This window comes from Balaenoptera ricei, chromosome 18 (genome assembly GCF_028023285.1).
Source record: "Balaenoptera ricei isolate mBalRic1 chromosome 18, mBalRic1.hap2, whole genome shotgun sequence".
Classification (NCBI taxonomy): Eukaryota; Metazoa; Chordata; class Mammalia; order Artiodactyla; family Balaenopteridae; genus Balaenoptera; species Balaenoptera ricei.
Window position 1 is genome coordinate 56,560,369 of NC_082656.1, and position 144,179 is coordinate 56,704,547.

Sequence of the window (144,179 nt, forward strand, 5' to 3'; positions counted from 1 at the left end):
TGTCATCTCTCCTTCCAAATTGTTCCCTGCAGTTGTCATCCAGAGATATTTAAAGTTCCACCTAAATGCTTCATCCCTCCTCTCCCAGGCAGTCCAAATTGCATTTCCAGGCCTACATCATTTGACAATATTTTCTTAAACAAGAATAACCACTAACAATTACAGTTCAATTTTCTAGACTCTAACTTAACCAAAAAAAAAACCCCCCAAAATACAAATAATTTGTGGGAAGGAATTCTTTTTCAATAGTGCCAAAATACCTAAGCTACCCTGCTCCACCAGACAGATTTTTATTCGTCCTTTAACACTCAGCTCAGATGTCATCTTCTGTGTGGAACCCCCAGGAACTCCTTCAGACAAAGTCAGTCATTTCATTTTTTAAGCTTCACAAAACCATTATAGCATTTAACATATTGTATTGGAATTACCTGCTAGGATGTCTGCTTTCCTCACTGGGCCATGAACTCTACAAGAGCAAAAGGCTGTGTCTATTCATCTTTCTATCCCCCAATTCAATTCAATTCAGCAAATATTCAACACCCACACTGTGACAATTTCAAAGTTGGTACTTAATATTTCATGCGATAATGAAAGCGTGAAGGGAGATAAGTTTACATTACTTTAAAATGCTTTCAAAAAAGTTCTGGCAGAAACTTCCTTTTTTATTTCTACTTCCAAAAGGAAAAATTGTGTTTTTCCAAAATCCATGTTTAGGTCAGGGAACCTCAAGATTTGTTTTTCCAGTTTGCTTTATGTTTGTAAATTAAATTTAAATGATGAATAACTTGAATTATATGGCATAGCACAAGTGGCCTTGGAGGTAAGCTAGTCTAGGGAGACAGCTAATATCTGGCACTCACATTGCTGCTCTCCACATCCTGCACTCAGAGCAGACAGCACTAATCGATCATGGCACTCCTCATTAAGCCCAGACTCAGCCTTAGAATTTTCAACTCAGCTCTTAACAGGCTACTTTCTGGAGCTGGTGGTCAGGATGCATCCTGCTTGTCATTCCTGGTCTGATTCATTTTCTTTTATCACAGATAAGCAAAGTTAGGTCCAGAGAGGTTAAATGACTGCCTAGGTCACAGAGTTAATTAGTAGTAGAGACTGAACTGGAATGGAACCCTGGTCACCAAAGGCTCTTTCCACTAGAATACACGTTTTATTGCTATAGTCAGTTAATAAAAATGAATACTTCATAGAACATGTTAGTTTTGTTCATTTTATGCATATGTGCATGTTATGTATGATACCTACTAGTTTAGAACCTTCACTTACTACTTCTTAGCCGACGGTGTTATTAGCAAACCAATGTATCATAAAGACTTCCTTGGCATGTTATATCAAGCCAGTCTTCCCTTAAAGCCATAGAGGCATAATTTTTCAAAATCTGACTGCAGCCAGGTCTAGCTCTCTGAGACAAACATTCCATTTTTTAAATCAAAAAGTGAGGTTCCTCTAAAAGTTTCCATAAAAAGTTATAAAGCACAAAATGATGCCATGAAAAAGAAGCACTCATCAGTTTAACTGTTTGGTATCCTTCTTATAGCTTCTTAGCATATCAAAGATGTATTTGAAAAAAATAGCTATGAAAATTAGAATATAAGCAAGACTTGTCATCTATAGTTCATTTAGTAATTTTCATTAACTTTCTCTGTATATGCGCATTATCCTCTTCCATGCTGGTGTCACTGCCACCAGTACAAGCAGGTATCAGGTAGGATCCCAGAACTGTCTTAACAGTATTTTTAAACCGCTCAAATGCTGTGGTTATCTATCTTTATCACACACAAATGTTTATGTGTAAAGGAATGTATGTAAAAGAAAACAAGAAATATATTAAGAAGTATGTGCAAGCCTCTGTTTTTGTTTCCAGAGCATAAGCTCAAAATTCTCCAAAGGCATAGATTTGTTTCTTCCCAGTGGGTCAGGAGGGGTATAACAAAGAAACAAAGAAAGTTGAAATGAATTAAAATCTCAGATTCCTTAGCCTCTTTTTCTTTGAGTAGCATACTGAAAAATCCTCTCAAAGAATGAACACCCAGGATACCTCATTACCAGAAGTAGAGAGGCAAATGAGAAAGGGTGTAAAGAAAAAGCGAACCCACAGCCTGAGAACAGATAAAAGGCCAGCAAAGTTCTTGGACATGGAATCACACAAAGGTTAGCCATTTGAGGATAAGAAATGAAATGAACCATTACCAATAACAATGATTGCCTTTGGGAAAAAGTGTCTGATTTTTGTAGACCAAGAAAAAGTAGTTGTAACTGACCTCTGGTTGATATTTGGGCAACAAGTGTCCATTTATTTCAATGCATGACTTACAAGTGCTGCAAATATATGAAGTGGCCCTGTGGACATGCCTCTTCAAAGATCTGGGGTGTCAAAGCAAGGCATTAGCAATCCTATTTTTCCAACAATCCCTGGGAGAAATGGTGATGGCAGCTACGCTGTTATTTACCTACTGCCTCTCAGACGCAATCCAACCCCTCTATACTTGGCTTTGTAACGCTGGGTGTCTATGAGCTACATTTCCCAGACTAACTGCCAATGGGAGGCACTGTTGGGAGACTACCAGGGAAAGAAAGGAAGAAAAGAAGCTCCCACTTCCAGCTCTTGTGTGTGTATCCTTCCAGCATCCTTTATCACTTTCAGAATCAGCCGTGTGTGAACTCCTCAGAAGTCCAAGCAGCCCCTGTGAGCCGGCCCCTCTTCCATGACAGTTAACTGTCCCCTTCTATTCTTCACTCTTGAGAGAGCAACGACCCTCTCCGCCACTTTAAAACTGCTGTAACTAGCACTTCATTACCCATTTTTGTAAACTGTTTCATGAGTCTATCACTGGGAGACAAGAAGGCAACACAACTACATGCTAATATACGGTGATAACTGACTTTTGAATCATGGCATTTGGGGACTGGCGCTATTTAAGTAAACTGCGGTAAGGGAAATTTGTGCACATCTTTTAACCTTGAATAATTTCGGAATTCCTCACCATATATACCTCTCAAGCCAGTTTCCCCCAAGACACAGAGCTCATTGGGAGTACCTGAAGCAGCCTTAATTCCTTGCAATACAAAAAGCTCAGCTGTCACTATTCCACAGGCTCCATGCCCCTTTAATTTAGGGCTCCAGGATATTTAGAAGCAGCTGGAGTAAAGAAGGGGAAATACCGAGGCTTTTCCCAGGATTCCCTATAACTAAACCAGACCAGATGAGAAGGTAAATCCAATTCACCTTCCCAGATGAGGCACTGGCAGTGGATGATGGAACTATCCCGCATCCATTTTCATTATGACCTTCCTCTGGGCCTTCCTTTCCCCAAGACAAGGAGCTCATGGACCTTCCTCTGGGCCTTCCTTTCCCCAAGACAAGGAGCTCATGGACCTTCCTCTGGGCCTTCCTTTCCCCAAGACAAAGAGCTCATGGACCTTCCTCTGGGCCTTCCTTTCCCCAAGACAAGGAGCTCATAGACCTTCCTCTGGGCCTTCCTTTCCCCAAGACAGGGAGCTCATAGGTGGTGTTTTCCAACCCCCAAGGCTTTATAAATAATTACTAATCCATTGAGTCATTGCTATGTCCCAAATAAATCCTTACTTTATGCGGTTTCATCAGATTTTCTCAATAGTTCGGTGAGAAAGGTGCTGTTTTTAGCTCCACTTTACATATGAGGAGACTGATATCTTTACTCCAATCATTTGCTGGAGGTCACACAATTACTAAACCCAGGCGCTTCCTCTCTCTACTTACCTTACGTTACTCATTGCTAGGAAGCAGTAGCAGGAGCCAAAGTTACCAACTCTTGCCCTGGGAAGATTTTCATTACTCCAGGCATCAAGACACAGCTCGAAAGAAATAAATAGTTCAGAGTTAAAAAAAAAAAAGAAAAAGAAAAAGAAAGAAAAGAAAAACCCAAAATTTTCTGTCTTTTATTCCTGGAAAGCATAGACAAACGCGTTTTTCTTACACAGGGTCTTTTTAATTCTGGTGTCAGGCTTTGTTATTTCATCTTTCTTCCCTGGTATTTTCCCTCTCCTCACTACCCCTTCCTACACGTTTATTATTAATAATTTCCCTTCTCTCTTTTCCAGAAAAGTCCAGAGCAGTCTAATCCATTTATCTTACAAACATTTTGGATGCTTATTATGAGCAAAGTACTTACATTTTGTAATGGACAATTACAATATTCCAGTTGTGTTTAGATTTGTGGGGATTGGTTGCAAATGACAACCAGCATCCCCCAGCACCTGACACCTGCCTCAGTAATGACCAAAAGCACTATCAAAACTGATTTAAAATACAGAATTTGTCTAGTTCCATGTGTTTCTCTCTGCCACATTCCACTTGGGCCTTGGCGACCACATTCTAGCATACTCTCATCACCGTTCTCACAACTGCTCTGCCATCCCTTTCCACGGTGCACCCTGAAATGTCTTATCAATTATAAACAAATTCCCTTACATTCTTAATCTCCTCCTTCCATTGACTCTTTTCCTTCAGTCTATAAAATGAGCTCATGTTTCTACCATTCTAAAAAGAAACCACCACCACCTTTCCTTTACCCAGCAAGCTACCACACTGAATTTTGCCTTCCACTTTGAGTTTCCTACATTGTCTCCACCTAGCATCCCAATTACTCTTCATTCCACATCAGTATGTCTTTTCCTTCCATGAAACCATGTACAGACTTATGAACTGTCAATCCATCTTGACCTTACTTGACTTCTTATTTGATTAAGCCCCCATTTGCGAAGTTCTCTCCTTCACTGGTTTTTGTGACACCACTTCAGTTTGGTCTTCTTCTAGCAACTTTTTTCATCTACTTCATGGTTACCTCCTCCGCCAGTCCTTGCAAATAATGGAGTTCACCATCCTTAGTCTTCCCTCTTTGAATGCTATGTGTCCTCACTGGGGAATCTCATTCTTATATATGGTTCCCAGCCCTATATCTGCATCCCAGACTTCTCTCCTGGGCTTCAGATGGCAGACATCTGCCGACAGGTTAGTTCGATTTTGATATGCTACAGGCCCTGAAGCTCAACATGTCAGAAATGTATTCAACTTCTTTTCTTTTTTACAAACCAGTTCCCAATCCCACATGCCCCACCTCACAACCATTCAGCTTTACTGCTCAGCCCAGAAACCTGGGGTTTCTCTGCCCTTGTTATGCTCAATGTCCTCCCTGCCTCCAATTCACCCTCCTTACCACTGCAAAAATGATCTTTCAAAACTGCAATTATAATCATTTAACACTATCCTACCCTCATCTCTGTCTTCCTTTCATTCCATCAGCTTCTTTCTTATAAACTTTCAAACCTTTCAGTGGCAACACCACAGGATGAAGTTCAAAGTTCTTACCATGCTCTAAACCTTGTTTCTTTTCAGACTCCTTCTATCCTAGCTTCTATTTTCCTTAAAACCCTTTACATTCTAACTACTTCATGCTTTTGTCACTCCTCTGACCACTTATTTTCATTAACTGATATTTATGGAAACTACTTTTCCCCCTAAATATCAAAAAAGAGAGTAGAAACACCAAAAAAGGATTATGAGATAGCAAGATGTTTGTTTACCCACTGGCATGAGAGGCTTAGGGCAGGAAATAGAAGAGCTGTGTTCAAGAGAGACAGGCTCTGAGCAGATGCTATACACTGGATCCCAGGAACAAAGATTGACAGAGTTGAAGAAGGGTCATTGACTTTCTCACACCTCAGTGCAGCTTTGGTGTCCTGGGTAGGGGAGGACACTATGAGGGTTACCAGTAAAGCAGTGTTTTAACAGAGGCCACATAGTGATAGAGGCCTTCGTGGAGAGTCCAGATGAATCTGGTAAGGAAGAATGTGAGGGGACTAGTTAAGACTAGATATTTAGGAGATTCTCAGGTATAACTGGGAAAGATGGTAAAAGGGGGATGCTATACAGCAGTTACACAGGTGAGGGCTATGCAGCAAATAATATTCCTACTTGTAAAGAAAACTGAGGTCATTTGATGGGAACTCTTTTAATTCCATTACCAAACCTAAAATCATAATGAAATTTTCTTTCTCTCCTTGTCTCCAGTTAGTCCTCCAGTGGACGACTTTTGTGTATTACTACCTAGGGGCAGTCCTTCTAATTGTGCTTTGGATCCTTTCTCATCCCATCTTTTGGGCACTGTAAACTATCATTATTGTCTACTCTGTCTTCTAATTGGGACGCCTTTCTGCAGATTTAAACATGATTAGGCCTCTGGCCTCCCTTTATCCCATCTGCCTTGCAAACTACTAATCTCTCTTCTATCCTTAAAACTCTTCTCAAAAAACCTGTCTGTACTGTCTCCATATCCTTACCCTCACTTCACTCCTTAGCCTATCCATTTTGTCTCCGATATCCATCATTAAAAAGCAAATAAGCAAAACAAAATAAAAAAAGACAAAAAACACATTCCAGGGTTATCAATGACTTCCTTATCCTAAAATCCAATGGACATTTGCACATTTCATCTTACTTTACCTTGCAACATTTAAAATTGTTGATCATTTCCTTATAAAACAAAGTGGGCTTTTTTTATTTTTTATTTTGGCCTCTATAACTCCCATTCCTGGGTTTTCTTCTACCTCTGTCATTGCCCCTTCTAATTTTCCTTTGCAGAATCTGTCCACATTATCTGGATTAAATGTAGAGTTCCTCACTCTATTCTTGATCTCTAGGAATTTCATGCTCCCTGACAGATTAAGATATCTGTAGTAAATAATTCTCAAATTGTGCATCTCTGCCTTGTAGCCACACTGGGTTTCTCTCATTCTTCAAATGCACATTTGGTCCCTCTATAGTACTTTTGTACAAAACTGTGCACTCCCTCAAGAATATGCTCCCCCATAGTAAACTCCTGCTCAGCTCTCATCTCAAATGAAAGATCACTTGTTATGGGAAGCCTTTCCTAAGTCAGATCCATTTGCTTTATACTTTGATGAAACTCTGTTCCTTCAGAGCATTTAAAATTTTGCTTTTGTTCTGTTTCCTTCCCCTTTTGGATGATTTCAACACTCCTGAACTATGGTAAAGGGCAGGAAGAGCGAGATAAGAATCAATTGTTTTACTCCTCACCCACCTTTTCATAGGTAGGTGAGCTGTGCCATTTCTCAGTCTGAAGTCCCTTTCAGGCAGCAATGCTGATGGGAAGAATTAACACGCAACATATATATAGAACTGCTTCATTTACTGGCACTGGTTGTGGTGTAACCAGTGAGAGAAATGTCTGCAGTAATTCCAAAAGTTCTCAAGTGTGCAAACTCAATTCATTGCTTTTATATACCTCAAATACTTGTTCTCAAGACCTTTTTTTTTTCTTTTGGTCGCGCCACATGGCATGCGGGATCTTAGTTCCCCGACCAGGGGACCTGTGCCCCCTGCAGTGGAAGTGTGGAGTCCTAACCATTGGACCACCAGAGAATTCCCAAAACCTCATTCTTTATGGGGAGCACACATCCAAGACATTTCCCTAGATTGCACCCTAAAATGGGACTAGTTAGATGTTATTCTGCCTTTGTTTTTAAAATTAAACTTTTGATTTTGAGATAATTAAAATTCACATGCAGTTTTAAGAAATAATGCAGAGATCCCATTACCCTTTACCCAATTTCTGCTAATCCAATGGTAGTATCTTGCAAAACTATAGTACAATTATCACCACCAGTATACTTACGTTGATAGACGAGATAACACAGTTTGCATCACCATAAGAATCCCTCGTTTCCCTTTCACAGCCACATCCGCTTCCCTCCCTCCGCTACCACCTCCATAATCCCTGGCAACTACTAGTCTTTTCCTCATGTCTATAATTTTGTCATTTCAAGAATATTATATAAATGGAATTCACACAGTAGCTTTTTGGGGCTGGCTTATTTCATTCAGTGTAATCTCTGGAGATTCATCCAGGAGTGGCATGTATTAGTTTTTTTTTTTTTTACTGCTGAGTAGTATTTTCATGGAACGGATGCATCAGTAACCATTCACCCATTGAATGATGCGGATTATTTCCGGTTTTTTTACTATTATGAATAAAGCTTCTATGAGCATTTGTGTACAGGTATTTCCGTGAAAATAAGTTAAATGCCCAGGAGTATAACTGCTAGTTCATATGACAGTTGCCTGTTGAGCTAGTTAAGAAACTGCCACACAGTTTTCCAGAGCGGCTATCCAATTCCCAGCAGCAACGTACTGAGTACTTGTGATCCAGTTTCTCTGCATCCTTGACAGCATTTAGTGTTGTCACTGTTATACTTTGGCCATTCTGATAGGTATGTAGTGATGTCACATTGTGGTTTTAATTTTCATTTCCCTAATGGCAAAGAATGTTGAATATCTTTTCACGAGCTTATTTGTCATCTGAATGTCATCTTTGAGGAAATGTCTCTGTCTTTTGCCTATGTTCCAATTGGATTTGCTTTTTTGTTTTGCTTTGAGTTATTGATATAATCTAGATACCAATCCTGACACATACTAGAAATGTGGTTTGCAAGTATTTTCTTCCACTTTGTAGCTTATCTCTTTGTCCTTTTAACAGATTCTTTCACAGAGCAAAAGTTTTAACTTTTGATGAAGTTCAATCTATCACACTTCTACGGATTAAGCTTTTGGTATCAAGTCTTAAGAACTTTTTTGTCTAGCCCTAGGTTCCAAAGATTTTTCTGGATTTTTTTTTCTTCCTAAAAGTTTTATAGTTTTATATTTAAGTCCATGATCCATTTTGAGTTGAGTAAGGTGTGAGATTTAAGTCAGGGTTCATTTTGTTTTTGCCGAGGGATGACCAATCGTTCCAGGACTGTTTGTTGAAAAGGCAATTATTTCCTCCATTCAACTGTTTTTGCACCTTGTTAAAAATCAGTTGGGCACACTCATGTGGGTCTACTTCTGTGATCTCTATGTCTATCCCTCCCATCAAGAACACAGTCCTGATTACTATAGTTATAAGTCTTGAAATTGGATAATTTCACCCACTTGATTCTTCTTTTAAAAAAATCATCTTAGTTATTCTAGTTCCTTTTGGCCTTTCCATATAAATTTTTGTATGATCTTGTATCTACCAAAAAGAAAATTACTTATGTCAAACCTGCGTATCAGTTTGGGGAGAAGTGACACATTTACTACATTGGGTTCTCCGACCCATGAGTCTCTCCATTTACTTAGGTCTCCCTTTCTTTTTTTTTAATCAGCATTTTGTAGTTTTCAGCATACAAGTCCTGTACACAGTTTGTTAGATTTACACCCAAGTATGTCACTTTTTCGCTTATTATAATTGGCACTGTATTTTTAATTTCAGCCTCCAGGTGTTCAAAGCTAGTATACAGAAATGCAATTGATTTTTCTATGTTTATAGTTTGCAGTACGCCATAGTTAGAAATGCACACAGGAAGGCCCTAATTGTTCACATTTGGAACGTTCCCAGGTCCAAATGGGTAAGCGCAGTCACAGGTAGGTTACATACATAGCACAGTAAAAATCTTGGGACATTGAATCTGGACGTTGGGTCTGCGTGGCGTGGCTTACTTATGGCTTTATGTGATAAGCTGTGCTGAGGTGCTCTTGTGGCAGATAAAAGGGAGCTATTGGGGGGGGGGCAATGTAACTCGCTCAGGTTGCTATCATCATCCCTTCCTTAAGTGGTTCCCCATGAGAAACACAAGCAGGACCTTGAACAGACGTGCCCTGGATACATGTTTTTCTATGAAATTTTCATGTCTTTTGATGCTTCATAAAGCTTATCAGTTGAGGAGAAAAATAAAAATGTACTACTTGCTTCCAGGCTGCTTCAGTCAGAACTTTCACAAATGCAGGACTAAATCTATAATCCATCCTCCTCTTCCCATCCTTGGCACCTTATATGGCTCTATTCTCTTGTGAGCACTCCCAATCTGGGGATTCTCTCCTTTTTCACTGGAGACCTTGACAAAACAAAATTTAAAAGACCTATTCCTTTTAGGTTGACCAAAAAATGGTTGGTTAGGATTATATTACATTTTTGTATATGCAGCTTTCATCCATTTAATATTATAAATATGACGTATGTGAGGGCTGTCATGACTAATAATCAGCTCAGTATTCAATATTTTTGTCAAGAGTTACCTGTTTGGTTTTTATGTAAATTCTTACCTCATTCAGACATGACAATTGTTAAATGCCAGAGATCTTCCTTTTTATCATCATTCTTTAATTTCTGTTAACTCTGAATATCAACTTGATAAGAAAAAAGTAAAATATGAAGTTGGCATATTATCCAGTTATTTATCCCCCAAAAAACCCTAAACAACAACAAATACTGCATTAAACTTAGTACAAATTTGAAAGCTATCCAACTCCAAACTTGCAGACGGCTATAACTTCTAAGTATTTCTTCCTAACACTGACTTCTAATAAAAAATACAGGATGTCCACGAAGTTTTAAATCACAGATGTTATTTTTTTAAAAAAATAGGTTGGTAATGTCTCTGAAAATTCTGATTTAAATGAGATCTTAGGGACAAATAACATTTTAAGATTAAAAAATGGTTCAAAATATGAAAGACTTTAAAGGCTTACTTTTTTTGTGTGTAATTTGTACTATATATAGGTATATATATCTCTATATATATAATTCTTTTTAATAATTTTACCAAGTATCATTATTTATTAACCAAAGTCCTCTATTTTAAGCCAGAGACTTCTACTATTTCATAACCAGATCTCTTTAACTAGATTTTTATCGAAACTTATATACTGAGATGATAATGTATTTTCTTGTAGAAGCAGTGGAAGACAGGTTATTACCAAACTTATTTAACCCACGTTATAGATGATGGAAGGGATATCTGCAATGAAAAACAAACACAAAAAACAAATACTGCAATATTTATCATTCAATAAAAATAAATATGAAATGAACATGCTGAATGCTGGAAAAGTATATCAAATTAGATCAGGAGAAGAAATGTTCAGATGAAAACTGAAAATTATGGAGGGAAGTTCCAAAAACTTTCATTGGCTTTGGAAGTTGACAGTATAAGCACTTTATGTTTCTACTTGTGCAGTGCCCGAGGGCTGCAAGTTTTCCTTTCTATTCTATATTACTATAATTGATGCAAAATGCAAGACAATTTTAAAAAGTTAACAACTGCTTTTAGTAAGACTATTTTATTTTAAAATTTTTCAAAATATAAAAATAATAAACATTATGGATATTTAACAAACAAAACAACATAATTCAACTATAAATAATGAAAATGTTGACAACCTCACATAAACACGTAATACTATAAACATTCTAAGCATACAAGAGTAGTTTTCTAGTTCAAGTTTTACCATTTTCAGTTCAAGTTTTATTATCACTTTAAAAAATAAACAAAAAAAGCTGCTACAGCTTAACCAATTACTTTCGCTCCACTCAAAGAGCAGGGAATTTTTCCCCCATGCCAACACACATTCGTGAAATGGGATACTTATGGGCACAGGTATTAAAAACTGGAACAATCCAGTCTGCAGACAAGAAAGAACTCCTTTGGTGTTTTTCGGTTCAACAATCCACAGAAATTGAGTTAAACTAAACCACTATTAAAGGAAATCTTGTGCCAGACATGTTGTGAAGTAACATCATACTCAAAACAGGTTCAGGATTCTGAGAATCAAAAGTAAACATCTATGAATGCTTTGCTGATACTTAAAAATTGTATCTTAAGAACATTCACTAAGGTGCTGGAATGAAGTCTTGCAGATGTAGAAAACAATCTGCACATTAACACAAAACTTGTACAATGTAAATAATACATCTCTTTAGAACTCATCAAATGTTCTATAAATATTTAAGAATTACCCTGCCTCCTGTTGAGTAAAAGACAGATGGGAATTTAAAGCAGAACAGGATTACACCATATTTTAGGACTAGAAAAGTTTTCCATTTGAAATGTGGGAAAACTGAGCCATGCTGAATGTATCATTTTTTTTATTCGTCATATTAATACCACTCCTTTTATCAAAAGAGCTAATGAAAAACTGAAGAAACTATTTTCTTTTGGGGAAGCTGGACACAAATTAGTATAATGTCATTCTCCATCTTATCTTTAAATTATGGGATGTTTCTAATTGGCGGGGCTCTTTACCCGACTCACCACAGACCACTTTTATAATTATGCTGCTAGATTAGATTAAGTTATAAGCAATCATAGATTTAAGCCTAGCAAAGTCTAGATAACAGGTTGAAAAATGATATTGAAAGGTTTTGTAGCACCAATGATTTTTTCCTAAGACACTTGAGGGGCTGCATCACTTTAAAGTATTATTTATCTTGTAAACAAGACCAAAAATATTCAATTGATCTGTATTTTGAGCACAAATATTTATAAACTCTATTAAAAAAAAACAAATATAGCATGACTAGGGCAGCTAACAGTGTAAAATCTAAGTATATTGAAAAATATAAAGATATATAAAAGGCTTCCATAATGCAATCATGCAGAGGTAAACTGCTTCACTCAATTACACAAAAGTGATTCTGTACAGTTATCTACACATAGCTCCATAAGAATCCTCTTCAGGAAAATGAAATAATGAAAATCCCTATTTTTAATTAATAAACATATGGGAACTCAAATATGTACCTGACCTACCAGATCTCACAGCAATTTTCAAAAAGTACAATGATCTCAATGAGAATTAAATCATCTCGACTTCTGATTCCCAATGGCATGTTCAATTTATTTTGTTTTTAATTTAAAAGCAAGGGGCAGCAGGGGAGGAAGATGAGAAAATAAAATTGAGAGTGGTGGGATATGATCCACATCTATTAACCAACCAAAACTGTTAACAGCAAGTATGGTCTCTTCAGAGAATGTTCTTTGGGTTTTTAGCCCAGTAGGTTAGAACTATTCTATTACACAGGCAGAGAATCTTTCCTTAAAAAGAAAAAACTACTGAACTAATCTGGGAAAATATTTGTGAACTCCCAGCAGCTATACGTTTGTTCGCAAATGTGAACTAAAAGAGAAGTCCAATTTTTAAAATGCCCTGTAGGCTGTAAGGTCATAATTATGTTAAGAAGACCTTCCTTTAAACCAAGCCTACATTAGCCATGCTGTCTCCAACTAACATGGATCAAAATAGATAACTTCCATTATGTCTGACGGGTTCATTCTTTTTTTCATGAAGACAAATACACTGCATACTCAAGAAAAAGTGCTTGCAGAATAGTTAACTTTGTACAAAAAGGTGAAAATATGAGCATGGCTGAATGGAACTAAAAAAAAAAAAAAAAAAAACAAGGGAGAAAAGAATCAAGTATAATTTGGACTTTTCTAATAAGAGTTGCTATCAAGTGTAACTTCTGACTTCTCAAATGCTAATGAGAATCTATGAAGGAATACTAAGAAATTAATTTTCTGAAAACTTTACGGTGCCCATTATAAAGAGGGTATTTTGGGTGAATATTTAGAATAAAATTTAATCACACTCTTTATAAATAATTCCAAGCCATATTGCTTATAAATAAATAATACGGACATACACCTTTTAAGGCAGGAAAACTATAGTTTTAACAATGCTAGCTAGACACACACAACACTATTTCCCCTTGCTTTTAAAATTGTCTTGGTTGCAACTGAGGAAAATAAGGAAAAACTGTGTAAATCAGACATTTAATAGATATTTCTCAATATTTATAATCCACAGATCATTTTATACTACTTGAAAAGAAAGAAAATTATTCTCCTTGTTTATTTTGAAGAGTTAAGAATTTTTTTTTAAATTATTTGGGAAAAAAAAATTATTTGGGTAAGTGGCCTTGGCAGCGACTTCAATAAGTATATTTAGAAGAAACAGGCAAGTTATCAACATGTGAAAAAAGTATTTTACTAATTGTTCAAAATTATTTTAAGTGACTATCCTAACTCCAGAAATGTATCCTAAAAACCCAGGAAAATTAAAGCCAAACCAAGGTTTAACTTTTTAATCATTTTCATCATTCTAAATTGTTCATGCTAATGAACATAGTATCATGGCTTTATAGACTTCCTAGACACAATTTCAATTTGGCTGAGATTGAAAACTTATCTCATGTTAGGAAAACCAAGGGGATTTTCTTTTTTATCCTTCTTAGACTGTTTAAAAATAAATGGCTATAAAGGGGAGAAAACATTTAAGAATAAGGTCAGACAAAGCACACAGTCAGATTTACTTCTGGACTCAGATGTACCCTAAAAGAACTGTAAAGATAAAATGCTAATTATGGTACATGTAAACATCTATTCAAAATGATAAAGGGCAAACATAAAACGATAGTATCATATTATTATAACAGTCGTCTCCAGACAGGAACAGGTCTTGCTGTTGTAGTCACAAAGCTAAATTCAGGCAATGATGATCTCTCTCTGCTGGAAAAAGAGAAGACTATTAAAAAAAACTGTGAAAACAGTAAATAAATCTAAAAACTGAATCATACCATACATTGACCTCCAATTTTTTTAAACATTAAATAAAATCTGAGATAGGAATCAAAATGAAAGTTGCAGACAAATTTCGCAAAGATCAGCCTTGGGTTAAAATGATTTAACAAAACCTCTCTGCATCATGCTTCACTGAAACATTAAGCTGCAAAGATCACAGCTCTGCAACATGGTTACGATCTAAAACTTTTGATTAGGAAATGTCATAACTGACCACATAGTAAACTTTTATCAGTGTGGGTTGGCAAAGTAGTAATTTTAAGAAATCACGAACAAATTCCAAAATATTGATATAAAATAAAAGAACAATTGTCTTAAGTTTCCCAAGGACTTCATTTCCTTAAACTCCATGTGATAACCATTTCATTCTTCAATCACACTATATGACATAAAATACTATACTAAGCATAATGATTAACAACAAAAGTAAATAAAAAGGAACATATCAAAATGAGACAGTGGTTCATATACAAAGGAAGACTAACTTGGATGATTGGGAAGATGAGAGGATGGATGAAGCAAAGTGACAGGGAGGGAGGGATGAGGAAGAAGCAAATATAATAAATTGATACAAAAAAGTAAAATAAAAATGCTTTTAATTATACTGAGTACATAATACTGATAAACTGCAAGAAAGTTATTAACCAAATTAGGAATTTTTCTACTGAACAAGTATGAAATTTTTCTTTGAACAAGTTTTCATTAGAAATTACTGAGCATGTCAGTCATGTTCACCAAGGTTTCTTCCTTTCTTAGGTCTTTTAGATAGCTATTTTGGAAGATAATCTGCTGTCATCTGATAGGTATACAATGATCAGAGAGAAAAAATCTACTCTTCTCTAAAAGCCTATATGCTATATACATACCTCAGAGCAACTAGCCAGTTCAAGAAGTTAACAAGAACAAGGTAGTTCCTGAGATCTGCGAAAAGGACATTTTCTTTCTGCCTTACAAATAGTGTATGCTGACGATTTATTCCTAGATTAAATTTCTGCTTTAATTATAGGGTTTCGGAAGAATGAGAAAAGCCCTGCGAAAGACCAAAAGGTGAACTAACCTAATAAGCCAGAACTTTATGCAGGACATTTTTGTTTTAAAAGGCTAAAAGACTTCTTGTAAGGGAAGAAAAAAGAAAATTTTACAAATATTTACATAAATTCTGGAAGGACTAAAACTGATTTTCTATAATTAGTTCACACTATAGGTAAGGGGAAAAAAGAAAGAAAACATAGACTGATAAAGTTTGTATAATACTCTACAATAGCCATTGATGTTTCAACATACCAAACAAGCAACTGTTTGCCTTCTTTTTGTAACCCTTAGAGCCAGTGATTAGTGATCCAAGTAAGACTGAAAATACAGTCCCCATAAAACAGTTCTAGTAACAAGAAATTTCCTTCAATTAAGCTCAGCCATACTTTCTACAGGTAATCAGCTAAAACAGTGAAGTCTTATCTTTATAGTAAACTACTGTTTGATACATTTGATCATATTACAAAATAAAACAAGAGCTATGGAATACTCTCCCATTCATGCAACATGGTTTCATTAAATGCTTGAGTACTGGTTAAATACTAAAATTAATTTTTAAATGTTACAATTATCCAATAACAGTTAAAGCAACACTGCTTATGTAGAGACATAAAATATTGAGTGAAATATGTAAAATGACAACTCAACCATCCCTTGAGGTAATCCTAATCAATCTTTTAAACCAATGATATATCATTTCCTTCAATTTTTTCCTGGAAAAAGTAGCTACCTACATCTCAATCCCTTTTTCACTCCCACCTCAGCCCAGATCTATACTACAGCAAAGAACTTGTTAGAACTGCAAAATTTAAAAGCGTGTATCAAGTTTCAGGTAGCATACTGTAATAAGAAAGAGTTTTCAACTTTAAGTTTGGAAGTGAAAGGAAAAGTTACAAGCAAGAAGAAAAAGTGTGAATACAGAAGTTAATCTACACTTCCTAGGTTAAAAGGAATTTGGGTAGCAAAGGCAAACATTTGGGAACACTATATACAAAACTGTACCAAGTACACACTGTATGAATTATCATAACCAAATCTAAGTTGTTTCCACTGATAAGATGATAGAAACAGCAACAGCAACAACAGGTAGGGAGAATTGGCATAGATATGTTAAATTGTTTTAGATCAAACACTAATATATCACCAGGGAAACTAAAGACGTGAAACAGACCTTAGAGATCATCTAGTCCAACCCCTTTCATTTTACAGACAACGAAACAACTCTGGATAAGTTAAGAGACTTGTCTAAGGCCAGAGAGTCAAGTTACAGAGCTAGGGACCAAAAGCTAAATCTCTTAACCCTTGTCCAGTACTCTACACTAGCTCATCTTCGGATATAAAAAATTAACGGGATGGACTAGATTAGTGGCTCTTGACATCTCTATTCTTACACACTGATAGAAACCAAAAGGTGATTTTACTCCTGAAGTGACAACATTTAATACTCCAAAATTTTAATAGCCTACTAATTGTTATGGAAATTCCACTAAGACTACGTGTATATTCCTCCATCAGTATCTGTAACCCCCACTGGTGCAATACTTAACAGTATCAATTGTTTACTAAGACGGTCCCAATGACTGAGAAGACCTTCAAGAGAGATTTTTAGAAAATTGATAAGAATTAGCAAGGGAGGTAATTGTCACTCCATTGTTGGAGATTTAAATATGCATTCATCCATTAATTCATCCAACAAACAACTGAATGCCCACTATAAGCCAGGCTTTATGATAATCACTAGAGATAAAAAGATGAATAAGACATGGTCCCCTTCCTAGAGGAGCTTGTAATCTAGTGGGGAAGACAGACATATAAACCAGATAAATTATATTACAACATAAGTACTGTAACAGAGATATGAACAAAGTGCTGTGTTAAAAGGGATGGTTAAGGTATGAACTGGCTAATGACCAAGAAGTCTACTAATTTTGTGTAACAACTACCACATTTATTGTGAACACAACCTCATGCCCAATCAATAATTAGGAAGGAGGTAGCAATGTAGAGGTTTAAAAAAAAGTTGGCACTGAAATCAGAATGCCTGCATTCAAATTTAGTCCTTCTGCTTACTAGCTGTCACTTTGGGCAAGTCATTCCATCTCTATTAGCCTAAGTTTCCTTATCTGTAAAATGGGAATTAACAACTACTTCAAAGGGATATCTTAAGTTTTAAACGAGAACACATGAAAGTACATGTAGAGTACTAGTATTTATAAACATACTCATTAATTTGAAAAAATCCAATAGCAATTTCATACTACGTAATATTTATAATTAAAATCATATTAATGATAATAAAAATATAATTATGGACCTAATGAATGTTGCTAATATTTAATCCCCATACTGCAGGACCCTATCAAAACATACTTGTCTTCTGATTCATTCAAAGCAACATGGTGTAAAACATTTTAATTTTAGGTTACTACAGAATTTAAGATTAGGGAAAGTGATTAGCTATTTATGGGTTTAAATAAATAGTGTGATTTCAGTTACATTATAAGGGAATTTTACAATAATTGCAAAACATCATGCTAAAATTTACTAATCATATTATAAAGCCAAAAATCAGCATGGAGATTTAACTGGCCTTTGCAAGATTTTCTTTCTTTATAATACCTGTTTGGTGTAAAGAGAAGAAACGTGAGCCTCTGCCAATTTGGCATCTTTCACGACTACTAAAAAGAAAAGAAAACAAACTTACCTAATGAATCAGAATAGCACATAGTCAACATACAAGAGACTACATCAAAATATATCACAGCTCTAAGTAGAGTAAAGAAGTTTCAAGTAAAGTCACTATTTTGACAAAAGAAATCTGATAGTGAAATTTTAAATATAAACATGTGCATCAACTGCAAGCCAAAACATTCCTATGAAATACTATTACCATCAAGAATATATATACAACTTTAACCCTAAGTGTGGGAAGAAAAGAAAAAGAGGAACAGCATCCACTAGCTACTCCATTGGCAAAAGACTATGGTGGTGAAATTACAGTCTGTGATTGTGAGGACCCCAGTATGGGAAGAAAGTAATTTTTTTTTTATGTGACTTTTAATATAATCACTATATTCTCAGGAGGGGTAGAACACTTGCAACCAAAAGGATAAACTGTAAAAGATAAATATGTAATCTCCCACCCTCCATTCTACAAAGAATGCATTTATTTCCTGGAAACTGCTGTATCAACTTTCAATGATCATGTTCACTTGTCAGAGAAAGCCACTTAAAAATCACAATATTGTTGCAAATGTCAAAGATTTTTTATACAAGTATAGGAAATGCACACTTAAAATATCAGACTGGAACACTTACCAAACAGTGTTTTCCTAAAGTAGTATCTACAGTACATTTCTTTATTCATACATCTTCAAATGGTCAAGTTTTCTTTCATACATCCAAAATGTAATGTGATGTTTTCTTATTCACCAAATGTTAGCTCTACTTGAAGTCTGGTTCCAAACTAATCAGCCTGCTTTTAATTTAAGACATCTGTTGAAAGTTTATAGGATCAAACCAAACTGAAGTGGTATAAATTTTAAACAATGGATTGAACATTATTGTAAAGGTACTGGTAACCATTATTATTATTAAGAATAAGTTAGTGATTATAGCTCCTTTTGTGATAATTGGGGGGAAGGGTAGATCACCATCTGGAATGGTCTATTTAACTTTTTTTTTTTCTTTTCTTTTCTTTTTTTTTTCTTTTTTTAAATCAAGGAACATTGTCTTTTTTTTTTTGTCATTGCTTTTTTCTTTTCTTTTCTTTTCAAGAGACCATTCCACTTTATTTTTAACATCTGAATGCATAAGGACTCAAATGCAAAGCAGTCATACACCGTTATCATTAAAACCCATATGGTAAAATACATACACAAGTCCAACAAAAGGCTAATACATAGTAAAGCCTAAGCATACTACTATGTAATATTATGAATACATAACTTGGAGACTTTAGTTAGAGTACTATGTTACCTACTCATTTTTGAAAACATTCATTAAGATTTTAAATGCAAATTCATTCCTTATTTGGAGTAAAACAAAATCCTCTAAGTTATAACAAGTATTGGTCATTAAGTCTTCAGACCTATTCATTAAATTACAAAGAACCCAAAGAATTCTGTAATGTTCAGTAGAAGTATGTAATAAAAACATTGCATATGTCTAGTGTGATATCTTTACCAATTGTTTACTGAAATAAAACGCAAACATCAATCTTTCAAAATACAGGATTCAGAAGGTAGTTTTCTTCTCTTTTGTCTATTTGTGAAATTCATCTTCATCACATTTTACCAAAAATTGTTTTTACAAATATGTAAAAGTACATTAGATAATACTAATGAAACACAGGTAGAGTTCTATCATATGCAGATCAATGATCAGTCAAATCATCTTCTCCAAGAGCGAGATTCATTGTCCTCTTCTTCTTCATCATCATCTTGAAGTAATGAGTCATCCACCAAAGACTCTTCCTGAAACTTTAGGTTAAAATGCATTTAGGAATTTACCCAAAAAAAAAAAAAAAAAAGAAAAGAAAAAAGGTGACACTTTTAAACACTGATTACTCTCAACAGAGTCGAATACAAACGGTATTTCTATAGCTAGAACATTCAAGAAACAAAGAAAAGCAATCTTCACTCAATGGTTTCTCAATACTATCTATTCTATCGCTTGCACCAAATAGACACTAAAAAAATATCAAAGTAAGCCTTTGTACATGCCGTTTTTCCTGCCTCTCTTTATCAAATTATGCCATCTTCTATACCTACAAAACATTGCTCCACACTTTTTTTTTTTAAAGAAAACATCAATAAGTCTTCTCTGACACTAAATCAACCAACAGTTTGAATAAAGTTTATCAATATTTATATTTTTCTGCTGTATGTAACAAACATTTTCTTTTATAGCATTCTTTTCTTTTCCCCATTCCCTTCATAAAAGCTTCTCAGACTACTTTTCAAACTTTTCAAAATACCTAATACCAGGAGCTCTCCTGCTTTTCTCCCCATTCAATTCAAACTCATGGAAGGACAAAGGTATAATCTAAAATATAAAATGACAAATCATGTATATGAGTTTCAAAATACACATTTTATTCTTGCATTTGACTATGGATATGTATAACAGCCTTGAATGCTCTTCAAACAAAATGAAGTGCCATTATGAAAATCTAACCAAGGTAAAACATGGAACCATTTAGTTTCCCCACCTTACCTTTCATTCCTTAACTTCCTCAACTTTTTCCTACAGCTTCCTTCATGATTAAACAAAACAGAGTTGCTTATCTTTAGGTTTTTGGTTTCAAAGGGCTCTCCACTTCACTGTTCTTCATGCTCCCACCTCTCAGCCATCAGACTACCTGCTGTTACCCAAGAAAAAATGTACTCTTCCACACCTATACCTCTGCCATTTAAAATGCCTCTCTCAACTATACTCCCAGTCCCAGCTCTTGGTTATGAAAAGCTTTTTGATCACTCAGAGTTCAGCTCCACTGCCACCACCTCCTTCAAGATTCTTCTGGAAAGAAACAATCACTCCTTCCTCTGGGTTCCCACAGCATATTGTTCAAATCTTTATTTACCGTATCAGTCTGCCTTTTATTATATAATTAGTTTCTTATGTGTCTGTCACCACCCCCTTTTCCATATTATAAGCTCCTTGATAACAGGGACCGTGTCTTATTCATTTTTGTGCCTATCACAGTATCTACCATATAGCAGGCATTCATTCTAATGAACTAAAATGATAAGAATTAAAATGAAACCTGAAATGTTAATAAAGCAACTGAATAGAATATATACTCTAAAACTTAAAATATCACAAGATTTCCTGTGGATAAAAATCTAATGAATAATTAATGTTTTCTAAGAGTAAATGAAAACTGAGTATATATATGATTTTCATATATTCTTTTTGGATTAACAATCCACAGTTCTCATTAATACATAAAATTTAAAGTTGTCTGCATTTATCTGATATCCCCTGCCTGGAGATGGCTCAGGAATAAAAGTTTTATGTTAAAATCACAGCCATAAAATCACATTTTATATAAAAATGTAAACATTTAAGGGTAAAAACAAGTGGAAAAAAAACATACTTCCTCTTCATCAGGTTCAACTTCTTCTGTTTCAACAGCTGAAATATTAGTTATTGGTTTATTCCAAGCCAGTTTTAGATCCTGCCCTTTGAAACGAGCTCCATGAACTGCAGCCTAAAACAATTAAGAACATTGGAATATAGAACATTAATAATTTGTAAAGAAAAAAATGAAATGTTATAGTACCTAATATTTAAATTAAATTAGCTAAACACAAGTGAAAGACAGTTGTCTATTTTTGCTTTGTGGTTTACTTCTTTATTTACTATGTATTATTGCAATTTATAATGTACTTTATATTGTTATTTACTTCTAAAACCAGCCTAGTGTTTGTAAATTCCTTTATAAAAAGAAAACAGGAACAATTTCTCATAATCGAGTAGAGCTATTTCACTACTGGCCAATATCTGACTAGAAGAACTATGTCTCCATGTCTATAGTAAAAGGATAACTGCTACTCAAGGCAACAATCTCAAAGCACTTCAAGATTCTGGCTGTAGATCTTAATTCTTGTTAATTCACAAATGGCTCATATAATAACTAGAAACTAGAAACCTTTAACAAATATAAGAATAATTTTGCATGTGTATTTTTAAATTACATCAAATAATCACAAAATACCATAAAATGTCTGATGTATCACTATTACAAAATATAAATATTTTGTATATGTTAAAATGCAAAATGAAGACAAAAAAACAAACAAAATCCCTGAACTTTTTCTATTGAAAACTAAAGCACTTCCCTACAAAGCTTTCAGACCTGCATATGGTAAAACTGAGTAAACAGTCAAGTAACTGAGTAAACAGTCAAGTCTAAGTACTTGTTACATTAAATGGCTGGTTTAGAAAGAATGCTTTCAAATTAAAGTAATGTGAACTAACATAAATCAATGTTAGCAACATACCAAAATAATTCATAGTCACAAAAGATTTATAGCACAATCTCAAAGTACAGCATAATGTGAAATGTAGAAACAATTACATGTTCAATGATATTTGACTATGAGTTGCGTGATATTAAATTCCCCAGGTATAAATTTTAAACCTGCACATATAAATTTATGATAAATTTAAAATATTTCATGCCTATTAAAATGCAGCTCAGGAGTTTTTAGTCCATGACCCTATCATGTCATATAACTAAAAAATTTTAAGTACTTATATATAATATTTAAGGCCAGAAACAAATTGTAATTTTTTTGAAGCTATAACTATTACATAAAAATATATTCCTTTAAGGAATTCCAATTGTCTCATGCAAAATGTCTACTCATAAAACTCATGTTTTCATCCAGCTAAAAAAGGCAAAAAATGTTAAGTGATTTTTTTTGTAGTAAGTTCTTCAAAAATTTCTTATGGGGACTTCCCTGGTGGTGCAGTGGTTAAGAATCCGCCTGACAATGCAGGGGACACGGGTTCGAGCCCTGGTCCGGGAACAACCGACATGCCGCGGAGCAATGAAGCCCATGCATCACAACTACTGAGCCTGTGCTCTAGAGCCCACAAATCACAACTACTGAAGCCTGCGCGCCTAGAGCCGTGCTCCACAACAACAGAAGCCACCATAATGAGAAGCCTGTGCACCACAACAAAGAGTAGCCCCTGCTCGCCACAACCAGAGAAAGCCCGCGTGCAGTAACGAAGACCCAACGCAGCCATACATACATACATACATAAATTTATTTACTTATATATTAAAAAAAAATTCCTTATGACCTAATTTTGTAAATCTCTATATTTAGCACACACTTCAAATTTAAAAGGTGAATCTACAACTCTCTCAAGTTTTAATTTTAAAATTATTTACTGGATGCTATCATCCAGGCTCTGTTGTTCCATTTACAGAGCATAGGCAGAGTAGATTTAGCATAAATCTAAGGGTCCTAGGATTTTTAGAATGTTAAATGAGCTCTGGTTTCAACTTCAAGTCATCAGCTACATTAGCTCCGAACAAGAGAGTCAGCCTGACCTTTGAAGCTTTGAAGCCAGGCATTGACTTCTCCTCTCTAGTTATGCATGTCCTAGATGGCACCTTCTTCCAATATAAGGCTGTTTCATCTACATTGAAAATCTGTTGTTTACAGTAGCCACCTTCATTATCTTAGCAAGATCTTCTGGATAACGCACTGCAGCTTCTATATTGGCACTTCCGTTTTTATATTACAGTGACAGCTTCTTTCCTTAAAACTCATGAACCAACCTCTGCTAGCTTCAAACTTTTCCTCTGAAGCTTCCTCATCTCTCTCAGCCTTCACAAAATTGAAAAGAGTTAAGGCTTTGCTCTGGATTAGACTTTGGCTTAAGGGGATGTTGTGGTTGGTTTGATATTCTATCCAGACCACTAAAACTTTCTCCATATCAGCAATAAGGCTATTTCATTTTCTTATCATTCATGTGTTCACTGGAGTAGCACTTTCAACTTCCTTCAAGAACTTTTCCTTTGCATTCACAACTTGAATAACTGGTGCAAGAGGCCTAGCTTTCATCCTATCTTGGCTTTTGACATGCCTTCCTCACTAAGCTTAATCATTTCTAGCTTTTGATTTAAAGTAAGAAATGTGTAACTCTTCCTTTCGCTTGAACGCTTAGAGGCCACTGCAGGGTTATCAACTGGCCTCATTTCAATGTTGTTTTATCTCAGGGAATAGGGAGGCCTGAGGAGAGGGAGAGAGATGGGGAATGACTGGTCAGTGGGAGCAGTCAGAACACACATTGATTGATTAAATTTGCTGTCTTATATGGGCATGGTTTGTGGTGCCCCCAAATAACCACAGATCACCAGAACAAATATAATAAGAAGAAAGTTTGGAATATTGCAAAAATTACCAAATGTGATACATACAGTGAGCAAATGCTATTGGAAAAATGGCGCTGACAGACTTGCATAATGCAGGACTGCCACAAACCTTCAATTTGTTAAAACAAACAAACAATACCTGCAAATTGCAGTAAAGCAAAGCACAATAAAACAAGGTATACCTGTATACGTGTGTGTTTAAAAACCATATAGTACAGAATTAAATGGGAAATATCAGTAGGACGTGTATGTATATGTGCACGTGTCTATATGAACCTATGCATTTTTTTCCCCACTCCCAGCTCTTACCACTGAAAAAGATTAGTTATAGTAACAAACTCAGTAGTAATGAGCACCCCTAGTACTCAGATTGTGGTCTTTAAATACCTTTCCCAGTAAAAAGAACCAGAGCTCCTTAGAGAAATGGCCAGTTCCTGGTCTGGAAGAGAAAATTTATAAGACGAACCTAGAACACCTTTTCATACCAGAAAGCAGAGAAAGTATCATAACCCACTACAGTCCTGTCAAAAGAACTCAGAAACAAACCTATATACTAGCCACTAGCCAAAGATGGGACATCAATAACTGAGAACAATGGATCAATACCCATGAAATGTTTAGATCTATGAATTTATAATTCCACAATACCAATCAAGTTAAATCAAAATATGAATCTTATTCTGGATCCTTAAAGGAAGTAAGTAAAATATTTATAAGAAAACCAGAGAAATGTAAATGCTGGTATTTGGTAATACTTAAGAAATATTAATCATTTTTAGGTGCGATAATAGTATTGTTTTATTTTTTTAAGGCTCTAATATTGAGAGAACAGGTTCAGTATAAACACTGAAAGGTTTACAGCTGAAATGATATGATGACTGGGAATGGCTCCAAAATAAGGAGGCAGAGGGTTGTTAGTGGGTGGAATACAGACAAAATAAGATTGGCCATAAGTGGATAATTGCTGAAGCTTGATGATGAGTGTGTAGAGGTTCATTTTACAATTTTCTCTCATTTCTATGCTTTGAAGTGTAAATAAAAAGTCTGTTTAAAAGCTGAAGCATTTTATTCATAGGCTTGCTCTAGACATTTGCCTATTTAGTCTTGCACAGTCATTCAAAGTTTGTACCATATTAGGACGCAAGGAAAGCAGGCATACACAGTGACAGAAGAAAAAATTTTAAAAAAGGCTTTGAAGACCTAACAAATGAAGGAAGAAAAAAAAAGTATGAAAAGTAGTTATGAGGTAGGTTCCATATCTTACATGGAAAATGATTCTGGAAACAATTAACATTTGGAAAAGGCTGGATTAAGCGAAATTAAACAGGTGTGTTTGCCTTTTGCCTTTTCAAGTCATTGAGATTATAATTCTAAATTGAATATACAAAACGCAGCTCTTCATAAATTTACTGACAAGAGAATCTTTTGCTAGAGGAGCTCCTATAGAACCAGCGTTCTGTTAAAAACACCGTGGGGAAATCTGACCTAAGGCCAAAAGAGCTAAAGCTGCAAGCCTAGTGTACCTAACATTTTTTTAGTAACCATAACGATAAAACTATCTATAAAAGAAGGTTAAAACCAAGTTTATTAATGTTTGTAATAACCACAGTATACAAGGTTTAGGCAGGAGTTACAGTAAAGGACCACAAAAACATGTAAAATCTGATTTTTAGAACTTATAGGGAAAGACTACACGGCCACTGTCTCACAAGCTTCAGACTTAGATTTACTAATTCTCATAGCACAGTGCCCATCACATAGCAATACTTAGTAACCATTAAGTAAATCAGCAAGAACACACACACAAAGACTGTGAGATACATGATTTGATTTCTCTTGACTGAATCCACTTATACATTTACTTCTTGCTGTAAATTTACTATTTACTCAGTCAGCCCCATAACGTCTACTCTTCATGTTGCACTATCCTCTATGAATCCAATTTTGTGCTTCTATCTTCAGGTCTAAAGAATGAGAGTTTTGAAATCACTCTATCTTGTTTGTATTCAGTTTCACTGATTTACCAATCAATTCTCATTCTTAAACACACACACAAATGTTAAAAATAGCTAACATTAAGAGGATTTACTATGTTCCAGGCACTGTTCTAAGTATACAAGTTCTGAATCAGTGAATCCACACAACTACTGGGAATTGAGGCATGGGTGTCAAAAACGCAACAGTAGAACAAGATTCTCTTTCTTTTTGATATAAAAAGCTATATACCCTCTTTGAGTCTGGGACTGTAGAGTTTCATCTTTGGGACTGATTCTTATAAAATAGGAACTTAACTATTCCTATTCTAAAACTGGATCCTGGTTTCTTACAAAAGTATAGGAACAAGTCAGAGTAGGAAAACTAACATTCTAACCAGTCATGGGAAGAGGTTACTTTTTTCTGTCCTGTTTGGGTACTTATGCACCTTTAGTACATTAGGGGTGGTGAAAGACAAATTGGAAAACAGAAAATAAAGCAGCAGGATCCATCTTCTAACTAACCAGAGTCAAACCTTAATCATCTTAACCTAAAGCTAAAATGGTTCTGTTTATATTATTACTCCTTAAAATACTTCAATCTCTTTTCTGAGGAAAATTTCTTACTTTTCAGTCATATTTGAATGTCTTGATTATCTTATTCCTGTACTTTCCTTTGAAATATTATGTATCTATTGAGTTAAGGAAATAGACATACATTCAGTCATCTAATACAATGATTCAGAAATTATGAACAATGAAATATTTGGAAATAAACATTAGCAAAGGTTTACAATTTTCTTTTCTTGGGAAGGACTATCCTTTTCCTTGAGTTTATATCCACCTACATTTGGTATTAAATTTTTCTTTATTTTATATAATGATGGTGATGGTACAATTTTTTTTGTACTTTTTAAGCATTCTTCCTTGACAAAATTAAACACTGGCAACCTAATGTCAAACACACTAGTTTTTAAGTTCCGAAACCTCACTGTTCCCTAAAATCCAGAAGTTTGAAAAACACTATTTTAGCCTATATTCTGCTTGTATAAGATTAGCTTCAACTTAATTTTCTATCCTCTTCTAAAATAGAATGTTACAAAATTTTAAGAAATTTTTTTGGCTTAAGGAAATGTTTATGTTTAACAACTTCTATAACCTAATTCCAAATGTTTATCCTAGCAATGGTAGTTGTTCCTTTTAGTTTGTTAAGTAAATCCAACTAAAATGGTATTTACCCTGAAAAGCTAACTCTCATCAGATCTAACTTAAGCTAAGCTATTCTGCCACTTATTCAACCTTCATATAATTCACTGTTAAAATCTTTCTTTATACATTAACCCCTGGCCTTTGAAATGACTGCTACTCATTTGGAAGATATATACATAGTATAAAAATATATATTAAAATTTACATCTGAGATAGAAAAAGCAAAACCCAAGAAGATATACGTCAACAGGTCCTACTTATCAAAAGCAAAACATCCAAAAATTATTTAAGAGGCAGGAGGGTTTGTTTTTTTTTTTTTTTTCCCTCAGCCACATAAGTAAACAGGGACAAGTAGTAATATATATTTTTAAAGTAGTTACTAAATTCACAAACTTGTAATACTGTAACCATTTGAACATAACAATTACCATTGTTTTATAATAAGACTACTTCCTAGAAAATAAATAGAACATAAAAAGATGGTACTCAAGCTACCTATCCAACATTACACTGAAAACTGTCACTGAAGCTGTCATTTAAAGGAGGCTCATTCTTAACTTATATTCAACAATACCTCTCAGAGAAAACTTGATCAAAAATCTACTTTTTCAATATAACATGTATACATATAAGCTTATAAGAAAGTTTTAAACTCTCATCAATTATAGATTACCTTTTATTTTCACAAAAGACCTTTAAATAGAAGATTTCTTAAAACTTAATAAAACTCTAGGATGAGGAATTCCTCGTCTATAAAACTATCCACTACCCACCCGCTTAACCCTGAAACTATGTTATTCTAGGGCCCAGTTAAACACTTTTCTTGAGACTTAATCAGACCAACAGTCTTTTTTATAGGCTGCAATGCGCCAAGAGCAACTCCTACCAGGTAAGTTCCCAGCAATGTACCGGCAGGGAGTATTCACTACAAAGAGAATAAATCAATTTAGAAGATTTTCAAAACTTAGTTAGACCACAATCATCTTAAAACTTCTGAAAACCATCCTACTCTTCCATTCACATGAGGTTAACTGTTTGGAACGTTTAATGCATTTTTCCAAGGTCAAAATGGTACATCTATTTCTCTGCAATCTTGAACAAAGAATACACAGGGCTAACAATGTTCCAATGAACCTGTTACACCTCGCACTCATTTTCCTTTTTTAAATCTTTTAAACCCAGAAGAAAGACAAGGCTGCATATACTTCTGGTCATTCTTTAGAAAGATAATTCAAGATACACATTTTAAGACAACTATACTAAAAGGACCCTAAAAGCTAGCGCTATATATTCCTGTCTTGGGCAAAAAGTTGTAGAGGCCTAGTTGCGGGTATGCTGAGCTACGGACACTGTAGGGTTCAGCCAACTGGGACTAGGGAGCAGCAGATGAGGGATGGTTAAGAAGAGCAGCCATCAGGATTCTAGCTCCGCTTGTACCTTACCCTTCACCACTCATTCTGCCAAAGCAGACTTGTTCTGGGCCAGCTGAGAAAGGGATAATGGAAAGTGGAGTGGCCCTATCTCCTATGAAAGAGAATAGAAGAATTCCTAATGTCTCAAGAGAGTACAACTTGACATTCAACTTGGTGATTAACTATATATTCTAAATATTCATGTTATATATAAAACAGCCTAACTGCTTTAGGACATTCTTTGTAGCCATGAATTCCACTTCCTATGGTCTATCTACTGTCACAGTGTAGTTCTTTAGTAAGTCAAAAAAAATTCATTTATATTAAAACTTAGAGGCAATATTTATAAAACATTTAAATCTGAATTTCAATAAATTAGAATATTTATAATACTTACTGCTTCAGCTTCTGCTCGCGTCTTGAATGTAATTACTGCATGAAGTGAAGAGTCATCAATCTGACAATCTTCAATTTCACCATATTGCTTTAAATTAAAAAAAAGTATTTCCTCCAAATAAATATTTTGAAACATCCAAAATCCTAATGGTTTTTAAAATATTAAAATACCAATAAATATAACCCAGGATGCATAACAATTCAGGGTGATTAGCAGAAAGAAATTATGAATAACTCATTTTAGTACATAATATTGTATGATAAAGGGTGTTCCTATTTTCTAATATTATTTACAATTCTATACTTCCTAGAACCAGGGTAACTTACACTTGATTGAACTATTCTTTAAATAGGGAAACAATGGTGAAAGATTGAGCTTCCTTATTGCCATTCCTTCTATACTCATTATTCCAATTCCAGAGTATGTTAAATTCTTTCTAAAGCAGAATATTTAATCCTCAGAATATTCTGTGAGTTTTTTTTATCACTCCCAATTTAAAGATGGGGGGGGGGGGAGGTTCAGAGAATTTAAGTAATTTTTCCAAAGTAACTTAGTTAACTACCAGGATGAGAGTCCAGTTTTCCATTCAAAAGTTTTCGATTCAAAACTTGAACTGACTCTGCTTTTACTCTTACTTTACCCTCCTCTAGACCACACTCTTTTAGAACATTTAAAAGCTAAACATATTAAATTATGCTGGTTTTGGGTGTGCTAGATTTTATTTTTCCCTGTGTAGGAAGATTTTTCTGCAAACAGCAGAAAATAGCACCTTTATCACATAAAACTTTAGTCCTTTATATATCATTACTAATACCTCCTTCTTTCTTACCCCCAAATAAAATTATAACCACAATCTCATTAAATATACACACTCCACACAGAAAAATTCTGTAGGGCATAGTAAAGAAAACGACCGCAGAATCAGATCCCAGCTCTGTTAGTACTAGCTGTGTAAACTTGAACAAGTTACTTAATCTCTTCATGCTTCATTTTCCCGATCTCTAAAATAAGCATAATAAAGGTACCTACCTCATAGAGTTGTCAAAATAACTCATAATATGGTGAGTTATATAAAGCATTCAGAAAAATACCTGCCACAAAATAAGTGCTCTGTAAGTTTGAGCTGTAATGTTTATTACTGCTACCGGTTCCAATGGATAAATTAAAGAAAGCATTTTGTTAATCACAATTTGTAACCGTCAATGGTCCTTTAGTAATGTAGATTTTTTTTCTGATACCTGTCATATGTTCAAATCACAGGTTGAGATAGAGAAGCTATCTTATTTAAAGACTGACAATTTTTTAAATGTGCATCACCACTACTAACTTTGAGAAGAGTTCGAATCTCCAAATACATCCAAGAATATACATTTAGAGGCTCTGAATGTTTCTAAAACCAAAACCATTTTAGTCTCATCAAAACACATTCCTAAACTCAACTTGTTTGTCTGGATTATTTTAGCATATCCTTTGATAATTTCCTGATTAGCTGTATAACTATATGTAATACACCTAAGTTATCTGGATCTTCTTCCCCTTGGGAAGGTGCAGAAACAGGGCGTGTAGTAGGGAAGAATCGAGCTACAGTATTTCCAAGCTAGAAAGCTGATTCCTTATTTTCTCCCTTTGAAGCCATAAAGCATAAGACTTTCCAGACTCACCATCCTTAAATATTAATCATTTCAGTTATTTCTTAAACATACACCATTTCTTTCAATACCTCTCTATATCCTGAAAAAGTATAGTTTCACATTTGTTAACTGCAGTTAACAGTCTGGAATATAACTGTCAAACATTTAAATCTGAATATTCAAAACGTTAAATTACTTGTGTACCTATCTATAAGCTTACCTATCCCTCAAGACCCAAGCTCCAGCTTTACTACCTCTTGAAACTTTCCTCTACTGTTCTTTCACCATCATATGCCTGTGTGAAAAATACTTCTCTAAGTTACTGAACTATTTACAGTTTTTAATAAATTTAACTTGATTATAAATTATTTGTAGTTTACTTTAACTGGTTTGTGTTAAACCATTGTATGTAAAATCCTTGAGGGTAAAGAACTGGTCATTTACTTTATATCTCCAGAGCAATTACTCTAATGCTGCAGGCAAGACCGATGCTTAGTAACTAACCTTTGGGATACCACTAAGAATCATAACATTTAAGTTGAAAAGGGCTTTAGGCAGATATAATCTCCATTCTGCACAAGAACCCAACAGATCCCAGGAAATCCAAGTAAAATAATGGATTAGCAGGGACTAGAATCTTATTCTCCTTCCTCACAGAAGGAAGTCCATTGCCATTAGACTGACTCCCTTTAATTATACCCTGGCACCAACTAAGGCAACGTCAAGATCGTATTCCAAAATTTTGTCTTGTGTCATTTCTAGGTTAGCTAGGTCAAGAATACAGTATTAACAAATAAAATTCTATCTTAATTTTTAAAAATCTGGATGGCCCATGTAATATGCTGAATTTTTCCTAAAAGTAAATATCAAATGAAACTAAACTATAGGACTTCCCTCTCTGAAACAATAAGGTCTAAATCATTCCTTTCATAATCTGAAGGCCTACTAAGTGTAAGAATAGTAACATTTCTTCCAGACAATGATTAAACAAAAAACCCCTGGAGCTTGTTTTTTAAGTAATTAACAAAGGATTATTATAGATTAATCAAAACCTTTGGTGAGATTAATGGGTTTAAATTATTCATTTCATTTTCATACTTTCCCCTTTAATATCCATTATCCCCAACAATGATTATCAGTATTTGTTTTGTTGGACAGTAAAAAAGTACCGCAAAATGAGGAAGAAGATCTTCTCTATCACTCTCTGTAAATGCAGAAATCTCCAATGCCCTGGGACGGTGATCCACCACAGCATGACCAGGCACACCTCGACCTCGACCTCGACCCCTGCCTCGGCCGTGAGCTGCCCCTCGACCTCTTGAATGAATTCCTCTACCACGACCAGATGAAAGAATCCCTCGTTTCGCAGCCTAGAAGAGATTAGACAAATAGGTTAAACATCACAGTTACTAACATGAGCCAAGTGTTATACTCAGCCAGATGAGCCATACAATCTGATATGAGTTACACAATTTGATACATATTTACATATTCAAATAATGCCCTACAAAAGGATTTCATAATTTAGGTTAGGGTTTTAGTTTTTAAAGTGAAAGCAAATTTAGGTAGCTAATGAATTTAGAAAACAAAATAACATTAATTTAAGCAATGTTTTGAAATTAATAAATGTGCCTTTTCTACTAAGCCCCTACTCTCTAAGACATCAAACTATATCACAGGGACTTCCCTGGTGGCGCAGTGGTTGAGAATCTGCCTGCCAATGCAGTGGACACGGGTTCGAGCCCTGGTCTGGGAAGATCCCACATGCCGCGGAGCAACTGGGCCCGTGAGCCACGATTGCTGAGCCTGCGCATCTGGAGCCTGTGCTCCGCAACGGGAGGCCGCGATAGTGAGAGGCCCGCGCACCGCGATGAAGAGTGGCCCCCGTTTGCCGCAACTGGAGAGAGCCCTCGCACGGAAACGAAGACCCAACGCAGCCATCAATCAATCAATCAATCAATCAATCAATCAATAAAAATTAAAAAAAAAAAAAAACTATATCACAAAAAGACCAGCAATTCTTGAGTTCCAAATAAGGCACAGTGCTGAATGTTACTTCAAAAGTTAGTATAGGGACTTCCCTGGTGGTGCAGTGGTTAAGAAACCTCCTGCTAATGCAGGGGACACAGGTGCGAGCCCTGGTCCGGGAAGATCCTACATGCCATGGAGCAACTAAGCCCGTGCGCCACGACTACAGAGCCTGCACTCTAGAGCCCACGAGCAGCAACTACTGAGCCCATGTGCCAAAACTACTGAAGCCCACGTGCCTACAGCCTGTGCTCCACAACAAGAGAAGCCACCGCAATGAGAAGCCCGCGCACCACAATGAAGAGTAGCCCCTGCTCGCTGCAACTAGAGAAAGCCCAGGCACAGCAACAAAGACCCAACGCAGCCAAAAATAAACAAATAAATAAATCTATTTTAAAAAAAGAAGTTAGCATAATGTACACATACAAGATACCTATATATATATGTGTATTTTTTCCAGTTATGACTTTCGAATACAGTGTTTCCATTCGTTTGCCTGTTGACTTCAGTATGTACAGTTATTTCAAATTCATCATTTTGATCATGTACACTAACACCATCATACAACCAATGTAGCATAGTAACTTATATTCCACTTTATCACTCTATATGAATAGCACACCATTCCTTCATTCCACAAATATTTAATGAGCACTTCCTATGGTCTAGTCCTTACCCTCATGAAGCTCAAATCCTAGAAGAGTAGAGACATTAAGCAATCAAGTTATTTGATTATATTAATGAGAAGTGACTCAAAAAATGAGGAAATGCTCTACTTAAAGATTTGAATAGAATATTAAAGATCTGCAATGAATAAACTACTAGAATAAAAGTTCCATGAGGAATTTTTTTCCTTGTTTTATTCTCTACTTTATCCCCAGCACCTACAATAGCAGCTAGCAGATTGTAGAAACTTAATATTTGTTCAATGAATCAAAGAAGGTACAAAGAACAAGCAAGGCAAGAGTGAGGGGTGGGGGTTAGAGCATGAACAAAGGAACCAAGGCTGAAAGGAACATGGTACTTCTAAGAAGGAATAAAATCCAGTACAGCTGGACCACACGGGATGAAGAGATGAGGCTAGAGAGACAGGCAGAGCCAGATCATGAACAACTTTAAGGACCACGTTAAAGATTTTGATTTTATCCCAAGAGCCATGAAAATCAATTAAAACAACTAAAGTTCAGAAGTAGGGTGATGTAATCAAATCAGTGTTTAAAATATTATTCTGGTAAAAGGAAAAGAGAACAAGCTGGGAAACCAGTCAGGCTACTACAATAGCGCCAACAACTGAAGATAGAAGCTTAGTCTACAATGGTGGCCACGGAGATAGAGAGAAGTAAAATAAACACATTTACGATATACTGAGGGGGCTTCCCTGGTGGCGCAGTGGTTAAGAATCCGCCTGCCAATGCAGGGGACATGGGTTCAAGCCCTGGTCTGGGAAGAACCCACATGCCGCGGAGCAACTAAGCCCATGCGCCACAACTACTGAGCCTGCACTCTGGAGCCTGTGAGCCACAACTACTCAGCCTACGAGCCACAACTACTGAAGCCTGCATGCCTAGAGTCCGTGCTCTGCAACAAGAGAAGCCACTGAAATGAGAAGCCCGCACACCGCAATGAAGAGTAGCCCCTGCTCGCCGCAACTAGAGAAAGCCCGCGCGCAGCACCGAAGACCCAGTGCAGCCAAAAATTAATTAATTAATTAATTAACTAAGGGAAAAAAAGATACACTGGGGAGTAATATGTATAAAACTTGGTAATTAAATGTGTATGAATACTGAAGGAAAGGGAGAAATCAATGATGACTCCCAGATTTCTGGTTTGGGTAATTGTGTAGATGAGTTTAGGGACAAAATAAGCACAATTTTGAACATGTTGAGCCTGAGGATGTGAGACATCCAAGTGGAAATGTCAAGCAGGCACCACTGCCAAAATCTCTGCAAGTATAAATATTTTAGTTTATTCATCTCAAGACAGTTAATTTTAACATTAGCTAAAGTAATCATCTAAAATCCAAATAATAAACTTCAAAGGTCAAGGATTAATGTCAACAACAGCACAGCATATAAAAAGTATACTCTTAGGAACTTCAAAATGCTCCTTAAAAAAGGGGTCCCTGGACAAGTAAGTTTGAGTAATACTGAGTATTTAAACATGTGTTTTTGGAGATTCACAAATTACAAGCCTCTCGAAAACCATATACAAAACACATGTTTATATATACACTACCAAATGTGAAATAGATAGCTAGTGGGAAGCAGCCACATAGCACAGGGAGATCAGCTCGGTGCTTTGTGACCACCTAGAGGGGTGGGATAGGGAGGGTGGGAGGGAGACACAAGAGGGAGGAGATATGGGAATGTATGTATATGTATAGCTGATTCACTTTGTTACACAGCAGAAAATAACACACCACTGTAAAGCAATTATACTCCAATAAAGATGTTAAAAAAATAAAAAAATAGAAAATAGAATGTGGAAAAAAAAAAAAAACAACCCATGTTTACTATAACCTCTTCCAAACTTATTTGGCCTCAAAAGCTTTTTTCACTAATACCTATTAACAAAATATGGAATTGGTGTGGAGAATGAACACACTCTGGCAAACACTGCATTACTGCATATACTAATATAAATTGCAAACTAAAGTTTGGCCATCATAAAAGAAAAACAGAAGATGTCATTCAGTGTTTAGCTATATCATGATAAAGAATGAAAACATGGACTAATAATATAAAGGATATTAGTAATGCTATTATTTATTTGCTAAAATTATGGGCCAAAATTTTTAAAATGATAATGTATTTTTTTAAAGTTGCATCAACACAGGCATGAAATCTCCAGAATGGTGAAAACACAATTTCTATATTAACATAAAAGGAACCTATCTTTTCCAAAACTTGTTATCTTAGGCAGGACACACAGACAACCATATCAGTTTTCCAGAGAATGCAAAATATATGCAGGTTTAATACACCATCCTATGGCTTCCTATGACAGACAAGACAGAGCCTTAAGACAAGAACAATGGCTGCTAAATGTTAAAGTCTTTAATAGCTGGATACCAGTACTCAATACAGATTTCTACTATGTTGGAAAAAGAAAATCAAGTTGCTAACAAATATGGAAAAAAAGCATTATTTTCAGATTAAGCAAAAGGAATAAGCTAAAATACAAAAAATTATATTGTGGCAACGATAAATACAGACAAGTACCAACTACACTAATGACATAAATGTCCCTGTACTTCAAAATGTAATTCTGATTCTAAAACATCTTTTTGCTAAATGTTAAAAATTCTCACGTATAGAGATCAATTTTACTAGATTTTTCTTATATAAATAATCATGTAACTAAATTATAAGAAGTTAGTTTTTTTCTCTTTAACATCCACAGCACCATCTATAGGCAAAACTTAAGTAAGCATATTCTTCAATATAATTCTACCACTAAAAGTCTGATCCTTATAGGAACTCAACATAACATGCCTATATGTGCACAGAATATCTCCCTAAGTATATCTGAAAAGCCTTTAATAGATTTTGGTCCTAGGAAGAAAAACAAACCGAAAATAGAAAAGGAACAAAATTCACTAGAAGTAGAGGGCCTTGTGTATAAAAGTAGAATGGCTATCATCCCTCATTAAATACTAAGAGATTTTCTATTGGTTCTGAAAGATTTGCCAACCTCTTCCCTCTTTTCTACATCAACTCCCAATATGTTTACCAGAGACTGCCAACGACTGTTGACCAGAATGAGAGGAATATATTTGCAAATAAACCATCAAGACTACAACTACTCCTCTTTAGCGTACTGTGTGGCTATCATGAAACATACCTCCAGCTGTAATTCGGTATACTTTCTCCTCAGTTCAGTGACTTCTTCTCCAGCTTGCATCTTCTTATATAAATCCAGTTCTGTGTCAAGTAATTCTTTCTGCATCTAGAAAATAGTAATAAATATTTTAGGTGATGACAATTAATATCTTGCATTTATACAAAACTTTTTTTAAATAAATAAATTAATTAATTAATTTATGGCTGTGTTGGGTCTTCGTTTCTGTGCGAGGGCTTTCTCCAGTTGCGGCGAGCGGGGGCCACTCTTCATCGCGGTGCACGGGCCTCTCACTGTCGCGGCCTCTCCCGTTGCGGAGCACAGGCTCCAGACGCGCAGGCTCAGTAGTTGTGGCACACAGGCTTAGTTGCTCCGCGGCATGTGGGATCTTCCCAGACCAGGGCTCGAACCCGTGTCCCCTGCATTGGCAGGCAGATTCTCAACCATTGCGCCACCAGGGAAGCCCTATACAAAACTTTTTACAAAGAATTTTTTACACATTCCCATTTAATCCGTACATTTCTTCTCTATCTCCAGTCCTACCATCCTAGTTCAAGCCACCAGTCACCTCTGGTCTACACTACTGCAACAGCTTCCTAACTTGTTCCTACGTCCACTGATTTCCCTGTAAATCATTTTCCATACAGAAGCCAGAGTGAGATTTCTATGGACTGATATGGAGTAATTTTCAGGAAATAACTGAAAAGAAAAACAAAACACCAAGGTGTTAATAAGGAATATACAGTATGCTTTTACGTAGGAAAGAATACATACACACACACCAAGAGGGAGGGAAGAGTGGGGAACAGAGTGTCAGGGCTCAAAGGGGAATGGTCGTTTATATAAACCTTTTTATATAGTATAACTTTTGAATCATGTTAATGTTTTACTTATTCAAAAAATAAAATTAAATCAGCAAGAATGACAGGGAGGGGGACCCAAAACTGAATACAGACAGAAATAAACCTAACTTTATCAAATTAATAACATAACCACAAGAACGGAAAAACACATGATCCTACACCACAGGTTTGACTCGACACTCTTAGTGGAGTATATTATGAGGTTGTAAAGAATGCAAACAAATTCTTAATTTTATATTTAGTTAGTTGTTGGAAGTGGTATTGTTTTAGCAATTCTGGAACTATTTGAATGGATTACAGGACTGTGCAAACGTATACTGTATTGATGTTAGTGGGAACCAAGTTGTCATCATGGGAACATGGAGATATGGCATAAGAGAAAGAAAAGAAGAACCCTATGGTATTAGATTAGAATGAGAAATATCAATATAAACTCATGATTTTATATATATATACACACACATATATACATACACACACACACCAAATACACACATACACACACACTAAGTATAAGTATTGTATAACTCCATGGGTTTTTTTTTAAATCACTTATTGTCATCCAAAATTAACTTGCTCACTTTTTTGTATCTGATCAGTTAATCTACCTGAATTTTCTCCCTTTCAATCATTCATTCTGGAGACTTCACTGGTGGTGCAGTGGTTAAAGAATCTGCCTGCCAAAGCAGGGGACATGGGTTCGAGCCCTGGTCTGGGAAGATCCCACATGCCGCATAGCAACGAAGCCCATGTGCCACAACTACTGAGCCTGCGCTCCAGAGCCCATGAGCCACAACTACTGAGCCCGCGTGCCACAACTACTGAAGCCTGCGCGCCTAGAGCCCATGCTCTGCAACAAGAGAAGCCACTGCAACGAGAAGCCCGTGCACCACAACGAAGAGTATCTCCCGCTCGCCGCAACTAGAGAAAGCCCGTGCGCAGCAATGAAGACCCAGTGCAGCCAAAAAATAAATAAATAAATTTATTAAAAGAAAAAATCAATCATTCTGTACAGTGACATCAGATTGTTACTTCTCTGTTCATTAATATTTTATACCACCAATTACTTACAAAATAAAGCTCAAACTCCTCAGTCAAGCATTCCAGTATCTATATCGTTTTGTCCTCTAGCTACCTTTTCAAGATTATCCATAACTATTTGTCTAATTACTGACTTTCTAACTACAATTGACTTTCTAACTACAATGTGCAGGGTTCAAAAGATGAGTAGAGTTTCCTTGTTTGTGTTTATTTACTTATTAATTACTAGAGAAGGAGAAGAATGGTAGTATATAATGATCAAATTTTAAACAAAGAGTATTAGCTAAAGGAAAACTGAATCTTAAATAATGTAGTGTTTTAATGTTTTTTTTAACAAGTAGTAATATGAATAACAACACAAATTGAAATACCTGAGTCTTGGTTTTTATACTTTTTGGAAGACAGCGTCCCGGAGAAGCAGCTTTGACCTCATCTTTCAACTTGGTAATATTTTTTGTCAAAACCTCTAAAGTTTTCATTATTTCTGCTTTATCTTCAGACTTCATTGCTTTGTTTTTCTCCAGTTTTGAAATTAACATCTGGCAAATTTTTTAAAACAAATATATAAGACACATTCCTACTATTATCTAAAAAGCAAACAGGGCAAAGTAAATATAAAAATAAATAACTGCTACTTTTAGTTTATGTATTCATGACAAGGCTTACAATCACTGAGAGAGCAGAATAGCAGATTGGTGATGCTAACTATCTCAATTCAAGTCTTAATCTTGGTTTACGCTGTGAAGAACTATACTACTATTTAAGTCTCTTAGAACATAGTTCAAAGCATACAACCACAAGAAATTTAATTCAATCCCTGAAAAGCTGTCATTTTGAAATAGCAACAATCTTACTTTCTAATCCACTTGCTGATATTACTGATTCTAAGTATTCCCACTCCAAACATAGTCCGCAACCCAGAAAGAATCAGAGGAAAAGTTTTACGGTTTCCCTTCATATGAGATATTAGAAAAATGGCATATTTAGTTACCTACTTTTTTTGTCAGAGGGAACAGTAACTGGCTAGGCTAAGAACAATATGCCCAACATAGATAGGAAGTAAGAAGATAAACATGGTAATGTGGAGAAGACATCACAAAGTATTATAGGTTCTCTGAGTCAAGATGGTTTCAGTTTTGGGTGTAAAGCATTGTGATGTCTCTTTATCAAGTACATACAAATTTAAATTAGAAAAGACATACATTTTAAACCAAAAGGTAAAAAGTTTGTGTATTTTCAATATTTTCAAGTGTCATAACTTTTATCACCAGACGTAATCAAGAATTGACACTAATTAAATGTCATAACTAGAGCAACACTGTACAAAAGAAATACTGCTAGCCACATAATTTTGAATTTTCTAGCAGCCACCTTACAAAGATAAAAGAGATACATTAAAGTTAATTAAATACATATTCTATTTAACGCATTTTATCAAAAGTAACATTTCAACAAAAATTACTGGGATGTTTTACCATTTTTCTTCATACTACGTGTTTGAAATCTGGTATGTATTTTAACACTTACGATAGTCAGATGTGGCTCTTAGCTGCTGTACCAGACAACATAGGACTAGAGGATCCCAAGCCAATTAAAGAAAGGTACATATGTCAACAATGAGAAAAAGGTTCCATTTACTATCTATTGAACTACTGTGCAGCAACATACCTGGATAAATATTCCTTATTTTCATTTCAAGTTGATAGTCATAGCTCAGTTTAAACTAATCCATTTCCCAGTCCACTGTGTAATGTATATTACACAATGTAATACACTTCATCCCCAACATTTTATCAATTAATATATACATTATTATTGATAAATATTTCAGTTTTACCATTATCAATTACAGTAAATATGTTTCTCAGGACTATCTATAGAGTGTAAGATTAAATTCACTGAAAATTATGACACTTATATATTTTGCCAAATCTAACTTTAATATTTTACCTTCTGTGTTTCAATGTGCTTTTCTAAAATTTCTTGTTTTCTTTTCCTTACATCCTGCTGAAGTTTCAGTGCCTCCTAGAGAAGGGATCAAAAACATTATTAGAATATTTACCATTTACCTTTCCGATAAATGGAATTACCCAAGAAGACAGAACTGGTTGTAACTGAAGAAGCTTGGCAACAAAAATGAAATGCCAAGTTTTCCTATGTAAAGCTTAAATAAGTACACAAGTTTCAAAAATCAATCAGGAGAGCCTTTCATTCCAAGAAGAAAATTAATATTTACTAATATACTAGGGAAAATAAAAGTTCAGTGGCAGCCAACATATACCTTTCTTTTAGCTCTATTTTATGATAAGCATTGAAAAAACACATACATGCAGAAAAGCTTCCCGACCTGCAAATTCTGTACACTACTATACTTACCTGTTTTTTTTTCTGTGCTTCATTATTATCAACTGCAGAGGTGGAAACAAGTAAGGTTTTTTGTGCAGCCTTCAAAGCAGCTGGATTATACACCGTTTTTGTTAGGCCAGTAGATGTAGACAACACCTACCAATACAAATTCAATTTCTCAAAAAATGTATCAAGCATTCATGATTTCCTGAGTACTATTTCCTTCAAAACTCTAAAGCACTCCTGTCAAAATCTAGCACACTGAACTAAAAGTATTATATATTTGTAATAACTAAGTCACATTAGTGATTTGAAAGAAAGGGCATGAGTGAGGGATAAACTATAAAGTGAAAAAATTTCTAATTAACACCATATACCTTTAGAAGAAAAGCAAAAAGCAAACATACAAAAACTTCAAATCAGTAAAAAACACTGCCATTACTATATCACTGAGAAAATATTAGTTGTTGAATACATTACTAGTATTCCTAGTGACTAAAGCAAAAACTGTACACAAGAACACAGCACAGGAGGAAATCAGACGCTGTCTTGCAAACAATTTAAAATGATCATTTGTAATTTACATTTCTGAAATTAACCTTATTGCTTTCTCTCTCCATTCCTTTGCTAGCACTGCTCCTACTTTAAGTGACCTTATTCCCTTAAACTCAGCTCAGGTTCAGCACAACCACTACAGACCTCCACAAAGCTCTAATCATTTATTTCTTCTACCTAGGTCCTTCGATGAAATATTATTCCTATTAAAATATTTAGTAAAAATGGCCTGATGACATATTAATTTATTTTATATCTCTCTCCCTATCTTCACTGTAAGAGCCCTGAAACAAAAAAAACATGTCTTTCTCCTCTTTGTGCTTCTTCTAGTACCTAAACCTTACTACCAACTAATTATGAGACAATGGGTAAATTCAGGTACCTTCTTGGGCCTCAGTTTGCTCAATAAGAAGAAGTTCAACCTGATGGTGTCTAATGTCCTCACAAACCCAAAAATTCATTCCATGAGGGTAGGGATTTTTTTGCTTGGTTCACTGCTTTATCTTCAGTGCCTAGAACAGCACCAGGGCACCCAGCAAATACTCAATAAACACTTTTGCACCAAGTTAAAATGAAATGATGGTAGATCAGAGTGGATAATCTTTTTCACACAAAGGTCAATTTAAGAAAATTAAAGTGTATAGGCTGCCTTTTTTTATCCTCCAAAAGCAGAAAGTTGTAGGTTCCACAGAGTGGTTGGTTACTGGTTCTTGGAAAGGAATTTAGAGATCCCTTCAAAGAGAGCTATGAATGCTATAAAATCTAAACATGAAACCATATGTGTGAAGAGTGTAACTTCCCAGAGGAAAAAACATAGTTTCCAAAGTCTTAAAGGAGTTCATGACCTAAAAGAGGTTAGAAGAACTACATAAATAGAAGAGTATCAATGAGAAAAAGAGCCCTACTTTCTCGCTACTAAAATGTAAATAACTGGGTATATCAGAGATGTAGCAATCTGGACACTACTTTCTAATCTTTTATCATGAAATTAGATTAGGGAACATCACAAAGCTTAGGCAACTCATCACTATTCTAAGTATCCAAGAATGTCTTAGCCTCTAAAAGAAATAAAAACCTAGAATACTGTAATTACACTAGTTCCATACAGCACAACTGATGTTTAAAAATAAAGGTTCTTTACAATAGCTGATGTATATCAAACTTTGATAATTTTCTTCAATAATGAAAATACTCAAGGTATCACTAACAAGTATGAAATGGTTGCATTCAGTAAAATATAAAGTAGACACATATTTAGTTCATAGTCTAACTTGTCACATTCTCTGTAATTCTAGAGAAAAAGTTATTCCATGCTACCTTACCACACCATACAATGTCAAACTGTATGATTATACAGGGTGAGATAATAACTTTATAAAGGGAGAAACACAAGATAATCTGCTGAAGAAAGAGACTGAGTGTTCATAAACTGTTTTCGCCATGATGGTTCCATAACAAGTTGAACAGCTGTGACCCAAAAAGGATTTCTATACTCAAATAAAGTTGGAAACAATATCATAACCCTACTTTCTAGTTTCAAAATGTACATTATCATAAGAGCTGTGAGAAAGCCAGAAGTAAAGAAACCCATATAATTTGTTTAATTCAGCATTTCTCCAATTTCAGTGAGTAGGGAACACTCCCTTTCCAAGTACTGTTATTAATACCAGATATCACACTAAGGATTGCTGTTGCAAGGTGAATAAAAGTATCTGATAACAGTAAGAAGACTCCTTTATTGCTACAAGCATCTCACTACCTTGTTTTTTCCAGGAACTTCCTTCTGTAAAAACAGAACATCAGCTAACATATTTCATTGAGCTTAAGATATCACTGCCTAATTTTTCACAGAACTAGAACAAAAAATTGCACAATTTGTATGGAAACACAAAAGACCCCGAATAGCCAAAGCAATCTTGAGAAAGAAAAATGGAGCTGGGGGAATCAGGCTCCCTGACTTCAGACTATACTACAAAGCTACAGTAATCAAGACAGTTTGGTACTGGCACAAAAACAGAAATATAGATCAATGGAACAGGATAGAAAGCCCAGAGATAAACCCACGCACATATGGTCACCTTATCTTTGATAAAGGAGGCAAGCATATACAGTGGAGAAAAGACAGCCTCTTCAATATGTGGTGCTGGGAAAATTGGACAGATAATGTAAAAGTATGAAATTAGAACACTCCCTGACACCATGCACAAAAATAAACACAAAATGGATTAAAGACCTAAGTGTAAGGCCAGACACTATCAAACTCTTAGAGGAAAACATAGGCAGAACACTCTATGACATACATCACAGCAAGATTCTTTTTGACCCAGCTCCCAGAGAAATGGAAATAAGAACACAAATGAACAAATGGGACCTAATGAAACTTAAAAGCTTTTGCACAGCAAAGGAAACCATAAACAAGACCAAAAGACAACCATCAGAATGGGAGAAAATATTTGCAAATGAAGCAACTGACAAAGGATTAATCTCCAAGATTTACAAGCAGCTCATGCAGCTCAACAACAAAAAAACGAACAACCCAATCCAAAAATGGGCAGAAGACCTAAACAGACATTTCGCCAAAGAAGATATACAGATTGCCAACAGACACATGAAAGAATGCTCAACATCATTAATTATTAGAGAAATGCAAATCAAAACTACAATGAGATATCATCTCACACCGGTCAGAATGGCCATCATCAAAAAATCTAGAAACAATAAATGCTGGAGAGGGTGTGGAGGAAAGGGAACACTCTTGCACTGTTGGTGGGAATGTAAATTGATACAGCCACTATGGAGAACAGTATGAAGGTTCCTTAAAAAACTAAAAATAGAACTACCATACGACCCAGCAATCCCACTACTGGGCATATACCCTGAGAAAACCATAGTTCAAAAAGAGTCATGTACCAAAATGTTCATTGCAGCTCTATTTACAATAGCCAGGACATGGAAGCAACCTAAATGTCCATCGACAGATGAATGGATAAAGAAGATGTGGCACATATATACAATGGAATATTACTCAGCCATAAGAAGAAATGAAATGGAGGTATTTGTAATGAGGTGGATGGAGTTAGAGTCTGTCATACAGAGTGAAGTAAGTCAGAAAGAGAAAAACAAATACAGTATGCTAACACATATATACGGAATATAAGGAAAAAAAAAAAAAGGCCATGAAGAACCTAGTGGCAAGATGGGAATAAAGACACAGACCTACTAGAGAATGGACTTGAGGATATGGGGAAGGGGTGGGGTGAGGTGTGACAGGGTGAGAGCGTGGCATGGACATATATACACTACCAAATGTAAAATAGCTAGCTAGTGGGAAGCAGCCGCATAGCACAGGGAGATCAGCTTGGTGCTTTGTGACCACCTAGAGGGGTGGGATGGGGAGGGTGGGAGGGAGGGAGATGCAAGAGGGAAGAGATATGGGAACATATTGTATATGTATAACTGATTCACTTTGTTATAAAGCAGAAGCTAACACACCATTGTAAGGCAATTATACTTCAATAAAGATGTTTAAAAAAAAAAAAAAAGATATCACTGCCTAGAGACACACTGTCATTTAATATAACCCTACTAAAGGAAAAGGGTGCCAATTATAATCATAAATACCAACAACTATAAGATGTAGCCCAATTTCAGAGGTGTGAAAATAAAATGTCTTAGAAACAGTGAACTATATGATTACAAATATTGCTCACTATCTGAATCTATTAGGTTCCAGAGTTTAGATAGTAAGAGTTTGAATAACAAGAAATATCTGTATTTTTCAAAAGATGAGGATAGAGTTGTCACAAAAGAGAAGAAAATCTGTTAAAAATGAAACCAGTGGAGGGAAGTAACGAACCCAACAGAAAAGATGATGCTACGATTCTAAGAATATAATAAAAACACAGTGGTCTTTCTAAACAACCACACCTCTATTTTCCAAAAGGGTTTCTGCATGTGCTGTATTTTTACATATTGACCTTATTTCCAGTGACCTTATTGTATTCACTTATTAATTCCAATCGTCTGTGAATTCTTTTGGATTTTCTACATATACAATCATATCATCTGTGAGTAAACATAGTTCTGTTTCTCCCTTTCCAACGTTTATGCCATTTATTTTATTTTATTTCCTTATTGTAGTGGTTAGGCCCTATACTACTGGAAAAAGTGACGAGAGTGGACATCCTTTGCTGTTCCTGATCTCAGGGGGAAAGTATTCAATATTTCACTATTGAATATGTTAGCTGTAGGGGTTTGTTATTTTGCAAATATACTTTGTCAAAATTAAGGAAGTTTCTTTATATTCCTAGTTCGCAGAATGTTTAATGTGACTAAATAAAGAATTTTACCACATTTTTTTTTCTACTGAGATAATCACATGGGGTCCTTCTCCCTCCCTCCAACATCTACCCCATCCCTCCTCCGAACCCTTTATTTTGTTAATATGGTGAAATAAATGATTTTCAAATGTTAAATCAACCTTGCATTTCTGGAATAAACTCTACCTGGTCAGGATGTATTATCTTTCTCATATCACTGTACATTTGCTAACATTTTACTTATGATTTTTGCGTTTACGTTCATGAGATATTGGCTTGTAATTTTCATTTCTTGTAGTACACTTGTCAGGTCTGGTATCAAAGCTCTCTTCAATTCATAAGATGAGCTGAAAAGTATCACATGCTTTGTTGTTAAAATATACATCACTAATACCTCTTTACTTCCCAAGATAAAAGTCAATTCTCCAATAAAATAGGTTATAATCCATTAACACCGCCTTATCTTACTTCCTATATAAAATATTACAAGCCATGAATATTACTAGTACTTGTAAAAAAAGAAAAATAGATTTTTCTCATGGATAAAAACGGAATAAAAAAAGTATCTTGTAAAAATTACCTACTGCAAAAGAAGGTTATTACAAATTAAGTCATCCAAGTATCATTTTTTAATAACAAGTGCCCAAGTTAAAATCAAATACAAAAGAAACATAGTTAGTATGCCTCAAAGCAACACTCCCAATAAGCTAGTTCTCACAGGTGTCTAAAGCAGAAGTGCTTTGCTTAACTGCAATAAAAAGACAGTATTCTGAGGAGTTATGTGTAGGAAACTTATTAATATTTAATTACCATATAGTCAACTTTCATATTAAGTAAATAATCAGCCTTTCAATAAATCTCAATGTTCACTTAATGATATTCCCTTAAAGCAGCATACAGATGTGTTTTCTGTAGCGAAACTTAACTGGGAATTCTAGTGAGGACAACAGGAATTTACTTTAAAATTAGGTTTATCAAATATTTTCAGGAATTAATGATTTTATTTCTTACAAGAATACCAAGTAGCTTAAACGAGACAAAGGGATTGAAGATCTTGCAGAGAAATATTTTAACATCAAAGAAAAAAATGTTTAAGTCAGTAATCAATTTTTGCTACAACAGCTTGGTTCCCAGAAAATTCAGCATAGCAAATAATTTTATATAAATCATATCTCTCTGGAAGAAAAATAATCCTGGTAATAATCCTGACTGAGTAATCCACAGAATAATCCTGACAGAGGCCAATCCATTTTTTAAAATTAAAATTAGTCAATAACAGTTATGAAAAGAAATGATCATACCTTTCCTTAATCTTTATAATAAAGTAGCAAAATTACACAACAAATACAAATTTTAAAAATCAAAGGGTTACTTAAATGACTGTATTTTATCGTTAAGGAAACAGAGAGAGTAAGACTTATCCAGGATCATCCAGAATGTCAGCTGCTAAATCCCAACAGCCAAATTCTCTATATGACATGCAATGTTCCTTCAAATATGCCACACAATTTCCCTTTTAAAAGTTCCATGGTACAGATGTCAGCTTATCATCATGCAAGGGGACCAGGACATATTTTTAGATTACCAAAAAAAAAACCCTGCTAAGGAACAATAACATCCTGTACCATAAGTCTGATATACCTGAAACTGATATAAGAACATTAAATATTCAACTGATTAGTCAGTTTACCTTCTTAGAATTTAGAAGAGCTTTACGGGGATAATTTGGACAGTCTAAACTTTTTTAAAAAAACTAACCAGGATGGACTTCCCTGGTGGCGCAGTGGTTAAGAATCTGCCTGCCAATGCAGGGGACACGGGTTCGATCCCTGGTCTGGGAAGATCCCACATGCCGCAGAGCAACTAAGCCCGTGCGCCGCAACTACTGAGCCTGTGCTCTAGAGCCTGCAAGTCACAACTATTGAGCTTGCATGCCACAACTACTGAAGCCTGTGCGCCTAAAGCCCGTGCTCCACAACAAGAGAAGCCACCGCAATGAAAAGTAGCCCCTGCTCGCCACAACTAGAGAAAGCCCGCATGCAGCAACAAAGACCCAACACAGCCGAAAATAAATTAAAAAAAAAAAACAAAAAAAAAAACTAACCAGGATGGTATATGCAGATGCCACCTTTATTCTTCATAAATCTCTCTAGAGTAAGCTGAGGCACTCAAACATCATTTTACTGATCACTCTACTCAAACAATACTTATTTAACAGCTATTACAGTATCTTAATATTTAGCAGTAAAAATTAGGTTTTAAGTTTCCTCTTTCTTAGCCCTCTCACATGCAATCTTAGAATAACAAAGAATCACTAGAGGGTTTAGTGGGTGCTATTTACAGGAAGGGGATAAAATTTTATATTTGTGTACTTGTTTGCTTTAACAATGACAAAAGATATTGTTTAGATGCAAGGTTTGAGTTTTCCCCAGCCTTCGATTGAAAAAAAATTTAAATAACATTTGATGATGGGGAACATTCTCCTACTCTTCCTAAGACTTCTCTGAATCACTGAGCTCTAAGGATTATGCAGTAAAAACCCCTATGGACTAGGGGAACAGAAATAACCAAGAATAAGCAAAAACCAAATGCTATTCTGTAAACAGGTTCACTGAAGATGACAGGAAGTTACATACTTGTAAATCATTGCTTTCCTTAGAAGATTCTTTACAATATTTACTGAGTAATTTTTTTTTAATAAATAGCCCACTACCATTAGTGATTTTTCACAAATATACTTAATGCTAACTATATTAGCAAATTTATACTATCAATTCCAAATTTGGACACCTTTCATCTAAAGCTATACAAAACACGTTAAAAAACAATAATGAGAACAGATTAACCAAGATGGCGGAGTAGAAGGACGTGCTCTCACTCCCTCTTGCGAGAGCACCAGAATCACAACTGGCTGCTGGACAATCATTGACAGGAAGACCCTGGACTTCACCAAGGAGGATACCCCACGTCCAAGGACAGAGGAGAAGCCACAGTGAGACGGTAGGAGGGGCGCAATCAGAGTAAAATCAAATCCCATAACTGCTGGGCGGGTGACTCACAGACTGGCGAACACTTATACCACAGAAGTCCACCCACTGGAGTGAAGGTTCTGAGCCCCACGTCAGGCTTCCCAACCTGGGGGTCCGGCAACGGGAGGAGGAATTCCTAGAGAATCAGACTTTGAAGCCTAGTGGGAATTGATTGCATGACTTTGACAGGACTGGGGGAAACAGAGACCCCACTCTTGGAGGGCACACACAAAGTAATGTGTGCATCGGGACCCAGGGGAAGGAGCAGTGACCCTGGGGGAGACTGAACCAGACCTACCTGCTGGTGTTGGGGGGTCTCCTGCAGAGGCGAGTGGTGGCTCTGTTCCACCGTGGGGATAAGGACACTCGCAGCAGAGGTTCTGGGAAGTTCTCCTTGGCGTGAGCCCTCCCAGAGTCTGCCATTAACCCCACCAAAGAGCAGGGGTCGGCTCCAGTGTTGGGTTGCCTCAGGCAAAACAACCAACAGGGAGGGAACCCAGCCCCACCCATCAACAGTCAAGTGGATTAAGGTTTTACTGAGCTCTGACCGCCACAGCAACAGTCAGCTCTACCCACCACCAGAGCCTCCCATCAAGCCTCTTAGATAGCCTCAACCACCAGAGGGCAGACAACAGAAGCAAGAAAAACTATAATCCTGCAGCCTGTGGACCAAAAACCACAGTTACAGAAAGATAGAGAAGATGAAAAGGCAGAGGGCTACGTACCAGATGAAGGAACAAGAAAAAACCCCAGAAAAACAACTAAATGAAGTGGAGATAGGCAACCTTCCAGAAAAAGAATTCAGAATAATGATAGTGAAGATGATCCAGGACCTCGGAATAAGAATGGAGGCAAAGATTGAGAAGATGCAAGAAATGATTAACAAAGACCTAGAAGAATTAAAGAACAAACAAACAGAGATGACCAATACAATAACTGAAATGAAAACTACACTAGAAGGAATCAATAGCAGAATAACTTAGGCAGAAGAACGGATAAGTGACCTGGAAGACAGAATGGTGGAATTCACTGCTGCGGAACAGACTAAAGAAAAAAGAATGAAAACAAATGAAGACAGCCTAAGAGACCTCTGGGACAACATTAAACGCAACAACATTCGCATTATAGGGGTCCCAGAAGAAGAGAGAGAGAAAGGACCAGAGAAAATATTTGAAGAGATTATAGTCGAAAACTTCCCTAACATGGGAAAGGAAATAGCCACCCAAGTCCAGGAAGCGCAGAGAGTCCCATACAGAATAAACCCAAGGAGAAACACGCCGAGACACATAGTAATCAAAGTGGCAAAAATTAAAGACAAAGAAAAATTATTGAAAGCAGCAAGGGAAAAACGACAAATAACATACAAGGGAACTCCTATAAGGTTAACAGCTGATTTCTCAGCAGAAACTCTGCAAGCCAGAAGGGAGTGGCATGATATACTTAAAGTGATGAAAGGGAAGAACCTACAACCAAGATTACTCTACCCAGCAAGGATCTCATTTAGATTTGATGGAGAAATCAAAAGCTTTACAGACAAGCAAAAGCTAAGAGAATTCAGCACCACCAAACCAGCTCTACAACAAATGCTAAAGGAACATCTCTAAGTGGGAAACACAAGAGAAGAAAAGGACCTACAAAAACAAACCCAAAATAATTAAGGAAATGGTCATAGGAACATACATATCGATAATTACCTTAAACGTGAATGGATTAAATGCCCCAACCAAAAGACATAGACTGGCTGAATGGATACAAAAACAAGACCCATCTATATGCTGTCTACAAGAGACCCACTTTAGACCTAGGGAAACATACAGACTGAAAGTGAGGGGATGGAAAAAGATATTCCATGCAAATGGAAATCAAAAGAAAGCTGGAGTAGCTATACTCATATCAGATAAAATAGACTTTAAAATAAAGAATGTTACAAGAGACAAGGAAGGACACTACATAATGATACAGGGATCAATCCAAGAAGAAGATATAACAATTATAAATATATATGGACAACCTGGAAGAAATGGACAAATTCTTAGAAAGGTATAACCTTCCCAGACTGAATCAGGAAGAAACAGAAAATATGAACAGACCAATCACAAGTAATGAAATTGAAACTGTGATTAAAAATCTTCCAACAAACAAAAGTCCAGGACCAGATGGCTTCACAGGTGAATTCTATCAAACATTTAGAGAAGAGCTAACACCCATCCTTCTCAAACTCTTCCAAAAAATTGCAGAGGAAGGAACACTCCCAAACTCATTCTATGAGGCCACCATCACCCTGATACCAAAACCAGACAAAGACACTACAAAAAAAGAAAATTACAGACCAATTATCACTGATGAATATAGATGCATAAATCCTCAACAAAATACTAGCAAACAGAATCCAACAACACATTAAAAGGATCATACACCACGATCAAGTGGGATTTATCCCAGGGATGCAAGGATTCTTCAATATACGCAAATCAATCAATGTGATACACCATATTAACAAATTGAAGAATAAAAACCATATGATCATCTCAATATATGCAGAAAAAGCTTTTGACAAAATTCAACACCCATTTCTGATAAAAACTCTCCAGAAAGTGGGCATAGAGGGAACCTACCTCAACATAATAAAGGCCATATATGACAAACCCACAGCAAACATCATTCTCAATGGTGAAAAACTGAAAGCATTTCCTCTAAGATCAGGAACGAGACAAGGATGTCCACTCTCACCACTATTATTCAACATAGTTCTGGAAGTCCTAGCCACGGCAATCAGAGAAGAAAAAGAAATAAAAGGAATACAAATTGGAAAAGAAGAAGTAAAACTGTCACTGTTTGCGGATGACATGATACTATACATAGAGAATCCTAAAACTGCCACCAGAAAACTGCTAGAGCTAATTAATGAATATGGTAAAGTTGCAGGATACAAAATTAATGCACAGAAATCTCTTGCATTCCTATACACTAATGATGAAAAATCTGAAAGAGAAATTATGGAAACACTCCCATTTACCATTGCAACAAAAAGAATAAAATACCTAGGAATAAACCTACCTAGGGAGACAAAAGACCTGTATGCAGAAAACTATAAGACACTGATGAAAGAAATTAAAGATGATACCAACAGATGGAGAGATATACCATGTTCTTGGATTGGAAGAATCAACATTGTGAAAATGAGTATACTACCCAAAGCAATCTACAGATTCAATGCAATCCCTATCAAATTACCAATGGCATTTTTTACGGAGCTAGAACAAATCATCTTAAAATTTGTATGGAGACACAAAAGACCCCGAATAGGCAAAGCAGTCTTGAGGCAAAAAAATGGAGCTGGAGGAATCAGACTCCCTGACTTCAGACTATACTACAAAGCTACAGTAATCAAGACAATATGGTACTGGCACAAAAACAGAAACCTAGATCAATGGAACAAGATAGAAAGCCCACGCACCTATGGTCAACTAATCTATGACAAAGGAGGCAAAGATATACAATGGAGAAAAGACAGTCTCTTCAATAAGTGGTGCTGGGAAAACTGGACAGCTACATGTAAAAGAATGAAATTAGAACACTCCCTAACACCATACACAAAAATAAACTCAAAATGGATTAGAGACCTAAATATAAGACTGGACACTATAAAACTCTTAGAGGAAAACATAGGAAGAACACTCTTTGACATAAATCACAGCAAGATCTTTTTTGATCCACCTCCTAGAGTAATGGAAATAAAAACAAAAATAAACAAGTGGGACCTAATGAAACTTCAAAGCTTTTGCACAGCAAAGGAAACCATAAACAAGACGAAAAGACAACCCTCAGAATGGGAGAAAATATTTGCAAATGAATCAACGGACAAAGGATTAATCTCCAAAATATATAAACAGCTCATTCAGCTCAATATTAAAGAAACAAATACCCCAATCCAAAAATGGGCAGAAGACCTAAATAGACATTTCTCCAAAGAAGACATACAGACGGCCACGAAGCACATGAAAAGATGCTCAACATCACTAATTATTAGAGAAATGCAAATCAAAACTACAATGAGGTATCACCTCACTCCTGTTAGAATGGGCATCATCAGAAAATCTACAAACAACAAATGCTGGAGAGGGTGTGGAGAAAAGGGAACCCTCTTGCACTGTTGGTGGGAATGTAAATTGATACAGCCACTATGGAGAACAATATGGAGGTTCCTTAAAAAACTAAAAATAGAATTACCATATGACCCAGCAATCCCACTACTGGGCATATACCCAGAGAAAACCGTAATTCAAAAAGACACATGCACCCGAATGTTCATTGCAGCACTATTTACAATAGCCAGGTCATGGAAGCAACCTAAATGCCCATCAACAGACGAATGGATAAAGATGTGGTACATATATACAATGGAATATTACTCAGCCATAAAAAGGAAAGAAATTGAGTCATTTGTTGAGACGTGGATGGATCTAGAGACTGTCATACAGAGTGAAGTAAGTCAGAAAGAGAAAAACAAATATCGTATATTAATGCATGTATGCGGAACCTAGAAAAATGGTACAGATGAGCCAGTTTGCAGGGCAGAAGTTGAGACACAGATGTAGAGAATGGACATATGGACACCAAGGGGGGAAAACTGCGGTGAGGTGGGGATGGTGGTGTGCTGAATTGGGCGATTGGGATTGACATGTATACACTGATGTGTATAAAACTGATGCCTAATAAGAACCTGCAGTATAAAAAAACAAACAAAACAACTAATACTAAACTTTCATTGGGTTATTTGTATGGAAATATGTTAATATAAATGTTTCAGACATTACATGAAATTTCTAAAAATCTTATATCTGTATTTGTATGGAAATATGTATGGAAATATGTTAATATAAATGTTTCAGACATTACATGAAATTTCTAAAAATCGTATATTTGTATCTGTATGGAAATATGTACGGAAATATGTTAATATAAATGTTTCAGACATTACATGAAATTTCTAAAAATCTTATATGTTCTGGTATAATGTTATAAGTAATAATCCTAGTTATTACTTTAAAATGTATATCTCAGAAATAACTAATTTTCTTGTCAACTGCATTATTATGAACTTTCATCAAATCTTTAACCGTGGTCATTTTTAAGTCTTTTGTCATTTACAGACAGTTCTGGGTGTACTCTGATGCTTTTGCAAATATGTTCCTATAAAAGGGTTTCATCTTCAAGAAATTCATGGAAAAGACTCTGACAAGTACAGGTTTCTGGTAACTGACTGTACTGCTGAACTGAATGAATAAGCATTTTCAGAACTCTAATGAAAAACTGATGAACTCATAAAAGTGCTAACAAAAGATCAAGATGAAAAAAAAAAATTAATTACATGGGACTGAGTGAACTGATGAGGATGAGTATAATTTTTGTGACTTTCTGTCTGAATTAAAAAAAAAAAAAAAATCCCACAAGGACTCAGAGGCAAAGAATATACAAATCAATTTTCACTGCAAAGTAAAGGAGCTGTTACAGTGGAGGATTACTGGACTGAATGTCAATATTATGACATAGTATGAGTGTGTTTCATGTTTGGTAATTGCAATCATTGTTGCTTTTGTTGTGGTCATCCATGTACAATGCTTGGTGTCAGTCTATTTATCTCTTGTAAAAATAAAATACAGTGTGTGTGTGTGAAAAAAAAAAAAACAACAATAATGAGAACAAGTAGCAAAACACGCTAGAAAAGTTTTGTAAAAGCTATAATTAGTACACTTCAATTTCAGAATCCAAATCTTGACATAAACAGATCCTAAACATAATCAGGGTTGTAGACCTCACCAGAATTGCTCAGCACTATACTAAGTGTAACAGCCCTTATATTGTTATTTTATTCCTTACTTATTATCAAGGAGGATAAAAATAATCAAAGTAAATGTTTAGATGCTGCTAAATTGAGTGGCATAGACTAAGCCACACAAATTTGGGGGGGGGGGGATATGGAAAAATCTGGAGGTTTCATAGTAGAGGTTAGAGAGATTTTCAATCTTTAAAAGAATGACTAGAAATCTGTTAGGCAGAAGGAAATCACTCCAGAAAAACCACCATCAAAAAAAAAGAAAAAAGAGGCAGGAAATAGCAAGAGACAACGAACAGAAAACGGCTCATTAGGGTAGAAAGGAACAACTAAAGCAGAGGTAACAGAACCACAATAATTGAGGTATGATGAGTTATGAATCAAGCAAATTTCGCTGAGGAAATGAAAGTTTCTGTACGAAGTTAACATTAAAATAAGTCTGAGAGTAGAATGGTGGCAGTGTAAACTAGAGGAGGGGGATGCCAGCCCAGAGGCCAGGGAACTACAGGAGACAACTGGACTACAAACACAAGTGAATGACTCTAAGGCTTCCAGACTGCACAACAAGGAAAATGGTGGCATCACTTCCAGAGGTGGGTGGCTAGGAGGAGAAATTAACTTATAGGGGAAATAATGAATCATTTTAGGCATTTTATGCCTAAAGTAATGCTGAGGTGCCCAAGAAGAAAATGTGATATACAAAATGAGATTCATACTCAAATTTCTAGAATTGCCAAAGTTTAACACAGTAAATAAGGAAAATAATATACTGAAGAACCAGTGAAGAGAGCAGGTCAGCTATTTCATGGGATGCTCTAATTATCTATAATGTCAATTTCCCACGTAATCTTCATAATGGAGGGAGCCATGGACTAGAAAGAAATCAAAGACCCAGATTCCAGTCCTAGCTCAGTAACTCATAGTGTATAGGTCAACCATAAAACTATTTGGGGGTTACCTTCCTTAAGGTGAGGATAAAGAAATGAGACAGATTATCTAATTCTAATATTCTGTGATTCGACATACCTCAAAAAAGACTAAAGATCAGGGCCATTCACTCATACCTAAACAGAAAAAAATAACACATCTACACAGAACTATATAAGACAGGTCCAAAAATGTTCTCAACTTAATCAGCATTTGCTCCCCTCATTTAAAAAAAGAAATGACTAACTATATTGTCAGGCTATACACAATAGCTGTTTGTAATAAATAAAAAACTTATTTACATCATTCTTTCTAATTTACAAAATACTCTTTAAATAAATGATTTTATTTAATCATCATTAAAACCCCATAAGACAAATATTACCATCACCATTTTGTTGATGAGGAAAAGGGTTCAGAAAGGTTAAGAGCACTGCCCAAAGTCATGCAGTTAGTAAGTGAAGAGCCAGAGCTCAAACTCAGGTAAAATTCCTAATTCATGGCCCTCTCTATAAGGTTGTCAGAGTTTTCAAATTAAAATGTATGATATCTCTAAAGAAAAAATAGTAAATAAAAACTAAAAACAAAAAGAATGGAGCATAAGGAAATACAGTGAGCAGCAAGTATTAAAATGCTGATGCAAAAAGTAAAAAGAGGTAGGCAAATATTTTTCTTTTTCAGCAAATGGAAAGCAAAAAGGTAGGAATAAAAGATACAATTAAGAAGCAAGAGTTTGGAACTATGAAAAAAAATAAAAAATTAAGGTGCCACCTGAAAACATTTATGAAGCCAAGACACACACATCATGCTATTCTTCTTACCTTTTCAGTTGCTGAAACAGATGGCTTTGATACAAAACCCAACCTGTCCTTCACAGATAACTTAGTTACATTCTAAAAAAATTAAAATGGACATATTCAGTGTTTCCCCAAACATATATAAGTCTGTAGGGATTTTGAACATTCTGATTCTACTAACATATATTGACTCTGTAAGTATACTGATGTTAATAACAAAACCTTGGGCCTTCTGCAAAGACAGAAACAGAAAGAGAATGTTTGGAAAAATACACAGTATACAGTATTACTCAATCATGGAAAATTATGATGTAAAATAAGAGGTTTGAACCAGGTGGTTGCTAAAGTCCCCTCCAGTGATACAGAACCATACATTCTTAGAATCCTATGTTGACAAGTAGAAAGTTTGTACATTCTAAATATTAGATTTGAGTAGTTAAAATACGTGCCTGCTTTGTGAGCTTAAAACAAACGCCATTCTTTCCTAAAGTATGTTTGTTTTATAGCCAAATACACTGTATTTGGTGATGATTTGGGATAGCAGGATTGGAGGGGTTTTTTTTAGTACCTAATAATTTACTAATTTACATTCTGCATGTTTTTGTAAAATCTCAATATCTTACTCTTCAGGAATTATCTACAAAGACTATTAACAAGGTGGCATCCATTGGCTAAGTAGGATACTACATCCTATTTCACACAGCAAATATTGAAACCTAAGAGACTGAGGGTGCAGAAACAAGAAAGTGCCACTCAAGTGTGGAAGGGAGGGAAGGGAATGGCATATGGAGAAGAGAATTTGAGAGTCAGGAATAAGTGATGCAAAGTTCTGAGAGAGCTGCATAAGTAACTTCAAGGTTTAAGCCTTCCCTTCCCAAAAGCTTTCAGTTCAGTCTACTGCATAATTATCTCTGGAACAGCATTCTAGTTAAGTAAAAGATGATGGGAAAAGTAAGATTTAATGTACTAAAACTTTACATTTTAGACAGTTTTGCTGGAAAATGTCTCCTCCACAAAGTGAAAAAGTATTTATTCTCATAAATAAGTATTAGCTACAGAAAAGAATTTAAGATTCAAATACTATAGGAAAAGTAGACTGTGAAAACGTTATGGTAATGGTAAAAAAAAAAAAAATTTTACAAGTGGTGTTCAAATATGAATAGACCATATTTCTGTATAAAACGTATATATAATACACTGTATATATATATATATATATATATATATATATACACACATATACACACACACACACACACACACACACACACACAATTAATTATAATTCAAATCACCAAGGGAAACTAATTGACTGAGAACCTATTACATGACAGGCACAGTAAGACTTATCATTTACCTGAGGAAGTTCTGAACTGGCACTCTGGGCTTCTGCTGGTTCAATAGTACTTGAAGGTACCGGACCCAACCGCTCTTTGACTGACTGCTTCACAACAGGCAAAATGGGCTGCTGGACTAAAGGCTGCATTACCTCAGAACAAGAAAAACATGTTAAACAAGTTGATTAGTTCATGAGCATGGAAGGTAACCTTTGTTATTTTGTTACTAAGTTGCCCATGCAGAGAAAGTTTTAGAAGTGCAGCTTATAATCAAAACCTAACCACCTCCCAAATTCCTTCATGCATGTATATAGATGCATAAGATATTTATAAAGTAGAGGAGAAAATCAAAATCTAACCTTCACTATCTTCTGTCTCTTTTTTTAATTAACAGAAGAAAGTTAAACAGAAAAACAAACTGCTGTAGTACACCTCTGCAAACAATTAAACTTTACATATTCATTGACTCACTGATTGAAAGAAAAAGAGAGGAAGGAAGGATTTCCAATATGAACCCACAGCCTGAGTTTCTAGAATACACACAGCTACCATGTACTGGAGTATCTCCCATGTACCAGGAACTGTTCTATATGCTTTACACATATCATCTTATAATTATCTAAACTAGGGATTAATGTCATAATAAAATGAGAGAACAGGTTAGAGAAGTTAAGTAACTTCCTTAAGTCTGCATACAGTTAACAATGGTAGAGGCAGGATCTGAATTCAAGTCGACCTGACTGCAATACCTCTGCTTTTAAAAAACACTGTGCCAAGAGCGTTCCAAGAAAAGCATTTAATTTCACACAAATTTCTCTCTTACTTTTGGAGAAGTAGTTTGTAACTGCTGGGTGCTTCCTTCTCTGTGCCAATAAACCTTAATAAAGCGATTATTTAGCACTGCTTCTGTACTTGATATTGCTTTCTTTGCTTCTTCATATGTTGCAAATTGGATAAGGGCACCTTCAGGATCACCATTATAGGCAACCTAAGATTTAAAATATTAAGCACATTGAATTTGCAAATGAATCTATTGCTTCATACAGTAAAATTCCCCAAGAAATGAAATATTGGTCCTCCAAGTAAGAGTCTATCTTTACACTTCCTTATATCTAGATTATTACCGTAGCCTACTTTCACTCCAGAAGAAATGGTAACTGAGGACCGTTCAGAGTGGAATCAGAGCCTCCTCTATATAACACTTAGTAGAGAATGCTTACTGCACAAATGTTATATACAAACATTAGAATGTTTCACTTTCTACCCCCAATATTAAGGCTATGAGAAATAATCCTTATGTCACTGAGTGACATGACTTAGATCCCCAGAGTCAGAAAAAGGCAGTAAACTACTTTGAAAGGAGTGATCTCTAATTGAAAATTACAGAAAAATCCATCTGTAAAATTTTCCAAATTGGTAACTCTCACAAAAATATTTCCAAGAGCATAAGAAAATTTAAGGCGGGCGGGGGGGAGTAAGATCTACAAAACAATAGCAACAATCACATTTTACACATAAGGAAACTAAGATTCAAAGAGTACGTGATTCTGTAGATCCATACAACGAATAAGTAGTAGATCCAGGGCTTTTTAGTGTTCAATTTCCTGTTCTTTCAGTAACACCAGTACTTTCCAAAGTGTGTTATATAAACTACTGGTGATGCAAAGCAATACAAAATAGGGATTAAGCACACAGACCCTGAATCAAGCGACCTCGCTCCAGATAACAATACCCACTCAGTAGTTGTTAAGAATTAAATAGTAATTCATGTAAAACAGAGCTGGGTGCGGGGGGGGGGGGAGTTCTATTAGGATAAAGCTAAACGGTTTCTTTAAACTAACTTTCAAATATATGTATTTTATAAATAATAATGCAGGTAGTATACAGATAGAGCAATAGGACCTATACAGAGATAAGATACCAATCTTACCAGTAACTGAGGAAATACAAGTTGAAACAATAGTGAGATACCATGTTTTAACCCTCAGCTTTAAACTTCTTTAAATTTAATATTACTAATGTAGTTAACTGTGTAAGGAAAAGAACTTTTTAAAGTCTAGATCTAAACGTGGTAGATAAATCGAATTGCCATAAAAAGATATTTAGAGATATTCAAGATACAGGAAATAACTACAGGGTAATATGTATACTAGGGACCTACATACTTTTAAATACGTACATATTTTTAAGTTTGCATACTGATTTATAGGTAGATACGTACTCACAGAAATACAAAACAAAAAATCCAAAATAACACATGGTAAATTGTTACCAATAACGTAATAATATTATGGGTATATATGAGGAGAAGAATGGAAGAGGCAGAGAACTGAACACATTTTCTTTAAATTCTATATAAATCTCTACTGCCCCACCCTTTTTTGTTGAACTTTCTTTTCATTTTAGGGATTGACTGACTGATTGATTTGGCTGCGTTGGGTCTTCGTTGCTGCCTGAGGGCTTTCTCTAGCTGCAGCGAACAGGGGCTACTCTTCGTTGCGGTGCGCAGGCTTCTCATTGCGGTGGCTTCTCTTGTTGTGGAGCACAGGCTCTAGGCACGCAGGCTCAGTAGTTGCAGCACACGGGCTCTAGAGCGCAGGCTCAGTAGCTGTGGCGCACGGCCTTAGTTGCTCCGCAGCATGTGGGATCTTCCCGGACCAGGGATCAAACCCGTGTCCCCTGCATTGGCAGGTGGATTCTTAACCACTGCGCCCCCAGGGAAGTCCCTCATCTATTACTTTTATAGTATTATTTTTTAAATGGAAAGAAAACAAATTTTTCCAAAATATCAACTTAAGCTGTACTCTCTAACATTTATTCTTATTTTTATCAGATTATGGGAAATAATTTAGTTCAAAAGAATGATGCACAAACTGGAAAAGAAGCCCAACATTATTTGAACACTTTCAACATATTACATAATGTCAACTCAATACTAAATAACCTCACAAGTAACATACACCTAAGCCAAGGTCTAATTTTAAGTGAAATCAAATACAAATTACACTGATATTTATCTTAAAAGATGTTCAAAAGTGGAAGAGAAAAAAGTAAATGTTTAAACTGATTATGGATTACCTGGTATTTGGGCCCCCAAAGTATCTATTAAATGTGTCCCACCATAGGGGCAGCAAAAATAAATCTGACTGAAGCATTCTGCTAACGTGAAACTAAGGAAATGAAAACTACTGTAAGATTAGATTTTACCACTGTGGTTATTTAACTTTGCTGTAGTTTTATGATAATCTCTATTAGGTAAAAAGTGTATAATAAGATCAATCAAGTCTCCTGCCTTTTGAAAGTAAATATGTTATTCAAAATCACACATTTTCCTAAAATAAAAAGTTTCACTTCATATCCAATTTTCTAAACTTAGAATATTACCAAAGTTTCCATAATATTTTCTTATAAAACTATTTTTCTTACTATATTAAGGTTCCCTCTGTAAATAATTAAGCAGAGACAACAGAATCACTTTAAAGCTCTTACCTGTAAGTTAACCAAGGTTCCAAATCGACTAAAATGCTCATTAAGTTTGCTGATATTATTTAATTCTGGAGGAACTTTTCTAAGTTCAAGTTTGGTATTTTCATTTCCAAACTGAACCTTTTTCTGGAAGCCTGGGCTGTTTGTTCTATTAAAATTTGGTCTGTAACAAAAATCAAGTTAATTAATACATTCATTTATAAATCCTGATCCCTATCAAGTACAAAAGAATAAAGTTTTGCAACTTAAGTTCCATTTTTTTTCAAAATTGAAATTGCTAGTTGATAAAGGGAATTTATTTTTTTTCCTCAAAAAATGAAGTTTCCAAATGAGTAGTGTTCATTATCTTTCATGGAAGCCAAGTGAGAAGGGTTCTTCTATATCATTTGTTCCTTTCCACTTCTATTCCACTCCTACTTAAAATTCTTAGCAGGAAAGGTCTTAGCACCCTCTTTCAGTCAATTTGCCTATATAACCTTTGCCGTTTCTGCAAAGGCTAACTTATTAAATATTTCCTACTTCAAAACATTGATTAAAAGCAAGAAATGACTGTCTCGACCTCCTTCCAATTAAAAAAAAAAGTCAGAACTGTCGACCATACGTTTGACACTAGAAGAAAGGGGAGCAAAACTGTGGCCCAGGGAGGTTACATTGCTTGCCCTAAATCACAGAATTAAAGGCAGAGACAGAACTAGAAATTATCCATTATTAAACATATGTTAAAGCTCTAAAAGTGTGATCCCAGTCTTTCCTCAAACATGCAAATTTGTAAATGAATCATCAAACACACAGCCTCCCCTACCCCCACAAAGGCTGCTTTCTAACTCCTAACAGGAATTGCCCACATGTAAAGCCTCCTTTCATACCTAACCCTTCCTTCCTTCCCTGAGAGCAGGCTCATGACTATCCTTTAAACAGCTAGTATTCAACAACATCGCTAAGTTAAGGGGTGGGTTGTTGTTTTTTTTGTGAAGGTAGGGGGAGGTACAAATAGGAAAACTTATGTGCTCAACCACCACACCATTTCTATAAGAAAGTACCTTCCAAGTACCAGACAACTAACTAACACATTTTTAGAAAACAAATACTATACACTTTAGTTGGGGACTGCCTACAGAATAAATTTTATTTTGAAAGAGACCACTATACTGTCACAATAATATTGCAATGATCCTAAAGATCACTGCATAATAAAATTCCTCAATTTCCCCTGCCAGCTTACTTATCAAACCAAGTCTTCTTTGTAGGAACTCCAGGCTCCCCAGAACCAATGGTTCTTTTCCTTGACTCTGAATCCACTACTATCCTCATACTGCTTTTATTAGGAGGCTTTTCTGTTTGAAACAAAAGAAAAGAAAGCATAGATTAATATTTTCTGTTAATCATAGCCACCTCCTTAAATCTGCATTAAAAACAAAGTTCTGAATTTTTGTCCAAATATACATTTTAGAAGAAATAGAAATATATGTACATCTAAATATAGTCATCTAAGGGATTTTAACTTATTTTGAATTCCTTTCACACTTAACTGAAGAATAATCAGTAATTCTCATATGTCAAATTAATAATAAATAAATCATCTTGGGGCTCTGAGTTTATAGTTTTGAAATTAAATGCACAATCTACAAGATATAAAATTTAACACTAGTCTAGTAACCTTAAGACTCAATAACTTGGAGTTGTGACTGAAATGAGTTGCTTATTTAAACATCAGCATATTAACACAATAAAATCATGTTAAATTTAAAAAGGTAAAGATTCAACATTGAAATGCAGTGCAAAAGAGCTGTAAATATGTGCTACTTTCAACATTTTACATACACTTAGATGGAGTTTGACAAACACAAAACTACATTTAACCTGTTATTCCCAAATGACGCCAAAGTTTAAAACATGCTAACCTTAGTCCACACGGAAAAAATATATTTTAAAATTCCTTTCTTAAAAGATGGATAAATTGGTTATATAACTCCTATTCTGAGTATTTCTAAACATATAACTAACCAAAAGAACTTAGGATTTGTTTCAGCACAATCTCTCTCATGGCTACCACTATAATCTCCATGCAGGAGATCCTCCTACCAAATCTGTTCTTCCTCTCAATGAATGATATTATCATTTGCCCAATTATCCAAAACAGAAACCTGGTGTCTTTCATTTCACCTTCTCCATTACCCCCATTCTAAGTCCCCAAATTCAATAAGTTAAAGGTGTTGTCAACTCTTTCCACTAAACTTAAATCTCTTACTTCCCACTCTTACTACACTAGTCTAACTACTTATCATCTCTTTTCTAGAATTTTTCAAACGCCTTTAATTGGCCTCTCATCTCCCCGCCCCCATATCCCTTACTCCCTCTGTTTCTAATCAAAAAGATCTTCCAGTTTCACAAAAGTAGCACAGGATATATGTGCTTTATCGACCCCCTTTTTCTGGCTAACTCTGATTTATCCCACATCTCTACAGCACATCAGGTGGAAACATCCAGTATCTAGCATTGCAGGCATTCACAGTGCAAGTTGTAGTTTCTTTGCCGAGTGGTATCTTCACAGGACCAGTTCTGCAACAGAATTTCTGGCCTTATTCCTGCCTCCCAAACATGTTCACTAGCCCTTTTAAAGAGTCTTTGAGCTATCCAATATCCTTTTGTACTTTAATATGTTCTTTATCTGAAGGTTCACCAAGAAAGGCAGTGATGTGTTTGCTCCAACTCATCTGTATTCTCTCACTCATATTCTCTTTCATTGTTATTTATTTAAAAGAAGGAGTGTTAAACACACAGAAGCAAGTTCCTCTTGATATACAATTAGTAAATGTGTCTATTAGTTGTATTTACTGTGTTTTCCCCTGATATCTTTTTAATAAATTGTTTTTCTGCTTAACGTTTTCAGCACTGGTTTTGTTGATGGCAAATGAAAAACCACTTAGCCCTTCTTCCTACCTATCTGTATCCAGTCAAGGGAGTGTCTATCAAGTTCTCCACTGCCTTAGAAATCTAGAAAGTACCATTATCAGGACCTCTAGGTCACTTTTTTGATTCCAAGGCATCAAAAGGCCTAAAGTCTTTTCATTTGTTTAGTAACAATAATTTCCTATGAAGTTGAAAGTATGAAGCATAAAAATATAGCTATCACATAATAGTCTGTGACAAATATAAATGAGGCCATCTATAGGCTATTAGAAATGTATAATAATTATATAATGAACAATATTATAAACTTTTAATTATGTATATGTCACAATCCAGGCCAGTAAATTTCAAACCAAATGGGCAATAGATGAGAACATTTTGAGGGGAGGAGGACTGAAAAAAGATAAGGCAATAGAAGTATAGGTAATCCTCAATTTAAATGGTTTGCTAAATCAGTTGTCTGGTACATAAAAACAATGTTATTAATGGAAAACATATTCCTAAACCAGCTTACAGAAATAGTACATGATGTATCTAAAGAACTTTAAAAAGTACTAAAATAATCATTATGTATAATGATTCTATGAGAAAAGGCATTCAAATTTCTAAGTAGGCATACCAGACATTTGTATCTCAATAGAGCCATTTCCTATAACTTGTAACTACATGCATGTGGAGCTGAAATTACCATAATTCCAACTTCTATACGGTAAGATTTATGTGCAAAGGGTTTGATCCTTCTGTCTTCTCTCAATCACCAGCAAAAAACTGTCCTAGATTTGGGATGGGTCTAATAAATGTTGATCTATAGTGGCATACATTTACGCCACTCCAAAGCAGCAAGGTTAAGAAAGAGATGATTTGATGTCAGAGGTTCCAGTAAGAGCAAGGAATACTGGTATAATGAAAAGAAAATGAGTGCTAAGTAGTGACCCAAAGAAGGAAGGGGTTTTCTCTGAACTAGTCAGGTAGGAGACACTCAAGGGATGAGTAAATACCATGAACAGCCATAATCTTAAGTGGCTACTTTTCAATTACAAGCAATCTTATTTCCCTTACATAAAAATTGTTAAGAAACCTTTTTTCTATTGCTATTAATGAAAGTCATTAGAATGCCTCAAGGAGACTTTAAAAGGTGTGGGGGGAAAGGGACATCCACATGAAATGTTGTTCTGTGATCTCACAGGATATAAATTAAAATGTTCCTCACTCCACCACCACAGAAAGTTCTCTGAACACTCAAGGTAGATGCTCAGAATCTGATAGTTTCTAATGAACAAACAAAAAAAGTGCAAAGTGTAAGTAAACACAAGTTTACTAAATCACATTAGGTACAGACTGTTACTTATTTAAACAAGTTGGACTTTTATTCACAACTGACAATGCATGACCTTTTTTTTTCTTTTTTATTACTAGAAATGAAAGATGGCAAGGAAAGACTGGAAAGAAAATGGGATTTAAAAGTTAGTTGAAGTAGTTAGGAAAAAAGATATATTTTTATTGGCCAGTGTAATATTTTCTATAATGTCTGACAACATTGCTCCATCTTTCAAGTTAATGTGAACTCTCCCTCCTCTGAACCTTTGTATCAGTTTGCACCTCTGTATAGCACTTTCCCTGCCCTGGCTTGTGGACCAGTCTAAATTCTATTTTCTTCTCCCATTTAGAAATTATACCAAAAAGTCTGTCTCCTCTAAGAAAATTTTAAAAGCTAACAAGTCACTTTCTAAAATATAATTCTTTTTGCTTAAAATATTATAAGCAAACCAGTATCAAATTCTAACATGTCAAAAGCAAACAAAAATAAAATATGTATCAAGCATTAAATTTGTACAGCTAATTTCATTATCTAAACTACAAAATAATTTATCTTTAGGAATTAAAGCATTAGTCTTGAGTTTAAATGAACCAATTAAGACTGCAAATGATAGCATATGCCCCCAAAAAGCTAGAAAATAAGGACTCTGGGGAAATTCCTTTCCCCTTGGATGACAGAATAAAATGTCACCAACACCACAAATAGGGTACCACACATGACCTCTTCTCTCATGTGAGACCAGAGGATCCAAGGAACAAACATAATCATCATCCCTTACTCAACCCCAATAAACACAGGACCTACTGTTCTTTTTAAATGCTCTGCCACTCTTGATATTATGAAAATGATAAGAAGAAAAGATTCATCATAGTACCTCTGGGTGGCAAATCCATATCCCCTGATGTCAGTCCTATCAAGTTAGGCCTTTGCGCATGCACTCTGTGTCGATACATTGGTCTGGAAGTGTTTGTTATGCTTGGGGCTTCAGGATTGTAGCCATCTGTGTCATATGTATCTGGTAACACAAAAACTGCAATTAAAAAACAATTATAAAACTCCGCTTGGTAATTTTTTTATATTGATAATAGAAAAAGTCAACTACATAACATATTACTAATTCATAACTAACATGTATATGTATTTTTTAAAATAGTCTTATAAAAATTAAATGTTATTAAAAACTTAGTTTTTTAAAAAGTGTAACTGAGAACTTATATTTAATGTGCATTCACCATGTCTACATTTTATTCCATATAATTTTAGTAAGAAAAATAGACTTGATAGAGCAATTCACTCTCTAGACATTTTAAAATTCCTCACCTAAAACTCTTCTCTAAACTATGTTACATTATTAATATAGAAAGGGCCAAAACTGCACCTGCAGTAAAAAGAGAGGGTGGAGCGGGAGGAGGCTGGTGATGGATGCCAGTTGTTACCACAGTAGGAACAGAGCTGGTTGCAGGGTTTGGGGGAGCATCCATGCCAGATGGTTGCAAAGGAGGAAGTGGAGGTGGTGGTCCTGTCAAAACCAAAGAATAAGAAATATCATCTGAAAGCAAACAAATAAAATAAGTTATTGTATATCCAAACGTGATATTCTCCTTTAGCAAATTATAATATCTACAAACACCAAGCTCTTACAACTATATGAGTTTTTCAGGGTAAAATGTTCATTTAATGCATTCCAAACAGGTTTGTCTTAAGCTATAAAGGACTAGAGATAGCTGGGATTCATCAGTAACATGCATAATTCAGGGCCACCCTAAACCACAGTAAACCATAGGTTTGGCACAGCCTGAAAAATAGGAGTATATTCCAGATGGGAGCATCTTATTCTTAGTTTCTAGCAGGCATCTACAGGATTACTTTAGATACTTTTAACAAAAGCAAGCATCAAACTATTAACTTTAATAAAAGACTATGAATGAATAGATAATAAGTACAGGCAAACATATTTACTTACCTGTGACAGGTGGTAGACTGGGTGGTAATGGGCCTGGCGGTGGCACTGGGGGTCTCAGATTCACAGGTGGGGGTGTAAGAATTGGTGGTGGTGGAGGGAGTCCAGGAGGAGGTGGTCCTTCAACAACAGGAGGCTGTGCTGGGAAAGGCAGCATACCAGGAAGATTGACATCTTCTACAACTACCGGGTCACTTCCATGATCAAAAGGGCACATGTCTCCTCTCATACAGAAACCCTTTTCTGTGAGGAAGAACAATTAGAAAGAAATATGAAAAGTGCTGGACATATACATTTTCTCTAAGTTAACAGAAGTGGAGATATTTAAAAATAGGAATATTTTTAATACTGGGCAAGTATAAGTAACCATATCACAAGAGCTACCTACTCATTTCCAGTAATATAAAATACATATTAAGTGAAAATATAGTTAACATACCCCCTAAAAAAATGTATCACCAAATTAAAATGAGTATACCCAGCTAGCAACATGATACAGCTTTAATACAGTTTACAAAACTTTTACAGTAAAATCTTAAAGAGTCTTCAATTCATTTATAAAATGATTACATAGGTGATATTCATATTTCTAGGTTTTACTTACATGCTAATAACCACTGATTTCTAAAGAAGTAAGTTTTGTCAAGAATGTTTCAGTAGCCAATTCCCTGGTAGGTAACTCAGTAGATATTACTCTTGTTTGGCAAATTCCAAAAATATGGTAAGACTTGGTGCAAATAAACACTATCTTTAAATTGATATTCAATAGTCAGTGGTGACTAATGAAGACTTCAGTAATATACTGAGGAATTCATGAAGTGCTTAAAACTAATTTCCCACTATTTCCAATAGGTTAAGTCTTTGAGTAACTGTGTATAACCTAAATTTACAGAATTTACTCAGCTGGAAATATTAATTCGATACCTCATGAAATAGTTGACAGGCTTACCATCATAGTCTCTACACCGTTTCTTTGGCATTGGTGGTCTTACATATGAGTTATGGTCCACTTGGTCTTCATGGAATTCAGACCAACTTTCGGTAGTATTATTACCATGATGAGTAGGAGCAATTACTGTAATAGTGCTGCTCAAAGTAGGTACAGGGTAGTGGCCAGATGAAATATTAGGTACCGAAGAGACTGGAGTATAATTGTTTTCTAATGCATCTGCTCTATCCAGGTCATATTTAGGTTTTACCAGATCCCTTTCTGCAACAAAATACAAATGACTTATAAAACTACACTCTATTTTAAAAAAAAACAAAAAACACACATGTCCCAAATCTAAGAAACAGATATTGGGTTCACCAAAAGGTTCGTTTGGGTTTTTCCATAAGACGTTATGGAAAAACCCCAACGAACTTTTTGGCCAACCCAATATTTTTGCTAAACATAGAGAAAAAGTTCAAATTTTACACAATCCTCCTTTTAAAAACTATTCAATGTATATACAATGTTCCAAGATAAGCTATTTCTTTTCAATATGACCTAAACTAAAAAACCACACACATAAACTTGCTGTACCTAATGAGATTTTTCTTTGAGTTTTAGTTATAGCAGAGAATTTTTAAATTTTCTTCAGTGCAATCTTAGTACGCATAACTTTAGCCAACAAAACAAAATCTACAATATAAGTATGGTTATTTTTTCTGTGATGAACATTTAGTTGTCATCCATTCAAAGGTCCTAGCATGGCTTTATACACTGAACACTATTTGTTGAAAATGAGAATGGATGTGTAAAGAGGAAGAAAAAGGAGTACATAATAAACACAAAGAAATTAATTGGGTCAAGAAAAGAAAATTTACCAAGGAAAGAGAAAAGACATTAAGGAGATCAGTTAAGTGAAGCAATGTGCAGAAAGGCCTAATACACCTAGATCACAGGGGGAAAAAACTCTAAGAGTAACAGAGAAATACAGGGCTTATACAAAAGCCGTAAATATTATTTCCTAAAGACTAAAAGTAACTATACAATAAAGGTTGCAAGGGTAGTAAAAATCTAAGTTGAGTAAAGGTGTTTTACTCTTAAGGTGTTTAGTTGTTTTACTGCCTGCAATATATTCCTTTCGATAATACACAATGAAAGAAAAATATGCATGTTGGAAATGAGACGCTCTTGTAAACTCACACATCTAAAATGAAAATTTTTAACTGTTTTCATAGTTTTGAGGTCTAACTGATATAAACTCAACATACTTAAAATGTACAATTTATGAATTTTGATCTATGTATACACCTGTGAAACCAAACATCTCAATCAAAATAAGGTATATACTGTACATACTCATCACCCCCCAAAAGTATCCTTGTTCCCTTTTATGATCCATCCCTCCTTTACTTTACCCCAGGCAACCACTGAGTTGTTTTCTGTCATCATAGATTAGTCTGCATTTTCTAAAATTCTATGTCTCTATGTCTCTCTCTCTCTCTCTCTCTCACACACACACACACATTTTTTGTGTGGCTTCTTTCAATCAGCATAATTATTTTGAGATTCATGCATTTCCCTGCATGTATCAATAGTTCTTTCCTTTTTATCCATTCTATGGATATACCATAATTTGTTGATCCATTCACCTGTTGATGGACGTTTGGATTGTTTCTAGCTTTTGGCTATAACAAATGAAGCTGCCGTGATCATCTGTATATGTCTTTGTGTGGAAATACACTTTCATTTCTTTTAAGTAAACACCTAGGAGTGGAATGGCTGACTGGGTCATTTGGTAGGTATAGGCTTAACATTTTTAAGATACTGTTCAAGTGTTTTCCAAAGAGTTCCAGCTTATCTCCATCCTCACCATCACTGGGGAGAGCAAGTCTTTTTAATTTCAATCATTCTGATGGGTGTACAGTGGTAATTCACTGTGGCTTTAATTTGTATAAAATAAAAATTTTTAAAGAAATTTTTAAAAAGTATTCACTTGGACACACAAAATATATCAAAATAGAAAAAAATAAAGATAACAGTGACAAAATTACAACAATTTTTAAAGCCCTCAAATACAGGATTGTTTTCCCCATGCAAGTGCCAGCCAACACGTACGTGGACGTGGATCACTTACCCCTGCTCCGCGTCCTGCTTCTGCTTCTAGTCCTGCTTCTGTCTCTATCCCTGTCACGAAGCCGCTCTTTACTCCAACTTCGACTCCGACTCCTGCTGTAACTGCGACTTCGCCCTCGTCTTCTATTGTACCGGTCTCTGTATGAATCTCTTCGAGGAGGGTTTCGATCATAATCTCTTTTGCGAGAACGATCATCTTTTTTCCTCTCATCACGACTTCTAAAGAAATATATGATCACTTTTATGAAAATATTTAAGTGGACACAGGAAAAACTCCAATTAAATGCAAAAGTTCTATTTTATTCTTGTACCGTCATGATTCTTTATCCCACCATCAGAATACAAACATAAGAAACTCAAAAAACTGAAAAACTGAACATGATCTGCTAAAGTACTCTAAAACCCCTTCTAAGGAAAAAAAAAAAAAACAATACTCTTTTGAAGTCTTCATTTTATACACAAATGCATCTATACATTAAGGGATCTGTACATATGTCCTATAGTATATATTGTCTTGTACACAGTCTCATACTTATAGGCATATATTACACACACTGCACTCTAAATGCTTTTGAAGCCTTAATGGGAAAAATAATGTATTCACTCTAAAGGGAAACTTTGGGCAAAAAAGGTCTCACATTAAGACTTCACTGGAATTTGCAGTTAGGAATAAAAATAATAACAATAACTAACATACGCTGAGCACTGTTCTAAATCTCACTTCCAGGACCAACAAATCTCACCTAGATATTTTTGTTAGAAAAGGATCGAGTTACCACTTTCCTAGACCAATAAAAGAGTAGACATTACTTACCCCTATGTAAAAGAAAATCAAGTCTAAATATTCATATAAAATAAAAGCAATGTCTAAACATTGAACATGGTTCAAAGAATCAATCACCTATTTTCTCTGTATCGGGAGCTTGACTGAGGAGGACTGTGATTTAGCCTTCTAGAAAACTTCTTCTCTCGCTCTTCCTCTTTTGTGATCTGATATACAAAGAAAAATGTGTGCAAGTTTAACAACAGTTATTCCTTGCCATGTTACTGTTTCAATGACTTAACTGATATTAAAATATGAGCAATAGGGTTTTCTTGTGAAAGCACTGAACAAAATAAATTTGTGTTCTAAGTACAATCATTTAATTTAACAATAAAAGACAGGCTTGCTGAAAGTTAAAGTGAATGGTAAAGAAATTCATAAATGCTGATCTTAGATAACAGTAGCAAGAAAAACATTTTAAGCAAGTGTCCTCATTTTACACATCATTCATGGAAAGTCAATTTTATTCCTTCTTTCAAAAGTCCATTCAAGTTTTGGTTTCATGGATCTGATCTAGCACCAAACACATTAGGGACTAAAGGGGAATGCATTAGAACTAACCAAGTCATAGAAAAAGAAAACATTTGAGAAAACAATACCTGTGAAAATAAACAAACAAGTGAAAACAGTTCTCTAGTTTCTCACAGCAGTATGACAGCTATATATTCCTCTTTCCTACAATTCATATTATATAATTAATAGAATGCAGCCCTGAAAAACATTCCCTTGATCAGTGCTACTTTCTCTAGACCAGTTTTCCATGCTGCCCAAAAAACTGGTTCCACAGGACATTAAGAGGTGTTATTAGAGAAAAAAGGATTCAGAGGATAAACAAATTGAGAAAATACTGAACATGAGCTTCTGTAAATATGATAGGGCTCAAGATTTTGCATGTTTAATAAAAACCCTAAGATATTCTGATGCACATAGTCTACAGATAGTATAAATATGTCCCAGTTTATGCCAGTTGTTTCAGCATTCCTTTGGGTAAAAGCCTCTCACTGTCAAGTGTCCCACACTGGATGATAAATTAAATGGAAATCCTATCAACAGACCAAACTCTGAGAAACAATACTTAAAAGCCTTCTTTTAACAGTTTGCCTTTTTTTTTCTTTCTTGTAAGTACTTTTTTTGTTCTATTCTTCCTACCCATTTCAACCTTCCCCCCTGCAAAAACAAAACAAAACAAAAAACCCTCCTGATGCACTTTTTCCCTTCAGTTTGCTTCCATGCACTCTTGTAAGTAAGTCAGGTTGACAGACTGTCACATTCCATGGTACCTGCCCAACTGCGAACTTTCACAACACCCACAACACTTAAAATCCAGACTGCCGTCTGACATTTCGGTTCTGAAAGATGAGGGATAAATATCCTTCACAACTGCTCAAGACAACTGTGGTGAAATATTATTGTATCAACAGATGTAAGACTAAGGCTTACTGCTTCTCAAACAAAGAGCCCATGATTTACTCAAGATTTCCAAGAATTAAAATATAATTTGCAATTATCTGGAAAAAATTCTGGAACCAACCCAGACTTCCATCAATGGGTAAAATTTAAATAAATTATTGTATATCTCTATGTTGCATAAGCAGTTGCCGAGACAATATCCACTATCCCATTCTTCCTTACTAACAGAACCCCTATACCGTTAGGTACAAAACATGCAGTTATAAAATTATTTCTGGTCTTCCTCTGAAGACAGAAGTGATGGGGGTGTCTTATGTATAAGTGCGTGTAACTATATACATATACATGTGTGCAAATATGTTCAGATATACAGAGACAAAAATACATTTGAGAATTATATAATACATATGTAAATACACATGTAAATTACAATACATATCATACATATGTAAATATTATTATATAATACATATGTAAACATAATGAACATATATTACTTACATAATCTGGAAAAAAACAGAGTATCAGGCGAAAAAAAACCAAAGGCCACAACCACAACCACATCAGCCACCACACAACAATGCCTCAACAATAATAGCAACTATCATTTACTGAGAACCTACTTTGTGCCACACACTCTGCCAAGTGCTTCACAGACCTTATTTTACTATTCCTCACAACAGCCCTATAATATTTCCATTTCACAGCTGAGTAAACTAAGGGTTGGAAAAGCAGTAATTTCAAGGTCACAAAACGGTGGCAAAATTTTAACCAAGATTTGTTTGACCTAAAACTAGGCTAACCATGGATATATTATATTAATAGCTTAATTGTCAACAATTATTTTTGTTAAAATTACAATCTTTAAACATCAAACTGAGGAAATTTGAATTATTATATGATTATTAAACAAGAGTGGTAATCTTGTATAAAAGGTAAACACCTCTTAAAGTATGAAGTCATTTCCATTGCCCTGTGAAGGTCCTTTTATTTGACTACCTTAAAAATAGTCCCCTACGGGCTTCCCTGGTGGCGCAGTGGTTGAGAATCTGCCTGCCAATGCAGGGGACGTGGGTTCGAGCCCTGGTCTGGGAAGATCCCACATGCCGCGGAGCAACTAGGCCCATGAGCTGAGCCTGTGCGTCTGGAGCCTGTGCTCCGCAACAAGAGAGGCCACGACAGTGAGAGGCCCGCGCACCGCGATGAAGAGTGGCCCCCGCTCGCTGCAACTAGAGAAAGCCCTCGCACAGAAACAAAGACCCAACACAGCCAAAAATAAATAAATAAATAAATAAATAAAATTAAAAAAAAAAAAAAAGAAAACTTGTTAAAAAAAAAAAAATAGTCCCCTACAAAATGCATGTAGGCAGAAGCAAACAGATCTACTGACAATCTAACTATTTTCATAGAACACAGATAATAAGAGTCCATACCTATAAGACACTGTGCAGAAAAGAGTTAAAAGCACTCCTGAGACTGTTATCTTTAGAAAGACCTGCTGATAAGGTAAGCCCTTGGCTGGCATCTGCAAACACTGATTTCTCGAAGGTTCCCATCATTCTCTGATAACAACAGCTCACTATGCCTAAACTGTCTGGATAAACAATATGGTCTATGCTGAACATCTGCTTTCCTCCTCAGAGTCTGGAATTTTGGTACATACTAGGCTGAAGATGCCTATGTAACCAGCCCTAAATAAAAACCCTGGGCACTGTGTCTCTAATGAGCGTCCCTGGTTCACACATGTTGTCACTACTTGTTAAGTGCATCTTCTTTGACTCCACTGGAAGAAACCTCTGGAAATTTGTTCCTGTTTCTCCCCGGATTTTGCACCATACACTTTTTTCCCTTTGCTGATTTTGCTTTGTATCCTTTCACTGTAAGAAATCATAGCCATGATATGACTATATGCTCTGAGTTCTGTGAGTACTCCTAGTGAAATAATCAAACCTGGAGGTGGTCTTGAGGACTCCCAACACAGATACAAAAAATAAAACTCAGTTTAATTACTCCAAATATGTTTTTAAAGAACATGTAAAGTTTAACACAAATTCTTACCTCTTCTTTTTTTACATCTTTTTCTTGGTGCTGAAAAAATTCTACCTTTAAGCTTCCTGATGATGGCTGCTCTGGAGGAGGTAGATAACTCTTTGTATTCACAGCATCAAAAAGTTTTTCCACAAATATCTGTGTCTCTAAAAATAAAACCAAAACCAGCATAGATTAAAAAACATTTGCTAAGATATTTATTCTCTACTTCTCCACATCAGTATGATGAAATATGCCTTGATTTTTATAAATCTAAAAATTATACTAAGACCAACAGCTTCCCAACCAGTGTGCTATGGCACAAGTCCCATGGTAATACTGATCCATTCAGTTCTCAGGATGCTGAGGGCTAGAATGGCTAGAGCCTCTGGGTCAGTCGCTCCCAACCATCACTAGTCTCCATGTACCCTGCCTAGTGTGCCAAACAGAAATATTATCATTACCTAGATGCTGGCAAGGTGAAAAAAGTTGAGAAGCACTGTGCTAGACAATATCCAAAGTAGGTTCCTAAGCAGTACTACCTTTCAGTGATTTTCTTAATCTCTTAAGAAAAAAATAACAGCATTCTTTAAGAATGAGCATATGGATGTTAATGAAAGAAAAGATTTCCATTATAAATAAGCTATGAATATAATCAGTAATAATACTATTTGTTCAACTTTGTTACAGTTAGAGTCTGTCTCTTACTGAACTCCTTTAACACTCTCTGAATCTTATCTTAAATAACTTTTTAAAGTAGTATTTTTAAACCAAAGATCTTACCTTTCTGAAGAAATACATCCAGTTGATCAATACATAACGCCTTTAACTCTTTTTCACTTTTGTCTTTCTTTACCAAAGCGAGAACATATTTTGCCAGGGCTGATGGATCTGCATCACAGCTGAAGAAAAAAGCAATGTTGAAGGAAATTTAACCATAAACAATTGCACAGTCTATGAATTCCAGTTACAAACTAACAGTATGATAGTCAAATGAGTTCATATATGTAAAAAAGCATCTGGTTCATAGAAAGCAATGAAGAAATATAAGTTTCTCTCCCTTATCTTAACATGCTTTACATGGTATACGTAGTCATCATTCAGTATTCTGCCAAATACACACTAATACATGTACTAAAGATTCAGTAGGCTCTATTATTAAAAAAAGAAGTTATAACAAATTATAAACAATGCCAAAACATCAAAAACTAATAATAATTAGTGTGGTACCAATAAAAATACCAAGAGGCTATTCTCCCCCAGAACAAGGTAAATAATGGTCAGAAAATCCCTGAAAAAGAGGACAATAAAGGGAAACTTGAAAACATACCACACAATACAGAATTTTAACGAAAGAAAAGCAAGTTTAGAAATAGACCCAAATATATATAGAAACATAAATTTTATAAAGGTGACATCCAAGTCAAGGAAGAAGGGATGAACTACAAAATAAATGGTATTCAGAAAACTTGGCAGCTGCCTTTCTAAAAAATTAAGTTAGACCCATAACTTATTCCATATACCACAGTAAAAACATGAAACCATTAAAGTATTAGAAGAAAACAAGAAAAAGTTATTTTACAACTCTGGAGTAATGAAGACCTTTTGAATTATGACAGAAAATCCATATACTGCAAAAGAGTAATTTGATTATACAAAAAGAAGCAAAAACTTAAGAATGTAAAAAAGACTTAAGTCAAATGAAATACTAAACAGAAAAAGAAATAAAAATGATTCTTAAATATGAATAAAAGTACATCATCCATAAGAGAAATTCAAACTTAAGTTATACTGAAATATCATTTTTCTGTTATAAAGTTGATAAAATCTAAATATATGGAAACATATTCTGGAGGCAAGACTATAGGGAAACAATCAGTTTTCAGACATTATTGCTGCTGAGAGTAAACTGGTAGCTCCTAGGGTATGGCAGTAAAAAGATCACAAATGCAACTGACCCAGCAATTCTACTTCAATGAATTAACTTTACAGATATACTTACATGTTCAAAATGACATGTGTACAAGTCATTCAGTGCCACACTGATTGTAAAATCAAAAATCTGCAACTGTCTATTTACAGAGGACTGGAAAAAGAAAATATATTAAATCTACACAAGGGAATGGCATACAACAAAAGGACAAAAAAGAATGAGGAAGTTTTCATATCATGGAGAAATTTTCCTATCAATTTGTTAAGTTTAAAAAGCGAGATAGAGAAAAAACTTGTATAGTGTATTACCATTTGTGTGGGGAGAAAAGGAGATTATATATTTGGGTTGGCTTATGTCTGAATAATGAATAGGTATAAGTATAAACAAGTAACTATGGTTATTTGTTGATGCAGGTAGGGAGTAGGAAGTGAAAAAGAAACAGGGTCAGGAGGGAAGAGGGAAAGTTTTTGATGCCCAAACCATGCCCATCCAATTGCTAAAAAGCAGATGATTGTTTTTCAACTAAGCTAAAGTTGCTACCTATTTAATTAAAGATCATTTTACAAGTTAGGGTAAATAATAATAAAATAATAGCAATAGCTAAGCACTAACATTTACTGAACCCTCATTTGCGCCATGAACGGTGCTCCACACTTTACATTCTATATTTAGTTCTCATTTTACTGATGAAACTGAGGCTCAGGAAAAAGCTAAGCAAACTGCCCAAGACTACATGTAAATTAGTAACAGAACCAAGATTTAAACCTAAATTTCTTACTCTAAAGTCCGCTCTCTTAACCACTACACCAAATTGCTTCTTACAACGAGCTACCCAAAATCCAGACCTCCAATTAACTTACTGCTACAAACATCTAGTTACAGCCACCAACTCCCTATCCATCCTAGTAAAAGCCCCCTACAATACCTCCCTTAGTTGCTGTCCAAGGCACAGTTCCCCTAATTTACTCCTGTACTCTCCCCTCAGAGTCCACTATTTCAAACAACCTCTAAATTCCTCAGCCACGTTTGCCTCACTTTCTTTCTACTCTTCTTCTATGCCACCAACTTGGCAAAATCCCAACTTAGAATCCACCCCCAGCTTAGATTTAACTTCCTAGCTTGTCTTAGTTTCATGCCAGTAACACAAATAATGCTCAGTAAATTAAATTTTCAAAGGATACTGATGACACAAAAAGACTTACCAATCACGGTTTTAAAAAAAAAGACAAAGACATTAGGGAATTACAGTAGGGAGAGATGACTACAAATGAGGGGGAGAGATAGGATAACCTAATAGTTCATTTGAGGAAAAACAGATACATACATGACACATGACATCCTTCAATTCATTTTTATCGCTCTTTATTCTAACAACTATTAGCAATTTTAACTCTAACAATACTAAACACAAAATAGAAATTCCACATGTTCTACCAAAAGTTCAAATGCTAGAATATTAATAAGGAACTAACACACATTAAAGCTAGAAAATACTTTAATACATATACCAAAAAGTCTTAATTCCTATACATATCTGGAATGTAACAGTTTTACAGAATTATAGCAGTAACATGTCACTGAATCAAAAAGTACATCTTAAAGACAATGGACAGCTTTGGCTGCACAGTAGAAACACCTATGGAAAATCTGACTGCAAGTGAATCAACAGGTCTAATACAACCATCTGCATTTTGCTTTGTTTATTTTATAAGAGCTGTACAGATAAGTCTGATACAGTATCAGAGTTGAGAATTACTCTGTTAAGGAACTAGTACAGCATTTATTATATAATGTTGAGACTCCTTAGTGTACATCTTTGTGGTGACTGTGTCTTCAAACTCTTCAATCTTCCCTTCAAAAGGCAGAGCTCAATTCCCCATTCTTTGAGAGTAGGCTCAATTTAATGCCTTGCTTCTAAACAAATAGAATACGGCAGAAGTGATGGTGTCTGACGTTTAGGGTCAGACACCATCTAGGTCATTTGGAATTATATATTCTAGAGAAATCAGCTGCTATGTTTCAAGGACACTCAAGCAGCCTTACAGAGAGCACCATGTGGCTATGAAATGAAGGCTCCAGGGAGGACTAAGGTCTCTTGCCAAGAACCATATGTGAATGAACATGGAAGCCGATTCTACAGACCTAGTGGAACCTTGAAAAGACTGCAGCACTGCCCAAAAGCTTGACCACAATCTCATGAAAGACTCAGAGCCAGAAATACCTAGCTAACCTGCTCCAAATTTCTGACCCACAGGAATGATATATGTCATGAGATGATAAATGTCTGCTGTGCTTAGTTTCAGGGTAATCTGTTAGTAATTGTATATCAACTTTTCTCATAGATCTATTTCCATTTACTTACAAAGACTTGAAGTGGGTTATAACCTAAACAAGAAAAAAAAAATTCATTTCAATGGTACATGAGATTTTTAAACACTTTCTCTTTGAAATTTATTTCAGTATATTTATTTATACCAACAATTTTTTAAATGCAAAGTGATTTGTGGGAAGTTAATTTTTTCATGTTTATCACAATGAGCATTTTAAATAATGCTAATATTAATAATGCTAATGTTAATATTGTGCATTAATATTAAATGCACAATATTAAAGATAATATTCATGTTGGTAATTTTGTGAGAAAAATTTTAGAGCCTGCTTTTCACTTAATTGCTAGTGAAGATGATGATATGACTCCAGAGACAATGGGCCATGAATTTTCCCATTTTTCTGAAACACCGATTAAACAAGGAATTTCCTTTAGCAAAAAGTCCACAGATAAGGATATAGGAAAGAGCTGGACAATGAATTCAAAGAAACTGGAGAGGCTGGGGTCAACCTCCGTGATGAAATAAGCATGAAGAAATGGGACAATAACCTCATGATGTATCTACAGATACACTTATATCTGGCAATCTGGTAACACTGCATGAGAGACCATGAAACAGTACTTTTTCATGTTAGGTAACCTGAATAAGCACAATCAACTAAACACTAACCTAACTAGACACCAAGCTGAACGTACTTCAGTTTACTGGAAATCACTGTGATACATAATACTATCACTGTGTTATACAGTTTTATTGCAACTACTGTTAATGAACAAATTCAGAATCTCTACATTGAGTCCAAATGCTATAGTTTGACTAAGTATTGGTTTGACTGTTGTGGTGAATTTTCAACTTAATAACAGCCTTTCTAATAACTGTCACTTTACATTTCTCTTAGCTAAACACCAAATCTATTCCATTCCCTCCATTATTTTTTAAACAAGACACTTTAAAAGTGAATTAAAATGTTAGCAGCTAAAAATGTGGAGAAAGACTTTTGCGATTTTTAAAAAATTATTGTGGCCTAGAATACAGTTTTATAAAACAGCAAGATAGAATTCCTGAACAATCTTTGCTCAACGTCTTCTATTAGAAGCAATTCAAACCAAATCAAGGACCAATAAAAGCCACAACAATCATAATGAATTAACTACCATACAAAAAAATGTTAAATACTTAAAATAGTCTGAAAGGCAGATTACTTTTTAAAATTTGTTAGACTGCAAATTACATAGTAGAAGCAAGGTTTACAATTTCATATTTAAAAACAGAACAGGTAAATATGCATTTGGGAGGTAATTTTTCTTAAGTCCTACAGGAAGCCACTTCATTTTTATTTTAATAACTTTTGAAAACAAAAAAAGGTATGTAGTTACAAATTATAGCTAAGTAAAAAATAATCTGAACCACAGAAGTTTAATAATATACCAAAATGTTATGGATTAGGGACAAAAGGCAAACTGTGTGTTCTCTTTTCTATTTATCTTAATTAAGAGTACCAATGCTACTTCATCTGAACATCTAGCAATAATAACCTGCTATGCAAAATTAATGAAGCAAAAATGTTTAAATTACTGAATCAAAAGAAAACTATATTCTGATAGTAAGGGGTTATTTTTAAAAACTGTCTCCATGGTAAGCAAGATTGTTCACGAGGTACTTTACTATACCAGTTGGTACTGCTGATATTAAGTTTGTGATCTGAATGACACATTATCTTGTCAAAGCTAGTCTTTACCCTCTGCTACACTGCCAGCATTCTAGAAACATGTGAAAGAAAAGTGGGGCTGAAATCTTCTTTCAGATCAGGGAAAAAGAAAAAAAGAATCAGATTTTGAAAATGTTAAGGACAAAGAAATAATACTGAAAGAGTGACAAACTTCACTCCTACCTTAGAAAACAGGCTGAATTCACACTAAGTCTCTGTTCCATAAGTACTTCTAAGCCCAGGAAAAACAGTATCTGCCAATAAAGTACAATTCTTTTTTTTTTTTTTTTTTTTTTTAATGTCTGAAACATTTATATTAACATATTTCCATACATAAAGTACAATTCTGACCAGAGTCCTCCAACTTCAATTACCCTTCTGTGTGTGTGCTGGGGGCAGGAGGGTGGGAGCAGCGAGGGGATAGAAGGAGGGGAGCAAGGAAAACACAAAGAAAACCAGAAACTACAAAATAAAGAAGACATGGCTTACCAATAGCACTGTGGAAGGTGGGGTGAAGGGGAAGCAACTAAGTATTTCAACTTACAAAAGTCAAATGAGATAAAGCGTTGAAATGGAAGAAAACAAATCACAACCAGTGAGGAAACAGTGCAGCTCTCCCGTGCAGTAGGGAGTGCCGCTGCTTTCACTTCTAGGTGCCACCTTTTATAAATATATAAACAAAGTCAAACATTCTTAGAAAATGACCAGAATGGTAAACGCATATCATTATCAGATAACTTGCTAGGGATTCTTGTGTAGGAAGGAGCCAGACAATACGCACACAGAAGGCATTCTCATATAAACAAGTGCTCTGAAGAGAAAAAATGCCAGGTAATGGGATAAAGTATAGAAGAAGAGGAATGAAGGGAAAAAAAGAGGAAGAAAGAAAAGGGAGGGAGGAAAAGGAATGAATGAGTAGATCCTAGATAAGATTATCAGGTAAGGATATTTAAACAGGGTCAGAATTTAAATAGGGAACAGAATGTAGTGCAAGCAAGCTTTTTGGCTTTCTGGAAAAAGGTGAGCCCAGGCAGAGGGAACCAACAGAAAAGGGCTGAGGTGGCTATCTACTGATACTTGACTCACGAGGGATAGGAGTACAGTGCAATGAAGCAAAGTGCTCCATTCCATCCAAATGTGTCATGCACATTTGGATTTCTAATCTCTCACCTTTGTAAGGATTTAAAATTTACATCATATCACTATGAAGTCATTCAAACCAATGATTTTAAAGGCATAAAAATAAAATTTTATCAATCTCTGAATATACTCAGTTAAGGATACAACTAATAATACCCCTGAAAAGCAAGGGTGAATATCTAAGAGGGTCATTCTCCTCCAGCTGTATCTGGGGAGGAGAGCACATGCACTAAATAAGTTAGAAAAGCCAAAGTAATGCAGAAAATCAAATGTTTTAATAAAATCTCCCAAAAGAACTTAATTTTCTTGAGAAAGACTTCAAAAAACATGAATCAAATAACTGAGTCACTTTGCTGTACAGCAGAGATCGGCACAACACTGTAAATCAACTATACCTCAATTAAAAAAAGAATCACCCCAAGATATAAAGGTTCTAATTAATCTTCCTAACACACTCATCATATTAGTTTTTACTTTTCAATTTAGTACTTTCAAAATAGTAACGAGACAGTGAAGCAAATAACAAAAAGCTAACACGCCAGTACAATATTTTAAAAAGAAGTTTGTTTTGTTTTGCCCAAGTTTTTTGGAGGCTTGAGAAATTCAGTGGAAGATAACTGATGAAATTTTACCCAAGCTTCCATTTTCAGTAATCTTGAGAAGGAGGAGCTGGAGGTGGCAGTGGGAATTAAAAATTAAATTTAAATATGTTAACTCAGTCACTTTAGAACACGGATATACACCCACGTCTGTCCCTACCAAATTTTCACTTTATATTCAAGAAAAATATCTAATTTACATCAAAGTCATGAAATTATATTCTGTACATAGAATTACTCTTTTAAAAACCAAAATTCTGTTGCAACAAACATACTATATACATTGAAAAATTCAATTACCATAGTTTATTATACAGTTTCATCCAATTCAAAAAGAGTAAAACATAGATTACTTGTATGTAGTAATTAGTTACAGCAAAGGTTACTCATTAAGAATTACTGATTACATACCCACTTTATTCTACAAAATAAAATGACCACCACAAAATAAGCATATGTAAACGTGATACATCCATGAGCATCACATGAACCACTTCTTATCACTGCACAAACTTAGCCCAAAACATGTAATTATAATGCTGAAAACTATTCAGTTAGTTCCTTCATTCCCTTATATTACCCCCCAAGAAATGGCAGGAATTCCGCCTTACCTTGAGAGCAGTGGTTCTCAAACTTTTTGGTCTCAGAATCTTTTTACACTTTAAAAATGACAGAGAACCCGGAAAAGCTTTTATTTAAAAGGGTTATATCTGCCAGTATTTACCATATTAAAATTTAAAAATGAGAAAATTCTAAATTATTTAGTTTAAAATAACTAAATAAATCCATTATGATTTAACATAAATACTTGGGGGCGGGGGGCAGGAGGAGTAATCAAAAGGAGGAACTTATTGATATAAATAAATGGGAAGTCCAATAGTAGGACTGACTTTAGGCATAGCTGGATCCAGGAGTTCAAATGATGTTACCAGGACACTCCCCTTCTATTCTGCTTTCCTTTGAACTTGCTTTATTTTGAGGCAGGCACATGTGGCAACAAAAATAGCCCTGAGCAGTTCTGGGCTTACATTATTCTGACAGCTAGTGAAGCCAGAGAAAATAGCCTCCCCTCTCTCCCAGAGCATCATATTGGTCCTTGAAAATGACTGGCCTTCTCCAGTTTGAGCTATACCCCCACTGCAAGGCAGGGATGGGCAGAGCTCGATAACTAATAGCCTCACCTGAAACTAAACACAGGAATCCCCTGCTTTTCAAAAGTCTGCTTTATGCCACTTTGTGAAGCTTTTACAGAAGACCTACATTGGTAACTACTAACCACAAGAAATTCAGAAAGGATTTTCACTCTTATGAGAAAAGGCGAAAAACAAAAATAGTGTCCAGCATTTGTTTTGTAGCGAGTTGTATAGAGGTAGCCCGTATCATGAGCAGCCAGAGTGGCACTGCCCAGATCCTTCCCCAAGAACTACACTGGGCACCTCAGCATCAAGCCGCCATAGCTTTGAACTGTGTCTGTGAGCATCTATGTTTTATCTCAATTTATTTTGTGCATCCATTGACAAGATGTGTCCTAAAGTAACTGCTTCTTCACTTTACTCCATTTCAGCTTACGAAAAGTTTCATAGAAACACTCTACTTTCACATATCAGGGGAAACCTGTACCCTATAATTTTTTGTGAATAAAGTTATATTCCCACACCAAAACAAAAATTTAGTAAGAAGATTGACAATGTTTCTTTCTTTTTCTTTTTTTTTTGCAAATACCATTAATGTCTGCCTTAAATAACAGACTGATACTTACATCTACTTTTATATTCAATCTGTTGTGATACCTTGTTTTGGTTGAAATATAAAATCTGGCCTCACACAGGTATACAGTTGGGAAAGTGGGGACCTCACAGACTCCATGAAAGGGTCTCAGGAAGCCCTAGGAGTCCTCACACCACATTTGAGAATCGCTGCTTTAGAAGTGATTCAGAAAGTATGTGTTAAGCGTCTAATTCAAAGACAAAGTCAGTCTTCACACTCCCAAAGACCCCATAATCAGACTGTATACTGCTCAGTGCAAAAAGCAGTAGCCCAAATAGCAAACTGAGCACAGACAGGTGTGGTTATAGAATCATGTCATAGAATTCTCTCTTAAAAGAAAAGTGGAACTGCAGGTGAAATGCTGATATGGCAGTCCACAACAAAACTCCATTATTTCTTGTACGTTTTACATTCTTATTCACAGCTGAGAAAGAATCACATTCTCTGGGAAAGGGCTCTGGGGCTTCCAAAGGCCACCCCTTCAGTTACTTATATGTGGATTCACATTTACCTAGTTACAAAACAGATTTGAAGCACTTCATCCCTTCAGTTACTAAGAGACAGGAGAGGCTAGGGAACATTTTCTCTCTTGACCAAGAAGGGGCAGAATTATCCAAAAGAAATAGCACTAAGACTAGAAATGCGAAAAACCTAGTTCTGTCATTCTGTTTTCAACTAAATTCTTACAAACTGTTCCCTCATATATTAAAAAAAAAAAAAAAAAGTCGGGCTAATGCTCTGTGGCTGCATGGTATACTTCTGGGTTTTTTCTAATATTGCCACAACAGTTTTCTAATACTGCTATCAAATCACGCTGAAATTTTTTCATTAAAAAGGGGATACTTTTCACCTCACAAATCTCAGGACTAAAGAAACTAAGCTTCAGTTTCCTTATCTGAGAACAGCTGCTCTGCCAAATTAGAAATAATTACAAATAAATATGACTGCAAATAAGAAAGCATTTTATTAACCTGCCAAACACCAAAACAAATGGACCACTAAAGAATGAAATAAAATAAAAATTTGAATAAGATGCCTATTATTGCCATCCCCTTAGAATAGGTGTTAAAATCTAGTTACTATATTTTAAGCACTATTCCCTTTCAAATCTATGTTGTCTTCTAAGCCAAACTAACAGCTTTTCCTTGAAGCAGTCTGGTATTATAAAAAAAAAAAGCACAGAAATGAACTCCAAAAACCCAGGGGTTTTCAGATTTCTAGTCTGATGTCATCTTACTTTATTCATTAGTTACATAATCCTGGGTTAGCATTTTATTTCTCTAGGCTTCAGTTTTCTCATTTTTAAAACAAAGGTGCTGAACCATACAATCTGACAAAGTGGGTCATTTTTTTAGGAATAAGGTGCAAAGCTTTCATCGTCATTGCACTCCCCTACTCTCATTCCCAGGAACTTTAACTGAACTTAAAAATAATTCAGTATGTAATCTGAAAAAAAATTTTTTGAAAAAAATTTTTTTCCTCTAGGTCTTTTTCAAAAGCCATAGAATTCCCTTTTCTGAACACTCATGAGCAAAGTTTGAGCCTCTGGGAAAGATAAAGAATAACTAAATTCTACTAGATACAAACACTTTACATAATTTTTCTGAATTGCCAGACCTTAAGATCTGCACATATTTCTACCACTGTTAAAATGTTACTACTGGTGTGCTTGTCTGTTTCAGACTAGGTAACTATGCCTACCTTTTCCCTAGAACCAATCACATTGGTTGAGAAGTATCTACTAATTATCACAGTATGCAATAGCATACTAAGTCAGGGGCATATCAACCAAAATTCACAAAAAAACAATTCTCAGTTTAGGTCAAACCCAATTATTACAAATACAAAGGTGTGCCAACAAGTTTAAAAAGCTGTTACAGATACCAAAAAAGGTCAATAAAAAAGCCCACAAGCATTCTGACAAGCCCTTCCTAGTTGCTTTTTCTTCCATATTCTGACTGCTGCAATGGCCCTCATATATATCCAGTACATATGTTCTAAGTATATTACCTCTCTCTTCCTACTTCCTGCCAAAGCCCAAATTTAGGCATTTTACAACTCACTCTTAAAACTAGAATTAAAAAACTATTTAGTCTTCCTTGTCTCCAAAATGTTACAACTTAATCAAATCTCTAAACACCATAGATTCATTCTTAAAAAGAGATGTGACCAAGTTACTCTGCTACTTTAATTAACCTTCCCAGTATCCCATAACCTAGTCCCCAAAATGTCCAAACACTTCAACATGGTAATAAAACCTTTTTAATTTGAAACCAACAAAGGCTAGCTGGAGTCAAAAACCTTTTCCTACCCATAATGAACAGTTATAATTCCTCATAGAACATAACTATTCATCCAATTTGGGGCACTCAATGTCATCAGAAGCTTCAAAACTTTAACACAGGGACTTCCCTGGTGGCACAGTGGTTAAGAATTCGCCTGCCAATGCAGGGGACAGAGGTTCAAGCCCTGGTCCGGGAAGATCCCACATGCCGCGGAGCAACTAAGCCCGTGTACCACAACTACTGAGCCTGTGCTCTAGAGCCCACGAGCCACAACTACTGAGCCCGTGTGCCACAACTACTGAAGCCCACGCGCCTAGAGCCCATGCTCCGCAACAAGAGAAGCCACTGCAATAAGAAGCTCGCACACCGCAGCGAAGAGTAGCCCCCACTCAACGCAATTACAGGAAGCCGCCCACAGCAACAAAGACCCAACACAGCCATAAATAAATAAATAAATTTATTAAAAAAAAAACAAAAAAACTTTAACACAATCCAATTTGAGAAAGTGCTTGAAAAACTTTCACAGCCTGGTAAGTACAAGTTTATAAAACAGTTGTCAAAATAAGATCTCTTTCACAGTCTGTTATAAAAAATTAAACTTTTTAAAAACGTAAAATAAGTACTTTAGCTCTCATTAAATATATAAAAATAACAAGAGTCACACTGACAATTTCTTTTTAAAATGCCCTAAAAAGGTTAAGTTATAGGTTTCAAAATACTTCTTGCACTTAAACTGTATTAAAAAGAGCAACAAATGATCTGCTGAACTGCTATTAGTGCTTATATGTAGGACTTGAAATCATTCAAATGTTTTTTATTTATAATAACTGACTTCAAGATTTTGGGGGTTTTTTTCCATATCAACTTTTATACTGCCAGTAAGCGGTGGAAAATTAATAAATGGAGAATACAGGCAGAGCAGTTGTTTTGTTGCTCCTTCCCTCTTCTTTTGTAGGGTAACCAGCCAATTCTCTGTGAAGGCCTGGAATGCCTAAGGAGTTTTGCTCATCCCTCCTGTTCTACTCTCAGAATTCGCTAGCTGAAAGCTGGGAGTGCCTTGGTAGATCTCTTCTACTTCTCCTTCCTTGTTTGCAGAACTACTCCTGTGTTTTTAATTGGTAAGTGTTGAGTGGTTGTACACTTAGTTGTTTTATGATATTGTTCTACTGCCACTGTCCTCCACTGATTATGATGAGAAATCAGCCACCATCTGAGTCTTTGTTTTCCTGTATGTATCTGTCTTTTTTTCTCCCTTTGACTACTTTTAAGATTCTTTTTATTTGGTCAGCAGTTTGACTACAATATGCTTAAGGCTGTGTGTGTGTGTGTGTGTGTGTGTGTGTGTGTGTGTGTGTGTGTGTGTGTGTGTGTGTGTGTATTCTATCCTGTTTGGTTTTGCCAATTTGGATCAATGTTTTGATGTCTTTCATCAGTTTTGGAAAGTCCTTGGTAGTTATGTCTTCCAACATTTTTTCTGCCTCATTTTTCTTTCCTTTTTCTAAGACTTCAGTAACTTGTATTTTAGATTACTTGCTACTAGCCTACAGATCTCAGATGTATCTTTTAACATTACTTTTGTCCCTTTGTTTTCGGTTTGGATATTTTCTATTTTCCTACATTCTAGTTCACTTCTGTTTTTTTCCTCTATGGTGTCCAGTCTGTTGCAAAGCAGAATTCTTTATTTCTGTTATAGTTTTCATTTCTAGGTTTTTCCATTAAGCTCTTTTTAACAGCTTCTGTGTATTAGCTGAAGTTCCCCATATCTTTATGCATGCTGTCCACATGTTCAAATAAATTCTTTAGCATTTTTATCATAGTTATTTTAAAGTCCTTGTCTAATAATCCTATTATTTGAGTCATCTCTGGGTATGTTTCCATTGAGTATTTCTTCTCATGTGGATCTTATTTTCTTACTATTTTGTGTTCCTTGTTATTTGACCTTATGTTGAATGTTTTGTGTAAAAGAACACTGAGGTGGATGGAGACTGAGGTAAATAAGATTTATCTTCAGTAAATGCCATGCCCTTTCGTCAGGCCACTAGAGTGGAGTCACTTGTTCTGTAATTGACATGGTTTGGGCTTTGTAAGAAGCTTTAGTGTGATTCAGTTCACCACTGGCTTCAAATGTTTTGAGGGCACGATCAGGATTTTCCCTTTCAAAAAAACTGGAATCTCAGCATTAACAAGATTCTGGATACCTGCCTGTGCCTTACCTCCAGGCTCCCAGCTTTTGAAACTAAAAGAAAAATATAAAACCAATGACATAAGAAAGAGGAAAAGGACAGCAAACTAAATTCAAAGTAAGAAAAAAGGAAATAATAAAAATATAATATTGAAACAGAAAATAATCAACAAAGCTAATACTGTTCTTGGAAATGATGAATAAAATTGATAAACTTAGCCAAACTGGTCAAGAAAATAAGAGTAATATTACCAACATCAAGTATAATTTTTAAAGGGGAGGGGGAGCATCACAATAGATTCTATAGTCATTATATGAATAGTAAGGCGACAACAGAAACAACTCTATGTCAATAAATCTGGCAACTTAAGAGAAAAATCCTTGAAAAACATAAATTACCAAAAGTGACACAAGAAGAAACAGAATACCTAAATAGACCTATGCCTATTAAAGAAACTGATTTCGTAATAAAAAATCCATTTCACAACAAAATCTTCAGTTTCAGATAGCTTCATCAGTGAAGTCTACCAAACATTTTAAAGAAAAAATAAAATGCAGATAGCCCTCATAAGCAAAACCAAAACTTCTTAACAAAATATTAGCAAATCAAATCCAGTAATATGTATAAAAACGATAATACATCATGACCAAGCAGGGTTTACCTCAGGAATGCAAGTCTGGCTTAACATTTGAAAACCAATCCATGTAATACACAATATTAACAGAAAAAGAGAGAAAACCCCTATGATCATCTCAATAAATGTAGACAAAAGAATTTGACAAATTCAATACCTTTTCATGACAAAAACACTGTGCAAAGTAAGAATAAAAGAGAATTTCCTCAATCTGGTATTTAAAAGGCAGTTATAAAAAAAATCTAGCACTGGGGACTTCCCTGGTGGTCCAGTGGTAAAGAATCTGCCTTTCAATGCAGGGGACGCAGGTTCGATCCCTGGTCGGGGAACTAAGACCCCACATGCTGCAGGGTAACTAAGCCTGCACACCACAACTGCTGAGCTCGTGCGCCACAACTAGAGAGCCCATGCGCCCTGGAACCCACATGACACAACTAGAGAGAGAAAACCCACACGCCACAACTAGAGAGAAGCCTGCGCACCAGAACGAAAGATCCCGCATGCCTCAACGAAGATCCCGCATGCTGCAACTAAGACCCGACGCGGCCAAAAAAAAAAAAAAAAAAAAAAATCTAGCACTAACATCAGTTAATATTGAAACATTAAGTCTCTTTCCCCTAAGACTGAGACAAAACAAGAATGTCCACTCTTACCACTTCAGTTTAACTTGTACTGTCTGTCGTTCCTAACCAGTTCACTAAGAAATGAAGGCATAAAAAATCAGAAAGTAAAACTGTCATTAATCACAGATGGCATGACTGGTATAAGAAATTCCAAAGAATCTATAAAATAGCTACTATAACTAATAAGTGTACTTAGAAAGTTGCAGACTAAGGTCAATATGCAAACATCAATCATATTTCTATGAATAACAAAGAAAATTGAAAAATTAAATTTTAAAATGATTTTATAAAACATCACATACCCACGGAAAAATATCTAACAAAAGATTTACAAGGACTCCACACGGAGAGCTACAAAACATTGCCAGAAGAAATTAAACTTGAATAAATGGAGAGATTACCACATTCATGAACTGGAAGACTAAATATTATGAAGATGCTCTTTCTTCTAAAATTGATCTCTACATTCAACACAATCCCTATCAACAATCACACAGGCTTTCTTGCAGAAACTGAAAGGCTGATTCTCTTTATAGGGAAATGCCAAGAATCCAGCATAACTCAATCTTTTAAAAGGACAAACTAGGAGGACTTACATAACCTGATTTTAAAACTTATTATAGGGCTTCCCTGGTGGCGCAGTGGTTGAGAATCTGCCTGCCAATGCAGGGGACACGGGTTCAAGCCCTGGTCTGGGAAGATCCCACATGCCGCGGAGCAACTAGGCCCGTGAGCCACAACTACCGAGCCTGCGTGTCTGGAGCCTGTGCCCCGCAACAAGAGAGGCCGCGACAGTGAAAAGCCCGCGCACCGCAATGAAGAGTGGCCCCCGCTCGCCACAACTAGAGAAAGCCCTCGCACAGAAACGAAGACCCAACACAGCCAAAAAAATAAAATAAATAAATAAATTTTAAAAATCCAGCCCGGGTTTCCCTGGTGGTGCAGTGGTTGACAGTTCGCCTGCCAGTGCAGGGCACATGAGTTCGAGCCCTGGTCCGGGAGGATCCCACATGCCGCGGAGCGACTGAGCTCGCGTGCCGCAACTACTGAAGCCCGTGCTCCGCAACAAGAGAAACCACCACAATGAGGAGCCTGAGCACAGCAACGAAGACCCAATGCAGCCAAAAATAAATAAATAAATGAATTTATTAAAAAAAAAAAAAAAAATCCAGCCCAAAAAAAAAAGTTAAAGCATTGATTTAAAAAAAAAAAAAAAAAAACTTATTATAAAGGTAGTTGGCTTTAGACAGTGTGGTATAAGCATCAGAATAAATAAATATCACTGGACAAAGACAGAGTCCAAAAATAGACTCATATATAGTTAATCATCAACCAACATGCCAAATATCATTGGACCAAGACAGAATCCAGAAATAGACTGATACATACAGTTAATTATCAACCAACGTGCCAAGTCGTCCCATGGGAAAAGGAAAGTCTTTTTAGGAACCATTTCTGGAAAACTTAATATACTTATTAAAGAAAAAAAAGGAGCCATTTAGCCCTATCTCATTCCACATGCATTTTTCTTTGTTTGCTTTTCGTTTCTCGACTCCAAACAGCCTTGAGCCAGGGCAGCCAGTGCTTGTCCAGGAGAGTCCTTCTGAGTGCCCCAGAACGAAATGAGCTTTGGCAGCTGCTGGGGACTCAGGGAAGAGGCTGCTCCTGGCCACGGTCAACCTGCCACAGGAACAGACTACTGGGCTGGCTCGCCAAAACTGATACCAAACGCAAGTTCGTGTGCCTGAGAGACGCACAGTTAGGCCAAACAAACCAAAATGTCAGAGTCTGGCACTGAGAAATGATTACTGCAGGGCCAAGTAAGAAGAACAGGTGGCTTGTGCTCAAAAAACCCAAACTCCTCCATATCCATTTTTTTTAATTCATTTGAGATGAACAGACCTAAACATAAAACCAAGAGGCAGAAAATTTCTAGAACATAGAATATCTTTATGATGTTGGAGGAGATAAAGGCTTCTTAGACACAAAGAGCACTAACTATAAAAGAAAAATAAATTGGACTTAATAAAAATTAAAAATTTCTGCTCACGAAATGACATCATTATACAATAGTCCCCCCTTATCCATGGGGGGAATATGTTTCAAGACACCCACTGTGGGGAGGGGAGGTGTGAAACCAGTGAAACCACAAATACACCCTATATACACTACAGTTTTTCCCATACAGACATACCTATGATAAAGTTTAATATATAAATTAGTCACAGTAAGAGATTAACAACAATAACAACAATAATAAAATAAAACAATTATAACAATATACTGTAATAAAAGTTATGTGAGTGTAGTCTCTCTCTCCTCCTTTCAAAATACTTTATTGTACAAACTGAATGCCTTTTCCATCTTAAGCACTTATCACACACTGTTGCTGCAACTTTTGCAGTTTGAAGTGTGACAACAAAACCAGCAAGAATTTTTTTCCTTCTTCACAATTTCACAGATAGAAGATTCATTCTTACTGTAAATCTCAGCAACTTCAGTACTGAATTTTTTCTTTCCTTATTAAGTCGAGAATTTTCACCTTTTCGCTTAAAGGAAGCACTTTATGGCTTCTCTTTGGTATATCCACACTGCCAGCGTCACTACTCCCGCGTGCTGCGGTCATTGTTAAGTAAAATAAGGGTTACTTGAACACAAGCACTGCAATACCATGAGAGCTGACCTGATAACCAGGACAGCTACTAAGTGACTAACAGGTGGGATATGCTGGACAAAGGAATAATTCACATCACAGGCAGGACAGTGCAAGATTTCATCATGTTACTCAGAACAGCATGCGATTTAAAACTTATAAACTGTTTACTTCTGGAATTTTCCATTTAATATTTTCAAACCGCAGCTCATCACAGGTAACTGAAACCACGGAAAGCAAAAGCACAGATAAGGGGGGACTACTGTATAAAAGTCACAGAGTGGGGAAAAAATCTGCAGTACATGTACTGTATATGAATAAAGAGCTCCTATAAGCCAACAATAAAAGACAGCCCAATTTTAAAAATAAGCAAGACTTAGATACTTTACAAAAGATATGATAGTCAATAAGCACATGGAAAGGTCCTCAATAGCATTAGTCATCAGGAAAATACAAATTAAAACCATAAAGAGAATTAAACTGTCAGTCCAAAAAAGGAAAGATGCCATTTTATACTCACTCTAAAGGTTTAAAAACAAACAAACAAAAAAAACCTTGACAATAGTAAATATTGCTGAGGATATGGAGCAACTGGAACTCTCATAAATCACAGGTAGCAACAATTCGGCAGTTTCTTATAATAGAAAACATACATCTATCTACCTTATGATCTAGCAAATATCCTCCTAGGTATTTACCCAAAAAAAGATATTTCCACAAAGACTTGAATAAGAATATTCATAGCAGCCACATTCATAATGCCAAAGTTAGAAAGTAGATGCCTTTGTTGGAGAGGGAAAGAAAAATCCAGAAAGAGGCACAAGAGAATTTTCCAGAGAATGTTCTAGATCCTGTTCTATACGGTGATTACATAGGCATATATAACTGTCAAAACTTATGCAACTAATGTTTATGTTAAGTATAAACTGACACATGATAGATATATACGCCATAGTACTATTTGTTCAGTAAATCAATAAAGGCTGGTTAAATAAATTATGGTACACCCGTTACATTAAAATGCTATGCAACCCTTAAAAAGGGGGCAAGTCTCTTATGTATTATATCAAATGACCTCCAAGTATGATACCAGTTATATAAAAAAAGAGAATGAAAAATATATAAACATATTTGCTTGTACATAAGCAAAATATCACAGCGAGAACCAATGAGTAACGTATCCCAACATACTCCATTGTTTCATACACACACAAAATACTAAATATAATCCCAAGTTAAAAATAAACTTTTACCTATTTCAGAAGTTGCTATCTGTAAAATGAAAAGGATTTTTCCACAGAAACAAGGTGGTAGGAGGGTAGTGAGTAACTCTAGTAGGAAGCATTTACCATCCACTCATTTCACTCATTCTCTATTCTCTGGGACTAAGGAAGCAGGAGGAAGAAAAAAAATTCCTAGAAGGCTACATTTAGCTCAAGTTTTAGTTCGTCATTCTCAATATGTACACACCAAACACCGGAATATCTTATTTTCCATTTTGTTCATAATACTATCCCTGTATCTTGAGTTATGCATGTAAAATAATTCATTTGAAAAGAACTGTAAGCCAAAGAAAAGGAATTGCTAAAACAGATAAAAATTGCTAAATGCATTTTTAACTACTCATCACTCAGATGGAAAACCCAACTAAGGTTGCAGCAGTAAAATGTGGTAATGAAGGTCATGAAAAATATTTTAGCCAATAATTATAGAAAAACTCTTCTACCAGCTGTAAAATTCATCAGACTAGAATTACCATACATAATTTTTTGTGCAGCTCCATGGAGGTGTGCAATCTTGCATATAGCAGCATTCACTAATACTTTAATGAGTAAATGTTAATACTCTTCAGTGTCCTTTCCCCCTTAAAAAAATCACTTAAGCTTTAGTTTATTTGAAAGTGCTGAAAGGTAAAAATAAAGCAAAACAGACCCTGAGATTAGTGAATCTTCAAATTGCTCACTTATCTGCTTCTCTGAAATAAAAGTTTTACACAAATGCCTCTTCTCTCTTAAGTCATGGGTGCACAAAATAGAAATTTCAACTAATGCATTTGAAACTCAGATGTACACCCCATACATGGCATTGTGCTGGGTGCTCACCCAGAACAGGAGAACACTTAACCTTTAGATTTGGAGTTTACTTTCAAGGACCTTAGACTCTAACAGTAACCCTAAAGCAAGTAAGAATTAACTACTGAACAACTTTGCAAGTGATGAGTACAAACTAGAGCTAGGAGAGGAGAGTCATGGAGGAGAATCACTGCTTCCAACTGGATAGATGATAAATGGCTTTCTGGAAGAACTGAAATCACACTTGACCTTTGATTTCAACATATAAAAAAGAAACGGAGAAAGGCAGTACATCATAATGCACAACAAAGCTCTGGAATAGAAATGTCTTGTTTTTAATCCTGTCTCTATCATTTATAAGCTATGAATGAAATGTATTACTTAATCTTCCTAAGAGTCAATTTCTTCATCCTTAAAATTGGTATAACAGAACCTAGCTCACATACAATGAGTGCACAAGGATTAGCAAATAGCACTCAATGAATGTTACCTTCTACTTAAAGTTGGGGGGAAAAGGACAGTATGACCAATGTGATAGAGAATCAGAATGTAAAGTTCAGTTTTGCTGAAATTAAGACTTACATAAAAAGTAGGAAGATATAAACTGGAAAGATAATTTGAAACAGACATTAGAGTTCTGAAAACCAAGTTAAAAAGTATGCAATTAATTACTTAGGAGTCCTGAAGATTTTGATCTAACAATAGGATATAAATAAGTCGGGCAACCAGGCCAGAAGAACTGGAAGAGAGAAAAAGACTGGAGATAGGGAGGTCTGTTGGGAAACAAACTGCATTGGTTTAGATAAGGAGTGAAGAGTCCCCTACTGAGCACTGTCATTAGCAAGAATTATTAAAAGAAAGAGACAGAACCCAATGACCAACTTGAATGGGAGAAAAGAAATGAAGAGAGGAGAAGCCAAAAAAATGAAACTTCAAGCCCAGATAATTTGGAGAAATGAAATGGAAATACGTGAACATTTTATTTTCAGAAACATACAGTAGTTTGAAGTTCAGATGAGAGGATCAGGTACAGAGCTAGTAATCGGGAGTTAAGAGCTTACAACTTTGAAGTGGTTAAGCCTAAACATAATTGTGTGAAAAATAAATGCATACAGGTACTCTTGGAAAAGCTCTAAGATTCAAATGCAAATGTGTATATACAATATCCTGGGGAAAACAGTCTTTAATCAAACTTTCAAAGCATCTACAACACACACAAAGTTTTTAAAAACCACAGGCATGTATTACAATAGAAACCATCCATAGGAATGAATGTGAATGAGGGAGCAGGAGTAGAAATGATTAAGAAAAAAAGTCTTGGGAACAGAACTAAGAATAATACAATTCTAAGGCAAGAAAAAGAACTTAAGGAGATAGGACTGATTTGAGAAGAGAACCAAAATATTATGGATCCAAGACATGAGAAGTTTAAAAAAAAAAAAAAAAAGGCAGCTATCAACACTGTCTAATGTTATACACAGAGGTCAAAGAATTAAAATTTATACAAAGTATTTACATTTAATAAACAAATTCATTGGTAACATTGAGGTAAGCAATTCTGGTTGAATACAAGTAGCAAGAAACTATATTGTAAGGCATTAAGAAGTAAATGGCTGGGGCAAATGAGTGAAAAATTAAAGGCTGACTACTGTTTCAAGATTTAACAGAGACAGGAAAAGAAAGCTAGCATGAAAGTGACTAGAAGTATGATTTAATTTTTTGTTTTATTTTTTGCTATTGTTGCTAAGCTTTTCTTCCTTAAGGAATGGGAGACTGACTCTGTGCCCAAAGGATCTGTAGAAAAGAAAAGATCAAGGGAGGGAACAGGTATAAAGTTCAGAAATAAAAAGATCACTTTCCAGCTCTTCCCGTAAAACAGGAACAAAAATAAATTTTAATGTGGTAAGAAAGGTTTAATAACAAGTGTGGGTGAAGGGGAAAAGACTACAAAAACTCTAGGTTTCTTTTTTAAACTCTAAAGCACTGATAACCATGATGCTTTAGAACTTTGTTACTTTACAATAGCAGCTACTACTCCAAAAATGTAATAGTAAAAAAGTGTATACACACACACACACAGAGTAATAGAAAAGAATACACTGTATTGTGTTGTAGTAAATTAAGAACAAGGCTCCAGAGTCAAAAACTTGAGTTTAAATCACTGTTTAGTCACATGTAAAAGCTGTGACTCTGGGCAAGTATCTCAACTTCATGCTTTAGTGCCTCGGAGTCATCACTTGCAAAATGGAGGTACAGTATTTACCTCACAGAACTTGAAAGTAATACAAAACTTTAACAACGCGTACAAATATTAATGGTAGCAATAATAGTAATGCAACCTATTTGTGTTTAATCAACCCGGTATTTAAGAAAGGAGGGAAGGGCTAGGCTCTTTAAAATATGTCTCATTTAATCCTTTCAACTACAGAAAGAAACAAGTATAATTCTCCCTATCACACCAACAAGGAAAAGGGAGGTTCATTTGCCTAGATTACTCAGTTAATAAGTGGCAGAGCTGAGATTTGAACACTGGTCTATGGGGACACAAAAATGTTTTCTTTCCACTACACAACGCTACCTCCACAGCACTACATAGTAGCAGGAGCACAAAACTAGGCGTTTTGTTCTTTACTACTAAACTCAACAAAATCTGGGCACATCATTAAGTCCATCTGTCTCTCAATTTTATTTTCTGAAAAATTAAGGGGTTTGATTAGATCTTGAGGTTTCCCTTAAACTAAAAATAATCCATGATTTTATTAAATCACCACATTTAGTGATATGTAAACTCAGAAAAAGTTTTAAAATACAGCAGAAAACCTCTTCTGTTTAAAAAACAAAAAAACATCGAAAGAAGACAGCTTAATTTTTTTCCAGGACTGCACATTATGAAAAAGAAATCAATGTTAAAGGGAAGACCAACATCTAATTTTATTATTAGCATGCATGACTAAGCAAATGTTTGGGAGAACAAAAACATCAAGTATTTCAAGATGACAATTTTAACACCTATATTTTCAATAATTATGAAAAAAAACTCAGACTCTTGATACACCTACAGACCTTATAATCAAATAAAATACAGATTTACCAACTTTTATTTCATGTTGAAACTGCAACCAGGTTGACTTTTTTTTTTTCTTAATGTCCATCTGAAAACTTTCCTCCCCTAAAACCCTTCACTGGCTTCCCACTACCCTTCAATGAGATCCCAAATCCTTAACATGACTCAACAGTCTTGTGCGATCTGGCTCCTCTCTCTGGAACTATCCACTGGCTCTTTTTTCAGTTTCTTTCAATTCCTCCAAGACACCTTTTTTTCCCTTTATTTTAGGGCCTTCATACCATCTGCCCTCCAAAACCTTGCTGTCACAGCTCTCCATTCCCAACCTTTTGCCCCAGCAAACTGCTCTTCATCCATCCCGGTTGAGATGAAGTATTATCGTGCCAGGAAAGCCTTTCCTGACCTCCCAGACATATATTTTGACAGCATTCTGGATTTATAACACTCACTAGTCTTATGGTTACTTGTTCACCATCTGTCTTCCGTGCTAAGCGGTAAACAATATGAAGATGGTCATTTCATGTCGTGTTTCCTACTATTTCCCCAATATCTAACACAGTGCTTAGCACAGAGTAGATTAAGTGCTCAATAAATATGTGCTGAATTAATACATTTAAACTACGAGGCAAGTCCAAAACCATCAGATACTTTACTAGCACAAACAGCTAAAAAAGTTCTATACACGTTTCGAGTTCTGTTTTATCCTTGGTCCTTCATATGGTCCTGCCTCAAATAGGTGCTATATGGCAATTACGAAGTAAAGCAAAAAAATCTCTTTAGATAACAAACACGTCTTCCAGTTTCACAAAACCAAGGTTAGAAACCATAGGTCTTAAATAACTGGAATCAGCTTTAAAAGTCATCTAAAAGAATTCACCTGAAATGCAATTAAAGGGACAGGAACTTGGATAAGGGCACATTTTTACCACAGTAGTGTGCATTGTAAAAGGACCAATCCCAGCTCCCATCACTGTCTAGGTTCTACAAGTAGTGCTTTATTCCAGCAGTAATGACTGCACTGCTACAGTCATCTGAGTAGGCTATATGATACCCGAAGATGCTTTATTAAAACTCAAGAAAAATGACAGGCAAAGTAGCTATAATCTTCAATTAGTGGAAAAAAAAAAAAGGAAATGGTAATAAAGCTGGTAATTTGAGAACTGAATGCTTAAAAAAGGGAATGCTATTTTAACTCAAAACATTCTTCTAGTTTTCTGTTCACCTAACACTTATTGAGTGCTAATTACAAACCAGGCAGTGTTCAAAGATTTTCTTAATACATATTCATTATTTTCTCCATTTGAGACATGAGGAAGGAGGCACTGAGCTAAGTAACTTACCTAATACCATACAGCTGGTAAGTGGCAAAGGCAGAATTCAAAGGCAGCCATTCTGGCTCCAGGGCTCTCCCTCTCAACCACTATTACTACACTCCTGCCTACTCTCTCTCTCCAATCCACTTCAACAGGGCTTCTATCCGTACCACCCTACTCCAGTGAAACTTTTCACAAAGTTCACCAATGACTTCTACCTTGCCAAACCTAAGGGCCACTAATCTGCCTCCACCTTTTTCATCTATTATGCAGCATCCCATCAAGTTGATAACCCTCCTCTTTTGTCAAACATTTGTTTTATTAGTGACATGTATCCCAATTTTCTTCCTACCTCAGACCTGGACTCTCTTCTCTTCCCTACCTACACATTCTTCCTCAGAAACTTCCCAGTCTCATGGCTTTAAACACTATCTGCATGACTCCAAATATTTCTAGTCCTGGCCTGAGTTCTAAACTCATACCCAACTACTTATTTGACATCTCACTTAGATATGTAACACCTTATACTTAATGATCAAAACCAACCACCCTACCCTTCTCCCCTCAACCTGTTCTCTCCAAGCCTTCTCTACCAACACGGATTCAGTTGCTTAGGCTAACTTCTTAGTTATCACCCTTGACTTCCCTTTCCTTTATCTCTCACACCCAATCCATCAGCCAAGTTCTACCAGATCTATTCATTAAACATATTTAGTTCTGTCTCCACTCTCACTCTAATGCAAACTATCTACAGCTCTGCCTACGTCCTTCAGAATGGTCTCCTTACTTCCCTTCTTGACCCCTTAACCTCCACAAGGCAGGTAGAGTTAAAACAAAATCAAATCAATCCCTGCCTGCTTTAAATCACCTAATGTCTTCCCATTATAGTTTAAATTAAATCCTAGCTCTTGACCACAGCCTAGAAGATCCTACATGATTTGGCCCCTGCCTACTTCTCAAACTTCACAACCTTCCATCCTCTCCCCCATCACAAGGTTCCCTGCAGCCACAACTGCCTGCTTTCTCTTCCTGGATCACACCGTGATCATTTCCACTACAGAGCCTTTGCACTTGCTGTTCCTTCTGTAAGGAGCATTCTCTCTCCAGACTTTCACGCAGAGTTCCTTCTGCTCCTTAGGTGTTGCTCAAATGTCACCTCCTCTGAGAGACCTTCTAGTCACTCTTTTACATGATCCTCTACTGTTACAATTGTCATTACTCTTATTACCTGAAATTAGCTTATTTACTTGTTTATTACGTCTTGCTGATTTTGGAATTTAAAAACTCTAGCCCCGACCCTCCCACAGTACGTAGAAAGAGCTTAATAAATTTATTAAATGAGTGGATATTCCCCGTTGTGTTTTAAGCTGTTTATTGTAAATCAACCAATTTTGATAAAACACTTGGCCCATTTTGCGTGTATTAAAAGATAAATCCTTAAAACACTCAATTTTTCCAATCTAACACATTTCAGCACTCTGAACCCCCTCAAGTACACACACGCACACAGTCACCTATAGAAACCTACTTAAAACTGCTAAATAGTCCATATGGATAGACCGCATTTTCTTCCTCCAAGCTAACAAACGTGTAGGTGAGGAAGGGGAATTTTACTGGGCACCTTAGCACCTGTTACATCTTCAGCTAAAAGAGGTACTGATGAGCCAGACAGCACATGGGAGACATGGCCTTTCTTTCAGGGACTGAATGTAGGTAAAACGTGAGTGGCTGAGACGAGAACTGTTCTAATCCGTAATAAGGGCTATTCACCTCATTTAAAGAAACAAAAATAGTCTAGTGGACAGCGGATTATGCTCGGATTCACCAGAAGAAACCGATCTGGGGGCCCTCGGCAAATACGAGTTGTGTGTGTAGGTTGTTGGGGTCGGTCTACAAATAACGGGAAAACAAGAGGAAGAGACATTGGTTTAAGAACCAACTCAGCGATAAGGTAAAGGTCAGCTCAGGCTCCCAGGCGTATTCTGAACCTGGGAACGAGGGTGGTAGAGGAGGAGAAAACACAGAGCCCTGGGACCTCCGTTCACCGCTTCGGCCTCCACGGCAGGCACTTGAGGCAACCGTGAGTCCACCTATCTCCCACTTCCACCCCTGCAAGGAAATAGCCCCCGGATACTCACATGGGCTCGAGAGTCTTGCTCAGCCAGGACTTGAGGGCCTCGAAGTTTTCAATGATCATTTTAGAAACCATCCACAGCGGCCCAGAGGCCCGTCACACTAGTCCGCCCGCCCAGGTCGCTGCCGCTACAGCCGCCGCTGCCCCCGCCCCCTCCTCCGCGCGCCGCCCGCGTGGGCCGCGGTGGGAGGCGCCGGTGGCAGGCTCCCGCGAGCCCCGATGGGCCAACAGTTCCGGGGGGACGGCCGCAGGCCGCGAGTCCACGGGGTGCCAGGAGCTCCCCCTCCCCGGAACCCGACCCCGGCTGAGGCAGCAACGGTTTGCCCGGGCCCTCCCCCTTCTCTCCACGCCAGCGAATCTTCCTGGACCAGAGAGCGACACGCTCCTAGACCCGGGCTTTCTCTCAGCTTTGAGACCAGGTGCTGGTTGGCAACGCAGAAGAGGCAAAAGTGAAGAAAGCGAAGACGAAGGGCAGCTGAATGGAAACGGTTCGGGGGGTCTTCCCGGCTCCCAGCACCCCCAAGAAGATGGCTGCCGATAAATCTCGCGAGAATTGTTGAAGTGTCGCGGTGACTCCCGGAGCCTGCTGGGAAGAGACGTAAGATCAGCGGAGAGCGCGCTAGGCAAGTACGGCGAATTTTGCGTCTTTGCGTGGCTTGTGGGCCCTGTGCTTTTTCACGCCTTGATTCTCTTAAGGAATAAAGACTTCATTTTTTTTTGCAAGGAGGGAAAGGCCGCTGATTTCAGGATCAGCGGGAACCCCAGCCCGTCCTCTGTAACAGACGGCGTGGCGCATCGGCTGGAACGACCCTGCGACGGGAGCGCTCCTCTGAGAGCGTCCACTCGGATGTGGCGGGATGCAGGCGACCTGGGGATTACAGGTGTGCTGCGCTGTGCTGCCTCCTCCGTTTACCTCAGGGTCCTGCAGTACTATATTCTGCATGTGCTGTGCTGTGGACAAGATTGGAAAGAACGGGCTGGTCTCATGTAACGCACTGAGACCTCCAGAGGCATAGTTAAGTCTTGTCCAGAATTACTCGACTTCATGCATGGGCAGAGCACTAATGACCTAGGGATTCCTCCAACCCTTGACAGTTCTGAAATAGTTTCCAAACATCTGAAACTTCCGGACTTTTCCCCAGCTAGAAATAAGTGTTTGTGTTTTTAATTCTCTCCGTTTAGAGCCGATTCAGCCCCAGATAGGGAAATTACATAATATCAAAAGAGAGAGCCTTCAAATCAGCATCCTAAATAAAGTAACTTCCTTTCTCCTGGGTGGTCAAATAAGTTTGATTCCTGCCTCAGTTGTTCTATTTGCTATTATTTACTTCCATTAAGGTACTAGGTGGAATTTTACAAAAAGTCTAGTGCCTGTTAACTGTAATGAAATGAAAATAATTCACAATTTAGACACTTAAAGTAGACCAATAAAAAGCTTTTTATGGCAGACACAGTGGTAGACTAAATTGTTAAGAACTCTGAGTTTATAATTTGCTAGAGTGAAGTGTCCTTAAGCAATAAGTGGAAAAGATTTGATAAAGTCAGAAAAGCTTGACATTTGTTTTAAAATATAGCATATAAAGTAGTATGCAAATTAGAAGCCTGCTACTGATTAACCAGGGTGTTAAGTGATTTAGCGAAGTGAAATAAGCTGGATGCAAAAGGGCAACTATTCTGTGTTTCCACTTATGTGAGGTATCTAGAGTGGCCAAACCCCTAGAGACAGAAAAAATAGACTGTTAGTTGCCAGGGGCAAGAGGGGTAGGGGAGAATGGGGAGCTATTTTTTAATGAGTAAAGAATTTCAGTTTGGGATGATGAAAAAAGTTCTAGAGATAGGCGGTGTTGATGGTTGCACGACAATGTGAGTGTTGTGAACTGTACACTTAAAAATGGTTAAAATTTTTGTATATTTTGCCACAATAAAAAAAATGATTTATAAATTTAATATTGCTAGGGAAAATGTAAAATCCTAATTGTTCAGCCTGTCTGTTTAATAGCCTTGCCACAGACTGACTCCAGTTTTCAACCTCATCACCAACTGTTGGGTAACTCTGGCTCTCCACTCCAGCTAATCATCATTCTTCTGTTAAATGCTATATAATCCAGGGAAACAGATTTGCTCACCTTTCCCTCCTCCAAACATTTATTCACATCATTTCCACAGGGAATGTTTCCACTTACTTCTTTCTCTGGCTATTCAAACCTTGCTCATCCTTCTCTCTCAGTACCACTGCTACTGTATTTTTTAATCCTTCCTTATTTTTCCTAAACAATAGTAACAGCCTTTTAATTTCTCTGCCTCTTAGCTGCCCCCTTATCAGTTCATCTTCAGTTGCTTTCATCATCATTGCCTTTAATAGCAGTTATTGTAAAATTTGGATCTAATCACGTTAGTTCCCTGCTTAAAATCTTCATCAACTTCCACGTTGTCTTCAGGATAAAAGTCTACATTCTTTAACATCTATAAAGGACCTTTTAAAATCAGACTCTTCCTATATGCCTTAGAAACTTCTTTCACTGTCTTTCAGCCTTCGCTTCAGCCACCCTGAACTACTTCATGCTCCTTGAAAGAGGTGTGTTCTCTCACTAAACTGATCCATTGCAAAATGTGTTTCCCTCCCTTGCACTTGAATCCTACCCATCCATTAAATTCAGTGCATACAGCATCACCTTTAGAAAACCATCCTTGACCTCCCTGCTCTAAAGCAGGAGTCCCTCTGAGGTTTTATCACATCAGCCTGTGCTTCCATCTATTATAACACTCATTGCTTTATTTCTGCAATTATCTGATTATCTGTTCATTAGTAGATTATGGTTTTGAATCTCCTGTTCCGTGCACAGCCCCTGATATAATACAGTCAATTCTCAATTCTCAATTTTTTGAATGATCAAATGAAGCCCTGCCACTTCCATGAAATCTTCCCTGAACGATGTAGCTGATAGCAATCTCTTCCTCCTCTAAATCCTTAGTTACAGTGCTTGTTATCACTCCACGACTAGTCATCAGTGCTTCCTAGCATGATTCTCTTTCTTAACTATTATCATTTATCCCTCATCGCTTCAGTGCTGCATCTTCTTTGGCTTTGTCTTCAGAGGTGATAATTAGCTAATGTGATAAGCAGTGCAACTAAGAAAAGACTAAAACAACCCGCATAGACTACTTTATGTATTCAGTAACAAACATTTCAGAATGTCCATTATTAGGTTACCTCCTTAACATTTTCCAACATACCATGTTCCTTCAAAGCCCTGTGACTTTGTTAGCGCTGTTCCTTTTGCCTGGAATGACTTTCCTTATTGCTCAAATACCAGATGCCCTAGGCAAAGGTTGTTGCCTCTTGGTTCTTACCTGTAGAATAGGAGTTAAAACGTCTTATTTAGTTTTTCATCTGTATGTCTAACTAGATTATGAGTTCTTTAAGGACTAGGACTCAAGTTTATTCCTCTTTGTTCTTTCTGCACGTAGCATAGTGTCTGGAACTCAGAAATGTTTGTTGAAGGCTATAAGAAGGAAGTAGAGGCAGGGGAAATATTTTCGATAGGCAAGTCATAATGATATATCTCCCAATAGGCCTACGTCTCCTTACAGTTTACTTAGCTGCCCTGATCCTAGGAATATTCTCTAGAGTATACTTAACTCCTCCTTAGGTTCTTCAGTTCTCTCACCTAGCTGAAGGAGACAATCTTATTACTCTCAGTGGTGGTTTGGGGGTCTTGATTAAACGCTTAGCCTGTATTTCAACATCACAAACATATTCTATACTTTTTCTTCTATTTTATAGTCAGTACTCTGTCCCGAGAATCACGTTTAGGTCTTTATTCTCTCTGGAATACATGCCTTTATTTGGTGTAAGGTGGGGATCTAGCCTATTTTTTCTCCAAACAGCAGGCCAATTCTTCTCTATAATTCTACTGAACAGTCTCTCCCTTCCACATTGATTTTCAATGCCACCTTTATCATATATTCATATTTCCATTTATGTATGGCTCTGGTTCTGACCTCTTTTTCAGTTGGTCTCTTTGTCCATGATGACGCCAGGACCATGTTGTTTTTATTTACCATTGTCTTATAGACTGTGTTAATATGTCATAGTGAAAAATCCCTCCCCTTTGCTCTTGTCTTTCAAATTTGACTTAGCTAACTGTGAACCCTTGGTCTAAATACTTCCTAGAACAAGATTGTTGAGCTTAGCAAAAAAAAAAAAAAAAGATCCTTTATTGAATTTATAGATTAATTTGGGTTGAATTGGCAGTCACAGAGGTACTTTGCTCAGATCTACCTTTGAGAAAGGACTCACTGCCCAACTGCAAGGCATGTAGTTAGCTGACAGCCTTCAGTCATTAACTTCTTCTGGGTTCACCTCATCTTCCAAACTGAAGTTACACTATTTTCAGGGCTACCCCTCTCTTCCATGCCCATCCTCAACTAAAGACTGAGTAAGGCATAGTATAAGGACCTAATGTCAACATTAGGATGACAGAGGCTTTTTCAGGCCTGCATGGCAGTCTGATGGGTCCCCCTGCCTAATCCTACTTTCTCCCTTTCTCTTTCACAAATGCTATCCTCCAGTAAACCTTTTGTGCTTCTAACTCCACCTCAACATCTACTTCCCAGAGAACCTAACCTATGACACAAGTCATCTGATTCATTCTATTTTTATAAATTTTTTTAAAAAATTATAGTTAATAAAATCTAACTGTCCCTTCTGGCCCAATTACTTCTTTGAAACCATCCCTAGCCACCTTCATTTAATATGATGTCTCTCAGGACATACATTCTAACAAACCTTTGACTTTCTATGGCCATCATTGATTTAGCCCCTATTGTTTTATTTTTTAATGCACATATACTTTATCCCCTGTGGCCTCTTTAGTACCTTGTTTCATCAGTTACTTCCTTATCTTATGTTTGCAACTCTTGTACTCTGTTGGGTCTTTCCAATTCATCATTCAACAAATGTTTACTAAAGGTCGGCTCTGTTTCAGATATACTACTACTTGCTGAGAATACAGTGATGGACAAACAAGGCATGGTATCTGCCCTATGGAGCTTATAGCCTAATTTAGAAAGGGAGACATTTAACGGAAAATCATATAGGAAAAAATTTTTAATTTTTATAATTAAATTTTTTAATTTTAATACAAATTATATTAGGTATTATGAGAGAAAATAGAAATATGAACCATTATAACAATTTAGACTGGAAAGACTCAAGCATGGCTTCTCTTAGAATATAGTGTTTAAATGGTTAAGAAAGGGAGTAATGAGTAGAAGTTAGCCATGTGAAACAAAATAAAGACAGGAACATTCAAGGCAGACATAATAGCTTGTGGGATGTTCCAGAGGTAAGGAAGAGCTAGGCTCTTAAAGAAAGCCAGAGAGGTGGGAGGGTATCAACTTAGGGGGAAACATGGCTGTAGGTCAAATTAGGTAAACAAGAGCCACATTAAGATTTGTGAACTAGATTTTATTTAAAATATGATACACAACCATTGAAAGTTTTTCAGTATGACAGGATGAATTGAAAGCATGAACATACATACATACTTCTTTTAAAAGAAAAAGTTTAATTAAATTTGGGAATTTTTAAATAAAAAGAGAAGGGAGGCAAATCACTTTTAACATAATAATGCCAGGATTTTTATTTCGCTAGAAGTGAATCAAGAGCTGGACTTCCTTGGGGGCGCAGTGGTTAAGAATCCGCCAGCCAATGCAGGGGACACGGGTTCGAGCCCTGGTCCGGGAATATCCCACGTGCCGCAGAGCAACTAAGCCTGTGCGCCACAACTACTGAGCCTGCGCTCTAGAGCCCGTGAGCCACAACTACCGAGCCCACGTGCCACAACTACTGAAGCCTGTGCGCCTAGAGCCTGTGCTCAGCAACGAGAAGCATGCACACCGCAACGAAGAGTAGCCCCCGCTCGCCGCAGCTGGAGAAAGCCCGCACGCAGCAAAGACCCAACGCAGCCAAAAAATAAATAAATAAATTTATTTTTTTAAATAAAAGTGAATCAAGAGCATGTTAATAAAGGGAATACAGTTTTCTCATCTGAGACTAGGCACTGATGACTTGGAAAGAAAAATAATGCTTGCTGTGGTAAGGTATATCCTTAGGTAATTAAGAGGAAACACTTCAGCAATTGCTGATAGTGTAAGTTGGGATCCGAGGACATTCTATCATTTCCCCCTTAATAAGTTCAGAGCACTTCTAGTAAAAAAAGAGTCTGTGGGACAATCACCAGTTCTTCAGTGGGCACTCCATTTATACCTGTAATTGCTTATAATGACTCCGTATAGCAGTACTTTTATAGAAGGGACCCAAAACAGTATAGAGTAAGAAGACTAGGAGTTGTGCTATTAATACCCTGAGCTCTTATTCCACATAAGGAGAGGAAAAGTACTAAAAACAAAAAAAAAATGCTGTCGAATAAAAATATAGTGTGAGCCACATATGTAATTTTAAGTTTTCTAGTGGCTACTTTTTCAAAAAGTAAAAAAAAGTGAAATTAATTTTAATGATATATTTTGTCTAACTTATCCACAATATTTTCACTTCACTGTGCAATTAATATAAAAATAATTGAGATATTTTACTTTGTTGTTGTTGTTACTAAGTCTTTGAAATCTGTTGTGTGTTTTTACACTTACAGGTCATCTCAATTCAGACTAGCTGCATCACAAATGCTCAATAGCCACACATTGCTAGTGTCTATGGTGCTGGACAGTGCAGCTTTAAAACTTTAGAGGGTGCCTCATGTAGGCATTTAATTGTACCTGATGTCTGTTGTTTCAGTGTTATTGGTCGTTTTCCTTTGCTCAGGTTCTGCCCCCCATAAGAGTGGGCTTGAATTTCAAAAGCCCTAATTAAGGTTCTACATCATTACTTTTGTAATAGACAGTTTTGTCCTAAGGCTACTAAGGAAATGAGAACAAAATGTAGAGGTGAACCTTCTTCAAAAGACTGTTTATTCCTTCCCTCTCTTCTATTAGCCATAGTAGTATCAGCCATAAGAGAGGGAAGGAGAGGATAGGGTATACATAGTTTTCTTCTGATTCTTGGCTTGAAGATAAGACAAAGACATCTCCACAATAAATATTTGTTTTTTAAAAAGCAATGGCATGAAATGATACGACAGAGTCCCCGGAGAAGCTTTCTAGGAATCATATGCATATTATCATTGTAAATACCTACTTCTCATGGAATACCAAAGTGAAGTTTGTGAATCTGCTTTGCTCTCTCTTGGGATGGTTTTCTCGAGCTCTTTTTCCTTACAGTAGCTAGGGAGATATCATATGTAGCATAAAAGATGATCCCCAGGAATCTTGGCTCTCAGTCTAAGCTGTCAGACTCACTTAGGTTATGGTTTTTGTTCTCCAGCGTTCATTCCTTCAACAAATACATACTGAGAGCCTACTGTGTGGCTATGAACTGCTGTAGGCCCTGGAGATACAGAAGTAAACAAGACAGGCAAGGTCTTTGCCTTCATGGAATTTGTATTCTAGCCAGTCTATTAGGCCCCCCAGGGATCTTTTTGTTTTCTGGGTCTCCCTACCTTAGTATATTTTTTTTAATGTTTTTTGTTATGAAAAAATTTTAATGTATCCAAAAGCAGAAAAAAGTATAATCTTTCCTGTCATCCAGTTTTAACAGTAATCAACTCCTGGTCAATTTTATTTCATTGACACTCCATCTTCTCTCCTTAGCCCATTTTAAATTATTTTGACAGATTATCACATCATTTCACTGAGATGATTTTAATAATATTACATATTTGATTCCTCTGGAAACTGAGATTTACACCTGTCATCATCTGTGGCAGTTTATGTAGGAGACTTTATCAATGTGTGTGTATGTATGAATATGTAATATATGTATATATGCAACATATAGATATATGCATATATATCTTCAACCTCCATCGAATCATTATTTTTTAATAACTTTATTTATTTGTTTGTTTGTTTTTGGCTGCATTGGGTCTTCGTTGCTGCACATGGGCTTTCTCTAGTTGCGGCGAGCGGGGGCTACTCTTCGTTGCGGTGCGCAGGCTTCTCATTACGGTGGCTTCTCTTGTTGTAGAGCATGGGCTCTAGGCACGCGGGCTTTAGTAGCTGTGGCATGTGGGCTCGGTAGTTGTGGCTCGGGGGCTCTAGAGCGCAGGCTCAGTAGTTGTGGTGCATGGGCTTAGTTGCTCCGCGGCATGTGGGATCTTCCAGGACCAGGGCTCGAACCTGTGTCCCCTGCATTGACAGGCAGATTCTTAACCACTGTGCCACCAGGGAAGCCCCATTATTATCTATTGAGTCTTCCTCTTAAGTACAACTAGAATCTACTCATTGTCATTCAACCTAGACTATACACTGCAGCAAAGAAATCCATAAAATCCCATTCTAATCATATCACTACTTAAAACCCTTTATTGACTCCCCATTTCTCAGGCTGAAGAACAAATTTATTAACAAAAATACCTAACTGAAATTTAGTGTGTTTTATGATATTAAGCACTGTACTAAGCGCTTTATATTTATTATGCTAATCATCACAGCTTAGCGTTTTCATTTTACTGCTGAGGAAATTAAGGCTTTGAGTTGCCCAGTCATATACAGGGAGTGCCCAAGCATGGCAGAGATTGAACCTCGGTCAGAAGCACAACAAAGACCACATCTTTTAACTACATCTTTACTAGGTCTTTCATTAACTCGTACTTGCCTAGTTCTCCAGCTTTATCTCTTATTTCATTACCTTTCACACCCTACAGTGCTGCCACACTAAAGTATTTGTAATTCCCTAAGGCAACAGTAGTGCATAATGCAAACAGTAGTGCAAACTGATATAATATATGCTGAAGCGCCAAAGCAGGAATATGAGTATATTTTTCAGAGAATTCAAGATTTCTTTTAAAGTATTAAACTACACATGATGAGAAAAACCAGGACTTTCCTACATGTATTTTATTTCATTTTATTTATCTATTTATTTATTTTAAAAACATCCTTATTGGAGTATAATTGCTTTACAATGGTGTGTTAGTTTCTGCTTTATAACAAAGTGAATCAGCTATACATATACATATATCCCCCTATCTCCTCCCTCTTGCATGTCCCTCCCACCCTCCCTATCCCACCCCTCTAGGTGGACACAAAGCACCGAGCTGATCTCCCTGTGCTATGCGGCTGCTTCCCACTAGCTAGCTATTTTACATTTGGTAGTGTATATATGTCCATGCCACTCCCTCACTTCATCCCAGCTTACCCTTCCACCTCCCCGTGTCCTCAAGTCCATTCTCTACATCTGTATCTTTATTCCTGTCCTGCCCCTAGGTTTTTCAGAACCATTTTTTTTTTTTAGATTCCATATATATGTGTTAGCATATGGTATTTGCTTTTTTCTTTCTGACTTACTTCACTCTGTATGACAGACTCTAGGTCCATCCACCTCACTACAAATAACTCAATTTTGTTTCTTCTTATGGCTGAGTAATATTCCATTGTATATATGTGCCACATCTTCTTTATCCATTCATCTGTCGATGGACACTTAGGTTGCTTCCGTGTCCTGGCTATTGTAAATAGTGCTGCAATGAACATTGGGGTGCATGTAGCTTTTTGAATTATGGTTTTCTCAGGGTATATGCCCAGGAGTGGGATTGCTAGGTCGTATGGTAGGTCTATTTTTAGTTTTTTAAGGAACCTCCATACTGTTCTCCATAGTGGCTGTATCAATTTACATTCCACCAACAGTGCAAAAGGGTTCCCTTTTCTCCACACCCTCTCCAGCATTTATTGTTTGTAGATATTTTGATGATGGCCATTCTGACTGGTGTGAGGGGATACCTCATTGCAGTTTTGGTTTGCATTTCTCTAATGATTAGTGATGTTGAGCATTCTTTCGTGTGTTTGTTGGCAATCTGTATATCTTCTTTGGAGAAATGTCTATGTAGGTCTGCCAATTTTTGGATTGGGTTGTTTATTTTTTTGATATTGAGCTGCATGAGCTGCTTAAATTTTGGAGATTAATCCTTTGTCAGTTGCTTTGTTTGCAAATATTTTCTCCCATTCTGAGGGTTGTCTTTTAGTCTTGTTTATGGTTTCCTTTGCTGTGCAAAAGCTTTTAAGTTTTACTAGGTCCCATTTGTTTATTTTTGTTTTTATTTCCATTTCTTTAGGAGATGGGTCAAAAAGGATCTTGCTATGATTTATGTCATAGAGTGTTCTGCCTATGTTTTCCTCTAAGAGTTTTATAGTGTCTGGACTTACATTTAGGTCTTTAATCCATTTTGAGTTTATTTTTGTGTATGGTGTTAGGGAGTGTTCTAATTTCATTCTTTTACATATAGCTGTCCAGTTTTCCCAGCACCACTTACTGAAGAGGCTGTCTTTTCTCCATTGTGTATTCTTGCCTCCTTTATCACAGGTAAGGTGACCATATGTGCGTGGGTTTATCTCTGGGCTTTCTATCCTGTTCCATTGATCTATATTTCTGTTTTTGTGCCAGTACCATACTGTCTTGGTTACTGTAGCGTCGTAGTATTGAAGTCTGGGAGCCTGATTCCTCCAGCTCTGTTTTTCTTTCTCAAGATTGCTTTGGCTATTCAGGGTCTTTTGTGTTTCCATACAAATTGTGAAATTTTTTGTTCTAGTTCTGTGAAAAATGCCAATGGTAGTTTGATAGGGATTGCACTGATTCTGTATATTGCTTGGGGTAGTATAGTCATTTTCACAATGTTGATTCTTCCAATCAAAGAACATGGTATATCTCTCCATCTGTTTGTATCATCTTTAATTTCTTTCATCAGTGTCTTATAGTTTTCTGCATACAGGTCTTTTGTCTCCTTAGGTAGGTTTATTCCTAGGTATTTTATTCTTTCTGTTGCAACGGTAAATAGGAGTGTTTCCTTAATTTCTGTTTATTTTTCATCATTAGTGTATAGGAATGCAAGAGATTTCTGTGCATTAATTTTGTATCCTGCTACTTTACCAAATTCATTGATTAACTCTAGTAGTTTTCTGGTATCATCTTTAGGATTCTCTATGTATAGTATCATGTCGTCTGCTAACAGTGGCAGCTTTACTTCTTCTTTTCCAATTTGGATTCCTTTTATTTCTTTTTCTTCTCTGATTGCTGTGACTAAAACTTCCAAAACTATGTTGAATAATAATGGTGAGAGTGGACAACCTCGTCTTGTTCCTGATCTTAGAGGAAATGGTTTCAGTTTTTCACCATTGAGGACGATGTTTGCTGTGGGTTTGTCATATATGGCCTTTATTATGTTGAGGTAGGTTCCCTCTACACCTACTTTCTGGAGGGTTTTTATCATAAATGGGTGTTGAATTTTGTCAAAAATTTTTTCTGCATCTATTGAGATGATCATATGGTTTTTCTCCTTCAATTTGTTAAAATGGTTTATCACATTGATTGATTTGTGTATATTGAAGAATCCTTGCATTCCTGGGATAAACCCCACTTGATCATGGTGTATGATCCTTTTAATGTGCTGCTGGATTCTGTTTGCTAGTGTTTTATTGAGGATTTTTGCATCTATGTTCATCACTGATATTGGCCTGTAGTTTTCTTTTGTTGTGACATCACTTTCTGGTTTTGGTATCAGGGTGATGGTGGCCTCGTAGAATGAGTTTGGGAGTGTTCCTCCCTCTGCTATATTTTGGAAGAGTTTGAGAAGGATAGGTGTTAGCTCTTCTCAAAATGTTTGATAGAATTCACCTGTGAAACCATCTGGTCCTGGGCTTTTGTTTTTTGGAAGATTTTTAAGCACAGTCTCAATTTCAGTGCTTGTGATTGGTCTGTTTATGTTTTCTGTTTCTTCCTGGTTCAGTCTTGGAAGGTTGTGCTTTTCTAAGAATTTGTCCATTTCTTCCAGGTTGTCCATTTTGTTGGCATAGAGTTCCTTGTAGTAATCTTTCATGATCCTTTGTATTTCTGCAGTGTCAGTGGTTACTTCTCCTTTTTCATTTCTAGTTCTATTGATTTGAGTCCTCTCCCTTTTTTTCTTGATGAGTCTGGCTAATGGTTTATCACTTTTGTTTATCTTCTCAAAGAACCAACTTTTATTTTTATTGATCTTTGCTATTGTTTCCCTCATTTCTTTTTCATTTATTTGTGATCTGATCTTTATGATTTCTTGCATTCTGCTAACTTTGGGGTTTTTTTGTTCTTCTTTCTCTAATTGCTTTAGGTGTAAGGTTAGGTTGTTTATTTGAGATGTTTCTTGTTTCTTGGGGTAGGATTGTATTGCTATAAACTTCCCACTTAGAACTGCTTTTGCTGCATCCCATAGGTTTTGGGTAGTCATGTTTACATTGTCATTTGTTTCTAGGTACTTTTTGATTTCCTCTTTGATTTCTTCAGTGATCTCTTGGTTATTAAGTAGTGTATTGTTTTGCCTCCATGTGTTTTTATTTTTTACAGATTTTTTCCTGTAATTGATATCTAGTCTCATAGTGTTGTGGTCGGAAAAGATGCTTGACATGATTTCAATTTTCTTAAATTTACCAAGGCTTGAGTTGTAACCCAGGATATGATCTATCCTGGAGAATGTTCCATGAGCACTTGAGAAGAAAGTGTATTCTGTTGTTTTTGGATAGAATGTCCTATAAATATCAATTAAGTCCATCTTGTTTAATGTATCATTTAAAGATGTGTTTCCTTATTTATTTTCATTTTGGATGATCTGTCCATTGGTGAAAGTGGGGTGTTAAAGTCCCCTACTATGATTGTGTTACTGTTGATTTGCCCTTTTATGGCTGTTAGCATTTGCCTTATGTGTTGAGGTGCTCCTCTGTTGGGTGCATAAATATTTACAATTGTTATATCTTCTAATTGGATTGATCCCTTGATCATTATGTGGTGTCCTTCTTTGTCTCTTGTAATAGTCTTTATTTTAAAGTCTATTTTGTCTGATATGAGAATTGCTACTCCAGCTTTCTTGTGATTTCCATTTGCATAGAATATCTTTTTCCATCCCCTCACTTTCAGTCTGTATGTGTCCCTAGGTCTGAAGTGGATCTCTTGTAGACAGCATATATAAGGGTCTTGTTTTTGTAACCATTCAGCCAGTCTGTGTCTTTTTGGTTGGAGCATTTAATCCTTTTACATTTAAGGTGGTTATCAATATATATGTTCCTATTACCATTTTCTTAATTGTTTTGGGTTTACTATTGTAGGTCTTTTCCTTCTCTTATGTTTCCTGCCTAGAGAAGTTCCTTTAGCATTTGTTGTAAAGCTGTTTTGGTGGTGCTCTTAATTCTCTTAGCTTTTGCTTGTCTGTAAAGGTTTTAATTTCTCCATCGAATCTGAATGAGATCCTTGCTGGGTAGAGTAATCTTGGTTGTAGGTTTTTCCCTTTCATCATTTTAAATATGTCCTGCCACTCCCTTCTGGCTTGCAGAGTTTCTGCTGAAAGATCAGCTGTTAACCTTATGGGGATTCCCTTGTATGTTATTTGTTGTTTTTCCCTTGCTGCTTTTAATATTTTTTCACTGTATTTAATTTTTGATAGTTTGATTAATATGTGTCTTGGCGTGTTTCTCCTTGGACTTATCCTGTATGGGACTGTCTGCACTTCCTGGACTTGACTGACTATTTCCTTTCCCATATTAGGGAAGTTTTCAACTATAATCTCTTCAAATATTTTCACAGTCCCTTTTTTTTCTCTTCTTCTTCTGGGACCCCTATAATTCAAATGTTGGTGCGTTTAATGTTGTCCCAGAGGTCTCTGAGACTGTCCTCAGTTCTTTTCCTTCTTTTTTCTTTATTCTGCTCTGTGGTAGCCATTTCCACTGTTTTATCTTCCAGGTCACTTATCCGTTCTTCTGCCTCAGTTATTCTGCGTTTGATTCCTTCTAGAGAATTTTTAATTTCATTTATTGTGTTGTTCATCATTGTTTGTTTGCTCTTTAGTTCTTCTAGGTCCTTGTTAAACGTTTCTTGTATTTTCTCCATTCTATTTCCAAGATTTTGGATCATCTTTACTATCATTACTCTGAATTCTTTTTCAGGTAGACTGCTTATTTCCTCTTCATCTGTTTGGTCTGGTGGGTTTTTACCTTGCTCCTTCATCTGTTGCATATTTCTCTGTCTTCCCATTTTGCTTAACTTACTGAGTTTGGGGTCTCCTTTTCGCTGGCTGCAGATTCATAGTTCCCATTGTTTTTGGTGTCTGCCCCCAGTGGCTGAGGTTGGTTCAGTGGGTTGGGTAGCCTTCCTCGTGGAGGGGACTGGTGCCTGTGTTCTGGTGGATGAGGCTGGATCTTGTCTTTTTGGTGTGCAGAGCTGCGTCCGTTGGTGTGTTTTGAGGTGTCTGTGAACTTAGTATGATCTTAGGCAGCCTCTCTGCTAATGGGTGGGGTTGAGTTCCTGTCTTGCTAGTTGTTTGGCATAGGGCGTCCAGCAGTGTAGCTTGCTGGTCGTCGAGTGGAGCTGGGTCTTAGCGTTGAGATGGAGATCTCTGGGAGAGCTTTCGCCATTTGATATTACACAGAGCCAGGAGGTCTCTGGTGGACCAATGTCCTGAACTCAGCTCTCCCACCTCAGAGGCACAGGCCTGACACCCAGCCGGAGCACCAAGACCCTGTCAGCCACATGGCTCTGATATTATAAGTGCCAGAAGCCTCTTACCAGCGGTCTCAGCCACAGAGTATCCTCTTACTGACATTCTCTGCACCTTTGTAGGAGCCGCGACCCCCTGCCTGGCTGCATGCTCTTCCAGCTCTGCACTGACCCTCCTTCCTCCAAGTGCCTGGAGGTGGCACCCTGGGCCTTGTGTGCCTTTTTCCCTGCATGTGTTTTATAATTAGCATTAATTTTTATTTTGAATTTCAAATGGAAGAACACAGCAATATTTTTGATGCATGGGGCCTATAAAGTCCTTAATCTATTCCTAGCTGTCCTTTATTCTGTTCCAAGCATGCTGTCCTTTATTCTGTTCTTCGCACAAGGAGCCCTTGCTGTTTAGAATGTTTACGACGCCCAACCCTATTCTTTACCTAACTCCTAATCACCCTTCAGGATTTATCCTAAAAATCACTTCCTCCAGAAAGACTTCCCTGACTAAGCCAAGTGTTCACAGTGCTTACCTTGCTTATAATTATATCACACTGTATTGTTAATATTTGTCTATTACCACATTAATAGATTAGGTTCCTTGAAGGCAAAAGCTTTTTTCCATTCACGGTTTTATTCCCAGTGTCCAACATACAATAGGTAGTATTTTTTTTTTTTCAAACAAAGGTTTATTAGCTTGCTGCAGCAAGGAGGTGCACACATAATGGAGAGTTCAAGATTTTAACAGTTGGAAGTTAAGGAAGATTATCTACAGAGTTTGCAGGACTGTAGTTAGTCATTGGATGGCCTTGGCAGAGATAGGTCAGAATTCGTAAACTAGGAAGTTGTTGGAACAATCAGCGGTCTTATCTTTAGAAGACATGCCTTTGTGTGGAGTTATTGTTAGGTTAGTTTGTCTGTTGTCTTATTTAGAACACCATGAGGTGTTGTTAAGGGTCTGAACTTAGTTTGTCTTGTATATCATGGTTTTGTACAGTTCTTCTATTTTGTGACTCATTATATAGTTTTGCAAGTTGTGGTTTCTGTTTCAATTTTCAGTTCCCCCCTCACATCCTAGTCGCCAGCTGAACTGGTTTTCCCTTTATCAGAAGAATAATGACAAACTTCCTGTCCTCAAGGAGTTCCCAGTCTAGGCTATTACAATATAATCTGATATGTGCCGTAATAGATATATGAGTAAGGCGTTACAGAGTTCAGGAAAAATAACTAACTTTTTTTTTAAACTACCATTTTGTTGAAATCCTGCCATATGCAAAGCTCTATATACAATTATGTACTAGGCAAGTTATATATATTATTTTATTTAATCCTCAGCAATCCTATGAAATTGGTGCTATTTTTCTTATCCTCATTTTAAAGTCAAGAAATTGAGATACAGAAAGGTTAAATAAACCGTTGAAGGTCACCCAGCTAAGAAGTGATAGATTGAGGACTTTATTAGGCAAACATTTGGTGGGTACTATTCTAGGTGCTTTATCTCATCTCCAAAATAGACTTTTTAAGTAACCACCATTCTTTATCTTATTTAACTATTGAGGAAACTGAGACATGGGGACATAAAGTAATTCATCTAAGATCACAGAGTTCATGACCACGTTGTAGAGGCAGGATTCAGACCCAGGCAGCCTGGCTTCGTGGTCCATGCACATCACCACCTTTTCTGATGCTTCTCTTGAGCCCTGTTATTGGGCTCTTACATCTTTGTTCTTAACCGCTGTGCCATTGTGCCTCCCTGGCAGAGAAGAAGCTTTACAGAAGGGTTGAGTGGGCTGGTGTGGTGGATAAGTAGGATATTTCTGAATGGGTCAGAGAGACAAGGCTGTGCCATTCTATTCGGAGGAGGAGCCCTGTGAGAAGCCCTGGGAGCAGGAAAGTCTCTGCTCACTTGGGGAATGGTGAGGTTTGAGGAACTCTGAATGCATAGGATGGGGAGTGGTGACAGCTGATAGACTTGTGTATTGGGACCAGATTTGGACTTCACAGTCACCCCTCACATTTGACTAAAAGGATGCTCCTCTTCTCAGTACCACTGTTGGCTCTGAAAAACAGTTCTGGTCATAATGCATCCCCAAAGGAAAGAGATACGTCATTACCAAAGGTACTCATGCTGGAGGCAGTTACAAAAGAGAAGGTCCAGAAGTGGGTTAAGCAAAGAGACTTTAGGGGAAAAGTGCTGCTTAGAGATATTCTTATGTCACCGCTTTCAATCAATCCAGATTCTTGAATAGTAGCTTTTATTTATGGAGTTCTGGGAGCTCCAGAACGCATTTACTCTTTATGTCAGTCCCATAAGGTAGGTATCGTTCATGACCCAACTGTATAGATGAGAGAACTGAGGCTCAGAGGACTCAGGAGTTTGGCAGGTCACACAGTGGGAGCTGGTAGAGCCAAGATTTCAACCTGGTTTGTCCGATTCCAGAGCCTGTTCTGCCATACAGCCCCAAGAAGTCTGTTCTTTTAGCTTGTGAAAGTGCAGAATATTCCAAACACAGCAGGCAGTCAAATGCCATGGAGAGCTAGTAGTCAGGAGAGGGAAGAGCAGTGGTGGGACCAAGAGGAGGGGACTTGTTGGACCTTAATCCACACTCATTCCGTATCAGACCCACCCCTCTCTGCATACATCATTGGGATTTACTGGTATCGATTAAATAGTGTCCAGTAAAATAGTAACCCAGTGTTACTCCTTGGACAGCAAGAAATAGTCCAAAAAACTAAGACATAAAATTCTGATCCCCCTTGGGCAATGGAGCTTCCCTCAGATTTTCTGGGACATGGGCTCATTAGACAATTAGCAGATGTGTTAGTGTTGACCTTTCTGTTACCAACCTAGTGATTTTCTTATTTGACTAATGACAGGTAGCCTCATTAGGAGCTGTGGGCACAGAGAAATCTTCGTTGTCTCTGGACAAGTGATGATCTTTGTTAATTTTGGGTATGGCATTCCACTTCTTCACAGCGTCAGGGAAAAGGTAATGGCAGCAGCTAGTGAGCCCTAACTGTACATTCTGGAGATGAAGGAAATTATTTATTGTTATTTTTTTCTGTAGAGTATGCTTGTGGATTAATTGTATTAACTGGTTAACTTAACCTAAGATTGACTTGTTCCTTTGGCCCTGTGTTTGTCCCTACCAGGGGCAATGGTAGGCGTGTGGCCAATGAGAGCCTAAGCTGTAGTTAGGCCAGCAGGGTCTGAATCCTGATGCCTTGATTTATCTTGGACAAGTTATTTAAACTTTCTGCACATTAATTTTTTCATTTCTAAAATAGGAATAAGAAGATAATACATTTTTTAAAATTGTTATTTATCATTGGTGGGGGGGGCTGTTCTGTATAGTAATTGTGATGGTATTGTGCTCATGATGGTAACTGACACTTGTCTATCTCTCAGGGTACCAGAAAGTGAAACATTAGTCACAAGAGAGATTGTTTGTTTGTTTTTTAATGGCTTTTCTTTGATATTTGTCATTCTCCCAGAGAAAGGGGAAAAAATAAAATGAACTGGTTTAAAAAGGAATTACCAAAGGTTTTTGGGGTTTGTCTTGTATTTTAAGGAGCTAGAAAGTCAAAGGAGTTTAAAGGCTATCTCTACCTATATTTTCAAGCCCATGGTAAATTACTACAGTAATGGCCCTGCAATTTGTTCACACTTTCCATATCCACTTTCACAGTTTCCTCCCACAGCAGTTTTGGACTTGGCCATGTGATTTGCTTTGACTAAATGAGATTAAAGCAAATATGCTGAGATAAATGTGATACAAGTCAACAACTTGAAAAATACTTGCACATCCTTTTGAACCCTGAGAACCCCAGACCACCATGTGAAGAAGTCCCAACTAGATCCAGGCTGCAAACCACCAGACGTGTGAGAAAGACCATCCTAAACCACTCAGCTTCTGCCCAGCCAGCCCAAACTATAATGTCCCACCAACTCACAGAGTGATGAGAAATAATAAATGCTTTTAAGCCATTAATTTGAGGTGGTTAGTTATGTAGTGAACACTAACTGACACAAAGCCCAACAAACACATGCTGAGGCTTGTGGTCTCTATCAACATGTATTTTTCTTATGACACAGCTCTAACTTTCATTCTATCATTCATTTAGCCAATATTCGTAGCTGATTTACTTTTATAAAAGGAGATTCATGTTTTGAATGAAATTAAGGTAACTTATGGCATCAAAGAGTGCTGAACAGCAAGCCTCCTAGGCAACAGGAACCAGCACACCTCTAAGAATCAGAGCAGCCAATGTTTGTTCCTTCATGGACTTTTTCTATAGAGTGCTCCTGCATTCCAATGACACAATAGCAACCACCTACCCTGGGCTTCTCTGTTCAAAATACAAATGATCAGGATAGAGAAGCTAACCGATTGAGCTTGAGTCTATGCCTATCTCTTCACCAAGGAAGAGGGATTTACTACCAATGTAAATTGGAGGACAGGGCATGTAATCACAGGTAACACTTTAACAGGAATCAAATTCTGATTCTTTTTCTTCAATAATTACCTTATTTGCATGTAATTTTCCAGAAGATGGATATTAATTTAAGTTAATTTGGGAACTGTATGTCCAAAAGGCAAATTCAAATCACAAGTAAAACACACAAGCACCCGTATAGCCCAAACAAAACCAGTGGAAATTACCATTGTGAAAGACTTACCGGGAATTGAAGAAACAATAATGATCTATGAGAGCTGCTTAGCTGAGAGGTTCTGGATCAGGGTCTCTGATGAAGTTGCAGTAAAGATGTCTGCTGGGGCCACAGTCTTTGAAGGCTTGCCTGGGGCTAGAGAATCTTCTTCCAAAATAGCTGTTGGCAGGAGTCCTTAGTTCCACACCACGTGGGCCTCTTCATGAGGATGTTTGTTTGTGCCTCATGACATTGCAGCTGGCATCCCCCAAAGCAAGCAAACCAAGAGAGAGCAACTAGGAAACCACAATATCTTTTATGAATTAGCCTTGGAAGTCTAATACTTTCACTTTCACCACATTTTATTCATTAGAGTCAAGTACAGCCCACATTCAAGGGGGAAGGAATTAGTACTCGCCTTTAGAAATGAGATGTATGAAAGAATTTGTGGACGTATTTTAAAGCCATGGCACTACCCTTGAGGCTGGGTGAATACCACATCAGTGATTCCTTCAGCAGCCTCAGCAGAGAATTGGCTGTTTGCCTGCCTATACTACCTTTGGGGATAGAGACTTTAATGATTTGTTGGTCAGTGTTTATCAACTGCCTTTCTAGAAATCAAAATGTATAGATACATATGTATGTATATAAGTTGTACTGATATAAAAGGTGTGTAGCACACAATTTACAAATAATGAAATATACAATACTCTTTATTATAAATTCCATACAACAAATTGGTTCTCACAAAACGTTTTAGTTGATTTTTGCCAAGTGCTTATACGTGTAACATTTTCTGCATCACTTTCTTACATCTAGACTATCAACAAAACAATAAATCAAGCCCAGCTCTGTAGCACTTGCCATTTCCAAATGCTCCCACCATAGCCAATTTCAAGTTACTGACATGATATCACTGAATGCAGAGTTGGAAAGAAATTTGCAGTAACACACCATTATACAGTATTTTCACTCTACAGATACAATAGATGTAAATAACCTGAGTAGCATAAATAATAATAAAGTAGAATAATTAGGAAATGAGTTTTGAGTACTTTTTTGCCTTTTTAATAGAATTAATGTTATTTTAAGTTTAGATAATTTCATTTTTAATAGAAGCTGTTTTTAACAACTAGCTTGCAAAATTCTTGAAAAATTAACAATCACGTTTCATAAGCTGCTAACAGCTGACTCCAGCACACCATTGACTAGAAACACCTTTATCTTCCACCACATGGGGAATTCCCAATATTTCAACAATCGGAATTGAACCCATGAACCAACCAACAAAAACAACATCTTATGTAAGAAGCATGAGTAGTTTGAAAGACGAATGTCAGTAGAACAAACAACTGGAAAATACAACTGATAAAACAGAAAGATGAAAACCTGAATTGCTTTTTTAAGGCATCCTTAAAGAAATTTAAGTAAAACAGAAAATAATTAAATAATTTAGTAGATAAATAGAAGGATAAGATGGTCACCACTGAGACACTAATCAATGATCTGGAATATAGAAATAAAAAGAGAAGAGAAGTAGCTAGTAGTTTTGCACGGCACATCATAATCATAGATTATGCTATCATGACAAAGAACAAAACAATATTTACAGTTACTCTAAATTGTCATGTTAATCATTGTTTAACTATGCAAATATTTTATATTCCTTCTAACTTCAAAGTATGCATATGATATTTTAAATCAATTAAATGTTAATATACTAACCTAACAGGTAGGTTTTATGATTACTGTAGCTTGAAAGCCATATAAATTTAAAAACTAAAATTCTCCTTTACGTATTGTGGTGTATGTAGAATTCATTCCTGTACAACCCAATTATGTGGTACCATATTTAAGGATGTATTAAAGGCACATACTGAATAACGTTTTAAGATTTGTATTGAAATGCTCATTTTACTTGGCAATATTAGTGACATATTAGCAGAACTTAACATTTATAAAATTTTGGAAAACACAGTTTAGAATTACTCTCTTAAATATTGGCAAATGAATTAATGGCATTAATCATGTGCAAGTTTGTTTCTAAATAAAGCCAAAATTTACTCTGATATGCTACTACAGAGCCAGCAGAGGGAGCTCAAACACTTTTGTTTTGCTTTTTAACTAAAGAAACTTATTTTCTCTTTTAAAAGCTGCTGGATTCTGAAAAATGATGTAGTTATTATTTAAATAATATAAATGTATTACTAAAAAGAATATCCTATTTCTTGTTAAAATAATAAATATATTCCCGAGCAAAAAAAGATATCATTATCATTTATTTTACTTAGAAATGGCAGGCAATTAAAATTAATTCTGTCCATTTATTTTTCCAATAGCTTTTACTTAAAAAAATTTTTTTTCTTACCAAGATTTATGGTTCTGGTAAGGTAGACTGAACTAAAATGAAAACCTTCCAGTTGCAAATATAAAATATGATAGGTAAAATATGACACATTTTATTTTTTATTTTTTTTCTCTATTTTTCTTGACCAATATGGATAGAGGCTTATCAATTGTATTTTTTTTTAATTTCACAGTTTTGATTTAATCTTTTCTAAATATGGCGCTAGATAAATACGGAACAAGATAACAACAGTTCCCAGCAAAGGAGCCAGGTTGGTATTAGCACTCTCCCCTTTTGGCCACCTCCCCAATCTTTTGGGGTTTATTCTTTGAAATATGACACATTTTAAATGTAATTCTTGCATATGTAATAAAACATAATATAAACATGTTTCCCTCAGCTCAATGCTCAGCCCCTCCACATTCATGGATAAACATTCATTATTAATTTCTTATGTATCCCTCCAGAATTTCTTTATGAATATACAGATATATATGTGTCTCATTCTAATCTATTTTTTTTCTTATGCAAAAAGCACCATATCATACGCCCTATTCTGTATCTTGCTTTTATTATTAATATATCTTGGAAATCTTTCCATATATCTGTTGTAGAAAACTTACTCCTTTTTTTCTTCGACATTTGTATAGTGGATAGCAAGTGCATTTTAAGAATATATCACAATTTATTTACCTGTCCCCAGTTGATAAACTTTTGAGTTGTTTTCAGTCTTTTTCTATTGAAAATAATTCTTCAATAATAATCTTGTATACATGTGCCATGTTATACATGTGAAAATTATGTCTGAAGGATAAAGTCCCAAACGTGGGATTGCTAGGTAAAAGGACATGTGAGTGTGTAATATTGATGGATATTGACATCATGAAGGTTATACCAATTTATATTCCCTTAGGAGCAATGGAGCCATTTTGTTATAGTATTGCCAACTGAGTGTTACCAAGCTTTTGAATTTTGCCAATCTAATAGATGAAAAATGTATCTAGTTGCAGATGTATTGTACATTTCTCTTATTATGAGTGAGCAATCACTGTCGGAGTTATTTGTATTTCCTTTCCATGAACTTAGTGTTCATAATCCTTTGCTCGTTTTCTTTTGAGTTGTCAGTCCTTTTCTTATTAATTTTGTAGGCTATCTCTCTTTATTAGGGAAATTAACCCTTTGTGATGTGTGTCACCACTTTGTTGTCTTTGGACTTATAGTATTTATTTGGCATGCAGAAAGATACAAACTTCCAGTTATAAAGTAAATAAGTCATGCGGATGTAATGTATAGATGTAATGTAATACTGTATTACATGTTTGGGAGTTGCTAAGAAAGTGCATGGTAAAAGTTCTCATCACAAGAAAAAAAAACTTTTGTAACTATGTATGGTGATGGATGTCAGCTAGACTAATTGTGGTGATCATTTCACAATACAAAGATTGAATCACCTGAAACTAATATAATGTATGTCAATTTCGTCAATAAAAAAAAAAGATCAGTTGACTATATTTATGTGCGTCTATTTCTGAGCTCTCTGTTCTGTTCCACTGATCTGTTTGTCTAGTCTTTTACCAATATCACACTGTCTTTTTTTTTTTTTAATTTACCATTTACTCTTTTTTTTTTTTGTCGCACTGGCGGCATGCAGGATCTTAGTTCCCCGACCAGGGATTGAACCCCCAGAGTCTTAACCACTGGACCACCAGGGAAGTCCCTACTCGTTTATCTTTTATTTATTTATTTTATTGGCCATGAGGCATGTGGGATCTTAGTTCCGTGACCAGGGATTGAACCCGAGCCCCCTGCAGTGGAAGTGCAGAGTCCTAACCACTGGACCGCCAGGGAAGTCCCAATACCACACTGTCTTGATTACTGTAATTTTATAGTAAGTCTCGAAGCATATCAGGTAGTGTCAGTTCTCCAACTTTGTTCATTTTTTTTCAGTGTTGAGTTGGTTATTTTGGGGCTTATTCTATATAAACGTTAGAATCACAAAATAACTTGCTGGGATTTTGATTGGGATTGCACTGAATCTATAGATGAAAGTGGGAAGAACTGACATTTTGATTATGTTGAGTTTTCCTACTCATGAATATTGAATACCTCTCTATTCATGTTGTTCTTCTTTATGTCTTTCCTCAGAGTTTGGAGTTTTCCTTATATAGCTCTTGTACATATTTCGTTAGATTTATACATAAGTATTTCATTAAGGGTGATGCTAATGTAAATGATAATGCGTTTTTAATTTCAAATTCCACTTGTTCATTGCCAGTATATAGGCAATTGACTTTTGTATATTAACTTTGTATCCTGCAACCTTGATATAATAGCTTATTAATTCCAGGTTTTTTTGTTGTTGTTGATTCGTTTGGGTTTCCTACATGGACAATCATGTCATCTGCAAGCAACAACAGTTTTATTTCTTCCTTTCCAATCTGTATAACTTTTATTTCCTTTTCTTGTCTTACTACATTAGCTAGGATTTCCAGTATGATGTTGAAAAGCAGTGGTGGGGAGGGATATCCTTGCCTGGTATCTGATGTAATCAGGAAAGCTTTAAGTTTCTCACCATATTAGCTGTAGGTTCTTTATCAAGTTCCTTATTAAGTTGAAGAATTTTCTCTCTATTCCTAGTTTTCTAATAGTGGTGTTTGCTTGTTTGTTTGTTTTTAAATATGTAGTTAACATAGCTGGACTCACACTCCAAAATCTGTCTTCCCTATAAGGGGCAGCAGCTAAATTTCTGTTCAAATCTTTTGGCCTTATCTGGGCCCCTTTAATCTGTCATATGCAAGTAGAGTTCAGGTTTCAACTAAGATCTGAGCAGAGAATTTGGAACTCTCCCTTTCTGGATCTCTCCTTTAAGAGATTTTTTTCTCTTTCTTTCCAGCTGCAGTGATCACCCTAAACTTGGTGCTTTGTTTCTTGTTTCTTTAAGCCAGTATGACTGTGGGTTTCCATCCAAGTTTTAGCTCCTTCACTGGAGACTGCCTGTTAAAAATCACCTGATAAAATAACCTGTTACCACCTCCTTCAAGGTCTGACTTCTCTCCAGCTTCTACCTGATTTTTGTCACTCTCCAGCTCATTTAGATCTTTGTTTTTTAAGCAGTATTTAAAATCATGATGTATATTTGAATGATAACGTTGATGCTAGTGCAGAGAATTGGGCTTAGCAAACAAAAGATTGGATGCAGGAAGCCCCAAGTAACAGACTGATGATGTCCTGAAATGGGACAATAATCATAAGAATGGAGAAGGCCAAAAAAATGAGAACATCTACAAGCTCATAGTGGCGAGCTTTGTGACTCTGAACTACCACATTTGACCCATCTAAAATTTTCTTCGTTGTATAGAAAGGATCAGAAAAGAGGTTGAAGAAGTAGCAGCCAGTATTATTAATTGCTTGTCTCCTAAAATTCGTAAATGATGCAAAAATAAAGAGAATTACCTGTAACTTTAAGCAAAAATACTCTTGTCTCATTTCTCTTCATTTCACAGAAAATATATTCAAGCATCTCCTGAAGTACCATTGATGTTCAATTGCAGAGTTGTATTATATCAAGTAGGAACTTTGTCAGCTACTGGCAATAAAAACCTGATTACAATGGCTTAAATACCTAAGAGTTTATTCTTTTATATGTAAGAAACACAAAAGTGGGCTATCCACACTGGTACGAAGTTCTACAACGACAACAGAAATCCTTTCTTAATACATGGTTTCCATCCTCCAGGGCACAAGATGGCCACTAGAATTGCAACTGTCATATGTTATTTCAGGAAGGAATAAGTAGAAGGGCGAGGAGCAGAAAAACTCATCCAAGCTTTCTGTTAATAAGAGTCTTCTAATAAATCCCAGCCTATGACTTCTGCCTATATCTCTTTGACCAGTTACATGGTCATTCCTACCTATAAAGGAGGCTGGGAAGTACTTTTTTTTAAAGCTAGGACAATTGGTACCCTGAATAAAATTGAGATTATGTTACTAAGGATAAAGAGGAAAGTGGATATTGAATAAGCAACCAGCTGTCTCTGCCACATGTACAAAATAATTTTGTTGGAGCTCTCTCAACCAACTTAAGGCAAAAAAAAAAAAAAAAATGCATTGACCCAGATTAGCAAACTGTTATCTCTGTACAGGCATACCCAATCTAGGTATTCAAATGATCTTTGGGAAATTTTACTTCCTTTTACCTCTCACCTTTGCTTTTATCTGGATTGGAAACAGGCTTAGATGTGCTCTCCCCTCATAACGACAAGATAGCTACTAGAAAGACTAAGCTTACATTTGCTCAGTTAAGCAATCCCAGATGAAGGAGATCACCTGTTTCTTAATAATTTTAGAATGAGTCATAAGAGGGACTCATGGTCCTTGGTATCACTTGCCTATTCCTACAATCATTGTAGACAGGGCAAGTGCTCTCTGATTGGCCAGATCTGCATCAAGGACCCCATCCTCCTGGGTCAGTCCCAACTAAACCATATGAACTGAGTTGAAGGAGGCATGTTTCCCTAAATTAAACTCAATTCCAGCAAAAAGGTGATTGGGTACCACGCAAGCAAATACAGCAGACCTTGTGCAGAGGGCAAAAACCTTGAAAGGAAAAAATTAATTTATGCACTTCCAGTCTAGAAATGAAAAGACAAAATAGGCAAAACAATGGTAATCTATAAATCCCTTGCATAACTCCTATTGTCTTCAATAATATTCAATAATACAATGTCTATAGGATGAAAGTTTACCACAAGCCAAGGCTGGTAATATTTTGAGCATTATGAAAAGCTTTTATACTTCTAAAGCGACTATGAAAATACCAAGGAGAAGATTTTCATAAGTATGCTATTTATAGGAATATTTAATTATGGTAACTCCCTTACTATCTAAATCATGGAGATTCAAAGTGATGTACAATCATAAATTAATCCTTTCAAAACTCCATAATGAAAAAGATTATGAGGAGAATAAGGCACAAAGGAATGATGGGTTTATTCCCAAGTTCACGAATTGAATCAGCAGCCAGCCAAAGCTGCTGACTCGCAAAATATATGACTCCACATTTCCACACCTTATTTTAGTTTATCACAGCTATTGGTCTTTAGGGGCATTTGTTGGTAAGTGATTGGCAGAAAATGAAAATGGCCATATGTTTGCAGCTTAGCGTCATCTGCCCTAGGGAAATAATAAACAAAAGAGGACAGCACGTATACTCAAATGAAAAAAGCAAATAGGGCACAGTGAAAAATCTATGGAGAAAATTTGCCAGTAGCTAAAAATAACTGAGTGGAGTATAAATTGGGGTATCAGAACTCTCAGTATTTGGTATGACAGTGAGTACACTTAGAAAGGGTTTTTATTTTGTTTTCTTTTAACATAATATCATACTTATAGAAAAGTTTCAAAAATAGTACAGAGAATTCTGGAATACATGCCACCCGGATTCCTCAAATGTTAACTTTTATTGTACTCACAACCTTCTTCATTCTCTCTCTCTCTCTCATGTGTGTGCACGCGTGCATCCAAGCATGCTTGCACATACCCACACCCATACCCCCAACACACAGACCTCTGAATCCTTTAAGAGTAAGTTTCAGATACAATGCTTCTTTCCTGCTATATACTTCAATGTGTATTTCCTAAAACCAAGAACATCTTATATAGCCACAGTACAATTTTCAAAATTAGGAAATTAATACTGATATAACACTATTATTTACTATACAGCCCTTATTCAGATTTCACTAATTGTCCAGTAATGTCAATTATAGCAAAAGAAATTTAAGATCATGCATCACATTGAGTTGTCATATCTTTTTACTTTCCTTCAGCATGGAAGTCCCGAGATGTTCTTTGTATTTTATGAAGCAGATATTTTTGAAGAGTACAGGACAAGGATTTTGTAGAGTGTCCTTCAAATTAGGGTTTGTCTGATGTTTTCTCATGATTAGATTCAAGTTATGCACTTTTGGTAGGAATATCATAGAAATGAGGCTGTGCTCCTCTTGGTGCACCACATTAGGAGGCATATGCTGTTTATTTGTCCCATTATGGTTGAAGTTAACATTGATCATTTGGCTAAGGTGGTATCTGTCATGTTTCTCCACTGTAGCATTATTATGTTATCTCTTATAATTAATAAATGCTTTATGGAAACATACTCTGAGATTATGTAACTACCTTAATACTCCTCAAAAATTTACACACCAGTGTTAGCATCTATTGATGACTACTGCCTGAATTAATTAGAATGAATATCTTTTCATTAAACCTGTTTCTAAAATGTATACCAGTCATGCCACACTGTGTTAACATAGTCACAGGACTTTCATTATAGGTGAATTCTTATAATCTAAAAAACACTATAATCAATGAGGAGGAGGTGAGATACAATTTCAATACACCTAATAATGATCTAAGGACCATCAATAACCATGAGTGATCTTATTAGGGGGACGAAAATGTTCTAAAACTGACTCAATAAAGCTACTAATTGCATGACTGAATTATACACCTGAAATGAGCAATTTTATGGTATGTGAAATATATCTCATTAAAGGTAAAAAAATAGGAAGAAATATGAGTTAAGGAAATAATAAAAATGATTTCAATCAGAACACAGAAGCAAAGGCCAGTGAGAGCAACCCTTCAGTGTCATGATTTGCATAAATAACAACTTGCACCTAAATCAAAGGTTCTTAACCTTCTTTTATAACATGGACCCCTTTGGCAGTCTGATAAAGCCTATGGATTCCTACTGATAATAATGTTTTTAAATTCAAATGTAGTCAGCACTTCTTATATAGTTTGCATTTTTAAGTTGTAAAATCCATTCCCCCTTTAATCTGATATGTTACTCTGTGTCTAACTAGGCATGACTAAGTGCCAGTGTGTAGCCAAGTAGGACCATTAAAGCTGCCCTGATGTTAAGAACCTAGGTGAGCTTAAGAGCAATTCAAGGGACAACAGCGTTTGAAAATAAATGTAGATTGATTGATTTTCATCTTTGTGGTTATGTGGACATTTGTATTAGTACTAAATAAGTTATGCATGTTAAAAATTTATTGCTGTTCTATATGAGATAGAGATACTCATCATGTTGTCCCTAGCAACGGCTGGCTTGTTATGTTTCAATAAATATTTTTTTAATTAAATGAAAATAAATGTTTTAAATATATAGGGTTACAAAGAAAATCATTGAAAAAAATGTTGAAAATTTTTTCAATATTTAAAAATTTTTCAATATTTCAAAATATTGAAAAATTTTTAATATTATTTTTGTACTATAAAAATATATGAGCTTTAAAAAATACACTAAATAACAATATATTTTAAATATAGGCAACTCAAATTGAAATTTTGTTCTTTACAACTCTTAGTGTGAAGGCTGTTGTTACTTAACATGAATAAGAATGATAAACTTTCTTTGACAGAGCAATATACATGTCGTATGACATCCAGTTGACTTCCACTTTTTGTTTTTTGGCTTCAAGTGTTGACAATCCAGATTCTCAAGAACATATTATCCTAAATTTAATTAAAGTTTCCATAGCTTGCTTAACAAGGAATGGATAGATTCTCTCAAGGAATATCAAAAACCTCCAAAGCTATTTGAGTTAAATTTCTATTATGAGGTTATATAGCTTCACCATATGGAGGCCCAGAGTTGCTCTGCATTTGGCCAGCTCCACTGCAAGGGTGTCTGTAGACAGGGAGGCTGAGAGCTAACACTGCAGTACTTTTGAGGGAGTGATGAGCGGAAGTGGTATTTTGAGATATATTCAACAACTTCACTGTGATGTGAAAGTCTCTGTGATTCCTATTGGTTTATAAGGTCACAGAGACTAAGATTTTTGCCAACATTCATACTTGGAGGACTTCCTAAATTTCAGTTAAATATTACTGAAAATAAAGATGTAAATGTTTTTACCCATCAAGTTCAACTACCCACTGAATTCTATCCATGGACAGTTTGGGCATCCAAGGATTCCAGGTTAAGAACTCCTGATATAAACAGATACAGTAAATGGAATTTATAATCGTCACATTTTGACTGTTTGGTACAGTTACATAACTCCTAAAGACAGCATAAATATATCTATAAAGCCAAGATGTTTTAAGAGAAAAGGAAAATTCCTGGTTTTGTCTATGTCAAGTCTAAAGACTCAAAAATAGAATCCTAACTCTCAGTTTCTTTCAAGATTCTTCCTCATAAAATGTGATCAAAATACTTAGCTCTGTTAAAAAAAAAAAAAATCCGGTGATGAGGCATCTCTTTTTGCTTTTCATTTCTAGGCATTATTCCAGCCTGGGGTTTTTCTGCCTCATCACTTGTGATAGGAAGAAATTGATCTTTTGTCTCTTATTCTTATCTCCAGTTTGGGGCTGCCTTTTTATTTTTTTGTTCTCATCTAAATTTAGATGTTGAATTCTTCTTAAACTCATTGCAAGAAGGAGAAGTCCAGTAATTTGACCTTGAGCAGTTAATTCTTTCCCATTACAAAATTAATTTTGTCCCAAAATATGTTATCAAGTCCTTTTGCTCTCTGAAAGAAAAAGATTAGAGGTAAGTTTTCTGCTACCTATATACTAATCAAAAGAAAAATTTCTGGAATTAGGAATTGGGATATAATAAAAGTTAAACTGCTGGAAGTCGGATTTGTGCTTTAATCCGTATTATGCCAAATCGGGGGCTTCTAAGACTGTCTTTGAACCTCGGTTCTCCTTATATGGAAAAGGAGTGATAATTTGTTATGTAATCTCTAAGGTACTTTCTACCTCTAAATTTTCAAAAATTTAAAAATTTAACAAGTCAGGACCGTATCTGCTGGATTATTTTAGTGCCCACCCTGCTTGATCTGGCTGGTCTGTCCATCCCCTAGCACTTATGAGTATCTCTTGTTAGCAACTCACAGCTGTCCCCAACGCAGGAGAACTGCTCTCTTCCCTTCAGCGGAACGGGAGACTGGAGTAGCCACACCCTGAGGGATAGAGCCCCCATCAAATAATTGACTGACCGGAGGCACAAAAGCTGGCTCCCTTCCCTCAAGATGAGAAAAGAATTTCCCATGAGACTGGACTGAAGCTAGCATCCCAGTGAGATTACATCCCTGCTAAACTTTTATCCCCTGTACTAACCTGCCTCTCTCACCCCCATTCTCCTGAGATCACTCTCTCAACGAATCATTTCAACGAGAATCTCCATCTCAGGCTTTGCTTCTAGGGAACTTGACATAAGATAGCATCTTATAGTAGGCATTCAGCAAATCTCTGTGGACTGACTGAATGAATGAATGAATGGAATTAATCTGTTTAATATTAATCATAAAAGTTATAGACCAAGCCTAAGAAAGCTTCATATAGTTTTTAGCAATAACTATGTGTTGAAAATCTTTCCTAGCAAGTACTATGAACATGTCTGTCTGTGAATTTGCCTTTCCCCCTTTCTGATAAAATTAATTCATTTCCAGAAGGAGCTTCCCCCAAATACTTATTCAGTGTTCGGCAGAGTATGAGCTATCCTTAACCCTAACCACTGGCCCAAGTGATCAAAGTAATGAACTCAATATTAGTGAGGAAAGGAAAGCTGACAGCTCATATTCCCAGAGTTCAGGGCCTTTGATTATTTATTTCTAATCCAAGGGGGTACATTATCAACTTATTAGCAATACAGTATTAAGAATGTATGAGAAGACAATGCAGTAAGTGCCTAAATGCAAGGCTAACTTTCAATTATTCAGTGAGAGAGTTGAGTAATGTAGTTGTGTGGGATGGGAATGGATTATACAGCTTGTACCAAACCACAGAGAACAGACAACACTCTCATTTATCAACATATCTTCTTTTAACTAATAGCACAGTTCTTTTTTTTTTTTTTCAGTGAAAAAAGCAGTGTGTAAGTTTTGAAACTTTTTACTGGAAAGAAATGTCCTGTAATTACTCCTCGGAACAATCACAAATACAAGAGTAGCTCCTGTTTTGTAAGAAGAGTAAAATCCCAGATACCACTATTTGGATTCTAGCGCCATTGGTTCATGCACCCTGTCTCTACTCAGCTCTAGGTGTCAGTCCCCTGGCCTCAGATTGTTATCTTTCGGTGGGTATTCAGTGTTAATGAGCGCCTGTTTGGAGATCCTAAATACATTCTTAGTTAAATGTAGTGTAAAGGTTACTGTTTGCTCTTGTACTTCTTGTGAAAGTGCAGTTGAGCAGAAAAAAATGCTTTTCGTTAATAATTTGTCCATGATTAAACTGCATTTACATGTTATTATGGGGCTTTATATATTACAGTGCAAAAAAAAATAAACACTGTAGGATTTGTTTTAGCCATCATGAAGAGAAAACTCAGTGTTCTGTTTACTTTTAAAGGCTATAAGAGAATGTATATATGTATATATATATATATATATATATATATATATATATATATATATATATATCTTTCTGCTTATTACAGAATATAAGATCTGCCACAGTCTTCAACCCACTTAAGTCTGAATATTCTAAACTTCTTGAGTGAAACAACTGTTTCTTAAAATGTTTGTATTCCCCACGGAGCCTAGCATACTGCAGACATTTTTCAACACGTGGGAAAAAATATTGAATATCCTTGCATCCATTTGCTAGGGCTGTCATAACAAAGTAACATGGACTCAGTGGCTTAAACAACAGAAATTTATTTCTCACAGTTCTGGAGGCTAGGAAGCCCAAGATCAAGTTGTCAGCCAGTTTGGTTTCTTCGGAGGCCCCTCTCCTTGCCTTGCAGATATCCACCTTCCCACTGTGTCCTCACATGGTCTTTCCTCTGTTACTATGTCTATGTCCTAATCTCTTCTCTTTTTTTTTTTTTTTAATTAATTTATTTATTTTTGGCCGCATCGTGTCTTTGTTGCTGCACGTGGGCTTTCTCTAGTTGCGGCCAGCGGGGGCTACTCTTCAGTGCGGTGCGCAGGCTTCTCATTGCGGTGGCTTCTCTTCTTGTGGAGCACGAGCTCTAGGCGCACGGGCTTCAGTAGTTGTGGCTCGCGGACTCTAGAGCACGGGCTCAGTAGTTTTGGCGCACGGGCTTAGTTGCTCTGCGGCATGTGGGATCTTCCCGGACCAGGGCTTGAACCTGTATCCCCTGCATTGGCAGGCGGATTCTTAACCACTGCGCCACCAGGGAAGCCCCTAATCTCTTCTTATAAGGACACCAGTCATGTTGGATCAGTGCCCACCCATATGACCTCATTGTATCTTAATGACTTCTTTGAAAGGCACTATCTCCAAATATTCTATGGTACTGGAGGTTAGGACTTCAACATAAGAATTTGGGGGGGGGACACCATTCAGCCTATAACACTCCTTTATATCGGTCTTATAAATTTATAAACTAAGAGAAAGCAAAAATAAGTACTTAAATTATTTTAAAATAAGAGTTATGAATTATAGAATCACTCTTTTTCTAGCCATTTGTTTGGAAAATTATGTGTACTAATTAAAGTTTAGTAGTTGTCATAAGCTATATTAACATTCCATCTGAGCAGAAGCAACTATTAATGAAGCTGATGAGATAAATTGTTTCCATTTCCCAAACTAGAATATAGAGCTCTAGTTCTATATAAATAGAATATAGAATATAGAACTCATATAAATAGAATATAGAACTCACTGATGAAAATAAATATGGGCCTTTTCATTGATATACTTTTTCTAAAGGGAACATTTAACAATGTTTGAAGCAGGCATTTGGAATTGCAATACGTCATCATGTGTTGTGTTTCATAAACAAGATAATTATATTGCCTTTCACCATACAAACTAAATTATAAAATTACTTTGAACGTCAGTTAAGTGAGGAAAAACCTGGGGGTGTTTTTCAGCAGGACTACTTTTCTTTGTTCTAACTATAATTAAATCCATTTTATTCATATGGAGGAACTTCTGCCTTGTAAAAAATAAAATGTTAAACTGTACTTTGGAATTCTGGCTTTTTTTAACCAGAATAGGTTGGGATCATCAGAAGATAATGTTATAATATCCTGGGAAAATGGAAGGAAGGAAAAGATTTCTTCATGTTTTCAAGGAATTGTTCTTTTCATCTTATGTGCATAAGAGTTATTAAATTTGTGCACATAGAGTTGTTCATCATATTCGCTTATTATCCTTTTATTGGCTGTGGGATCTGTAGTGATATCCCCTCTTTTATTCCTGAATTAGTATTTTGTGCCACTCTCTCTCTTTTTTGTCAGTCTTGCTAGAGGTTTATCAATTTTACTTTTTTTTTCCCAAAGAACCAGCTGTTTTTTTCATTGACTTTCTGTATTGTTTTTCTGTTTTCAATTTGATTGATTTCTGCTCTAATGTTTATTATTTCCTTCATTCTTCTTGTTTTGGTTTTATTTTTTCTCTTCTTTTGCTAGTTCCTGAATTGAAAACTTACATTATTGATCTGAGACTTTTCTTCCTTTCTAATATAAATACTTAATGCCATAAATATCCTAGTAAGCACTGCTTTAGCTACTGTCCCTCAATTTTAAGAGTCGTTGCATATTAAGATTATTAACACTTTGTATTATGTATCATCAACATTTCTCCCAATTTGTCAACTATACTTTGACTTTGTTTATGGTTTTCTTTCTCTAATAAATTTATTTATTTATTTTTGGCCGCGTTGGGTCTTCGTTGCTGCATGCGGGCCTTCTCTAGTTGCGGCAAATGGGGGCTACTCTTTGTTGAGGTGCGTGGGCTTCTCATTGCAGTGGCTTCTCTTTCTTGTCGAGCATGGGCTCTAGGTGCATGGGCTTCAGTAGCTGTAGCACGCAGGCTCAGTAGTTGTGGCTTGTGGGCTCTAGAGTGTAAGTTCAGTAGTTGTGGCGCACGGGCTAAGTTGCTCCACGGCTTGTGGAATCTGCCTGGACCAGGGCTCGAACCCGTGTCCCCTGCACTGGCAGGCGGATTCTTAACCACTGCGCCACCAGGGAAGTCCTATGGTTTTCTTGTCGTGCAAAATTTTTTAATTTATTATGTAGTCAAATTTATTATTTTCTTATTGCTTCTGGATTTTGAGTCATGATTAGAAAGTCTTTCATTACATGGAGGTTGAGGAGGAATTTATCTGTTTTTCCTTTACTACTTGTATGATTTTTTTAAATTTACGTGTAGATACTTAATCCATTTGGAGTTTATTTTTGTGTATGGTGTGAGATATTAATCTAATTTTATCTTTCTACAAATGGCTACCCAGTTGTCACAGCACCATGTACTAAAAAGTCTGTCCTTAACCCAGTGATTTGTATAGTCACCTTTCTCATGTACTAAATTTCCATAAATATTTGGATCTAACTCTAGCTAGTCTATTATATTCCACTGGCCTATTTGTCTATTCATGTGCCAGTACCACACTATTTTAATTATGGAGGATTTATATTTACTATGTTTTAATACCTGGTAGGGCTAGTTCCCTGGTAGTGTTCCCTTTTTCAGTGTTCTCCTGGCTACTCTCGCCTGTTTGTTTTTTTATATGAACTTTAGTATCAAGTTGTATAACTCCATAAGAGCTTATTAGTATTTGTATTGATTCTATGTTAAATTTAATCTTGTTAAATTAAGTCCCAAATTTAAGGTCTAAGGATTTTAATATCCTAACTCATTCAATTTATTCTATATCCCTTCTAATTTTATTTTATCATAGATTTGAAGCGTGTGCCCTCAACATCAATCATATCATGATCCATGCCATTTATCACAGTGTGATACATTACTGGGCCAAGCATACTCTTCTGTATTGATACACTAGACATGTCCCTCTCAGGTGACATTGACCTGTGAATCTTTTGGGAATGCGTGTTCCACTGTTTTCTAATCCAAGCCATCCATTCAATCTGTATTTCCCTAAATGGTTCATAAGTATATCATTTTCCATTTGTCATATATTCCACTATGGTTCACATCACACTAGATCTAAGCCATTTTCACTATCCACTCTAAAAACAAACATAAAAGTCCTCTCTTTTAGAAAAATGTATGAAGCCAGAGACTTAGAAGCAGTTGGCCTAATTGATTAGTAAATGTAAAAACTCAATTACAGTTCCAGTTTGGGAGAAAAAAATACCCTGAAGCCAAGGAGTCTGTCTTACAGAATACATTTATACACTTTGAGTCAGAGACTTGTATGGTACTCTCTACCCCTAATATATGGTAGTAGGAATCAAGGGGTAGCAGTAGCAGTGGCTTCTCTTACTACTGTGCCTAGCAACCCACTTATAGAATCTTTGCTTCCTGTCCTAGCAGTTTTGAGCTCCAGTGGTTTGAAGGTCTTAGTTCTCAGGAGGGAATGCTTCCACCAGAAGACAAAATAATGGTTCTGTCGAATTGGAAGATAAGATTACCACCTTGTCATTTGAAGGTGACAGGAAAAAAAGTTACTCTACTGGCTGGTATAACTGATCCCAATTACTAAGGGGAAGTTGGGTTGCTACCACACATAGAGGCAAAGAATAGTATGTCTGGAACCCAGGAAGTTCTTTGAGATGCATTAAGGGAATATTAGACTTGCCAGTAGGGGGCACTGGTGTGACCCTCTAGGCCTCAGTAAGACACTTCCCTTCCAGATTCCAGTCCTTAGATACGATTATTCAGAGCAGGAAATTAGTAGTCTACTATGCAGAGGAGCTCCAATCATATCCTGAGGCCATGATCTCCCTACCGGATGCCTGAACAGCTCTGGCCTGCCTTCACCGTCTGACAAATGGTGTATCACTTCCAGCCCACTCACCACTTCCTCCAGCAATGGTGGGCTTCTTCCACAGACCTGTGCCAGTTTATACTCTGGCAACTTCTTGCAGGCTGTGTTACTATGGTGGCTGCTTTCTCTCTGAAGAGGTCCAAATCTTAGTCTGGGGTAAGGGTCGGGGTAGCGGAAGCCTTCTCTTGGTACTCTACTTAGTTCCTTTATTGTCTGTATTCACAGCCTACAAATTGTAGCTGTTTTTTGTTTTTTTTTTTGCACCTGACATTTCTGGACTCCTTTTACTCATTTTGGTAGATGACCACCTTCTACTATCTAACAATTCTTTATATTGAACTTTTCCTGTTTAAATAATTGGTTTGGTTTCTGTCTCCTGACTGGACCCTGACTCATAAACCCTTTGAGAAGAAAATCATTTATTTTTTCATCAAGTAAATTGTCTTTTGCTCACTGGATTTACTAGGATAGGAATAAATGTCCTAAATCAGATTACATTTTGTTTTACAGTGTACTTTCTGTTCTCTAAGCTCCTGTCCCCAAAAAGAAGAGGATGTGCTATGGAACCTGATTTTATCTATTATGAAATACACAATAGGAACCTTTGTGCTTGAGTAAGTGTTAAAGTTTTGTGAAGCATTGTTGTAAATAATTGCCTAAAGTCATGATATAATAGCTAGAGTGAAAATTGATGATGGTTCATAAATTTTATCAGTTGGTACAAATGAATCAACAGCAAGTTCACTAAGTTTTCTCTTTTTTAGGTCTTTTATTTTAAGTGCTATAAAAAGCTCATTGTAACTCTCCGTGGTTAGAAAAAAATGACATTCTTCTCTGCAGCAGATCTTTTTAACAAAACAATTTGTGACTGATCCCTGAAATCTAAACACAATGCAAAAATTTGGGGTAGCTTTTTTTTTTTTTTTTTTTTGGCTGTGTTGGGTCTTCGCTTCTGTGCGAGGGCTTTCTCTAGTTGCGGTAAGCGGGGGCCACTCTTCATTGCGGTGCGCGGGCCTCTCACTATCGCGGCCTCTCTTGTTGCGGAGCACAGGCTCCAGACGTGCAGGCTCAGTAGTTGTGGCTCACGGGCTTAGCTGCTCCGCGGCATGTGGGATCTTCCCAGACCAGGGCTCAAACCCGTGTCCCCTGCATTGGCAGGCGGATTCTCAACCACTGCGCCACCAGGGAAGCCCTGGGGTAGCTTTTTAAAAATAAAAACCCTTAGCATATAACAATCAAGATAGAAACTGGCCCTCGGAGTTAAACTGAGTTCCCTACTCCCATTAAAGCAAGCTGCAAACTCTAGCTGATATTCTAGGGAAGTGTTTCTGAAACTTTAGCTGTGCCAGAATCACCTGATGGGCTTGTTAAAACACAGATTGCTGGGTCCCAGTCAGAGCTGCTGATTCGGTAGGTCTGGGGCAGGGCCTGGGGATCTGCATTTCTAACAGATTCTCATGTGATGCTCATCTGGTGCTTCACAATTTAAAAACCAATGTTTTAGATATGGGGACATATGTATATGTGTAACTGATTCACTTTGTTATAAAGCAGAAACTGACACACCATTATAAAGCAATTATACTCTAATAAAGATGTTAAAAAAAAAAACACAAACAAACAAACCAATGTTTTAGGGCAACCACTCAGGACTTACTTCCTGTCTTCTCCTATTTTTCTCCCTTTCCTCTGATTTAATGCCAGACTGTTGGCACTTGCTATTATTATCCTGAGATTCATATTTTTGGCATCATATTCTGCCTTCAATTCCTGTAACTTTTTTCCTAACATTTTTGAAACTTGGCACATTTTTTTTCTTTGGCTTTCCTCAATCATCTGGCCTTAACATCTCCTATTGCATAGCCTTCCATTGCCTGCTTTAATCCCCAGGGTTATGTTATACTAAATTTCATTGCAGCCCCTCAGCCAATGCCCCCTTTCCTCCTCTCCCCCTCTTTTAAGCATTCAGACACATTCCTCTACTGCCAGTAATGAATGGTATGTGTGGGATTTGGAGAGGCGAGGTTAGGATGTATTGATCTTTTCAAGTTAATCCATGCTGGAAGCTAGAAGGACATGAAGCATTCTTTAGTAATCCAATTTAAAATCCTCCTTGGGATCAACCATTTTAGAAATTTGTAGCATAATCTTCTTACCTCTTTTGAATGTTGTATAATCTTTGTTTTACTCCTGCTCTGAATCCATCTTTCACAGCCCCTGAAGCATCACTGATACCCGTACAAGTTCTTTTTTTTTTCTTTTATAAATTTATTTATTTTATTTATTTATTTTTGGCTGTGTTGGGTCTTCATTGCTGCGTGCGGGCTTTCTCTAGTTGCGGCGAGCAGGGGCTACTCTTCGTTGCAGTGCGCGGGCTTCTCATTGCAGTGGCTTCTCTTGTTACAGAGCACAGGCTGTAGAGCGCAGGCTTAGTAGTCGTGGCGCACGGGCTTAGTTGCTCCGTGGCATGTGCGATCTTCCCGGACCAGGGCTAGTACCCGTGTCCCCTGCATTGGCAGGCGGATTCTCAACCACTGCGCCACCAGGGAAGCCCCCAACCCCGTGCAAGTTCTTTTTCACACTACTTAGCCTTCCTTACCCTGCCTTGTCCACCTGTAATGTTCTGTTCATCTCTGAGATTCATCTCAAGCATTGCCTTTTCTGAGAATCCCTCTAGATGCCTCCTCCTCATAGGCATAGCTAATATGTAACTATACTTTATATCCCACAACTGACATGGAATTTACCTAAGTTAGGAGACTTCATCTCATGTAGATTATTGACATGTTCTTTGCAACCTCTTCTTTAATCGTAGGTTTCTATGTTTTTACTAATATTCATTTCATGATTGTCCACCAAAAAATTGTTCTCCCTTGAGAGAAAATATTAGAACAGCATAGAAAATGAGAAGTAGGCTTTCTTTATATCATTAGTACACCATCGGTTCTCACTTTGGACCCATCCTGTCAAGCTTGTGTTTGTATCATGTGGTTAGCCCCAGTTAAGAACAGGGTTGCAACATTTCCTCCGTGTTTAGACTTGATACCTCTTTCTCACCACCATCGTTCCTGATGTTTGTCCTCACTTCCTGTTTATGACCTCATCTTTGCCTCTTGGCCCTAATGATTTAAATTAGTCCAATGATAACCAGAGGATCATATCTGCCTAGACGTGTCCACTCTGAGTAAGCATTTTCGGGGATCATAGTCTAAAGTGCTGACTCAGTCTTGTAGAAACTGGCTTTAAAGAGTAGTAGAAGTGCTCACTCTGACAAATATACCGTACACGTTTTATTGTGTAGCTTCCAGTGATACATTTGCAGCAAAGAACACCAAAAGATATGAAGCTAGCGTAGTCTTTCTCAACTAGTTCCCGGACCGAATTAGGCCATAATTGCACTAAGGCATCCCTTGTATGCAACGAATTAACTTCTCTCCTATGCATCTAGAGTAGTTCTAGTTATGTAACCATTTGGGGAGAATTGAGAAAATTGTCACTCAAATCATTTTTCCATGTTCTTTGGCTCAGGTGGGCAGAGAATGTGGCTTTTTGAGTGCTGCAAAGTACATGTGTTTGGGTGGTGGAAATGGTTTTGTGATTGTCCAGGGTAAGGTCCTACCACATCAAAGAAAGTCCCTTATTGAAGCAAAGGCAGATTAAAGCTTAAGCTTTAGGGTCCCTTGCTTGCATGAGTCCTTCCCAAGGCCTTGGGAAAGACCGTAGAAATTTTGAATTTCTCAGTTTTTATTTTGTCTTAAATAGGGCCCTTCTCCCAAACTGAATACATTTCAGACCTCATAAAACCTAGATTTGCTGCTGCTCTTCTTACTTAAATCATGCTCACCTGAAACTCCAGGATAATTAAATTATATGGTTTCTAAAACTGTCTTAAGCAAACTATATTACATGTGTCTCATCCAGGTTCTAGGTACAGTTTTTTCTCTGTCATAGACACCATCTTGCTACCTGGTCCATAGGTTATATAAAAATGACTAGGGCTTGTTTGTGTACAGTGGCACTACAATCATGCCTCATCGGCACTGGGCAGCAATGACCAACCTGCAAACATGCATGAGGCTTGGCAGACCTGGCTGGGACCCACCACATGCAGGTGCCAGCCCCTGGAGCCAGAACTTGGTCTTCTCCTTTCTTTCTCTTTCTCCCTTCATCCTTTCCTTCTTTCCTTCCTTTCTCTCTCTCTCTCTCTGTCTTTTCTTCCTTCCTTTCTCTCTCTCTCTCTTTCTTTCTTCTTATATAACCAAAAAAAGAAGGAAGAAGGGAAGGGTGGGAGGAAGGGAAGCAAACAGAAAGGAAAAAAAGAAATAGCTCGCTATGTATGGTACTTAAAAATAATCTCAGTTTATTCTTTAGGCATATTTCTATCATTTGACATTGTCCATAGTTATATGCTTTTTATTTCCACTACATAGACATACACACATGCATCTGTGTGTGTGTAATATCACATATATACAAATTTATATACAAAAATTTTATATATAAAAATAAATATCTATACACATAAATTTAAATGTGAGATTACAAAAAAATTCAGTGTGAATCTCATTGTTTCTTTTGATATCTCCTCCTTCACCCACTCGCGAATATACTAACCAATAACATTTCTCAATGTGATTACTAGTGCCATTTGAATTATATAGTGAGAAATGTATTTCTGGAGTTTTAAACCTTCTTGAACTATATAGGAGCCTTATACTATTTTTCTCTAAATTTTTTGAAATATATAATTTCTTAAATTTAGGAGAATTGATCTAAATTAGATTTTAGACTTCCTAAAATTAGATTATGCCCAGCCTTTCTCTCCAGACCTACCACAAACTCTAAAATAACAAAATTTAAGCTCTTTAACACTATATCTCTCCTACATCATCTCCTGCTATTCCCACCTTCACACCTTATGTTCCAACAAAATTGGGCTGCTTAAAATTCTCTAATCCAGTTGGCTCCAGGGCTAGTGATGGGAGTTAAGTACATACACAAAGACATCTTCCATAGCCCATCCACAAGGGTTTCTCCACTTTATGGGAGGTTAGAAGGCTAATAAGCATGCCAAGAACGCTAACATAAAATATTGGTAAGGAGGTTTTATTAAAGGTGAGGATATTTAGTTATGATAACAGTTTTAAATTATAACAATAAAATAAAGATACTGGAGTTAAGATTTTTTTTAAAAAATTACTTGACATTGCAGCATAATGCAAAAATCAAATGCTGCAATTTTGCTTGCACTGGCAATCCTTGTCATTTGAGGAGAGATCTTGTATGTAAAGTTATGAATAAACAGAACCTACACAGAATGCCTAGGATTGCAGTTCTATACCTTATTTAGGACAATTACTGAGAGCATTTAATGGGAAATATAGTCCACTGTCCCATAGGAAATAAGACCCTCCTGCCCTTTTCCCCCCCAATGGAAAGAACATATTTTATCTAGGAAGCAGAATAGAAAGCCAATTTTATATAAATGGTATGCAAAACATAGTTATTGATTTTAGACTTCATTATACCTGTTTTCAAATAAGTAAGAGGCCTACAAGAGAAATGACTAAAAAATAAAATAAAATAAAATAAAAATAGGGGTTATTCCTGTTGCTTTAAAAGGTCATGAAAGAGAAAAGAGGATGAGTCACAAACCACCTCAGCAGAGCTGAAAACTGGGGCAATTCCCCAGAACTCTGTGCGTGGGGAAGTGAGGGTGGAGTGTGTGACTACTCAGAAAACAAGCACCCAGCAACAGCTAGGCAGTGACTCAGGGCAGCGACTCTCTGAGAGAGAGGAAATGGCTCAGCCACTGCCAGAGACAGGCCTAAAGTCTGTGTCTGTATAATCAGTACATACCAGCTTCCATTGCCTTCGAAAGAAAGAGCTGCATTGCTTCTACCTTATTCTTCTTAAACAACATTCCAGTTGCTCCTGTTTTCATATTAAATGCAATTCCGCCTGTATAGAAATGTTGGCTAACCAGCTGCAGGGAAGGGTGAGGCTGTGATATTTGTCCCCGCCCAAACTGTTGTAGAACTTCCTAATGGGAAGTTAATACAGTTGGATCCTTTTCGGGGGAAACAAAAGAGAGAGAAAGAGACAAATCTGAAGCTAATTTGACAGCTAGATAAGGTGCATAGATTTTGGCTACTTGATTGGTCTTTTAGTAAAGACAGAAACAAACAAACAAACAAACAAAAAATGGAGAGAACTACAAAGTGTAAGTTTAGCCTAGTTAAGAGAAAGAGTCATAAATAAGAAGGAAGCTGAGGGAAATAATTCTGTGTGATAAAGTTTGTGGACCTCAATTATTACTGTGCATAGTATCAAAATAGAAAGTTGAGCAAATACCTAACATCTCTGAAGCAGTCTGAGTTACTTCTGAACTTAAATAATCCTGTATCCAGAAAATTAGAAGACAAAATGAACTTTAAATTGAATTTTTGGTATTGGTGAGAGCTTAATATAATAAGCTCAAAATAAGAAAATAGTCTTGTTAGAAAGCATTCTTGGTCAATTAGATTATCTAATACC

General features: G+C 36.3%; 1 protein-coding gene and 1 long non-coding RNA gene across 12 annotated transcripts; one reads left to right on the top strand and one right to left on the bottom strand.

Moving 5' to 3' along the window:
* Positions 1-11,199: 11,199 nt before the first annotated feature.
* On the bottom strand, positions 11,200-101,919 carry RBM26 (RNA binding motif protein 26). 10 transcript variants are annotated; one of them, XM_059902489.1, is made up of 24 exons: positions 101,364-101,918; positions 75,705-75,823; positions 74,952-75,088; positions 71,562-71,650; positions 70,662-70,879; positions 68,546-68,806; positions 67,600-67,839; positions 67,015-67,155; positions 66,511-66,666; positions 62,631-62,742; positions 61,412-61,571; positions 58,746-58,910; positions 57,943-58,074; positions 56,610-56,681; positions 41,153-41,278; positions 40,727-40,801; positions 39,148-39,315; positions 36,876-36,980; positions 32,174-32,374; positions 29,374-29,460; positions 21,584-21,697; positions 18,802-19,964; positions 18,103-18,161; positions 11,200-14,379 (listed from the first exon to the last, which is right to left on the bottom strand). In XM_059902489.1, exons 1-22 carry the CDS (start codon positions 101,432-101,434, stop codon positions 19,875-19,877), a joined length of 3,039 nt encoding a protein of 1,012 aa, XP_059758472.1. In that variant the 5' UTR covers positions 101,435-101,918; the 3' UTR covers positions 11,200-14,379; positions 18,103-18,161; positions 18,802-19,874. The 10 variants fall into 10 exon arrangements, with proteins under 10 accessions (XP_059758472.1, XP_059758469.1, XP_059758470.1 ...); XM_059902486.1 differs by having other exon boundaries at positions 18,103-18,158; positions 67,015-67,185; XM_059902487.1 differs by having other exon boundaries at positions 11,200-14,376; positions 67,015-67,185.
* On the top strand, positions 101,256-107,392 carry LOC132352208 (uncharacterized). Of its 2 annotated transcripts, XR_009498630.1 has the most exons (3): positions 101,256-101,305; positions 101,767-102,240; positions 107,016-107,392. It is a non-coding gene; the product is annotated as an uncharacterized LOC132352208 (long non-coding RNA). The 2 variants fall into 2 exon arrangements; XR_009498629.1 differs by lacking the exon at positions 101,256-101,305 and having other exon boundaries at positions 101,529-102,240.
* The last annotated feature ends 36,787 nt before the right edge of the window (positions 107,393-144,179 follow it).

Excerpts from the sequence above, each read along its gene's own strand:
- RBM26 (XM_059902486.1), bottom strand. The coding sequence starts at position 101,434 with ATGGTTTCTAAAATGATCATTGAAAACTTCGAGGCCCTCAAGTCCTGG. Across the intron at positions 67,186-67,599 it reads CAGTCTACCACCTGTCACAG|ATGATATTTCTTATTCTTTG; the intron begins GTAAGTAAATAT and ends GTTTGCTTTCAG. Across the intron at positions 62,743-66,510 it reads TATGGATTTGCCACCCAGAG|AAAAGCCTCCTAATAAAAGC; the intron begins GTACTATGATGA and ends TGTTTCAAACAG.